Source organism: Lonchura striata, unplaced genomic scaffold (genome assembly GCF_046129695.1).
Source record: "Lonchura striata isolate bLonStr1 unplaced genomic scaffold, bLonStr1.mat Scaffold_232, whole genome shotgun sequence".
NCBI lineage: Eukaryota > Metazoa > Chordata > Aves > Passeriformes > Estrildidae > Lonchura > Lonchura striata.
Genome location: NW_027461141.1, coordinates 1 through 117,331, shown reverse-complemented (window position 1 = coordinate 117,331; position 117,331 = coordinate 1). Strand labels below are relative to the sequence as shown.

At 44.9% G+C, this 117,331-nt stretch overlaps 5 protein-coding genes and 3 long non-coding RNA genes across 12 annotated transcripts; 2 read left to right on the top strand and 6 right to left on the bottom strand.

Moving 5' to 3' along the window:
- Window positions 1-38,456: 38,456 nt before the first annotated feature.
- LOC144248661 (uncharacterized) lies at window positions 38,457-39,296 on the bottom strand. Its single transcript, XR_013341974.1, has 2 exons — window positions 39,169-39,296; window positions 38,457-38,747 (listed from the first exon to the last, which is right to left on the bottom strand). It is a non-coding gene; the product is annotated as an uncharacterized LOC144248661 (long non-coding RNA).
- Window positions 39,297-40,424: 1,128 nt separating this feature from the next.
- LOC144248660 (uncharacterized) lies at window positions 40,425-45,480 on the bottom strand. The gene is made up of 5 exons (XR_013341973.1): window positions 45,421-45,480; window positions 45,132-45,295; window positions 43,351-43,521; window positions 42,103-42,405; window positions 40,425-41,669 (listed from the first exon to the last, which is right to left on the bottom strand). It is a non-coding gene; the product is annotated as an uncharacterized LOC144248660 (long non-coding RNA).
- A 4,869-nt stretch (window positions 45,481-50,349) lies between these two features.
- On the bottom strand, window positions 50,350-72,867 carry LOC110468745 (carbohydrate sulfotransferase 5). 2 transcript variants are annotated; one of them, XM_077790694.1, is made up of 13 exons: window positions 72,672-72,867; window positions 72,077-72,224; window positions 63,373-65,697; window positions 62,109-62,496; window positions 58,978-59,132; window positions 57,888-58,636; window positions 57,768-57,809; window positions 57,497-57,555; window positions 54,239-54,375; window positions 53,731-53,988; window positions 53,289-53,459; window positions 52,028-52,330; window positions 50,350-51,594 (listed from the first exon to the last, which is right to left on the bottom strand). In XM_077790694.1, exon 3 carries the CDS (start codon window positions 65,666-65,668, stop codon window positions 64,487-64,489), a length of 1,182 nt encoding a protein of 393 aa, XP_077646820.1. In that variant the 5' UTR covers window positions 65,669-65,697; window positions 72,077-72,224; window positions 72,672-72,867; the 3' UTR covers window positions 50,350-51,594; window positions 52,028-52,330; window positions 53,289-53,459; window positions 53,731-53,988; window positions 54,239-54,375; window positions 57,497-57,555; window positions 57,768-57,809; window positions 57,888-58,636; window positions 58,978-59,132; window positions 62,109-62,496; window positions 63,373-64,486. The 2 variants fall into 2 exon arrangements, 1 of the variants encoding a protein (XP_077646820.1); XR_013341971.1 differs by lacking the exons at window positions 57,497-57,555; window positions 57,768-57,809; window positions 57,888-58,636; ... (3 more) ...; window positions 72,077-72,224; window positions 72,672-72,867 and adding an exon at window positions 54,625-54,830 and having other exon boundaries at window positions 53,731-54,375.
- Window positions 72,868-72,890: 23 nt separating this feature from the next.
- On the top strand, window positions 72,891-78,677 carry LOC110468748 (uncharacterized). Its single transcript, XR_002465145.3, has 2 exons — window positions 72,891-73,154; window positions 78,203-78,677. It is a non-coding gene; the product is annotated as an uncharacterized LOC110468748 (long non-coding RNA).
- LOC144248659 (transmembrane protein 231) lies at window positions 75,197-80,469 on the bottom strand. Its single transcript, XM_077790695.1, has 7 exons — window positions 80,141-80,469; window positions 79,894-80,063; window positions 78,770-78,898; window positions 77,268-77,411; window positions 76,892-76,973; window positions 76,662-76,767; window positions 75,197-75,889 (listed from the first exon to the last, which is right to left on the bottom strand). The coding sequence occupies exons 1-7, from the start codon at window positions 80,280-80,282 to the stop codon at window positions 75,700-75,702; spliced, it is 963 nt and encodes a 320-aa protein (XP_077646821.1). The 5' UTR covers window positions 80,283-80,469; the 3' UTR covers window positions 75,197-75,699.
- Window positions 80,467-85,429, top strand: LOC110468747 (gamma-aminobutyric acid receptor-associated protein-like 2). The gene is made up of 4 exons (XM_021526876.2): window positions 80,467-80,820; window positions 81,132-81,187; window positions 83,110-83,282; window positions 84,827-85,429. Exons 1-4 carry the CDS (start codon window positions 80,787-80,789, stop codon window positions 84,915-84,917), a joined length of 354 nt encoding a protein of 117 aa, XP_021382551.1. The 5' UTR covers window positions 80,467-80,786; the 3' UTR covers window positions 84,918-85,429.
- Window positions 85,430-89,679: 4,250 nt separating this feature from the next.
- Window positions 89,680-110,351, bottom strand: LOC110468744 (adenosine deaminase tRNA specific 1). Of its 4 annotated transcripts, none has more exons than XM_021526870.2 (10): window positions 110,250-110,351; window positions 109,615-109,806; window positions 108,780-108,848; window positions 106,736-106,790; window positions 105,835-105,962; window positions 103,668-104,286; window positions 101,040-101,185; window positions 98,767-98,866; window positions 95,121-95,207; window positions 89,680-90,671 (listed from the first exon to the last, which is right to left on the bottom strand). In XM_021526870.2, the coding sequence occupies exons 2-10, from the start codon at window positions 109,781-109,783 to the stop codon at window positions 90,539-90,541; spliced, it is 1,506 nt and encodes a 501-aa protein (XP_021382545.1). In that variant the 5' UTR covers window positions 109,784-109,806; window positions 110,250-110,351; the 3' UTR covers window positions 89,680-90,538. The 4 variants fall into 4 exon arrangements, 2 of the variants coding, with proteins under 2 accessions (XP_021382545.1, XP_021382548.1); XM_021526873.2 differs by having other exon boundaries at window positions 109,615-109,736; window positions 110,250-110,339; XR_002465139.1 differs by having other exon boundaries at window positions 90,637-90,671; window positions 95,121-95,710.
- Window positions 110,352-110,416: 65 nt separating this feature from the next.
- Window positions 110,417-117,225, bottom strand: LOC144245853 (lysine--tRNA ligase). The gene is made up of 11 exons (XM_077790696.1): window positions 117,032-117,225; window positions 116,597-116,783; window positions 116,218-116,343; window positions 115,352-115,471; window positions 114,983-115,145; window positions 114,710-114,883; window positions 113,872-113,957; window positions 113,136-113,221; window positions 112,700-112,826; window positions 110,897-111,040; window positions 110,417-110,605 (listed from the first exon to the last, which is right to left on the bottom strand). Exons 1-11 carry the CDS (start codon window positions 117,043-117,045, stop codon window positions 110,528-110,530), a joined length of 1,305 nt encoding a protein of 434 aa, XP_077646822.1. The 5' UTR covers window positions 117,046-117,225; the 3' UTR covers window positions 110,417-110,527.
- Window positions 117,226-117,331: the final 106 nt, after the last annotated feature.

Below are 117,331 nucleotides of genomic sequence, written 5' to 3'. Positions count from 1 at the left end.
GGGTGGATTTTTGGGAGGATTTTTTTTTAGTGGGATTTTTGGGACGAATTTTGGGGGATTTGGGGTGCGGAGGGGACTTGGGGGGACTTGGGACTTTTGGGGTCCCCTAAATAGCCGAAAAGGTGGTCCCCCGTAAATCTGCCTAGAAACCCCTGACGTCACGCGCACTGCGAGCTGTGATTTGTCAGTGTGCCTCGCCCTCGTCCAATGAGGCCATTTCCCCTCCGCGTGTCCCTCCAGGCCTGCGTGTCTCTTTTTTTCCCCTCATTTCCCCCTTTTTGTCCCCTCTTTGTCACCTCCGCGCGCATTTTTAGCCCCTTAAAACCAACCCCGGCGGCCTTTGAGGCGGATTCCCGTAACCAACATGGCGGCTGCGCCGTAACATCGCCACGGCGCATGCGCCACACACGCACCGAGGGTGGAAGCGTGTTCGGTGCCGTACAGTGAAACTGCGCATGCGTTACGTAAACGGAGGCGTCCCGGTATATAAGCGGCCGGGAAGCCCCGTAGCGCTCTTTTGCTGGGTCGGAGGAGAAGCGGCCGCCATGTGAGGCGATGGGGGGGGGCGCGGGAAAAGCGGGAATTTCCAGAGAAAAGAGGGAATTTCCTGGGAAAAACGAGCATTGTGAGGGGAGAAATGGGGTTTGGGAGGGGGAATGGGGATGGGGAAGGCGGCGGGGTGGGAATTTGGGCGGTGAAGGCCGGGAAAGGGGGGAAGTGGGGCTGGGAGCGCGGGGAGGGGGGGGCGATCACGGATTTATAAAGTTTAATTTTAAATTAAAGGTCTGGGGTGCGGCTGCTGGGATTTGGGGAGGGAAAGGGGGATGTGGAAAAGGTGGAGGGGGAAATAGGATTTAGAGTGGGGAAAAGGAGGGAAAAAAGGGGAATAAGAGCCGGAAAAGAGGAAAAACGGGGGGAAAATAGGAAAAAAGCTCCATAATGGGGAAGAAATTACTCGGAGGAGGAAAAGATGTTTCCTTGGGTTTTTTCCCACTTTTCACCGCTTTTCCCCCCACATTTTTCCCTTTTCCCACATTTTTCCTCATTTCCCCCCCCATATTTTTCCTCTCTTTTTCATACATTTTCCCTCGCTTTTTTCCCACTTTTTCTTCCCCTTTCCCCCGTATTTTTCCCATTTTCCCCACTGTGAAAAATGCTTATTCTGTGATTGGTTTTTTGCAAATGTTATAATAAATATTGTATGTGTAATGTTAGAAAGTCATGCTGTCAATTTTTCTAAGTAGTGTGATAAATGTCATTTTAAGTCACACCCTAACCCCTAACCCCTAACCCTAACCCCTAACCCCAGTGGGGTTTTGGGGGTCCTGAAGGGAATTTTGGGCGTCCCAGGGGGGGTTTTGGAGTCCTGGGGAGAATTTTGGGTATCTCAAGAGGTTTTTGGGAGGAATTTTGGGGTCCCAAAGAGAATTTTGTGGGTCCTGGGGAGGGTTTGGGTCCTGAAGTAGAATTTTGGGGGTCTCAGGGGGTTTTGGGGGGTCCCAGGAGGAATTTCAGGGACCCTGATAGGAATTTTGGGGGTCCCAGCGGGGGTTTTTGGGTTCCCAAATGGAAGTTTGGGCGTTCCGGGAGGGGTTTTGGGGTCCCAAAGGGAATTTTGATGGTCTCAGGGGGGTTTTGGGAGGAATTTTGTGGGTCCCGACCAGAATTTTGAGGGTCCTGGGGGTGGGTTTGGGGTCCTGAAGGGAATTTTGAGGTCTCACGAAGTTTTTGGGGGGTCCCAGAAAGAATTTCGGGGACCCTGATGGGAATTTTGGGGCTCCTGGGGGGGGGGGTTTGGGGTCCCGAAGAGAATTTTGGGGGTCTCAGTGGGGTTTTGGGTCTCCCAGGAGGAATTTCAGGGACCCTGATGGGAATTTGGGGTGTCCCAGGGGGGCTTGTGGTGTCCTGGGGAGAATTTTAGGGGTCTCGGGGGTTTTTTGGGAGGAATTTTGGGGGTCCCGAGTGGAATTTTGTGTGTCCTGGGGAGGGTTTGGGGTTCTGACGGGAATTTTGGGGACCTCTGGGAGTTTGTGGGGGGTCCCAGGAGGAATTTCAGGGGTCCTAAAGAGAAATTTGGAGGTCCCAGAAGGTGTTTTGGGGTGACGAATAGAATTTTGGGGGTCCCAGTGGGGTTTTGGGGGTCCTGAAGGGAATTTTGGGCGTCCCAGGGGGGGTTTTGGAGTCCTGGGGAGAATTTTGGGTATCTCAGGGGGTTTTTGGGTGGAATTTTGTGGGTCCCGAGTGGAATTTTGTGGGTCCTGGGGAGGGTTTGGGGTTCTGAAGGGAATTTTGGGGGTTTCTGGGAGTTTTTGGGGGGTTCCAGTAGGAATTTTGGGGTCCTGAAGGGAAATTTGGGGGTCCCAGGGGGGGTTTTGGGGTCCCAAAGGGAATTTCTGCATTTCAATAGTGTTTATTTTTACATTTTTCACATTTATATTCACATTCGGATTTATAATGTATATTGATATATAATTGTATTTTCATAATTCCTTACATTTATTCCATTTATTATATTTTATTATATTTTATATTTTTATACATATCTTAATAGATTGCTTACATATTTCTATAGTTAGATTTAGAGTTCTAAAAGGTTTATATTGCTTAAAATAAAACCCTGCCTCTATCCAAGTAAAAATCTTAAAAAAAAATCTTTATTTAAACTCCGTTTAAATTTATTTCTATTTTTCGCATTTATAGTCAAATTTACATTTTAAATGTAGATTGATGTATGGTGTTATTCATAGTCTATCTCTGCCTAATACTATTTTTATTTCTATTTTATATTTTTATATATATATGTATACACTGAATTTATATTTCCGTATTTAGAATGATATCAAAATAAAATGTATATTCATACTTTTTCCACTAAAGTCCTCCGTCTAACCAAGTAAAAACAATAAAAAAGCCGTTTCTATAAACTATATAAATAATATTGTGGGTTTTTTGGTAATTTTGTTTTTTTGTTTGTTTGGGGGTTTTTTGCGAATTTTTGGGAAAATTTGGGGATTTCTGGGGAGGGGATTTTTCAGATTTTTTTTTTTTTTTTTTTTTTTTAACATTCGGGCAGGTTTAGGGGATTTTAGGGATTATTTGGGATTTTGGGGGTGTTTTTAGTCTGTCCTGAGAATTTTTTTTAATTTTGGGGGATTTTTAATTGAGATTTCAGGAATTTGGGATGGATTCTTTGGGAGATTCGGAAAATTCTTGGGAAGTAATTTTATTTTTATGGGATTTGGGGAGGTTTGGGGCGATTTTTGGTTGATTTTTAGGGCATTTTTTAGGGACTTTGGGGTGGATTTTTGGGAGGATTTTTTTTTAGTGGGATTTTTGGGACGAATTTTGGGGGATTTGGGGTGCGGAGGGGACTTGGGGGGACTTGGGACTTTTGGGGTCCCCTAAATAGCCGAAAAGGTGGTCCCCCGTAAATCTGCCTAGAAACCCCTGACGTCACGCGCACTGCGAGCTGTGATTTGTCAGTGTGCCTCGCCCTCGTCCAATGAGGCCATTTCCCCTCCGCGTGTCCCTCCAGGCCTGCGTGTCTCTTTTTTTCCCCTCATTTCCCCCTTTTTGTCCCCTCTTTGTCACCTCCGCGCGCATTTTTAGCCCCTTAAAACCAACCCCGGCGGCCTTTGAGGCGGATTCCCGTAACCAACATGGCGGCTGCGCCGTAACATCGCCACGGCGCATGCGCCACACACGCACCGAGGGTGGAAGCGTGTTCGGTGCCGTACAGTGAAACTGCGCATGCGTTACGTAAACGGAGGCGTCCCGGTATATAAGCGGCCGGGAAGCCCCGTAGCGCTCTTTTGCTGGGTCGGAGGAGAAGCGGCCGCCATGTGAGGCGATGGGGGGGGGCGCGGGAAAAGCGGGAATTTCCAGAGAAAAGAGGGAATTTCCTGGGAAAAACGAGCATTGTGAGGGGAGAAATGGGGTTTGGGAGGGGGAATGGGGATGGGGAAGGCGGCGGGGTGGGAATTTGGGCGGTGAAGGCCGGGAAAGGGGGGAAGTGGGGCTGGGAGCGCGGGGAGGGGGGGGCGATCACGGATTTATAAAGTTTAATTTTAAATTAAAGGTCTGGGGTGCGGCTGCTGGGATTTGGGGAGGGAAAGGGGGATGTGGAAAAGGTGGAGGGGGAAATAGGGAGGGGGAAATAGGATTTAGAGTGGGGAAAAGGAGGGAAAAAAGGGGAATAAGAGCCGGAAAAGAGGAAAAACGGGGGGAAAATAGGAAAAAAGCTCCATAATGGGGAAGAAATTACTCGGAGGAGGAAAAGATGTTTCCTTGGGTTTTTTCCCACTTTTCACCGCTTTTCCCCCCACATTTTTCCCTTTTCCCACATTTTTCCTCATTTCCCCCCCCATATTTTTCCTCTCTTTTTCATACATTTTCCCTCGCTTTTTTCCCACTTTTTCTTCCCCTTTCCCCCGTATTTTTCCCATTTTCCCCACTGTGAAAAATGCTTATTCTGTGATTGGTTTTTTGCAAATGTTATAATAAATATTGTATGTGTAATGTTAGAAAGTCATGCTGTCAATTTTTCTAAGTAGTGTGATAAATGTCATTTTAAGTCACACCCTAACCCCTAACCCCTAACCCTAACCCCTAACCCCAGTGGGGTTTTGGGGGTCCTGAAGGGAATTTTGGGCGTCCCAGGGGGGGTTTTGGAGTCCTGGGGAGAATTTTGGGTATCTCAAGAGGTTTTTGGGAGGAATTTTGGGGTCCCAAAGAGAATTTTGTGGGTCCTGGGGAGGGTTTGGGTCCTGAAGTAGAATTTTGGGGGTCTCAGGGGGTTTTGGGGGGTCCCAGGAGGAATTTCAGGGACCCTGATAGGAATTTTGGGGGTCCCAGCGGGGGTTTTTGGGTTCCCAAATGGAAGTTTGGGCGTTCCGGGAGGGGTTTTGGGGTCCCAAAGGGAATTTTGATGGTCTCAGGGGGGTTTTGGGAGGAATTTTGTGGGTCCCGACCAGAATTTTGAGGGTCCTGGGGGTGGGTTTGGGGTCCTGAAGGGAATTTTGAGGTCTCACGAAGTTTTTGGGGGGTCCCAGAAAGAATTTCGGGGACCCTGATGGGAATTTTGGGGCTCCTGGGGGGGGGGTTTGGGGTCCCGAAGAGAATTTTGGGGTCTCAGTGGGGTTTTGGGTCTCCCAGGAGGAATTTCAGGGACCCTGATGGGAATTTGGGGTGTCCCAGGGGGCTTGTGGTGTCCTGGGGAGAATTTTAGGGGTCTCGGGGTTTTTTGGGAGGAATTTTGGGGGTCCCGAGTGGAATTTTGTGTGTCCTGGGGAGGGTTTGGGGTTCTGACGGGAATTTTGGGACCTCTGGGAGTTTGTGGGGGTCCCAGGAGGAATTTCAGGGGTCCTAAAGAGAAATTTGGAGGTCCCAGAAGGTGTTTTGGGGTGACGAATAGAATTTTGGGGGTCCCAGTGGGGTTTTGGGGGTCCTGAAGGGAATTTTGGGCATCCCAGGGGGGGTTTTGGAGTCCTGGGGAGAATTTTGGGTATCTCAAGAGGTTTTTGGGAGGAATTTTGGGGTCCCAAAGAGAATTTTGTGGGTCCTGGGAGGGTTTGGGTCCTGAAGTAGAATTTTGGGGGTCTCAGGGGGTTTTGGGGGGTCCCAGGAGGAATTTCAGGGACCCTGATAGGAATTTTGGGGTCCCAGCGGGGGTTTTGGAGTCCCAAAGGGAATTTTGGGCGTCCCAGGGGGGGGTTTTGGAGTCCTGGGGAGAATTTTGGGTATCTCGGGTTTTTGGGTGGAATTTTGTGGGTCCCGAGTGGAATTTTGTGGGTCCTGGGGAGGGTTTGGGGTTCTGAAGGGAATTTTGGGGGTTTCTGGGAGTTTTTGGGGGGTTCCAGTAGGAATTTTGGGGTCCTGAAGGGAAATTTGGGGGTCCCAGGGGGGGTTTTGGGGTCCAAAGGGAATTTCTGCATTTCAATAGAGTTTATTTTTACATTTTTCACATTTATATTCACATTCGGATTTATAATGTATATTGATATATAATTGTATTTTCATAATTCCTTACATTTATTCCATTTATTATATTTTGTTATATTTTATATTTTTATACCATATCTTAATAGATTGCTTACATATTTCTATAGTTAGATTTAGAGTTCTAAGAGGTTTATATTGCTTAAAATAAAACCCTGCCTCTATCCAAGTAAAAATCTTTAAAAAAAATCTTTATTTAAACTCCGTTTAAATTTATTTCTATTTTTCGCATTTATAGTCAAATTTACATTTTAAATGTAGATTGATGTATGGTGTTATTCATAGTCTATCTCTGCCTAATACTATTTTTATTTCTATTTATATTTTTATATATATATGTATACACTGAATTTATATTTCCGTATTTAGAATGATATCAAAATAAAATGTATATTCATACTTTTTCCACTAAAGTCCTCCGTCTAACCAAATAAAAACAATAAAAAAGCCGTTTCTATAAACTATATAAATAATATTGTGGGTTCTTTGGTAATTTTGTTTTTTTGTTTGTTTGGGTTTTTTTTGCGAATTTTTGGGAAAATTTGGGGATTTCTGGGGAGGGATTTTCAGATTTTTTTTTTTTTTTTTTTTTTTTTAACATTCGGGCAGGTTTAGGGATTTTAGGGATTATTTGGGATTTTGGGGGTGTTTTTAGTCTGTCCTGAGAATTTTTTTTAATTTTGGGGGATTTTTAATTGAGATTTCAGGAATTTGGGATGGATTCTTTGGGAGATTCGGAAAATTCTTGGGAAGTAATTTTATTTTTATGGGATTTGGGGAGGTTTGGGGCGATTTTTGGTTGATTTTTAGGGCATTTTTTAGGGACTTTGGGGTGGATTTTTGGGAGGATTTTTTTTTAGTGGGATTTTTGGGACGAATTTTGGGGGATTTGGGGTGCGGAGGGGACTTGGGGGGACTTGGGACTTTTGGGGTCCCCTAAATAGCCGAAAAGGTGGTCCCCCGTAAATCTGCCTAGAAACCCCTGACGTCACGCGCACTGCGAGCTGTGATTTGTCAGTGTGCCTCGCCCTCGTCCAATGAGGCCATTTCCCCTCCGCGTGTCCCTCCAGGCCTGCGTGTCTCTTTTTGTCCCCTCATTTCCCCCTTTTTGTCCCCTCTTTGTCACCTCCGCGCGCATTTTTAGCCCCTTAAAACCAACCCCGGCGGCCTTTGAGGCGGATTCCCGTAACCAACATGGCGGCTGCGCCGTAACATCGCCACGGCGCATGCGCCACACACGCACCGAGGGTGGAAGCGTGTTCGGTGCCGTACAGTGAAACTGCGCATGCGTTACGTAAACGGAGGCGTCCCGGTATATAAGCGGCCGGGAAGCCCCGTAGCGCTCTTTTGCTGGGTCGGAGGAGAAGCGGCCGCCATGTGAGGCGATGGGGGGGGGCGCGGGAAAAGCGGGAATTTCCAGAGAAAAGAGGGAATTTCCTGGGAAAAACGAGCATTGTGAGGGGAGAAATGGGGTTTGGGAGGGGGAATGGGGATGGGGAAGGCAGCGGGGTGGGAATTTGGGCGGTGAAGGCCGGGAAAGGGGGGAAGTGGGGCTGGGAGCGCGGGGAGGGGGGGGCGATCACGGATTTATAAAGTTTAATTTTAAATTAAAGGTCTGGGGTGCGGCTGCTGGGATTTGGGGAGGGAAAGGGGGATGTGGAAAAGGTGGAGGGGGAAATAGGATTTAGAGTGGGGAAAAGGAGGGAAAAAACGGGAATAAGAGCCGGAAAAGAGGAAAAACGGGGGGAAAATAGGAAAAAAGCTCCATAATGGGGAAGAAATTACTCGGAGGAGGAAAAGATGTTTCCTTGGGTTTTTTCCCACTTTTCACCGCTTTTCCCCCCACATTTTTCCCTTTTCCCACATTTTTCCTCATTTCCCCCCCCATATTTTTCCTCTCTTTTTCATACATTTTCCCTCGCTTTTTTCCCACTTTTTCTTCCCCTTTCCCCCGTATTTTTCCCATTTTCCCCACTGTGAAAAATGCTTATTCTGTGATTGGTTTTTTGCAAATGTTATAATAAATATTGTATGTGTAATGTTAGAAAGTCATGCTGTCAATTTTTCTAAGTAGTGTGATAAATGTCATTTTAAGTCACACCCTAACCCTAACCCCTAACCCTAACCCCTAACCCCAGTGGGGTTTTGGGGATCCAGAAGGGAATTTTGGGCGTCCCAGGGGGGGTTTTGGAGTCCTGGGGAGAATTTTGGGTATCTCAAGAGGTTTTTGGGAGGAATTTTGGGGTCCCAAAGAGAATTTTGTGGGTCCTGGGGAGGGTTTGGGTCCTGAAGTAGAATTTTGGGGGTCTCAGGGGGTTTTGGGGGGTCCCAGGAGGAATTTCAGGGACCCTGATAGGAATTTTGGGGGTCCCAGCGGGGGTTTTTGGGTTCCCAAATGGAAGTTTGGGCGTTCCGGGAGGGGTTTTGGGGTCCCAAAGGGAATTTTGATGGTCTCAGGGGGGTTTTGGGAGGAATTTTGTGGGTCCCGACCAGAATTTTGAGGGTCCTGGGGGTGGGTTTGGGGTCCTGAAGGGAATTTTGAGGTCTCACGAAGTTTTTGGGGGGTCCCAGAAAGAATTTCGGGGACCCTGATGGGAATTTTGGGGCTCCTGGGGGGGGGGGTTTGGGGTCCCGAAGAGAATTTTGGGGGTCTCAGTGGGGTTTTGGGTCTCCCAGGAGGAATTTCAGGGACCCTGATGGGAATTTGGGGTGTCCCAGGGGGGCTTGTGGTGTCCTGGGGAGAATTTTAGGGGTCTCGGGGGTTTTTTGGGAGGAATTTTGGGGGTCCCGAGTGGAATTTTGTGTGTCCTGGGGAGGGTTTGGGGTTCTGACGGGAATTTTGGGGACCTCTGGGAGTTTGTGGGGGGTCCCAGGAGGAATTTCAGGGGTCCTAAAGAGAAATTTGGAGGTCCCAGAAGGTGTTTTGGGGTGACGAATAGAATTTTGGGGGTCCCAGTGGGGTTTTGGGGGTCCTGAAGGGAATTTTGGGCGTCCCAGGGGGGGTTTTGGAGTCCTGGGGAGAATTTTGGGTATCTCAAGAGGTTTTTGGGAGGAATTTTGGGGTCCCAAAGAGAATTTTGTGGGTCCTGGGGAGGGTTTGGGTCCTGAAGTAGAATTTTGGGGGTCTCAGGGGGTTTTGGGGGGTCCCAGGAGGAATTTCAGGGACCCTGATAGGAATTTTGGGGGTCCCAGCGGGGGTTTTGGAGTCCCAAAGGGAATTTTGGGCGTCCCAGGGGGGGTTTTGGAGTCCTGGGGAGAATTTTGGGTATCTCAGGGGGTTTTTGGGTGGAATTTTGTGGGTCCCGAGTGGAATTTTGTGGGTCCTGGGGAGGGTTTGGGGTTCTGAAGGGAATTTTGGGGGTTTCTGGGAGTTTTTGGGGGGTTCCAGTAGGAATTTTGGGGTCCTGAAGGGAAATTTGGGGGTCCCAGGGAGGGTTTTGGGGTCCCAAAGGGAATTTTGGAAGTCCCAGGGGGGATTTTGCGGTCCTGGAGAGGTTTTTGGGTGTCCCAGGGGGCCTTGTGATGTCCTGGAGAGAATTTTGGGGGTCTTAGGGGGTCTTGGGGAGGAATTTTGGGCGTCCCAAGTAGAATTTTGTGGGTCCTGGGGGGGTTTGGGGTCCTCAAGTGGATTTTAGGGGTCTCAGGGGGTTTTTGGGGGTACCTGGAGGAATTTCGGGGACCCTGATGGGAATTTTGGGAGTCCCAGGGGGGGTTTTGGGGTCCTGAAGGGAATTTTGGGCGTCCCAGGGGGAGTTTTGGAGTCCTGGGGAGAATTTTGGGGGTCTCAGGGGGTTTTCGGGAGGAATTTTGGGGGTCCCGAGTGGAATTTTGTGGGTCCTGGGGAGGGTTTGGGGTCCTGAAGGGAATTTTTGGGTCTCAGGGAGTTTTTGGGGGGGTCCCAGGAGGAATTTTGGGGACCATGATGGGAATTTTGGGGGTCCCAGGGGGGCTTTTGGAGTCCCGAAGGGAATTTTGGGGGTCCCAGGCGGGGTTTTGAGGGTCCCAAAGGGAATTTTTTGGTCTCTGGAGTTTTTGGGGGGTCCCAGGAAAAACTTCGGGGTCCTGAAGGGAATTGTGGGCGTCCCAGGGGGAGTTTTGGAGTCCTGGGGAGAATTTTGGGGGTCCCGGGTAGAATTTTGGGGGTCCTGGGGAGGTTTTATGGTCCTGAAGTGAATTTTGGGGTCTCTGGGAGTTTTTGGGGGGTCCCAAGAGGAATTTTGGGGACCCCGATGGGAATTTTGGGGGTCCCAGGAGGGTTTTGGTGTCCCGAAGGGAATTTTGGGAGTCCCAGGGGGGGTTTTGGAGTCCTGGGGAGAATTTTGATGGTCTCAGGGTTTTTTTGGGAGGAATTTCGGGGGTCCTGAGTAGAATTTTGGGGGTTCTGGGGGTGGGTTTGGGGTCCTGAAGGAAACTTTGGGGGTCTCAAGGAGTTTTGGGGGGTCCCAGGAGGAATTTCGGGGACTCTGATGGGAATTTTTAGGGGTCCCAGGGGGGGTTTTGGAGTCCCGAAGGGAATTTTGGGGGTTCCAGGGGGGGTTTTGGAGTCCTGGGTGGAATTTTGAGGGTCCTGGGGGTGCATTTGGGGTTCTGAAGGGAATTTTGGGGTCTCACAAAGTTTTTGGGGGGTCCCAGGAGGAATTTCGGGGACCCTGATGGGAATTTTGGGGGTCTCGGGGGGTTTTGGGGGGTCCCATGAGGACTTTCGGGGTCCTGAAGGGAATTTTGGGGTGTCAAGGAGTTTTGGGGGGTCCCAGGAGGAATTTCAGGGACCCTGATGGGAATTTTGAGGGGTCCCAGGGGGGGTTTTGGAGTCCTGGGGAGAATTTTGAGGGTCTCAGGGTTTTTTTGGGAGGAATTTTGGGGGTCCCGAGTAGAATTTTGTGGGTCCTGGGGAGGGTTTGGGGTTCTGAAGGGAATTTTGGGGGTCTCTGGAAGTATTTGGGGGGTCCCAGGAGGAATTTTGGGGTCCTGAAGGGAATTTTGGGGGTCCCGGGGGGGGGTTTTGGGGTCCCGAAGGGAATTTTGAGCGTCCCAGGGGGTTTTTGGGAGGAATTTTGGGAGTCCCGGGTATAATATTGTGGGTCCCAGGGGGGGTTTTGGGGTCGCAAAGGGAATTTTGGGAGTCCCGGGGGGGGGTTGGAGTCCTGGGGGGGGAATTTTCAGGGTCTCAGGGTTTTTTTGGGAGGAATTTTGGGGGTCCCGAGTAGAATTTTGTGGGTTCTGGGGAGGGTTTGGGGTTCTGAAGGGAATTTTGGGGGTCCCAGGGGGGGTTTTGGGGTCCCAATGGGAATTTTGGGAGGCACAAGGGAAGTTTTGGGGTCCTGAAAGGAAATTTTGGGCCTCCCAGGGGGTTTTTGGGAGGAATTTTGGGGGTCCCGGGTAGAATTTTAGGGATCCCACGGGGGTGGGTTGGGGTCCTGAAGGGAATTTTAGGGGTCTCAGGGGGTTTTTGGGGGTCCCAGGAAGAATTTCGGGGACCCTGATAGGTTTGTTTTGGGTCCCAGGGGGGTTTTGGAGTCCTGGGGATAATTTTGGGTGTCCCAGGGGGTTTTTGGGAGGAATTTTGGGGGTCCCGTGTAGAATTTTGGGAGTCCCAGGGGGGAGTTGGGTTTCTGAAGAGAATGTTGGGGGTCTCTGGGAGTTTTTGGAGGGTCCCATGAGGACTTTTGGGGTCCCTGATGGGAATTTTGGGGGTCCTAGGGGGAGTTTTGTAGTCCTGCAGAGGATTTTGGGGGTCTCAGGGGGTTTTTGGGAGGAATTTTGGGGGTCCCGGGTAGAATTTTGTGGATCTTAGGGGGGGTTTGGGGTATTGAAGGGAATTTTGGGCATCTCAGGGGGTTTTTGGGGGTCCCAGGAGGAATTTCCGGGTCCTGAAGGGAATTCTGGGGCTCCCAGGGGGGTTTTGGGGTCCCAAATGGAATTTTAGGCATTCCAGGGAGAGGTTTGGAGTCCTGGGGAGAATTTTGAGGGTCTCCGGGGGTTTTTGGGGGGAATTTTGGAGGTCCCGAGTAGAATTTTTAGGGTCCTGGGGGAGGTTTTGGGGTCCTGAAAAGAATTTTGGGGGTCTCACGAAGTTTTTGGGGGTCCCAGAAATAATTTTGGTGACCCTGATGGGAATTTTGGGGGTCTCAGGGGGTTTTGGGGGGTCCCATGAGGAATTTTGGCGTCTTGAAGGGAATTTTGGGGTCTCAAAGAGTTTTGGGGGCTTCCCAGGAGGAATTTTGGGGACCCTGATGGGAATTTTGGGTGTCCCACGGGGGTTTTCGGGGTTCTGAAGGGAATTTTGAGGGTCCCAGGGGGGTGTTCTGGGTCCCGAAGGGAATTTTGTGGGTCCCAGGGGGGTTTTTGGGGTCCGTAAGGGAATTTTGGGGGTCCCGGGGCCGTCCCGGTGGTTTTGGGGTCGCGCTGGCTGCGGGGCTGCAGTACCGCCCTGTGTCCACAAGGTGGCAGCACTTGTCAAGTGAGTCCGCGACAAGATGGCGGTCCGTGGGGACCTTGATGGTGACAGGCGTTTTTTGCCGATGCCTGTCGGCTCCCACCAAAAACCCGCACGCTCGCGGCGCTCCTGACCCCACAGCCCGTGTTCACGGCATCGTAACCGCCGCGGAAAATCCCGTCGGGGGGCGCCGGCGGTGCGGGCAATTCAGGCGGTGTAAAAAACAGACACGGGTCCTCGAATTTCAACGTCCTCGTTTTCGCGCCCTCTCGAGAAGGTCAAGCGAGTCCGCGCCACGCCACTCCCAAGATGGCGGCCGCGGGCGGCGGGCTGCAGTGCCGCTCTCTGCCCACACGGCGGCAGCACTGCGCCGTCAGCAGCGAATGCCCCAAAGATCCGCGCGGGAAAGAACGGAACAAAAAACCTGCCTCGGACCCGATAGGAACCGAAAGAAAAAACCTTTCCTCTTAAACTGCATTTCAATAGAGTTTATTTTTACATTTTTCACATTTATATTCACATTCGGATTTATAATGTATATTGATATATAATTGTATTTTCATAATTCCTTACATTTATTCCATTTATTATATTTTTTTATATTTTATATTTTATACATATCTTAATAGATTGCTTACATATTTCTATAGTTAGATTTAGAGTTCTAAAAGGTTTATATTGCTTAAAATAAAACCCTGCCTCTATCCAAGTAAAAATCTTAAAAAAAAATCTTTATTTAAACTCCGTTTAAATTTATTTCTATTTTTCGCATTTATAGTCAAATTTACATTTTAAATGTAGATTGATGTATGGTGTTATTCATAGTCTATCTCTGCCTAATACTATTTTTATTTCTATTTTATATTTTTATATATATATGTATACACTGAATTTATATTTCCGTATTTAGAATGATATCAAAATAAAATGTATATTCATACTTTTTCCACTAAAGTTCTCCGTCTAACCAAATAAAAACAATAAAAAAGCCGTTTCTATAAACTATATAAATAATATTGTGAGTTCTTTGGTAATTTTGTTTTTTTGTTTGTTTGGGGTTTTTTTGCGAATTTTTGGGAAAATTTGGGGATTTCTGGGGAGGGGATTTTTCAGATTTTTTTTTTTTTTTTTTTTTTTTTTAACATTCGGGCAGGTTTAGGGGATTTTAGGGATTATTTGGGATTTTGGGGGTGTTTTTAGTCTGTCCTGAGAATTTTTTTTAATTTTGGGGGATTTTTAATTGAGATTTCAGGAATTTGGGATGGATTCTTTGGGAGATTCGGAAAATTCTTGGGAAGTAATTTTATTTTTATGGGATTTGGGGAGGTTTGGGGCGATTTTTGGTTGATTTTTAGGGCATTTTTTAGGGACTTTGGGGTGGATTTTTGGGAGGATTTTTTTTTAGTGGGATTTTTGGGACGAATTTTGGGGGATTTGGGGTGCGGAGGGGACTTGGGGGGACTTGGGACTTTTGGGGTCCCCTAAATAGCCGAAAAGGTGGTCCCCCGTAAATCTGCCTAGAAACCCCTGACGTCACGCGCACTGCGAGCTGTGATTTGTCAGTGTGCCTCGCCCTCGTCCAATGAGGCCATTTCCCCTCCGCGTGTCCCTCCAGGCCTGCGTGTCTCTTTTTGTCCCCTCATTTCCCCCTTTTTGTCCCCTCTTTGTCACCTCCGCGCGCATTTTTAGCCCCTTAAAACCAACCCCGGCGGCCTTTGAGGCGGATTCCCGTAACCAACATGGCGGCTGCGCCGTAACATCGCCACGGCGCATGCGCCACACACGCACCGAGGGTGGAAGCGTGTTCGGTGCCGTACAGTGAAACTGCGCATGCGTTACGTAAACGGAGGCGTCCCGGTATATAAGCGGCCGGGAAGCCCCGTAGCGCTCTTTTGCTGGGTCGGAGGAGAAGCGGCCGCCATGTGAGGCGATGGGGGGGGGCGCGGGAAAAGCGGGAATTTCCAGAGAAAAGAGGGAATTTCCTGGGAAAAACGAGCATTGTGAGGGGAGAAATGGGGTTTGGGAGGGGGAATGGGGATGGGGAAGGCGGCGGAGTGGGAATTTGGGCGGTGAAGGCCGGGAAAGGGGGGAAGTGGGGTTGGGAGCGCGGGGAGGGGGGGGCGATCACGGATTTATAAAGTTTAATTTTAAATTAAAGGTCTGGGGTGCGGCTGCTGGGATTTGGGGAGGGAAAGGGGGATGTGGAAAAGGTGGAGGGGGAAATAGGATTTAGAGTGGGGAAAAGGAGGGAAAAAAGGGGAATAAGAGCCGGAAAAGAGGAAAAACGGGGGGAGAATAGGAAAAAAGCTCCATAATGGGGAAGAAATTACTCGGAGGAGGAAAAGATGTTTCCTTGGGTTTTTTCCCACTTTTCACCGCTTTTCCCCCCACATTTTTCCCTTTTCCCACATTTTTCCTCATTTCCCCCCCCATATTTTTCCTCTCTTTTTCATACATTTTCCCTCGCTTTTTTCCCACTTTTTCTTCCCCTTTCCCCCGTATTTTTCCCATTTTCCCCACTGTGAAAAATGCTTATTCTGTGATTGGTTTTTTGCAAATGTTATAATAAATATTGTATGTGTAATGTTAGAAAGTCATGCTGTCAATTTTTCTAAGTAGTGTGATAAATGTCATTTTAAGTCACACCCTAACCCCTAACCCCTAACCCCAGTGGGGTTTTGGGGGTCCTGAAGGGAATTTTGGGCGTCCCAGGGGGGGTTTTGGAGTCCTGGGGAGAATTTTGGGTATCTCAAGAGGTTTTTGGGAGGAATTTTGGGGTCCCAAAGAGAATTTTGTGGGTCCTGGGGAGGGTTTGGGTCCTGAAGTAGAATTTTGGGGGTCTCAGGGGGTTTTGGGGGGTCCCAGGAGGAATTTCAGGGACCCTGATAGGAATTTTGGGGGTCCCAGCGGGGGTTTTTGGGTTCCCAAATGGAAGTTTGGGCGTTCCGGGAGGGGTTTTGGGGTCCCAAAGGGAATTTTGATGGTCTCAGGGGGGTTTTGGGAGGAATTTTGTGGGTCCCGACCAGAATTTTGAGGGTCCTGGGGGTGGGTTTGGGGTCCTGAAGGGAATTTTGAGGTCTCACGAAGTTTTTGGGGGGTCCCAGAAAGAATTTCGGGGACCCTGATGGGAATTTTGGGGCTCCTGGGGGGGGGGGTTTGGGGTCCCGAAGAGAATTTTGGGGGTCTCAGTGGGGTTTTGGGTCTCCCAGGAGGAATTTCAGGGACCCTGATGGGAATTTGGGGTGTCCCAGGGGGGCTTGTGGTGTCCTGGGGAGAATTTTAGGGGTCTCGGGGGTTTTTTGGGAGGAATTTTGGGGGTCCCGAGTGGAATTTTGTGTGTCCTGGGGAGGGTTTGGGGTTCTGACGGGAATTTTGGGGACCTCTGGGAGTTTGTGGGGGGTCCCAGGAGGAATTTCAGGGGTCCTAAAGAGAAATTTGGAGGTCCCAGAAGGTGTTTTGGGGTGACGAATAGAATTTTGGGGGTCCCAGTGGGGTTTTGGGGGTCCTGAAGGGAATTTTGGGCATCCCAGGGGGGGTTTTGGAGTCCTGGGGAGAATTTTGGGTATCTCAAGAGGTTTTTGGGAGGAATTTTGGGGTCCCAAAGAGAATTTTGTGGGTCCTGGGGAGGGTTTGGGTCCTGAAGTAGAATTTTGGGGGTCTCAGGGGGTTTTGGGGGGTCCCAGGAGGAATTTCAGGGACCCTGATAGGAATTTTGGGGGTCCCAGCGGGGGTTTTGGAGTCCCAAAGGGAATTTTGGGCGTCCCAGGGGGGGGGTTTTGGAGTCCTGGGGAGAATTTTGGGTATCTCGGGGTTTTTGGGTGGAATTTTGTGGGTCCCGAGTGGAATTTTGTGGGTCCTGGGGAGGGTTTGGGGTTCTGAAGGGAATTTTGGGGGTTTCTGGGAGTTTTTGGGGGGTTCCAGTAGGAATTTTGGGGTCCTGAAGGGAAATTTGGGGGTCCCAGGGGGGGTTTTGGGGTCCCAAAGGGAATTTCTGCATTTCAATAGAGTTTATTTTTACATTTTTCACATTTATATTCACATTCGGATTTATAATGTATATTGATATATAATTGTATTTTCATAATTCCTTACATTTATTCCATTTATTATATTTTGTTATATTTTATATTTTTATACATATCTTAATAGATTGCTTACATATTTCTATAGTTAGATTTAGAGTTCTAAGAGGTTTATATTGCTTAAAATAAAACCCTGCCTCTATCCAAGTAAAAATCTTTAAAAAAAATCTTTATTTAAACTCCGTTTAAATTTATTTCTATTTTTCGCATTTATAGTCAAATTTACATTTTAAATGTAGATTGATGTATGGTGTTATTCATAGTCTATCTCTGCCTAATACTATTTTTATTTCTATTTTATATTTTTATATATATATGTATACACTGAATTTATATTTCCGTATTTAGAATGATATCAAAATAAAATGTATATTCATACTTTTTCCACTAAAGTCCTCCGTCTAACCAAATAAAAACAATAAAAAAGCCGTTTCTATAAACTATATAAATAATATTGTGGGTTCTTTGGTAATTTTGTTTTTTTGTTTGTTTGGGTTTTTTTTTGCGAATTTTTGGGAAAATTTGGGGATTTCTGGGGAGGGGATTTTTCAGATTTTTTTTTTTTTTTTTTTTTTTTAACATTCGGGCAGGTTTAGGGGATTTTAGGGATTATTTGGGATTTTGGGGGTGTTTTTAGTCTGTCCTGAGAATTTTTTTTAATTTTGGGGGATTTTTAATTGAGATTTCAGGAATTTGGGATGGATTCTTTGGGAGATTCGGAAAATTCTTGGGAAGTAATTTTATTTTTATGGGATTTGGGGAGGTTTGGGGCGATTTTTGGTTGATTTTTAGGGCATTTTTTAGGGACTTTGGGGTGGATTTTTGGGAGGATTTTTTTTTAGTGGGATTTTTGGGACGAATTTTGGGGGATTTGGGGTGCGGAGGGGACTTGGGGGGACTTGGGACTTTTGGGGTCCCCTAAATAGCCGAAAAGGTGGTCCCCCGTAAATCTGCCTAGAAACCCCTGACGTCACGCGCACTGCGAGCTGTGATTTGTCAGTGTGCCTCGCCCTCGTCCAATGAGGCCATTTCCCCTCCGCGTGTCCCTCCAGGCCTGCGTGTCTCTTTTTGTCCCCTCATTTCCCCCTTTTTGTCCCCTCTTTGTCACCTCCGCGCGCATTTTTAGCCCCTTAAAACCAACCCCGGCGGCCTTTGAGGCGGATTCCCGTAACCAACATGGCGGCTGCGCCGTAACATCGCCACGGCGCATGCGCCACACACGCACCGAGGGTGGAAGCGTGTTCGGTGCCGTACAGTGAAACTGCGCATGCGTTACGTAAACGGAGGCGTCCCGGTATATAAGCGGCCGGGAAGCCCCGTAGCGCTCTTTTGCTGGGTCGGAGGAGAAGCGGCCGCCATGTGAGGCGATGGGGGGGGGCGCGGGAAAAGCGGGAATTTCCAGAGAAAAGAGGGAATTTCCTGGGAAAAACGAGCATTGTGAGGGGAGAAATGGGGTTTGGGAGGGGGAATGGGGATGGGGAAGGCAGCGGGGTGGGAATTTGGGCGGTGAAGGCCGGGAAAGGGGGGAAGTGGGGCTGGGAGCGCGGGGAGGGGGGGGCGATCACGGATTTATAAAGTTTAATTTTAAATTAAAGGTCTGGGGTGCGGCTGCTGGGATTTGGGGAGGGAAAGGGGGATGTGGAAAAGGTGGAGGGGGAAATAGGATTTAGAGTGGGGAAAAGGAGGGAAAAAACGGGAATAAGAGCCGGAAAAGAGGAAAAACGGGGGGAAAATAGGAAAAAAGCTCCATAATGGGGAAGAAATTACTCGGAGGAGGAAAAGATGTTTCCTTGGGTTTTTTCCCACTTTTCACCGCTTTTCCCCCCACATTTTTCCCTTTTCCCACATTTTTCCTCATTTCCCCCCCCATATTTTTCCTCTCTTTTTCATACATTTTCCCTCGCTTTTTTCCCACTTTTTCTTCCCCTTTCCCCCGTATTTTTCCCATTTTCCCCACTGTGAAAAATGCTTATTCTGTGATTGGTTTTTTGCAAATGTTATAATAAATATTGTATGTGTAATGTTAGAAAGTCATGCTGTCAATTTTTCTAAGTAGTGTGATAAATGTCATTTTAAGTCACACCCTAACCCTAACCCCTAACCCTAACCCCTAACCCCAGTGGGGTTTTGGGGATCCAGAAGGGAATTTTGGGCGTCCCAGGGGGGGTTTTGGAGTCCTGGGGAGAATTTTGGGTATCTCAAGAGGTTTTTGGGAGGAATTTTGGGGTCCCAAAGAGAATTTTGTGGGTCCTGGGGAGGGTTTGGGTCCTGAAGTAGAATTTTGGGGGTCTCAGGGGGTTTTGGGGGGTCCCAGGAGGAATTTCAGGGACCCTGATAGGAATTTTGGGGGTCCCAGCGGGGGTTTTTGGGTTCCCAAATGGAAGTTTGGGCGTTCCGGGAGGGGTTTTGGGGTCCCAAAGGGAATTTTGATGGTCTCAGGGGGGTTTTGGGAGGAATTTTGTGGGTCCCGACCAGAATTTTGAGGGTCCTGGGGGTGGGTTTGGGGTCCTGAAGGGAATTTTGAGGTCTCACGAAGTTTTTGGGGGGTCCCAGAAAGAATTTCGGGGACCCTGATGGGAATTTTGGGGCTCCTGGGGGGGGGGGTTTGGGGTCCCGAAGAGAATTTTGGGGGTCTCAGTGGGGTTTTGGGTCTCCCAGGAGGAATTTCAGGGACCCTGATGGGAATTTGGGGTGTCCCAGGGGGGCTTGTGGTGTCCTGGGGAGAATTTTAGGGGTCTCGGGGGTTTTTTGGGAGGAATTTTGGGGGTCCCGAGTGGAATTTTGTGTGTCCTGGGGAGGGTTTGGGGTTCTGACGGGAATTTTGGGGACCTCTGGGAGTTTGTGGGGGGTCCCAGGAGGAATTTCAGGGGTCCTAAAGAGAAATTTGGAGGTCCCAGAAGGTGTTTTGGGGTGACGAATAGAATTTTGGGGGTCCCAGTGGGGTTTTGGGGGTCCTGAAGGGAATTTTGGGCGTCCCAGGGGGGGTTTTGGAGTCCTGGGGAGAATTTTGGGTATCTCAAGAGGTTTTTGGGAGGAATTTTGGGGTCCCAAAGAGAATTTTGTGGGTCCTGGGGAGGGTTTGGGTCCTGAAGTAGAATTTTGGGGGTCTCAGGGGGTTTTGGGGGGTCCCAGGAGGAATTTCAGGGACCCTGATAGGAATTTTGGGGGTCCCAGCGGGGGTTTTGGAGTCCCAAAGGGAATTTTGGGCGTCCCAGGGGGGGTTTTGGAGTCCTGGGGAGAATTTTGGGTATCTCAGGGGGTTTTTGGGTGGAATTTTGTGGGTCCCGAGTGGAATTTTGTGGGTCCTGGGGAGGGTTTGGGGTTCTGAAGGGAATTTTGGGGGTTTCTGGGAGTTTTTGGGGGGTTCCAGTAGGAATTTTGGGGTCCTGAAGGGAAATTTGGGGGTCCCAGGGAGGGTTTTGGGGTCCCAAAGGGAATTTTGGAAGTCCCAGGGGGGATTTTGCGGTCCTGGAGAGGTTTTTGGGTGTCCCAGGGGGCCTTGTGATGTCCTGGAGAGAATTTTGGGGGTCTTAGGGGGTCTTGGGGAGGAATTTTGGGCGTCCCAAGTAGAATTTTGTGGGTCCTGGGGGGGTTTGGGGTCCTCAAGTGGATTTTAGGGGTCTCAGGGGGTTTTTGGGGGTACCTGGAGGAATTTCGGGGACCCTGATGGGAATTTTGGGAGTCCCAGGGGGGGTTTTGGGGTCCTGAAGGGAATTTTGGGCGTCCCAGGGGGAGTTTTGGAGTCCTGGGGAGAATTTTGGGGGTCTCAGGGGGTTTTCGGGAGGAATTTTGGGGGTCCCGAGTGGAATTTTGTGGGTCCTGGGGAGGGTTTGGGGTCCTGAAGGGAATTTTTGGGTCTCAGGGAGTTTTTGGGGGGGTCCCAGGAGGAATTTTGGGGACCATGATGGGAATTTTGGGGGTCCCAGGGGGGCTTTTGGAGTCCCGAAGGGAATTTTGGGGGTCCCAGGCGGGGTTTTGAGGGTCCCAAAGGGAATTTTTTGGTCTCTGGAGTTTTTGGGGGGTCCCAGGAAAAACTTCGGGGTCCTGAAGGGAATTGTGGGCGTCCCAGGGGGAGTTTTGGAGTCCTGGGGAGAATTTTGGGGGTCCCGGGTAGAATTTTGGGGGTCCTGGGGAGGTTTTATGGTCCTGAAGTGAATTTTGGGGTCTCTGGGAGTTTTTGGGGGGTCCCAAGAGGAATTTTGGGGACCCCGATGGGAATTTTGGGGGTCCCAGGAGGGTTTTGGTGTCCCGAAGGGAATTTTGGGAGTCCCAGGGGGGGTTTTGGAGTCCTGGGGAGAATTTTGATGGTCTCAGGGTTTTTTTGGGAGGAATTTCGGGGGTCCTGAGTAGAATTTTGGGGGTTCTGGGGGTGGGTTTGGGGTCCTGAAGGAAACTTTGGGGGTCTCAAGGAGTTTTGGGGGGTCCCAGGAGGAATTTCGGGGACTCTGATGGGAATTTTTAGGGGTCCCAGGGGGGGTTTTGGAGTCCCGAAGGGAATTTTGGGGGTTCCAGGGGGGGTTTTGGAGTCCTGGGTGGAATTTTGAGGGTCCTGGGGGTGCATTTGGGGTTCTGAAGGGAATTTTGGGGTCTCACAAAGTTTTTGGGGGGTCCCAGGAGGAATTTCGGGGACCCTGATGGGAATTTTGGGGGTCTCGGGGGGTTTTGGGGGGTCCCATGAGGACTTTCGGGGTCCTGAAGGGAATTTTGGGGTGTCAAGGAGTTTTGGGGGGTCCCAGGAGGAATTTCAGGGACCCTGATGGGAATTTTGAGGGGTCCCAGGGGGGGTTTTGGAGTCCTGGGGAGAATTTTGAGGGTCTCAGGGTTTTTTTGGGAGGAATTTTGGGGGTCCCGAGTAGAATTTTGTGGGTCCTGGGGAGGGTTTGGGGTTCTGAAGGGAATTTTGGGGGTCTCTGGAAGTATTTGGGGGGTCCCAGGAGGAATTTTGGGGTCCTGAAGGGAATTTTGGGGGTCCCGGGGGGGGGTTTTGGGGTCCCGAAGGGAATTTTGAGCGTCCCAGGGGGTTTTTGGGAGGAATTTTGGGAGTCCCGGGTATAATATTGTGGGTCCCAGGGGGGGTTTTGGGGTCGCAAAGGGAATTTTGGGAGTCCCGGGGGGGGGTTGGAGTCCTGGGGGGGGAATTTTCAGGGTCTCAGGGTTTTTTTGGGAGGAATTTTGGGGGTCCCGAGTAGAATTTTGTGGGTTCTGGGGAGGGTTTGGGGTTCTGAAGGGAATTTTGGGGGTCCCAGGGGGGGTTTTGGGGTCCCAATGGGAATTTTGGGAGGCACAAGGGAAGTTTTGGGGTCCTGAAAGGAAATTTTGGGCCTCCCAGGGGGTTTTTGGGAGGAATTTTGGGGGTCCCGGGTAGAATTTTAGGGATCCCACGGGGGTGGGTTGGGGTCCTGAAGGGAATTTTAGGGGTCTCAGGGGGTTTTTGGGGGTCCCAGGAAGAATTTCGGGGACCCTGATAGGTTTGTTTTGGGTCCCAGGGGGGTTTTGGAGTCCTGGGGATAATTTTGGGTGTCCCAGGGGGTTTTTGGGAGGAATTTTGGGGGTCCCGTGTAGAATTTTGGGAGTCCCAGGGGGGAGTTGGGTTTCTGAAGAGAATGTTGGGGGTCTCTGGGAGTTTTTGGAGGGTCCCATGAGGACTTTTGGGGTCCCTGATGGGAATTTTGGGGGTCCTAGGGGGAGTTTTGTAGTCCTGCAGAGGATTTTGGGGGTCTCAGGGGGTTTTTGGGAGGAATTTTGGGGGTCCCGGGTAGAATTTTGTGGATCTTAGGGGGGGTTTGGGGTATTGAAGGGAATTTTGGGCATCTCAGGGGGTTTTTGGGGGTCCCAGGAGGAATTTCCGGGTCCTGAAGGGAATTCTGGGGCTCCCAGGGGGGTTTTGGGGTCCCAAATGGAATTTTAGGCATTCCAGGGAGAGGTTTGGAGTCCTGGGGAGAATTTTGAGGGTCTCCGGGGGTTTTTGGGGGGAATTTTGGAGGTCCCGAGTAGAATTTTTAGGGTCCTGGGGGAGGTTTTGGGGTCCTGAAAAGAATTTTGGGGGTCTCACGAAGTTTTTGGGGGTCCCAGAAATAATTTTGGTGACCCTGATGGGAATTTTGGGGGTCTCAGGGGGTTTTGGGGGGTCCCATGAGGAATTTTGGCGTCTTGAAGGGAATTTTGGGGTCTCAAAGAGTTTTGGGGGCTTCCCAGGAGGAATTTTGGGGACCCTGATGGGAATTTTGGGTGTCCCACGGGGGTTTTCGGGGTTCTGAAGGGAATTTTGAGGGTCCCAGGGGGGTGTTCTGGGTCCCGAAGGGAATTTTGTGGGTCCCAGGGGGGTTTTTGGGGTCCGTAAGGGAATTTTGGGGGTCCCGGGGCCGTCCCGGTGGTTTTGGGGTCGCGCTGGCTGCGGGGCTGCAGTACCGCCCTGTGTCCACAAGGTGGCAGCACTTGTCAAGTGAGTCCGCGACAAGATGGCGGTCCGTGGGGACCTTGATGGTGACAGGCGTTTTTTGCCGATGCCTGTCGGCTCCCACCAAAAACCCGCACGCTCGCGGCGCTCCTGACCCCACAGCCCGTGTTCACGGCATCGTAACCGCCGCGGAAAATCCCGTCGGGGGGCGCCGGCGGTGCGGGCAATTCAGGCGGTGTAAAAAACAGACACGGGTCCTCGAATTTCAACGTCCTCGTTTTCGCGCCCTCTCGAGAAGGTCAAGCGAGTCCGCGCCACGCCACTCCCAAGATGGCGGCCGCGGGCGGCGGGCTGCAGTGCCGCTCTCTGCCCACACGGCGGCAGCACTGCGCCGTCAGCAGCGAATGCCCCAAAGATCCGCGCGGGAAAGAACGGAACAAAAAACCTGCCTCGGACCCGATAGGAACCGAAAGAAAAAACCTTTCCTCTTAAACTGCATTTCAATAGAGTTTATTTTTACATTTTTCACATTTATATTCACATTCGGATTTATAATGTATATTGATATATAATTGTATTTTCATAATTCCTTACATTTATTCCATTTATTATATTTTTTTATATTTTATATTTTATACATATCTTAATAGATTGCTTACATATTTCTATAGTTAGATTTAGAGTTCTAAAAGGTTTATATTGCTTAAAATAAAACCCTGCCTCTATCCAAGTAAAAATCTTAAAAAAAAATCTTTATTTAAACTCCGTTTAAATTTATTTCTATTTTTCGCATTTATAGTCAAATTTACATTTTAAATGTAGATTGATGTATGGTGTTATTCATAGTCTATCTCTGCCTAATACTATTTTTATTTCTATTTTATATTTTTATATATATATGTATACACTGAATTTATATTTCCGTATTTAGAATGATATCAAAATAAAATGTATATTCATACTTTTTCCACTAAAGTTCTCCGTCTAACCAAATAAAAACAATAAAAAAGCCGTTTCTATAAACTATATAAATAATATTGTGAGTTCTTTGGTAATTTTGTTTTTTTGTTTGTTTGGGGTTTTTTTGCGAATTTTTGGGAAAATTTGGGGATTTCTGGGGAGGGGATTTTTCAGATTTTTTTTTTTTTTTTTTTTTTTTTAACATTCGGGCAGGTTTAGGGGATTTTAGGGATTATTTGGGATTTTGGGGGTGTTTTTAGTCTGTCCTGAGAATTTTTTTTAATTTTGGGGGATTTTTAATTGAGATTTCAGGAATTTGGGATGGATTCTTTGGGAGATTCGGAAAATTCTTGGGAAGTAATTTTATTTTTATGGGATTTGGGGAGGTTTGGGGCGATTTTTGGTTGATTTTTAGGGCATTTTTTAGGGACTTTGGGGTGGATTTTTGGGAGGATTTTTTTTTAGTGGGATTTTTGGGACGAATTTTGGGGGATTTGGGGTGCGGAGGGGACTTGGGGGGACTTGGGACTTTTGGGGTCCCCTAAATAGCCGAAAAGGTGGTCCCCCGTAAATCTGCCTAGAAACCCCTGACGTCACGCGCACTGCGAGCTGTGATTTGTCAGTGTGCCTCGCCCTCGTCCAATGAGTGCTCTCCCCTTCTTCGTCCACGCGTAAGTGGCCATTTCCCCTCCGCGTGTCCCTCCAGGCCTGCGTGTCTCTTTTTGTCCCCTCATTTCCCCCTTTTTGTCCCCTCTTTGTCACCTCCGCGCGCATTTTTAGCCCCTTAAAACCAACCCCGGCGGCCTTTGAGGCGGATTCCCGTAACCAACATGGCGGCTGCGCCGTAACATCGCCACGGCGCATGCGCCACACACGCACCGAGGGTGGAAGCGTGTTCGGTGCCGTACAGTGAAACTGCGCATGCGTTACGTAAACGGAGGCGTCCCGGTATATAAGCGGCCGGGAAGCCCCGTAGCGCTCTTTTGCTGGGTCGGAGGAGAAGCGGCCGCCATGTGAGGCGATGGGGGGGGGCGCGGGAAAAGCGGGAATTTCCAGAGAAAAGAGGGAATTTCCTGGGAAAAACGAGCATTGTGAGGGGAGAAATGGGGTTTGGGAGGGGGAATGGGGATGGGGAAGGCGGCGGAGTGGGAATTTGGGCGGTGAAGGCCGGGAAAGGGGGGAAGTGGGGTTGGGAGCGCGGGGAGGGGGGGGCGATCACGGATTTATAAAGTTTAATTTTAAATTAAAGGTCTGGGGTGCGGCTGCTGGGATTTGGGGAGGGAAAGGGGGATGTGGAAAAGGTGGAGGGGGAAATAGGATTTAGAGTGGGGAAAAGGAGGGAAAAAAGGGGAATAAGAGCCGGAAAAGAGGAAAAACGGGGGGAGAATAGGAAAAAAGCTCCATAATGGGGAAGAAATTACTCGGAGGAGGAAAAGATGTTTCCTTGGGTTTTTTCCCACTTTTCACCGCTTTTCCCCCCACATTTTTCCCTTTTCCCACATTTTTCCTCATTTCCCCCCCCATATTTTTCCTCTCTTTTTCATACATTTTCCCTCGCTTTTTTCCCACTTTTTCTTCCCCTTTCCCCCGTATTTTTCCCATTTTCCCCACTGTGAAAAATGCTTATTCTGTGATTGGTTTTTTGCAAATGTTATAATAAATATTGTATGTGTAATGTTAGAAAGTCATGCTGTCAATTTTTCTAAGTAGTGTGATAAATGTCATTTTAAGTCACACCCTAACCCCTAACCCCAGTGGGGTTTTGGGGGTCCTGAAGGGAATTTTGGGCGTCCCAGGGGGGGTTTTGGAGTCCTGGGGAGAATTTTGGGTATCTCAAGAGGTTTTTGGGAGGAATTTTGGGGTCCCAAAGAGAATTTTGTGGGTCCTGGGGAGGGTTTGGGTCCTGAAGTAGAATTTTGGGGGTCTCAGGGGGTTTTGGGGGGTCCCAGGAGGAATTTCAGGGACCCTGATAGGAATTTTGGGGGTCCCAGCGGGGGTTTTTGGGTTCCCAAATGGAAGTTTGGGCGTTCCGGGAGGGGTTTTGGGGTCCCAAAGGGAATTTTGATGGTCTCAGGGGGGTTTTGGGAGGAATTTTGTGGGTCCCGACCAGAATTTTGAGGGTCCTGGGGGTGGGTTTGGGGTCCTGAAGGGAATTTTGAGGTCTCACGAAGTTTTTGGGGGGTCCCAGAAAGAATTTCGGGGACCCTGATGGGAATTTTGGGGCTCCTGGGGGGGGGGTTTGGGGTCCCGAAGAGAATTTTGGGGGTCTCAGTGGGGTTTTGGGTCTCCCAGGAGGAATTTCAGGGACCCTGATGGGAATTTGGGGTGTCCCAGGGGGGCTTGTGGTGTCCTGGGGAGAATTTTAGGGGTCTCGGGGGTTTTTTGGGAGGAATTTTGGGGGTCCCGAGTGGAATTTTGTGTGTCCTGGGGAGGGTTTGGGGTTCTGACGGGAATTTTGGGGACCTCTGGGAGTTTGTGGGGGGTCCCAGGAGGAATTTCAGGGGTCCTAAAGAGAAATTTGGAGGTCCCAGAAGGTGTTTTGGGGTGACGAATAGAATTTTGGGGGTCCCAGTGGGGTTTTGGGGGTCCTGAAGGGAATTTTGGGCGTCCCAGGGGGGGTTTTGGAGTCCTGGGGAGAATTTTGGGTATCTCAGGGGGTTTTTGGGTGGAATTTTGTGGGTCCCGAGTGGAATTTTGTGGGTCCTGGGGAGGGTTTGGGGTTCTGAAGGGAATTTTGGGGGTTTCTGGGAGTTTTTGGGGGGTTCCAGTAGGAATTTTGGGGTCCTGAAGGGAAATTTGGGGGTCCCAGGGGGGGTTTTGGCGTCCCAAAGGGAATTTCTGCATTTCAATAGTGTTTATTTTTACATTTTTCACATTTATATTCACATTCGGATTTATAATGTATATTGATATATAATTGTATTTTCATAATTCCTTACATTTATTCCATTTATTATATTTTATTATATTTTATATTTTTATACATATCTTAATAGATTGCTTACATATTTCTATAGTTAGATTTAGAGTTCTAAAAGGTTTATATTGCTTAAAATAAAACCCTGCCTCTATCCAAGTAAAAATCTTAAAAAAAAATCTTTATTTAAACTCCGTTTAAATTTATTTCTATTTTTCGCATTTATAGTCAAATTTACATTTTAAATGTAGATTGATGTATGGTGTTATTCATAGTCTATCTCTGCCTAATACTATTTTTATTTCTATTTTATATTTTTATATATATATGTATACACTGAATTTATATTTCCGTATTTAGAATGATATCAAAATAAAATGTATATTCATACTTTTTCCACTAAAGTCCTCCGTCTAACCAAGTAAAAACAATAAAAAAGCCGTTTCTATAAACTATATAAATAATATTGTGGGTTTTTTGGTAATTTTGTTTTTTTGTTTGTTTGGGGGTTTTTTGCGAATTTTTGGGAAAATTTGGGGATTTCTGGGGAGGGGATTTTTCAGATTTTTTTTTTTTTTTTTTTTTTTAACATTCGGGCAGGTTTAGGGGATTTTAGGGATTATTTGGGATTTTGGGGGTGTTTTTAGTCTGTCCTGAGAATTTTTTTTAATTTTGGGGGATTTTTAATTGAGATTTCAGGAATTTGGGATGGATTCTTTGGGAGATTCGGAAAATTCTTGGGAAGTAATTTTATTTTTATGGGATTTGGGGAGGTTTGGGGCGATTTTTGGTTGATTTTTAGGGCATTTTTTAGGGACTTTGGGGTGGATTTTTGGGAGGATTTTTTTTTAGTGGGATTTTTGGGACGAATTTTGGGGGATTTGGGGTGCGGAGGGGACTTGGGGGGACTTGGGACTTTTGGGGTCCCCTAAATAGCCGAAAAGGTGGTCCCCCGTAAATCTGCCTAGAAACCCCTGACGTCACGCGCACTGCGAGCTGTGATTTGTCAGTGTGCCTCGCCCTCGTCCAATGAGGCCATTTCCCCTCCGCGTGTCCCTCCAGGCCTGCGTGTCTCTTTTTTTCCCCTCATTTCCCCCTTTTTGTCCCCTCTTTGTCACCTCCGCGCGCATTTTTAGCCCCTTAAAACCAACCCCGGCGGCCTTTGAGGCGGATTCCCGTAACCAACATGGCGGCTGCGCCGTAACATCGCCACGGCGCATGCGCCACACACGCACCGAGGGTGGAAGCGTGTTCGGAGCCGTACAGTGAAACTGCGCATGCGTTACGTAAACGGAGGCGTCCCGGTATATAAGCGGCCGGGAAGCCCCGTAGCGCTCTTTTGCTGGGTCGGAGGAGAAGCGGCCGCCATGTGAGGCGATGGGGGGGGGCGCGGGAAAAGCGGGAATTTCCAGAGAAAAGAGGGAATTTCCTGGGAAAAACGAGCATTGTGAGGGGAGAAATGGGGTTTGGGAGGGGGAATGGGGATGGGGAAGGCAGCGGGGTGGGAATTTGGGCGGTGAAGGCCGGGAAAGGGGGGAAGTGGGGCTGGGAGCGCGGGGAGGGGGGGGCGATCACGGATTTATAAAGTTTAATTTTAAATTAAAGGTCTGGGGTGCGGCTGCTGGGATTTGGGGAGGGAAAGGGGGATGTGGAAAAGGTGGAGGGGGAAATAGGATTTAGAGTGGGGAAAAGGAGGGAAAAAAGGGGAATAAGAGCCGGAAAAGAGGAAAAACGGGGGGAAAATAGGAAAAAAGCTCCATAATGGGGAAGAAATTACTCGGAGGAGGAAAAGATGTTTCCTTGGGTTTTTTCCCACTTTTCACCGCTTTTCCCCCCACATTTTTCCCTTTTCCCACATTTTTCCTCATTTCCCCCCCCATATTTTTCCTCTCTTTTTCATACATTTTCCCTCGCTTTTTTCCCACTTTTTCTTCCCCTTTCCCCCGTATTTTTCCCATTTTCCCCACTGTGAAAAATGCTTATTCTGTGATTGGTTTTTTGCAAATGTTATAATAAATATTGTATGTGTAATGTTAGAAAGTCATGCTGTCAATTTTTCTAAGTAGTGTGATAAATGTCATTTTAAGTCACACCCTAACCCCTAACCCCTAACCCTAACCCCTAACCCCAGTGGGGTTTTGGGGGTCCTGAAGGGAATTTTGGGCGTCCCAGGGGGGGTTTTGGAGTCCTGGGGAGAATTTTGGGTATCTCAAGAGGTTTTTGGGAGGAATTTTGGGGTCCCAAAGAGAATTTTGTGGGTCCTGGGGAGGGTTTGGGTCCTGAAGTAGAATTTTGGGGGTCTCAGGGGGTTTTGGGGGGTCCCAGGAGGAATTTCAGGGACCCTGATAGGAATTTTGGGGGTCCCAGCGGGGGTTTTTGGGTTCCCAAATGGAAGTTTGGGCGTTCCGGGAGGGGTTTTGGGGTCCCAAAGGGAATTTTGATGGTCTCAGGGGGGTTTTGGGAGGAATTTTGTGGGTCCCGACCAGAATTTTGAGGGTCCTGGGGGTGGGTTTGGGGTCCTGAAGGGAATTTTGAGGTCTCACGAAGTTTTTGGGGGGTCCCAGAAAGAATTTCGGGGACCCTGATGGGAATTTTGGGGCTCCTGGGGGGGGGGGTTTGGGGTCCCGAAGAGAATTTTGGGGGTCTCAGTGGGGTTTTGGGTCTCCCAGGAGGAATTTCAGGGACCCTGATGGGAATTTGGGGTGTCCCAGGGGGCTTGTGGTGTCCTGGGGAGAATTTTAGGGGTCTCGGGGGTTTTTTGGGAGGAATTTTGGGGGTCCCGAGTGGAATTTTGTGTGTCCTGGGGAGGGTTTGGGGTTCTGACGGGAATTTTGGGGACCTCTGGGAGTTTGTGGGGGGTCCCAGGAGGAATTTCAGGGGTCCTAAAGAGAAATTTGGAGGTCCCAGAAGGTGTTTTGGGGTGACGAATAGAATTTTGGGGGTCCCAGTGGGGTTTTGGGGGTCCTGAAGGGAATTTTGGGCGTCCCAGGGGGGTTTTGGAGTCCTGGGGAGAATTTTGGGTATCTCAAGAGGTTTTTGGGAGGAATTTTGGGGTCCCAAAGAGAATTTTGTGGGTCCTGGGGAGGGTTTGGGTCCTGAAGTAGAATTTTGGGGGTCTCAGGGGGTTTTGGGGGGTCCCAGGAGGAATTTCAGGGACCCTGATAGGAATTTTGGGGGTCCCAGCGGGGGTTTTGGAGTCCCAAAGGGAATTTTGGGCGTCCCAGGGGGGGTTTTGGAGTCCTGGGGAGAATTTTGGGTATCTCAGGGGGTTTTTGGGTGGAATTTTGTGGGTCCCGAGTGGAATTTTGTGGGTCCTGGGGAGGGTTTGGGGTTCTGAAGGGAATTTTGGGGGTTTCTGGGAGTTTTTGGGGGGTTCCAGTAGGAATTTTGGGGTCCTGAAGGGAAATTTGGGGGTCCCAGGGAGGGTTTTGGGGTCCCAAAGGGAATTTTGGAAGTCCCAGGGGGGATTTTGCGGTCCTGGAGAGGTTTTTGGGTGTCCCAGGGGGCCTTGTGATGTCCTGGAGAGAATTTTGGGGGTCTTAGGGGGTCTTGGGGAGGAATTTTGGGCGTCCCAAGTAGAATTTTGTGGGTCCTGGGGGGGTTTGGGGTCCTCAAGTGGATTTTAGGGGTCTCAGGGGGTTTTTGGGGGTACCTGGAGGAATTTCGGGGACCCTGATGGGAATTTTGGGAGTCCCAGGGGGGGTTTTGGGGTCCTGAAGGGAATTTTGGGCGTCCCAGGGGGAGTTTTGGAGTCCTGGGGAGAATTTTGGGGGTCTCAGGGGGTTTTTGGGAGGAATTTTGGGGGTCCCGAGTGGAATTTTGTGGGTCCTGGGGAGGGTTTGGGGTCCTGAAGGGAATTTTTGGGTCTCAGGGAGTTTTTGGGGGGGTCCCAGGAGGAATTTTGGGGACCATGATGGGAATTTTGGGGGTCCCAGGGGGGCTTTTGGAGTCCCGAAGGGAATTTTGGGGGTCCCAGGCGGGGTTTTGAGGGTCCCAAAGGGAATTTTTTGGTCTCTGGAGTTTTTGGGGGGTCCCAGGAAAAACTTCGGGGTCCTGAAGGGAATTGTGGGCGTCCCAGGGGGAGTTTTGGAGTCCTGGGGAGAATTTTGGGGGTCCCGGGTAGAATTTTGGGGGTCCTGGGGAGGTTTTATGGTCCTGAAGTGAATTTTGGGGTCTCTGGGAGTTTTTGGGGGGTCCCAAGAGGAATTTTGGGGACCCCGATGGGAATTTTGGGGGTCCCAGGAGGGTTTTGGTGTCCCGAAGGGAATTTTGGGAGTCCCAGGGGGGGTTTTGGAGTCCTGGGGAGAATTTTGATGGTCTCAGGGTTTTTTTGGGAGGAATTTCGGGGGTCCTGAGTAGAATTTTGGGGGTTCTGGGGGTGGGTTTGGGGTCCTGAAGGAAACTTTGGGGGTCTCAAGGAGTTTTGGGGGGTCCCAGGAGGAATTTCGGGGACTCTGATGGGAATTTTTAGGGGTCCCAGGGCGGGTTTTGGAGTCCCGAAGGGAATTTTGGGGGTTCCAGGGGGGGTTTTGGAGTCCTGGGTGGAATTTTGAGGGTCCTGGGGGTGCATTTGGGGTTCTGAAGGGAATTTTGGGGTCTCACAAAGTTTTTGGGGGGTCCCAGGAGGAATTTCGGGGACCCTGATGGGAATTTTGGGGGTCTCAGGGGGTTTTGGGGGGTCCCATGAGGACTTTCGGGGTCCTGAAGGGAATTTTGGGGTGTCAAGGAGTTTTGGGGGGTCCCAGGAGGAATTTCAGGGACCCTGATGGGAATTTTGAGGGGTCCCAGGGGGGGTTTTGGAGTCCTGGGGAGAATTTTGAGGGTCTCAGGGTTTTTTTGGGAGGAATTTTGGGGGTCCCGAGTAGAATTTTGTGGGTCCTGGGGAGGGTTTGGGGTTCTGAAGGGAATTTTGGGGGTCTCTGGAAGTATTTGGGGGGTCCCAGGAGGAATTTTGGGGTCCTGAAGGGAATTTTGGTGGTCCCGGGGGGGGTTTTGGGGTCCCGAAGGGAATTTTGAGCGTCCCAGGGGGTTTTTGGGAGGAATTTTGGGAGTCCCGGGTATAATATTGTGGGTCCCAGGGGGGGTTTTGGGGTTGCAAAGGGAATTTTGGGAGTCCCGGGGGGGGGTTGGAGTCCTGGGGGGGGAATTTTCAGGGTCTCAGGGTTTTTTTGGGAGGAATTTTGGGGGTCCCGAGTAGAATTTTGTGGGTTCTGGGGAGGGTTTGGGGTTCTGAAGGGAATTTTGGGGGTCCCAGGGGGGGTTTTGGGGTCCCAATGGGAATTTTGGGAGGCACAAGGGAAGTTTTGGGGTCCTGAAAGGAAATTTTGGGCCTCCCAGGGGGTTTTTGGGAGGAATTTTGGGGGTCCCGGGTAGAATTTTAGGGATCCCACGGGGGTGGGTTGGGGTCCTGAAGGGAATTTTAGGGGTCTCAGGGGGTTTTTGGGGGTCCCAGGAAGAATTTCGGGGACCCTGATAGGTTTGTTTTGGGTCCCAGGGGGGTTTTGGAGTCCTGGGGATAATTTTGGGTGTCCCAGGGGGTTTTTGGGAGGAATTTTGGGGGTCCCGTGTAGAATTTTGGGAGTCCCAGGGGGGAGTTGGGTTTCTGAAGAGAATGTTGGGGGTCTCTGGGAGTTTTTGGAGGGTCCCATGAGGACTTTTGGGGTCCCTGATGGGAATTTTGGGGGTCCTAGGGGGAGTTTTGTAGTCCTGCAGAGGATTTTGGGGGTCTCAGGGGGTTTTTGGGAGGAATTTTGGGGGTCCCGGGTAGAATTTTGTGGATCTTAGGGGGGGTTTGGGGTATTGAAGGGAATTTTGGGCATCCCAGGGGGTTTTTGGGGGTCCCAGGAGGAATTTCCGGGTCCTGAAGGGAATTCTGGGGCTCCCAGGGGGGTTTTGGGGTCCCAAATGGAATTTTAGGCATTCCAGGGAGAGGTTTGGAGTCCTGGGGAGAATTTTGAGGGTCTCCGGGGGTTTTTGGGGGGAATTTTGGAGGTCCCGAGTAGAATTTTTAGGGTCCTGGGGGAGGTTTTGGGGTCCTGAAAAGAATTTTGGGGGTCTCACGAAGTTTTTGGGGGTCCCAGAAATAATTTTGGTGACCCTGATGGGAATTTTGGGGGTCTCAGGGGGTTTTGGGGGGTCCCATGAGGAATTTTGGCGTCTTGAAGGGAATTTTGGGGTCTCAAAGAGTTTTGGGGGCTTCCCAGGAGGAATTTTGGGGACCCTGATGGGAATTTTGGGTGTCCCACGGGGGTTTTCGGGGTTCTGAAGGGAATTTTGAGGGTCCCAGGGGGGTGTTCTGGGTCCCGAAGGGAATTTTGTGGGTCCCAGGGGGGTTTTTGGGGTCCGTAAGGGAATTTTGGGGGTCCCGGGGCCGTCCCGGTGGTTTTGGGGTCGCGCTGGCTGCGGGGCTGCAGTACCGCCCTGTGTCCACAAGGTGGCAGCACTTGTCAAGTGAGTCCGCGACAAGATGGCGGTCCGTGGGGACCTTGATGGTGACAGGCGTTTTTTGCCGATGCCTGTCGGCTCCCACCAAAAACCCGCACGCTCGCGGCGCTCCTGACCCCACAGCCCGTGTTCACGGCATCGTAACCGCCGCGGAAAATCCCGTCGGGGGGAGCCGGCGGTGCGGGCAATTCAGGCGGTGTAAAAAACAGACACGGGTCCTCGAATTTCAACGTCCTCGTTTTCGCGCCCTCTCGAGAAGGTCAAGCGAGTCCGCGCCACGCCACTCCCAAGATGGCGGCCGCGGGCGGCGGGCTGCAGTGCCGCTCTCTGCCCACACGGCGGCAGCACTGCGCCGTCAGCAGCGAATGCCCCAAAGATCCGCGCGGGAAAGAACGGAACAAAAAACCTGCCTCGGACCCGATAGGAACCGAAAGAAAAAACCTTTCCTCTTAAACTGCATTTCAATAGAGTTTATTTTTACATTTTTCACATTTATATTCACATTCGGATTTATAATGTATATTGATATATAATTGTATTTTCATAATTCCTTACATTTATTCCATTTATTATATTTTTTTATATTTTATATTTTTATACATATCTTAATAGATTGCTTACATATTTCTATAGTTAGATTTAGAGTTCTAAAAGGTTTATATTGCTTAAAATAAAACCCTGCCTCTATCCAAGTAAAAATCTTAAAAAAAAATCTTTATTTAAACTCCGTTTAAATTTATTTCTATTTTTCGCATTTATAGTCAAATTTACATTTTAAATGTAGATTGATGTATGGTGTTATTCATAGTCTATCTCTGCCTAATACTATTTTTATTTCTATTTTATATTTTTATATATATATGTATACACTGAATTTATATTTCCGTATTTAGAATGATATCAAAATAAAATGTATATTCATACTTTTTCCACTAAAGTCCTCCGTCTAACCAAATAAAAACAATAAAAAAGCCGTTTCTATAAACTATATAAATAATATTGTGGGTTCTTTGGTAATTTTGTTTTTTTGTTTGTTTGGGGTTTTTTTGCGAATTTTTGGGAAAATTTGGGGATTTCTGGGGAGGGGATTTTTCAGATTTTTTTTTTTTTTTTTTTTTTAACATTCGGGCAGGTTTAGGGGATTTTAGGGATTATTTGGGATTTTGGGGGTGTTTTTAGTCTGTCCTGAGAATTTTTTTTAATTTTGGGGGATTTTTAATTGAGATTTCAGGAATTTGGGATGGATTCTTTGGGAGATTCGGAAAATTCTTGGGAAGTAATTTTATTTTTATGGGATTTGGGGAGGTTTGGGGCGATTTTTGGTTGATTTTTAGGGCATTTTTTAGGGACTTTGGGGTGGATTTTTGGGAGGATTTTTTTTTAGTGGGATTTTTGGGACGAATTTTGGGGGATTTGGGGTGCGGAGGGGACTTGGGGGGACTTGGGACTTTTGGGGTCCCCTAAATAGCCGAAAAGGTGGTCCCCCGTAAATCTGCCTAGAAACCCCTGACGTCACGCGCACTGCGAGCTGTGATTTGTCAGTGTGCCTCGCCCTCGTCCAATGAGTGCTCTCCCCTTCTTCGTCCACGCGTAAGTGGCCATTTCCCCTCCGCGTGTCCCTCCAGGCCTGCGTGTCTCTTTTTGTCCCCTCATTTCCCCCTTTTTGTCCCCTCTTTGTCACCTCCGCGCGCATTTTTAGCCCCTTAAAACCAACCCCGGCGGCCTTTGAGGCGGATTCCCGTAACCAACATGGCGGCTGCGCCGTAACATCGCCACGGCGCATGCGCCACACACGCACCGAGGGTGGAAGCGTGTTCGGTGCCGTACAGTGAAACTGCGCATGCGTTACGTAAACGGAGGCGTCCCGGTATATAAGCGGCCGGGAAGCCCCGTAGCGCTCTTTTGCTGGGTCGGAGGAGAAGCGGCCGCCATGTGAGGCGATGGGGGGGGGCGCGGGAAAAGCGGGAATTTCCAGAGAAAAGAGGGAATTTCCTGGGAAAAACGAGCATTGTGAGGGGAGAAATGGGGTTTGGGAGGGGGAATGGGGATGGGGAAGGCAGCGGGGTGGGAATTTGGGCGGTGAAGGCCGGGAAAGGGGGGAAGTGGGGCTGGGAGCGCGGGGAGGGGGGGGCGATCACGGATTTATAAAGTTTAATTTTAAATTAAAGGTCTGGGGTGCGGCTGCTGGGATTTGGGGAGGGAAAGGGGGATGTGGAAAAGGTGGAGGGGGAAATAGGATTTAGAGTGGGGAAAAGGAGGGAAAAAAGGGGAATAAGAGCCGGAAAAGAGGAAAAACGGGGGGAAAATAGGAAAAAAGCTCCATAATGGGGAAGAAATTACTCGGAGGAGGAAAAGATGTTTCCTTGGGTTTTTTCCCACTTTTCACCGCTTTTCCCCCCACATTTTTCCCACATTTTTCCTCATTTCCCCCCCCATATTTTTCCTCTCTTTTTCATACATTTTCCCTCGCTTTTTTCCCACTTTTTCTTCCCCTTTCCCCCGTATTTTTCCCATTTTCCCCACTGTGAAAAATGCTTATTCTGTGATTGGTTTTTTGCAAATGTTATAATAAATATTGTATGTGTAATGTTAGAAAGTCATGCTGTCAATTTTTCTAAGTAGTGTGATAAATGTCATTTTAAGTCACACCCTAACCCCTAACCCTAACCCCTAACCCCAGTGGGGTTTTGGGGGTCCTGAAGGGAATTTTGGGCGTCCCAGGGGGGGTTTTGGAGTCCTGGGGAGAATTTTGGGTATCTCAAGAGGTTTTTGGGAGGAATTTTGGGGTCCCAAAGAGAATTTTGTGGGTCCTGGGGAAGGTTTGGGTCCTGAAGTAGAATTTTGGGGGTCTCAGGGGGTTTTGGGGGGTCCCAGGAGGAATTTCAGGGACCCTGATAGGAATTTTGGGGGTCCCAGCGGGGGTTTTTGGGTTCCCAAATGGAAGTTTGGGCGTTCTGGGAGGGGTTTTGGGGTCCCAAAGGGAATTTTGATGGTCTCAGGGGGGTTTTGGGAGGAATTTTGTGGGTCCCGACCAGAATTTTGAGGGTCCTGGGGGTGGGTTTGGGGTCCTGAAGGGAATTTTGAGGTCTCACGAAGTTTTTGGGGGGTCCCAGAAAGAATTTCGGGGACCCTGATGGGAATTTTGGGGCTCCTGGAGGGGGGGTTTGGGGTCCCGAAGAGAATTTTGGGGGTCTCAGTGGGGTTTTGGGTCTCCCAGGAGGAATTTCAGGGACCCTGATGGGAATTTGGGGTGTCCCAGGGGGGCTTGTGGTGTCCTGGGGAGAATTTTAGGGGTCTCGGGGGTTTTTTGGGAGGAATTTTGGGGGTCCCGAGTGGAATTTTGTGTGTCCTGGGGAGGGTTTGGGGTTCTGACGGGAATTTTGGGGACCTCTGGGAGTTTGTGGGGGGTCCCAGGAGGAATTTCAGGGGTCCTAAAGAGAAATTTGGAGGTCCCAGAAGGTGTTTTGGGGTGACGAATAGAATTTTGGGGGTCCCAGTGGGGTTTTGGGGGTCCTGAAGGGAATTTTGGGCGTCCCAGGGGGGGTTTTGGAGTCCTGGGGAGAATTTTGGGTATCTCAAGAGGTTTTTGGGAGGAATTTTGGGGTCCCAAAGAGAATTTTGTGGGTCCTGGGGAGGGTTTGGGTCCTGAAGTAGAATTTTGGGGGTCTCAGGGGGTTTTGGGGGGTCCCAGGAGGAATTTCAGGGACCCTGATAGGAATTTTGGGGGTCCCAGCGGGGGTTTTGGAGTCCCAAAGGGAATTTTGGGCGTCCCAGGGGGGGTTTTGGAGTCCTGGGGAGAATTTTGGGTATCTCAGGGGGTTTTTGGGTGGAATTTTGTGGGTCCCGAGTGGAATTTTGTGGGTCCTGGGGAGGGTTTGGGGTTCTGAAGGGAATTTTGGGGGTTTCTGGGAGTTTTTGGGGGGTTCCAGTAGGAATTTTGGGGTCCTGAAGGGAAATTTGGGGGTCCCAGTGGGGGTTTTGGGGTCCCAAAGGGAATTTTGGAAGTCCCAGGGGGGATTTTGCGGTCCTGGAGAGGTTTTTGGGTGTCCCAGGGGGCCTTGTGATGTCCTGGAGAGAATTTTGGGGGTCTCAGGGGGTCTTGGGGAGGAATTTTGGGCGTCCCAAGTAGAATTTTGTGGGTCCTGGGGGGGTTTGGGGTCCTCAAGTGGATTTTAGGGGTCTCAGGGGGTTTTTGGGGGTACCTGGAGGAATTTCGGGGACCCTGATGGGAATTTTGGGAGTCCCAGGGGGGGTTTTGGGGTCCTGAAGGGAATTTTGGGCGTCCCAGGGGGAGTTTTGGAGTCCTGGGGAGTATTTTGGGGGTCTCAGGGGGTTTTCGGGAGGAATTTTGTGGGTCCCGAGTGGAATTTTGTGGGTCCTGGGGAGGGTTTGGGGTCCTGAAGGGAATTTTTGGGTCTCAGGGAGTTTTTGGGGGGGTCCCAGGAGGAATTTTGGGGACCATGATGGGAATTTTGGGGGTCCCAGGGGGGCTTTTGGAGTCCCGAAGGGAATTTTGGGGGTCCCAGGTGGGGTTTTGAGGGTCCCAAAGGGAATTTTTTGGTCTCTGGAGTTTTTGGGGGATCCCAGGAAAAACTTCGGGGTCCTGAAGGGAATTGTGGGCGTCCCAGGGGGGGTTTTGGAGTCCTGGGGAGAATTTTAGGGAATCTCAGGAGGTTTTTGGGAGGAATTTTGGGGGTCCCGAGTAAAATTTTGGGGGTCCTGGGTGGGGTCTTGTGTTCCTGAAAAGAATTCTGGGGGTCTCAGGGGGCTTTTGGGCGTCCCAGGAGGAATATTTGTGAACCCTGATGGGAATTTTGGGGGTCTTGTGGGGGTTTTGGTGTCCTGAAGGGAATTTTGGGGGTCTCAGGAGGTTTTTGGGGATCCCGGGGGGGTTCTGTGGTTCTATATGGAATTTTGGGGGTCCCAGGGGGATTTTTGGGGCTCCTGAAGGGAATTTTTGGATTCCCAGGGCTGTTTTTCGGGGATCCCGCTGGGTTTCTTTGGTGGTACCAGAGCTGTTTTTCGGGGATTCCGCTGGGTTGTTTTGGGGGTCCCGGGGGTGTTTTTGGGGTCCCCCTCTCACCAGTCCATGGACGCTTCCACTCCCCGATTCCCGGTCAGCGCCAGCGCCTTCGCCCTGCGGGACCGGGGGGCTCCTGGTTATTTTTGCGGGGTTCCCGGGAGGGTCCTGTTATAAGTTGAAGCGAATAATTTGATTCAGCCTTTTAAGATCAATTAATAATTTTATTAATTACAGCAAGCGATAGCAAGCAAAACAGCGCTGGGTTCAGCTGGGAGCCTGGCTCCGCCAAAAGCTGACAACCTTTCCTTCTCTTCAGTCCCTTTTTATCTTGCATGAGTGGGGGTGGTGAGTCTCGTTCCACCGTGGTTATCAGTCCCAAAAACAATGGATTTCACAAGTGGGGTGGTGTGTCTTCTTCCACTGCGGTTTATCAGTTTTCAGCAACAATGGGTTTCCACTGCGGTTATCAGTTCCAGCCAGTCCTGCAAAATCTTTCACAATCTTTGTTTGTGGTTACCAGTCAAGCCTGCAAATTCCATGTCCCGACTTCCCCCTCTTTTATCCTAATTTCATACTTTTGATGAACAAACAAGTCAATGCAGTTTCTCACAGTCCTGAGGCGTCCCGGGAGTCCCGGGGTCTCCGGGGCCTTTCCGTGTCTATCCCTGCCCCCCCCCTCCAATAATCCCATTCCCGGTCCCGGTGCCGTTACCGGGTCCACTCCGGATGCTCCCGCCCGCCCTCCCCCGTTGTCCCCGGCCCTCCCCCGGTGTCCCAACGGTGCCAGCGCCTCCAGGGCGAGCCCGGGCCCGGTCCCACCACCCTCCGCCATCACGGCGGCGCCGGGCTCGCGACGCGTGGAGGACGACGGCCGGCGCGAGACAGAAATGCAGAAAGCGTTCCGGTACGGACGGCGGCCTCCGAGGGATAAAAAGCCTCAACTGCGTTCTCGGACGGACGGCGTCTAGAGAGGGAGAGAAATCCTAAAATGCGTTGTGGTACGCACGGTGGCCGGACAGGGACGAAAATGCCCAAATGCGTTCTCGTACGGCAGGTAGCCGCCGATGGACAAAAAGCTAGAAATACGTTCTCGTACGGACGGCGGCCGCGCAGGAACAGAAATCCTCAAATGCGTTGTGGTACGGACGGCGGCAGTAGAGGGACAGAAAGTATAAAATGCGTTGTGGTACGGACGGCGGCCGTATAGGAACAAAAAGCTTAAACTGCGTTCTCGTACGGAGGGCGGCCGGTTAGGCACAAAAATCCTAAAATGCGTTGTGGTACGGACGGCGGCCGTATAGGAACAAAATAATAAATTGCGTTGTGGTACGGACGGCGGCCGAATATGGAAAAAAATCCTCAAATGCGTTATGGTACGGACGGCGGCCGTACAGGGACAGAAAGTATCAAATGCGTTGTGGTACGGACGGCGGCCGTATAGGAACAAAAAGACTAAACTGCGTTCTCGTACGGACGGCGGCCGCGTAGGGACAAAAATCCTAAACTGCGTTCTCGTACGGACGGCGGCCGTACAGGGACAGAAAGTATCAAATGCGTTGTGGTACGGACGGCGGCCGTATAGGAACAAAAAGTCTAAACTGCGTTCTCGTACGGGAGGCGGCCGTACAGCGACAAAAAGTATCAAATTCGTTATGGTACGGACGGCGGCCGTACAGGGGCAGAAAGTATCAAAATAGTTATGGTACGGACGGCGTCTGGAGAGGGACAGAAAGACACAAAGCGTTTTGTTACGGACGTCGGCCGGAGAGGGACAGGAAGCCGCTCGCGCCGCCGCCATCCCCGGCGCCGCGGAGCCGCCTCCAGCCCTCCCCTCACTCACAGACACCGCCCCGCTCGCCGCTCGCTCCCTCCCCTCGCCCCTCCCGCCCCGTCTCGGCGGGTTTTGCAGGGCGCTGGCTGGGGGGCTGCAGTACCCCTTTCTGTCCACAAGGCGGCAGCACTGCCGCACGCCACCGCCGGGGGCCGCCGCTCGCCTCGGGGCCGCGGGCGGGGCAGGCGGCAAAAAAGAACGGGCGCCGTCCCCTGCGGAACGTCCTCGGTAGCAAATGCCCCGAAACATCTCGCGCGGAAAAGAACGCCAACAAAAAAAAAAAAAACCCTGCCTCTAACCCAACAAGAACCAAAAGAAAAAACCTTTTCTTTTAAACTGCATTTCAATGTATTTTATTTTTGTATTTTTCATATTTATATTCACATTCGGATTTATAATTCGGATTTAAAGGCCGGCAGGGGAGGGAAGAGGGACGGGGCACAGAGGAGGGAGAGAGGGGGAATGGAACGGAGTAGCGGGGCAGGGACAGGATAGGAAGGAGCCGGGTTTGGGGGGGACACGGAAACGGGGGAAAGAGAGGTAACTGAACACGGGCAGGAGGATGGAGCGGTAGAGAGAGGGACAGGAGGGGATCCTCCCGGCGCCCCGGCTCCGCCCCGGCTCAGCCCCGCCCTGCCCGGGATGCTGCGCTCGGCAGAGCTCGGCTCCGTTCGGCTGGACTCGGCTCCTCGGCCAGCTTCGGCTACTTTCGGCCACGCTCGGCTATTTCCGGCCGCATTCGCCTCGATTCGCCTCTTCGGCAAAGCTCGGCTCGCCTCGGCTGAACTCGGCAAAGCTCGGCTCCGCTCGCCTCCTCGGGCCCTTTCGGCTGCTTTCGGCCACGCTCGGCTATTCTCGCCCGTACCCGCCTCCATTCGCCCATTCCCACAGCTCGGCTCCCTCCGGCTCACACATTTCCTCAGGGCACCTCATTCCACTGCACACAAATTGCAGCCCCTAAAAGGCTTGCGGCTTTTTAAAAACACACACACTTGCTCCTTTAGGACAAGAATAGTTACATCTAAAAGCAATTCCCTCATTTTGCATCTCCTTTTTATTTAACCCCCCCAAAATCCCATACATATCACAAGGAATGTGCAGTTCTGGTTCCCCCACCCTCCATACCCTATTTGTACAAAGGACCTGGGCGCAGCACACACTCGGGATTCAACTGAATAAAGCCCGGCTTCAATAATCAGAACAAATGACGTTTGTTTACAAATTAGGTGCAGTTTTGTACGGTGCTGCGTACCCTTGGAGCTGAGTCGAGGAAAAAGAACTGGAACCTAAGTTTTAGCAGCCAAGTCATTTGTAACTTGTGCCACAAAGTAAAACAAGCATAACTACAGTATTATCTGCTGAAGTTCTCCACTGTGGATTTCGGGTACAGCAGCACGTGCTTTACTCCCAGCAAAAGCTGCTCAGGTGGGGGGAGCCAGGAAGCCAAGTCTCTCCACTTTGTCTGAACACCATCTTCCAGGAAGGTACTGCTTCCTCTCTCCCAGGCTCCCTTCAGCAAAGTGGCAAATACAGAATCCGGTGCCACAGGAGGCTCTTGGCTTACCTCCTTGTGGTTTTCAAACTGTTTAAAGCCAAACAAAAAGCATAAGAGAAAAACAGTGATGAGTATGAAACAAAAATCTCTTCAGCCACCTTTGTTTTGAGATGAGCTCTGAACTGAAGCTCTGGGAGCACAGGCGTGCAGTCCTGCTAGAACAGAGCTGCCCAGCAGTGTCCCCAGGGGCATCTGGAGTGTTCACACTGCTGAGCTGAGAAAAACTCAACAAACCCAGCCATGGGGCCTGTGATCCTCCACCCACCCGGGGGAACTCCGGGTGCTGTAAACAGAGGCCACAGCGCACACCAGGCTTTGCTGTGCCTGCTGAGGAGTCTCTGTATGAGTCCTGAGCCCTGGCATCGCCTCCCAAACACCACAGAGACCTCTTGTGCCATCAGAGAAAAGCCCTGGAGCAAACGTGTGTCCCCAGCACGACCAACAAGAGATGCAGAATTACCTCCTCAATAAAAACGCTGTTTCTGATGGAAATGTAACCTCTGTCGACTACGAGGATTTTACAGGAATACTGGCTCAAGAATTCAGTGACTTCAGGGATTCCATACCACAGGCTCCTGGGACTGCTTGGGCATCCAGAGTCTATAGTATCGGTTAAACTGGTAGAGCTGAGGATACTTAGCAGCTTTCAGGGACTCGGGACCTTTGTCACAGAGCTGGAACGTCACGCAGGGAGCAAGGGGTTCTCTCGGAGAGTGCAGGAGGCCAGTGAAAACAGCACCAAGGTCCTCCACGACGTCTGCTCCTAGAAAAGCCAAATAAATTAAACTATTGACATGAGCACGGACACTGGGGCAACCTTCCTTACTTTGGGCCTTGCCAGCAGCCCACAGAGCCTCATGCAGAAAAGAACTGAACGAGATCAAAAAGTGTTCCTAGTGACCTAGACACGTGCTTCTGGCCGCTGAGGTACCTGAAAAACCCTCCAGACATCATCAGCTCTTGCTGAAGCAAATAATCCACCTTCACTGTGTTGTGCCAAAAACACGCCCGGCCCTTAACAGGGAGAGACCCTGCCAGGCACCGCCTCAGAGAAGACCCTGGCTGTACTGGGGGGGCATACCCAGCCAACGTGTACAAATTAAACAGAATTTTCTGTCAGAACTGGGACTTTCAGTACCCCCCAGGTGCTACTCGACTGCCACATACACACAGAGGGCTTCGTGAGGTGCTCTGGGGTTGGCCAGTCCTGCTCCAAGCCCTGCTGATGCCCCTGTGATTTTAATGCTGTCCTCAAGGAGGTGGTAGAACCTCACGTATTTGCCCCTGGAGCTTAATTTCTGAAGTTTTCTTTGGGAAATGCATCCATTTCCTACTTAAGAATGCAGTCCCCTCTCCCTGATCTCGGGAAGAGCTGCCTACAGGTATGGGAACCACCTCTCCTCTCCTCTGCCCTTAAAACACTGTGTTACTGAAGCCAACTACTTCCAGACCAAGACTGTCCATGCAGGCACAGTGTCCCTTCTCTTTAGGGTCAGGGAAAAAGGGCAGAAGTACCTACAGAGCTTCAATGCCCCTCTTGAGCACAAAACACCGTGAATCTGCACCTCCTTCTGCTTGCAGGGAAGATAATAAAGTGCCTCAAGGTAAAAAATGATAAATGGTAAAAAATTATTGCAAGAGGGTAGAAATGATGCCACTTTCACTCCACTGCTAGAAATTACACATAAAACATAAAAAAAACCTGTACCTGTTCCATTTTCAGACTGAAGCAACAGTATATTCCTGGCTCCTAATGCAGCAGGGACAACAGCACTGAAAGGAAATGTTTGGATAATCACATCTTCATTTAAAAGGAACCCGATTTCTTCATCTAAGCCATCACTGCTCTCCATCAGAACAGCCAGCATATCCACGACATCTAATAAGTGAAGGAAAAAATGTAAGCAGAGGATCCAGACTAACTGGGAAAACAACAGAGGTAGAATGCAACATTCCAGGAACACAAGGTATCTTTTTAATTCCCCAAAAAAACACAAAACAAACAAAACAAACAAAAAACTCCACCAGAATGGAAACATTTTATACGGCTGCCGTGAGGACTTTCTTGGGTTGTTACTGATGTTTGGAGGCGTGTAAGAGCAGTTAACACTTGTGTTTGTGATGCTTTTGCTTGCTTTTGTAACTTTTCCTTTAGTACTTTAATAGTTTTAACTAAAAATGTTTGTTGCTTTGTTGGTAACTAGTTATCTTTCTTAGTGTATTTTTTATAGTTTAATTAGTTTTTAATGTATTTAATATACTTCTTGTAGAAGTATTACATTTTTGTAAAGCATAATGCTTTAATAATGATTTACGTATAAACTTAGGCACTCTAGTTTTTTTTATTGCTGTTGTTGCTTTATTAATAAATGCTTTAAAAGTTGGTTTGTTTTTTTTTGCTTAATTTTTATATATGCTGGTAAACTTCTTGGGTCCTTTACTTGATCTATAGCTCGTTGAGTTAGTTGCATTGCCTTTTGACATTTTTTAGGTTTTAAGGTTTGTGCCTTAGTGAGAAAATATGGTCTTAAGCTTATCAATTTATCTATAGTTACTTTGTGAAGAGGATCTTTAGGCTGCTTTTGCATAGCTACAGCTTTATTAGCTTCTGCTTGCTAGTGTGCACTAAATAAAAGTTTCTGATGCGGTGACAAAATAAGTTTAGCAAGACTTTTATAATTTTTTGGTAGCAATATATTAGTACTCTAAATATAATTTAATATTTGCTTAGTTGGTTTATTAGTTACTCTAAACTGACTCACTGTAGCTTGCAACTGTGACAACAATTTTTAATCTAACGGTGTAATTTGAGCTGTTAACCTTTTGCTCGCTTGCTGCTGAAAAATTATAGGATAAGCTAGTTCTGCTGCTAGTTCTAAAGTTTGCTTATTTTCTTTGTTTAGTTTTTCTTTTGTTAGAATTGCCTAAACTTCTTTTTGCTCTCTGGCCAGAGCCTTTGTTAAGTCAGACTTTGCCTTAGGGGTTGATTTACTGACAGACAAACTGTGACAAACCAGTGATCTCTGTTTGGGGGGGCTGGAGGAGCCGTGGGCTCACAACGCGACTCTGTTTCCGTGTCCTCAGGCACGGGTCGCAATGGAGGTAACTCCACTGTAGACACAGCAGGTGGCATGGAAATACTAGGTAATTAATTTTTTCTGCTATAACTTTCATTCTTCTCTAGTGTAGAAGTTGCTTGTGCAGCAGCTTTTTTTTCTGCCTGATGTTGTAATAACTCATTGTGAACTACCTTTTACAACTTTTTTAGCTTTTTGGCTGTCTTATCATCATCTAAAATGTCTTACTATAGTTTATCTTTAAACTTATGCCACTTAGACAACTTATGTACTGTATGAGGATTTATAAAGAACCCCTTAGCATACCTATATGTTAATAACCTTGGCAGATCTTTATGTAAATCAATGTTTTTAATCTGCCTTTTCTGCAAGAATGCAGTAAATAAATCATATGCTGCTTGCCTCTCCATACCTATATTGTCAGCGCTGTTGCAGCCCTCCGAGGTCGTCGGCAGCACGTATCGGCCAGGCTTGCCTCTGCAGTCACCTGGGGCACGGTGCACTCTATTTCAATTCAGGACCTGAACTCTTTTTCCTCACCCCAACGTGGCGCCCATCACATCGAGATCACCATTTCTGTGGAAAAATGACGGGAGACAAGCCTATTTTATAATGTTAATAAGTTTCAGTTTATTCTAAGCACGCATGTACAGTTACACCCGTTATATAAAAAGGCGCATTTTTAGCCCCTTAAAACCAACCCCGGCGGCCTTTGAGGCGGATTCCCGTAACCAACATGGCGGCTGCGCCGTAACATCGCCACAGCGCATGCGCCACACACGCACCGAGGGTGGAAGCGTGTTCGGTGCCGTACAGTGAAACTGCGCATGCGTTACGTAAACGGAGGCGTCCCGGTATATAAGCGGCCGGGAAGCCCCGTAGCGCTCTTTTGCTGGGTCGGAGGAGAAGCGGCCGCCATGTGAGGCGATGGGGGGGGGCGCGGGAAAAGCGGGAATTTCCAGAGAAAAGAGGGAATTTCCTGGGAAAAACGAGCATTGTGAGGGGAGAAATGGGGTTTGGGAGGGGGAATGGGGATGGGGAAGGCAGCGGGGTGGGAATTTGGGCGGTGAAGGCCGGGAAAGGGGGGAAGTGGGGCTGGGAGCGCGGGGAGGGGGGGGCGATCACGGATTTATAAAGTTTAATTTTAAATTAAAGGTCTGGGGTGCGGCTGCTGGGATTTGGGGAGGGAAAGGGGGATGTGGAAAAGGTGGAGGGGGAAATAGGATTTAGAGTGGGGAAAAGGAGGGGAAAAAAGGGGAATAAGAGCCGGAAAAGAGGAAAAACGGGGGGAAAATAGGAAAAAAGCTCCATAATGGGGAAGAAATTACTCGGAGGAGGAAAAGATGTTTCCTTGGGTTTTTTCCCACTTTTCACCGCTTTTCCCCCCACATTTTTCCCTTTTCCCACATTTTTCCTCATTTCCCCCCCCCATATTTTTCCTCTCTTTTTCATACATTTTCCCTCGCTTTTTTCCCACATTTTCTTCCCCTTTCCCCCGTATTTTTCCCATTTTCCCCACTGTGAAAAATGCTTATTCTGTGATTGGTTTTTTGCAAATGTTATAATAAATATTGTATGTGTAATGTTAGAAAGTCATGCTGTCAATTTTTCTAAGTAGTGTGATAAATGTCATTTTAAGTCACACCCTAACCCTAACCCTAACCCCTAACCCCAGTGGGGTTTTGGGGGTCCAGAAGGGAATTTTGGGCGTCCCAGGGGGGGTTTTGGAGTCCTGGGGAGAATTTTGGGTATCTCAAGAGGTTTTTGGGAGGAATTTTGGGGTCCCAAAGAGAATTTTGTGGGTCCTGGGGAGGGTTTGGGTCCTGAAGTAGAATTTTGGGGGTCTCAGGGGGTTTTGGGGGGTCCCAGGAGGAATTTCAGGGACCCTGATAGGAATTTTGGGGGTCCCAGCGGGGGTTTTTGGGTTCCCAAATGGAAGTTTGGGCGTTCTGGGAGGGGTTTTGGGGTCCCAAAGGGAATTTTGATGGTCTCAGGGGGGTTTTGGGAGGAATTTTGTGGGTCCCGACCAGAATTTTGAGGGTCCTGGGGGTGGGTTTGGGGTCCTGAAGGGAATTTTGAGGTCTCACGAAGTTTTTGGGGGGTCCCAGAAAGAATTTCGGGGACCCTGATGGGAATTTTGGGGCTCCTGGGGGGGGGGGGTTTGGGGTCCCGAAGAGAATTTTGGGGGTCAAGAATTTTCTTTATCAAGAATTTCTTGATAAAGAAAAAGATGTTTTGCTATGTCTTATATCTGTTAACAAAACTGGATATGAGAAAAAAAAGACATATAGTAATAGGGACAACTACCCTCACCTTCCTCACTGCTCACTCTGCACAGATTTTCGGGGGTTTTGCGTGTTGAATCCAAATTGTAGTCTAATTGCCCATGCAGCAGTTCTCGGAGCCCAAAATTCGTCTGAACTGCAGAAAAACACATTCCTTGGTGAAGAATATAATATCTTGTAGCAGTGCATTGGTTACATTTTTAACCACCACAAATCAGTTCAAAGTTCAAAACAATCAGATCTGATGAAAGAAAGGAGTCATCAGCTCCTGGAGGTACCCTGGCACCAGGCCCTTCACATTAGGAAGCAGATTTGAATACACACAGTCAGAAACTTGTAAGAAGCACTCAGCCTCTACAGAGCTAGATCACAAAATTAATCTCACGCAATGTCTGCCCCTTAGCCAGGTTTTGAGCTAATGTCATGATGTCAGGAGCGGGAGTTGTCTCCTTGTCATTAAGTATAGGGTTCCGCTGGACTGTTCAGCTACTTGCACAGAAAAAGTGTAATTTTTCACAAATCAATTGTTTGGCCCAAAACATGTGAAGTATCATGGTTCTTTGTTCTACAGCAGACCAAAAAAAGATTTTGTGTGAAGGGCATTGTAGAAACAGTACATTAATTACAAGACCATCTCATCTATTTGCAAAAGCTCTTTTACAATGGCTTTGTTTGGATAGTAACATATTTAACCATTCTTCCATTATGTATCTAGATATGAGAAAACTTTGCAGTCCAGACTATGTTTTTGAGTTTATTAGGAAATTCCCCCAAATTCTGCAGCCAACATTCACAATTCTTCTGTGAAAACATGTTTCGTGCCTTCCTGCTGCCTCTTTTCCTACTGTTTAGTTTTTTGCAGCTGCTTAACCGAAAAGTTATTCTCCTGGAAAACATATTCAAGGAATTTGTTTGCAAATCACTCTTAGTGTGCTTGATTTTTTAAAATTGTGCATTCTTTTTCCATTGTGTCCCATAAACTTTTCCCCAGCATTTGTAAGATCTTAAATTTGTATTCTCAAAGCTATTTCACATGCTGCTTTCCATTGACATCTTATTTATGTTGCTTGACACAAACATCGAGGCTGCAGGTGGCAAGAATAAAACCAGGGACCAATACATGATTGGAGAAGGTTGCATGGCAGCTGGTCATAGGTGGATGAGGGAAATGCATTTTGTTCCCTGCACCAGGGCACAGACCAGACACATGAGGGACTATATAGGCCTTTATGTCTGTCAGAATACTAATTAAAGAGCTGCTGCTGTGAATTTATCCATCTCCAAAACCATACAGCATTGCAATGCATGCTTAGAGCTGTAGTGATACAACCAGGGTCCTCTAGAGAATCAAAATCCAGCATTCCTGGATTCAGCCTCATTGGGAGACACTCAAGTCTATGGAAATAATTCCCATTTCCATCACTGCTTTCTCTCTTGAGAGGTCTGTGCACTACAGTGCAAGGCACCCTGCACTCCATCAGTCACAATGAGACCACTTTGAAGGGTCAAGAGCTTTGCCTGTACTATAGAGCACCTGCCAGCAGGATGATGCTAGTTATTAGGCCCTTTGCAAAAACGCAACAGCATTTAAAATTACGTTTCTCTGGATGGTGTTACCAATTGTCATGGTTCCTGGGGGATTCAAAATGTCAAAGCAAGAACTGACAGCTTCATACCCCTACTTGAGCACTGGGCAGGAACAATGCACTACTTCTCCCCATACCCAGCCTGCTGGTCTGCAGGACTCTGGACTTGCTGCAAACAACCGTCCTGCTCCAGGACGGAAGGGTCTGTCCCCAACTAGGAAAGCGAATCTTGAGGTCAGCTCAGCCCTCCTGAGATTTCTTTGCCAGGGAAGGGAAATCTGCCAAGTTGTGCTTACTTGAGTGAGCAATACCAGCCCCACTGGGAAACGTTGCAAGGCAATATAATGCCTCCATTGAGAGGAAGAGGGCGATCCAATCTAGTTTGGGTGTTAGTGCTGCTAACAGCCCGAAAACTAGGTGCCTGCATTAACCTCATTTAGCCAGATGCTGGCTTATGGGAGAGGGCTGCACACAGCATCTTGCAGCTGCGTGAAACTGCTCTGAGCAAGCGTGGTTTGTACGCGAGGGACAAACTCCTCTGCGCTCAGATCCCGCTTCCAGCAGCAGGTGCTGTCGGCTCTGCAGGGATACTCCTGGTTAGGGAAAAACGACTGGATCGGGGCGGGGGCCTCCCTGAGCCTCGTTCCCTAGAGGGTCCTAGGCTGGGGCGGTCGTGTTCCTCGGGGAAATGGAATGGGTCTGTGTGTGTGAATGAATAGATTGAGGAGGATGGATGGAAGGGGGAAAATTGTGGAGAGAAGGGAAGAATGGGCAGGAGGAATAAGGATGAAGAGAGGGGAAAGGATGTAAAGAGAGGGAGGGAGATGGAGGCGATATGGAGGGACGAAAGAAAGCGGGAGAGGGGATGTAGAAGGGGCTGAAATGGACCACATAGATCGCATATCAAATGCGTTGTGGTACAGACGGCGGCCGCATAGGGACAAAAATCCTAAACTACGTTCTCGTACGGACGGCGGCCGTACAGGGACAGAAAGTATCAAAATCGTTATGGTACGGACGGCGGCCGTACAGGGACAGAAAGTATCAAATGCGTTGTGGTACGGACGGCGGCCGTATATGGACAAAAATCCTAAACTGCGTTCTCGTACGGACGGCGGCCGTACAGGGACAGAAAGTATCAAATGCGTTGTGGTACGGACGGCGGCCGTATAGGAACAAAAAGTCTAAACTGCGTTCTCGTACGGGAGGCGGCCGTACAGCGACAAAAAGTATCAAATTCGTTATGGTACGGACGGCGGCCGTACAGGGGCAGAAAGTATCAAAATAGTTATGGTACGGACGGCGTCTGGAGAGGGACAGAAAGACACAAAGCGTTTTGTTACGGACGTCGGCCGGAGAGGGACAGGAAGCCGCTCGCGCCGCCGCCATCCCCGGCGCCGCGGAGCCGCCTCCAGCCCTCCCCTCACTCACAGACACCGCCCCGCTCGCCGCTCGCTCCCTCCCCTCGCCCCTCCCGCCCCGTCTCGGCGGGTTTTGCAGGGCGCTGGCTGGGGGGCTGCAGTACCCCTTTCTGTCCACAAGGCGGCAGCACTGCCGCACGCCACCGCCGGGGGCCGCCGCTCGCCTCGGGGCCGCGGGCGGGGCCGGCGGCAAAAAAGAACGGGCGCCGTCCCCTGCGGAACGTCCTCGGTAGCAAATGCCCCGAAACATCTCGCGCGGAAAAGAACGCCAACAAAAAAAAAAAAAACCCTGCCTCTAACCCAACAAGAACCAAAAGAAAAAACCTTTTCTTTTAAACTGCATTTCAATGTATTTTATTTTTGTATTTTTCATATTTATATTCACATTCGGATTTATAATTCGGATTTAAAGGCCGGCAGGGGAGGGAAGAGGGACGGGGCACAGAGGAGGGAGAGAGGGGGAATGGAACGGAGTAGCGGGGCAGGGACAGGATAGGAAGGAGCCGGGTTTGGGGGGGACACGGAAACGGGGGAAAGAGAGGTAACTGAACACGGGCAGGAGGATGGAGCGGTAGAGAGAGGGACAGGAGGGGATCCTCCCGGCGCCCCGGCTCCGCCCCGGCTCAGCCCCGCCCTGCCCGGGATGCTGCGCTCGGCAGAGCTCGGCTCCGTTCGGCTGGACTCGGCTCCTCGGCCAGCTTCGGCTACTTTCGGCCACGCTCGGCTATTTCCGGCCGCATTCGCCTCGATTCGCCTCTTCGGCAAAGCTCGGCTCGCCTCGGCTGAACTCGGCAAAGCTCGGCTCCGCTCGCCTCCTCGGGCCCTTTCGGCTGCTTTCGGCCACGCTCGGCTATTCTCGCCCGTACCCGCCTCCATTCGCCCATTCCCACAGCTCGGCTCCCTCCGGCTCACACATTTCCTCAGGGCACCTCATTCCACTGCACACAAATTGCAGCCCCTAAAAGGCTTGCGGCTTTTTAAAAACACACACACTTGCTCCTTTAGGACAAGAATAGTTACATCTAAAAGCAATTCCCTCATTTTGCATCTCCTTTTTATTTAACCCCCCCAAAATCCCATACATATCACAAGGAATGTGCAGTTCTGGTTCCCCCACCCTCCATACCCTATTTGTACAAAGGACCTGGGCGCAGCACACACTCGGGATTCAACTGAATAAAGCCCGGCTTCAATAATCAGAACAAATGACGTTTGTTTACAAATTAGGTGCAGTTTTGTACGGTGCTGCGTACCCTTGGAGCTGAGTCGAGGAAAAAGAACTGGAACCTAAGTTTTAGCAGCCAAGTCATTTGTAACTTGTGCCACAAAGTAAAACAAGCATAACTACAGTATTATCTGCTGAAGTTCTCCACTGTGGATTTCGGGTACAGCAGCACGTGCTTTACTCCCAGCAAAAGCTGCTCAGGTGGGGGGAGCCGGGAAGCCAAGTCTCTCCACTTTGTCTGAACACCATCTTCCAGGAAGGTACTGCTTCCTCTCTCCCAGGCTCCCTTCAGCAAAGTGGCAAATACAGAATCCGGTGCCACAGGAGGCTCTTGGCTTACCTCCTTGTGGTTTTCAAACTGTTTAAAGCCAAACAAAAAGCATAAGAGAAAAACAGTGATGAGTATGAAACAAAAATCTCTTCAGCCACCTTTGTTTTGAGATGAGCTCTGAACTGAAGCTCTGGGAGCACAGGCGTGCAGTCCTGCTAGAACAGAGCTGCCCAGCAGTGTCCCCAGGGGCATCTGGAGTGTTCACACTGCTGAGCTGAGAAAAACTCAACAAACCCAGCCATGGGGCCTGTGATCCTCCACCCACCCGGGGGAACTCCGGGTGCTGTAAACAGAGGCCACAGCGCACACCAGGCTTTGCTGTGCCTGCTGAGGAGTCTCTGTATGAGTCCTGAGCCCTGGCATCGCCTCCCAAACACCACAGAGACCTCTTGTGCCATCAGAGAAAAGCCCTGGAGCAAACGTGTGTCCCCAGCACGACCAACAAGAGATGCAGAATTACCTCCTCAATAAAAACGCTGTTTCTGATGGAAATGTAACCTCTGTCGACTACGAGGATTTTACAGGAATACTGGCTCAAGAATTCAGTGACTTCAGGGATTCCATACCACAGGCTCCTGGGACTGCTTGGGCATCCAGAGTCTATAGTATCAGTTAAACTGGTAGAGCTGAGGATACTTAGCAGCTTTCAGGGACTCGGGACCTTTGTCACAGAGCTGGAACGTCACGCAGGGAGCAAGGGGTTCTCTCGGAGAGTGCAGGAGGCCAGTGAAAACAGCACCAAGGTCCTCCACGACGTCTGCTCCTAGAAAAGCCAAATAAATTAAACTATTGACATGAGCACGGACACTGGGGCAACCTTCCTTACTTTGGGCCTTGCCAGCAGCCCACAGAGCCTCATGCAGAAAAGAACTGAACGAGATCAAAAAGTGTTCCTAGTGACCTAGACACGTGCTTCTGGCCGCTGAGGTACCTGAAAAACCCTCCAGACATCATCAGCTCTTGCTGAAGCAAATAATCCACCTTCACTGTGTTGTGCCAAAAACACGCCCGGCCCTTAACAGGGAGAGACCCTGCCAGGCACCGCCTCAGAGAAGACCCTGGCTGTACTGGGGGGGCACACCCAGCCAACATGTACAAATTAAACAGAATTTTCTGTCAGAACTGGGACTTTCAGTACCCCCCAGGTGCTACTCGACTGCCACATACACACAGAGGGCTTCGTGAGGTGCTCTGGGGTTGGCCAGTCCTGCTCCAAGCCCTGCTGATGCCCCTGTGATTTTAACGCTGTCCTCAAGGAGGTGGTAGAACCTCACAGTATTTGCCCCTGGAGCTTAATTTCTGAAGTTTTCTTTGGGAAACGCATCCATTTCCTACTTAAGAATGCAGTCCCCTCTCCCTGATCTCGGGAAGAGCTGCCTACAGGCACGGGAACCACCTTCCTCTCCTGATCGCCACGCTCTGCCCTTAAAACGCTGTGTTACTGAGGCCAACTACTTCCAGGCCAAGACTGTCCATGCAGGCACAGTGTCCCTTCTCTTTAGGGTCAGGGAAAAAGGGCAGAAGCACCTACATAGCTACAATGCCCCTCTTGAGCACAAAGCACCGTGAATCTGCACCTCCTTCTGCTTGCAGGGAAGATAATAAAATGTCTCAACGTAAAAGATTATAAATGGTAAAAAGTTATAACAAGAGGGTAGAAATGATGCCACTTTCACTCCACTGCTAGAAATGACACATAAAACATAAAAAAAACCCTGTACCTGTTCTGTTTTCAGACTGAAGCAACAGCATATTCCTGGCTTCTAATGCAGCAGGGACAACAGCACTGAAAGGAAATGTTTGGATAATCACATCTTCATTTAAAAGGAACCCGATTTCTTCATCTAAGCCATCACTGCTCTCCATCAGAACAGCCAGCATATCCACGACATCTAATAAGTGACGGAAAAAATGTAAGCAGAGGATCCAGACTAACTGGGAAAACAACAGAGGTAGAATGCAACATTCCAAGAACACAAGGTATCTTTTTAGTTCCCAAAATAAAAAAAATAAAATAAAAAAAAAAAAAACAAACAAGACAAACAAAAAACTCCCCGCCCCCCCCCAAAAAAAAAAAAAACCAAACAAAAAACCCAAAGACACATTTGCCAGACAATACAATGTTAGGGGCAGCACAAAAATCACAGCTGTTCTTCACTCTGCCTTTCAAAGCTGCTGTCCAGCACAGGTTGCCCACAGAAGCTGTGCCTGCCCCCGGATCCCTGGAAGTGTCCAAGGCCAGGCTGGACAGGGCTTAGAGCACCCTGGGATGGTGGAAGGTGTCCCTGCCCATGGCAGGGTGTGGAACGGGACGAGCTTTAAAAAAAGGTGCCTTCCCATCCAAGCCCTTCTGGGATTCCTTGATTCTGTGAACAGCTCCGGGCAGAAGGACTGAATGTCCATTGTCGTTCGAAAATGCTGCTGCAAGAGCACAAAGAGAGATTTCAAATACTGTTAAAGTGGCACAACCACATCAAAAATTACATTTGGGGGTAAAGTGGCAACTCTGCAATTCCAACTTCTGATACCAAGGACACATGGAGAGCTGAATCCTGGAGATCCTTACATAACAGGATTTCTAGTGTTATCCATCCCCAGTTTGCTGCTTAGGTTTAGAAAAGGTAGTCAGTCCCAAGTCGTGGAATTCTGTTCTTAAGGGGTTACCACATACCATCAATGTGAGAGACGGGGATGCTGATGTTATCAGAGTCCAGTAGCAACCGGGAGCACGCTGCCTTCCTGAATCAGGTCTGCTGCCTTGTCCGTGTAGGGGTAGGGGTAGGGCTTTGTCCTCAGCTTCAGCAGGACCTGTCAGCAAAGGTGGAGAGAAAAGTAAGTTAACCGGCTCCCAAGTGTGGGGGAACCATGTGCTGCTAAGGAAGACCACGTGCTGAAAGTGGTTGGAAGCCGGGCGGGTTTTAGGAGGACAAGTTCCATACTGCTGCGGGATTCTGTCTACAGTTCCTGCTCTACAAACCAAATACATCAAACGACAAAAATAAACAAACAAAAAAACCACCCACATTAAATTAACAACAACAACATAATTATTCCTACCTCAATAAATCCATAATGCCTCGAACCATTTCAAGGAGGGCGGCAGGAGGGGCGGGCAGAGCCAGGGCCCCGCTCCGCCGCCCCGGCGGCATTTTCCGGCACGCGGCCGCTCCCGGCGTCTGGAGAGGGGCGCGGGGCCGGGAAGGGGGCGCAGCCCTGCTCCGATGCCGCTCGGCCGCGGCCCGGGAGCGCTGCGACCGCGCTCCCGCCGCCCGCCGGCACCGGCCCCGCTGGGCCGCCCTCGCCACCGCCCTCCTCGCCGCCTTCAGCCCTCCCCTCACTCACAGACACCGCCCCGCTCGCCGCTCGCTCCCGCCGCTCGCCCCTCCCGCCCCGTCTCGGTGGTTTGGCCGGGCGCTGGCTGGGGGGCTGCAGTACCACCCTCTGTCCACAAGGCGGCAGCACTTGTCAAGCGAGTCCGCGACAAGATGGCGGCCCGTGGGGACCTTGATAGTGACAGGCGTTTTTGCCGATGCCTGTCGGCTCCCGCCAAAAACCCACACGCTCGCGGTGCTGCTGACCCCGCAGTCCGTGTGCACGGCACCGGAACTGCCGCGAAAAATCCCGTCACGGGGCGCCGGCGGTGCGGGCAATTCAGGCAGTGTAAAAAACAGACATGAGTCCTCGAATTTCAATGTCCTCGTTTTCGCGCCCTCTTGACAAGGTCAAGCGAGTCCGCGCCAAGCCACTCCCAAGATGGCGGCCGCGGGCGGCGGGCTGCAGTACCGCCTCTGCCCACAAGGAGGCAGCACTGCGCCGTCGGCAGCGAATGACCCAACGCATCCGCGCGGAAAAGAACGGAACAAAAAACCTGCCTCTGACCCGGCAGGAACCGAAAGAAAAAACCTTTCCTCTTAAACTGCATTTCAATAGAGTTTATTTTTATATTTTTCAGATTTATATTCACATTCGGATTTGTAATGGATACTGATGTAAAATTGTATTTTTATAAATTTTTACATTTATTCCTATTCTTTTTTATTACATTTATATTTTTATACATACCTTGATACATTGCTTACATATTTCTATAGTTATATTTTTATTTCTAAAAGGCTTATATTGTTTAAAATAAACCTCTGCCTCTATAAAGTAAAAATCTTAAAAAAAAAAAACCCTTTCTTTTATACTGTGTTTAAATTCATCTCTATTTTTGGCATTTATATTCAAATGTACATTTTAAATGTAGATTGATGTATGGTGTTATTTATAGTCTATCTCTTCCCAATACTTATTTTTATTTCTATTTTATATTTTTATATATACACCTGCATACATTGATTATATATTTCCATATTTAGAATGACATCCAAATAAAATGTATATTCATATTTTTTCCATTAAAACCCTGCCTATAACCAAATAAAAACAAAAAAAAGCCCTTTCTTTAAACGATACTTGAATATTTATATATTTTTTCATCATTATAGTCACATTTGAATTTCTACTTTACATTGATGTATTTATAAATATAAATTATACATATATAAGGTAGCAAGATAGATAATTATTTAATTTCTATTTCTTACATACTGCTAATACTTATATTTACTTACCTTTGAATTTTTATATAGATCTTAACGTATTTAAGATATATTTCTATACATAGATTTCTAATTTTATTTATATTTATAATTTTTATAATAAAACCCCTACCTACTACCAAATAGAAAATAAAAATCCCCTTTATTTTAAACTATATTTAAATATTTCTATATTTCTATTTTTGATTTTTACAAGTACTTATCTATTCTATCACAATAAATTGAGGTACTATATTTCGATATATAATATTTACGACGTAATGTGTTATAATAAGACATATACAGTAAAATATGCATTATGTACTGTGTTGATTCCTATTATTTTGTAATATTTATATATCCACATGTATTAATTATACATTTCTATATGGATATTTATATTTATAATCTATATTTATGTGTATATAAACATAGAAAATACTCTATATCAAACACTATAATAGCTAATAGTAATGGATAACATTATTTATGTTACATGTTTTATTTATATGTTTTCTGTTTATATTTCAAATTGAAGTTTTATATTCCTATTTTCATGTTTATGCATTTGTTTTGTTTCATTAGAGTTACAGTTAAAACTTTGCAGTTATAATCCAATTCCTAAAAATAAAATGCCAAAACAAACAGCATCAAATTCCCACCAATACCATCCAAAAAATTCAGAAAGGCCCCACCAGCCAACCAACTACCAGCAAAAAAACCCGCACTACACTCCTTTCACTAGCAGTTCTTATCACATCACAAAAATGAAACAAACATTTTAAAATAAGACCTATAGAAACCCACACAGCAAATCACAAAAAACACTAAAAAGAAAAAAAAGAAAGCCAACTAACTTACCATGCTCCAAACCATACAAGAGACCCTGAACATTTCTAAAAAAATAACCAAAACTCTACCACTACACTAACTCATAAAGAGAACCCAATGCTCTATAAACAAAGGAACAAAAGAATCACCACCCAAATAAAATAAATACCTAAAGAGATCCACCAGGGAAATACCCATGTTCCCAAAAATAAAACTAATAAAAAACAACAACCAAATACATCAAACTACAAAAAAATATATATTAACAACAAAATAATTATTCCTAACTCAATAAACAAAAATTGCCTCAAACCATCAAAACACAAACACCACCTAGAAATAAACACGTCGCCAAAAGATAAATGTAACCATAAACAATAACTCCCAAATTCTCAGCAACTATAAAACATACACAGCAATCAAATACGCCAAATGATTAAAACCCCTATAATATAATAAACAAGAATACAATCATCAATATTGAAAAAAACGGCAATAATTAACTACAGGACACCTACCTCAAGCCCACCAAAACAAACACTACGCACTCGCGTAGTAACATTGCCAGGATGGGACCCTGAAATACAAAATTTTTAGGCTTCATCACAGAGTCCAGCAATACTTCCAGAGGGCTCATAAGCGCAGGAAACCCAGTCCATCAGCCAGATGGTGACAGAGGTATGTGCACTCTGAGATGGATCCCTAAAGCACAAAAACAAGAAAGGATGCTTACAGTTGCACCAAAAACTGAAACCTGAGCAAGAACAACTGCTTCTGTCCTTTGCTCACCTAGCACAATGGGCCTTGACTGCTGCTATCTGCCTGGACCTCCTAAAAATAAAGGCAAAGAACACTGCTGTAACATGGTCACCATTGAGGCTTCCCCTGCAAATGTAAACAGTGACTGACCTGCTCATGGCAACACCCTCACCCAGGACTGGGGCTCTCTGCCACAGATTTGAACTGTCTGCATCTGAAAGGAAGTTAGGACTAGTGTCAAATGGCTGCAGGACAACTTAACAGCACCAAACATGTTATGTCAATCTCCCCATACAATCTAGAGCCCAACTACACCCCGCATTACCAATTTCAAGCCCCCAGGACTTGTGCTATTACAGGCTATGCAGCAGGGCAGAGCAGCTGTGGGACAAATATGTGCAGACACCCGTGACACAGGACAGGACCTGACAAACCAGGGGACAGGACAGGGAGAGAGAGCTTTCAATGAGAAGAATGTCTGCAAGGACCGAGAGACCCAAACACCACAGAATGCACCAGAGACAAGTGACAAGACACACACTGGAACTGCTCTGCCCTGTGTATCTCAGCACTGAGATCAAAACAGACACTTTCCCTTTAGGTGGCCTAAGGGGATGATTCTTGGACATCCCCATCTCCAAAACTAACTCAAAAACCCCTCCTGGGGAGTCCCAACCTGGCACCTCTCTTCCATCCCCTCTGTGGGTTGTAGCCCTTGACTTATCTTGAACATATCTGGGGATGCAAATCCCCATCGGGTGCAGAAGGAGGCCACTACTCCCACCTCCAGGCTGTGGCCCCGACTTATCTTTAAAATGACTGGCAACATGAATCCATGTTGGCCCTGAAATGAGTCGGCCTCAGAATGCCCCATGATTGCCGGTTATCCTCTTAGTGAGCTACAATAAAGAACACAAAAATCAATGCATGATTCTAGTGTTATGCAGGCCAAATCCCAGCGAGTCAGCTACTTGACATCTCCTAAGTATACCTAGGTCCTCAAGGCTCCAGCTTCATTCCGAGTCTGAGGCTATAGCTGTTATGACTAGCACCTTGTTTAGAGAGAGCCAAAGTTACAAGGTATTTCTGTGAGTGCAGTAGATGAGCTGGGGTGGTGCAAGATACATGAATGCCTCTGCTACGCCTGTGAAAAACCTTGGGGGGTCCTCAAATAGACACCATTTATCACCCTGCTGCCTTCAAACCACCCCCCATAACTCTTAACAAGACACCTACTTACCCTCTAGTCATAATCCTCAACTTTACTCATCTGAAGCCTCAATCTCAAACATGATCTTCAACACAGAGCAGATCCCTCTTGTAACATGATGAAGCTGCTGAAAAAATCTGAAGTGTCACACTTGACACAGCCTGGAGATACAGGAAGCTGTGCTCCTAGTAAAAAAAACAAACAAACAAACAAAAAAAAAAAACATAAAAAAGCACCTTATCACCCCTGAACACACAACCCAAAATCATGAATTTAAATACTCCCTGTGTCCAATTCTGTATTCCTCACAGTAGGTTCAAAGCCCCTGTTACTTCAGGTGCCCAAAAGCACCTGCTGAAAACAAGCTGAAATTAGCTGAAAGATCCTCTTCACTGAAATGAGAGGAAACCTCTTACCCCAGTGGTTCCCAAAGAGGGAATGAAGCCCCTTAGCAAAACCTGGGGTTAATATACCCCTGTATTCTTTGAAGAACACAATTCTATATTCTTTAAAACCCCTGTTACTTCACATGCCCAAAAACACTTGCTAAAAACAAGCTGAAATAAGCTGAAAGACCCACTTCACTGAAATGAGAGGAGACTTCTTACCCCAGTAGCTCCCAAAGAGGGGATGAAGCCCCTTAGCAAAACCTGAGGTTAATATACCCCTGATTGGGCCCACCTCTCGTTCCCACAATATCCAGGAAAAGGGAGACGACAAATCCCACAAGGTATAAAAGCCCTCAGAGGAGCTTCAGATGTTTGAGGGGAGTAAAGGGCTTGATTTTCAGGGAAATAATAATGATTTTTTTTTTTTTTTTTTTTTTTTTTTTTTTTTTTTTTTTTTTTTTTTTTTGCTTCAGCTGCTTTAAGCAAAAGGGCAGAAAACCTGTAAGAAATAAAACTTTGTGTTTAGGCAGCATAGCTAGGTAAGTTGGATAACTTGTTGCTAACTTATATAATTATTCCTTAATGATTAGTAAGTAGTACTCCACATGTGATTAAGTAGGGTGGAGAACAATAATGACATGAATGGTCCAAGTCTCCTTGGTATCTCTAATTAGGGCTATCTATATTATAAATAAAAATAAGAAAATTAATAGACTCCTGGGCAGCATTAGGGTTAAGTACAGGCCTGGCTTGCCCTTGTCTGAGATATTTATTCCCAGGGCACACATAGAAGTGCCCTAAAATGTAGTGTTAATCCCTTAAAATGCTGAAAAAGACAGAGCTTCCATCAGGTGAACCCCTTAAAAAGAGGAAATTAGGCAGTTGCCTCCACTTAAACTGATACAATGGCAAATAAATCGCTCCTGTCCTTTAATTTAAACCCCTAAAATATTGGGAAAAGAGGGATGTTGCTCACTTTAAATCTCTCCAGTGATGAAACAAAGTAGGGACAGCTGGCTTCCCCCTCAATTTAAGCCTTAGGACAACAAAAAAAGGGGCAATGACCCTTAATTCAAACCCATAAGAAAGCACTGCCAAGGTTGTCCACTTCTATTTAAAGTGGAAAATAATGAAAAATTATTTAGGGTGTCAATTAACACTCCTAGCAGCATAAAAGAGGCAGGAATTCTTTCAATTGAGACCATTAAAATTGCAAGAGGAGGGGATTCTCTCACAATTTAAGCACAAGAAATAATGGAAAAGGAAGCTTTTTCCCTCAATGTAAACCCCTTTTCCCCTAATAACCCCTCTGTTTTCTGGAGGTGCTGCGGAAGGACCGAGGACTCTAGGGAGGAATTGACACAATGAAAGTGGAAATTGGAAAGCTCTCCCCTGGAACCCCACACTCTGCCCTGCCGGTTCAGGTGCTGCCCCTCGGTAAGGGGGCTTTTCCCTCGGCATTTTCTTAAAAGGATGCTCTGTGAACAGACGCGTCCGGCTGCTCCCCAGGCCCTGGTGGATGGTCCTGGGCTCCTAGAAGGACAGTAGGGATAGCTTCATTAACGCCTCTGGAGCAACAGCTCCCCGCGCAGGTGGGCCCGGGTGTGGCGGGTTTGGTGTTGGTTAATTACTAAAACACTCACTTCTTGCTGGGAGATAGGAAAAAAAGTAAAGTAGATTTAAAACTTTAAACAGGTATAAAGAAAATTTTATTAAAAGGAACTAGAAGAAAAAAAATAGTAAGAACTAAAACAAACTTTTCAGAACACTTCTCTTACCCCACAACTTTTTCTTTCCCACTGATAATATAAAGAAACTAAAGGTAAGATTTGTAGTCAGTTTATTACTTTTTAAATAGTTTTTTTTCAGTTTACTTAGGGAGAGAAGGCTGTGTTGTTAAGGAGGAAAAAAAGAGTTTTCTTGTGGTGCCTAATTTCGTTACGAATAACAGTTGTTTGGGGAATTCTGCTATAGTGAAGTTTTTTTAATTTTTACAAGCTTTCCCACAGCTTCTTGATGGGCTATGTTTACTTATGGGGGATTGTTTTAAAGATGAGCTGTTTAAAGGCAAAAGTTTTTATCACCTATCTCTAAAATTATTTTTATCTCTAGTAACAAATCTTTTTCTTTTTGGAGAAGCACAGGACTACTTTTCATCCTTTTTCTGTTTAAACTTCTTATGGGATTACAGTTATTTTAACACTTATCTTAGCATGGAGGCTTTTGTTTGATATTAATTCGAACACTTTCATCTTCTTATAGCTTCATGTGTTATATGGGAGAAGTCTTTTTTTATAACTCATAAGAGGATTTTAGCGCTAAAAGCAAGGCATCTCCTCCTCCCTCCCATTTGGGACTTAACTTCTTTATTGACTTTAAAATGTTATTCTTTTGCATGCTTGCATTTTGTTTTTTCCTCTTACTCGAGGGCTCCGCAGCGTCCCCCGCCTTCCCGCCCGGCAGCTGCTGGGGCCCAGCCGGAGCCGACGGGGGCCGGCGGGCGGCACGGGGAGGGGAGAAGGGGCCCGGCCCGCAGCAGGACCGCCCGGACCGGCCTGGCTGAGACGGGGGGCCGGGGCCCGCCACCTCCGCACCGACCAGAAAGAAAGAGAGAGCTCCCCGGTTTTTTCGTCTTTAACGTGCGTGTTCCACTGAGGCGCGTCCAGCTGCGCAGGGGTTCAACAAGCTTGTAGCATCCCATGAACTCTCCCGCTTCAGTCAATTCCCAAGTCCTCGGCCCTGGCAACGGCAGTAACTACTCACCATACTCACCTCCTGGGGAGAAAAACAGTCTCCCATTCGGGCTTCCGCGCCGCAACTTCGCCTCTAACTTCCCCTGCTTTCTCCTTTCCCTGTCCTCTCACTGGATTGGTATCCTTGGTGGCCACCCCTCTTTCCCTGGAGACCAAACCCCTCTGCCCAACCCTTAGCTCCGCCCGCCACCCCTTCCCCTTCTCCAGCTGTCTCCTCTACGTGGTCAGTCTCTTATTTTACCTCGCTTTTCTTGCCTTTATCGCTGAGCCAGCTGCAGTGAGTGTTGAGTGAGGGTCTGATTGCGTTGCCTGAAGGTTATCTCAACTTGCTTTTCCACAGGAGAGGGTTGTGGGGGACAGATTTTAGGCAGCAGCAGCCACTACTCCAACACCCGCACCTTTACAAGCTGTCAGTTACACAAAAAACTTTGTATCACTTCCCTGAATTTCCTTCCCGGGTAACCCTCTAAAAGGTCACACGGGGAACTGCTACACCGTGGAGTGGAGGATGAGGTGAAGAAAGCTGCTGTGGGGAGTTCCCTCCCCTACAAAGCCCTAGGTCTACCCTCTAAACAGTGGTGTGCTAGACTTTACTTTCCAAGGAAATTAATCGTATGTCCTCTCTCTGTGCCCGTGGCCAAAACTGGGATTCTGCCCCCAAAACTGCGGACAGTGACCTATTCCTGAGAGACCGCAGCTGCCGACACCAAGAACTCTTGATGCCCTTGGAGTGCCGCACGCCTCCTGCGAACAGACAATGCACAGGGAGGGTATGTTTGGTTTCACAGGGAAAAGGTGCAGCACACGTGCCCAGGGGCCTGTGACCCCGAGTGGCCTTCTGCCTCCTCCAAGTCCGAATAGCACAGGATTTTTCCCAGAGCAAAGCTGCCCGCACCGTCCCCTGGACCGCAGCTCCCGGCGTGTGGTGAAGCGCACCCTTGCTCGCTCTGTTCCTCCGTCGGGACCGCGCCTGCACCGCGCAACGGGGCGGCTCCGGACAGACCGTGCCACTCGCTCCCGCCCGGCGCCATCCCCGGGAAAGTCCCGCTGCCCGCTCCCGCACAGCACTGCCGCCTGCACCGCTCCATCCGTCGGCAGCCCCCGCCACTCGGTGCTTCTGCCGCAGACCCCGCCAGCCCGGCCGCCCCCCACAGGCACCGTCGCCCTCCTCGGGTCTTCCCCTGGACTGGCCACGCAGTCGCCCGTTCACCGCTCACCTTCAAGTAGCGGTAGCAGCGTGAGGCAGCGCGCAGCCACGGAAAGCGCCACCGCAGGTTTCTTACCTGGAGTTCTGGTCAGCAGCTGGCACCGGCGACGTCTCAAAACCGCCAAGTGTGCGCTGCATTCTCAGCGGCGGTGCCCTGCGGCTGGTGACAGCCGCCAGCCGCACGTGCGGCGTCTCCCCGGCCCCCGCGTGCGCTCATTCCGAGCCTCTGAGCCCGCGCGGTGTTTTAGGGTTCACTGGTGCCCCATGGGTTTCTCGGGCGCGGCACTGAATATTAACCGTACACGAGCATCTGCCTCTGGTCTCTGCTATCAAAGCTGGTTGAACGGATCACTTCCATGCAGCAATATAATCAATAGGTAAACTTTCAAGGCTTACTAAATTTCTCAGTAACCTTCATAAATTACTTGTCGTTCTAAAGGGAGAGGCTAACGGTATGGAGTGTGTGGCAGGAGCAAGTGTGCACTTATTCTGTGTCACAGTATTAGAACACAACAGGGACAGCATTAAAACGCTATTTCCACTGTGACTCCACTGAAAGCTTCTTCAGTTTCTTCAAGTTTTTGCACTCCAAGCAAACACCACATTCAACTATCTGATTGTAAACATTGCCATTCCAAGGAAACCACTATGAAATCTATCAATAAATGAAGTTCCCATTTAAGGCTTTTACAAGACAGCTGCTGCAGTTGTCCCACCTTTTGGAAAACTTACATATTAAAATTTAAAACATCAAAAGAAATCTGGAAAAAACATATACCACTGCAAAACAACTTTAAAGAAATAAGTCAAGAAGGAATTTAGTATATACTTTGTTCCATATATACAAATAAAGAACTGTGATTCTTAAATACTTAAAGAATTTTAAAAAAGAGAACTATTTCCAATAAACAAAGACATCTCTGAGAATCCATCTTTTAACAGAAAGTGCTTAAATTATATTCTTAAAACAATGCTGTGAGCAGCATAGTAACAGGCTGACAAGCATCTTGCTGCCTTTTTTTTAATATGTAAAAAACTCACCAAAAAAAAACCTTCTTACATTATCAGAAAAGGAGTAGACGAAAAGATAAAGTCATCAGCCCAGGATTTTCCAATTACTATATGCTGCAGGGTATAGAAATATTCAAACAACTACCTTGCCCCACCTCCCCAGATCTCTCAAAAATGTCTCAGTTCTTTGGATTAAATGATGACCAACTGAATTGATTTTGTCGTCTTGGCAACACCAAATCCAATGTCAGATCTCTTTGTTCTTTTTCTGAATCCACCAGCTGATAACCAAGAATGTTTATAGCACCTTTGCAAACTTCCTGTATTTTCTTAACTTTCTGAAAGGAAAGAACATTTCTCCAGGCCTGTGAAACACTAACTGCATCTCGAGATGTTATTTTGAAGGCCTCTTTTTTTTTCCCCGGTCCCTGTCCATGTGTGATATTATAGATCCAGCTTTTGAGCCTGGGAGTCAAACTAAGATCCGCAAATTTATACATTTCTGAGATTTCTGATAACGGATCTCTTACAAGATCTTCAAAACGGACCATTAAATAGCGATCTTTCAGGAAATTAGGTGGTTTTAGAGTAGCTGTTTCATAAATCTGAACATGACTTCTACAAACCTCTTGCATTACTTTGTATTTACTATCTTCCACTTTAGTGCCATTGGTACTCAAGACAATTCCATTGTCACGGGCTAATGCTTTGACTGATTGCTCCCGTGACTTAACGACTGCCCTGGGGTCACGGACCAGGTGAATAATTTTGAGATTCAGGGACGGGTCAGTGAGGAGGGGGTACAGGACCTTCAAGTCAAAGAATCTAACTTCCTTGATGACAACATGGCTGTAAGTTTTACAGGCTTCCTCCACCTTGCTGAATGGATACCGTCCACAAAGAGTCTTGCATGCTAATTCACTGGTTATGTCAGTACGTTGAAAAGAGTCACATGCAGGAGCTGAACAAAGAGCCCGACTGGCTGCCCACTGGAAAAGATCGGATAAGTTTCTTTTCCAAGGCATGTAAGCATCAAACACAGACATGTCACACAGAAAGACCGACCTGACTAAGTCCCGCACTGCCATGTGTAAGACTTTGGCACTGTTCTGGTACATTGTAACCCACACGTGCCATGCAGGTTCCATCAGGTAGAAGACACTGGGGTGTTGGCTGAAAAGTTGACCGACAAAAGAAGATCCTGACCGCCAAGAGGACAGAATAAGTATGTGGACTTGTGATGGTTTCTCCTCAGACTGAGGCATGAAGCTACTGTACCGGGCATACATGAAGAGTAAGAATCCAGTTTGAACCGTAACAAAAATTATAACAATTGTGCTAGGAATCCGAATCCTTGCCATTCTGACCAAGGAAGGGTGATGAAAAAAAGCTGAAAAAGAGAAGGGAAATACTAGTGAACCATTGCTCCTCTGGCACAATAACAATACAACTTAGACAATACAAATTCTTGCATTAGTTAAAACCTTTCTTCAAATGTGAATGTACATATGTGGCATTAAGTGCTTCCTTAATCAGTTGCACTTGGGGTCGATCACTGCAGGTGACAGCTGTTGGGAAAAGAAAAGGAAGTAATGTGTGACAGTAAGATCAGTGCAGCAATAAGCAAATAAATAAATGTTCAATGTTAAAGAAAACCTTGGGCTGATGCAGCTCAACCCTTGGAAAAAAGGCAAACCAAAACTACAAAATACACAAGGCCCTCAACTTGAATACTGGTAAACATTGCCCTAAAAAAAGAAGAAAAAAAAAATTCTGACTTGCTCATCTGTATTACTGTTTCAATTTAACATTACAAGGATTTCTATCCCCTAAAAGGAGTGGATGCGAACATTGGTAGCCGTGGGTGCTGAAATAAAAATCATCTTATCTAATGCACGTGCTGTACCCTGCAGTGGCCATAGGGTGCTATACCAATTGGTGCTTGTCCACAACCCTCTATTTTCCAAACTGCAGAAGGTAGAAGATGCATGAAAACTCACAACCTGAAGCCACACCTGGCCACAGATGATAAAATGAAAAAGCTGCTGACACGTATCTTTGGTCTGGAGTGTATACACCCCCAAGACTGAATACTCTGAGTTTGCATTCAAGAATTACCGGTTTGGGAGTTAGATTTGTCTGCATATAACTCCTAGAAAATCTTAGGCATGTCAACCCCAAGTGGATTTCTGCTTTACTTTGCAGTCAAAGTTCAAGATACATGCACTCCCCGCAGCTTTTTACTAGAGGTTTTTGGCACCTACCCTTTTGTGCTCACTCATGCAGATTCAACTTGTAAGCAGACAGTAAATGTTAGCAGGCAAGGTTTTAGGAAAGTAAGACTCCTCCTGTACGCAGATCATCTCAGAAGTTCTACATATATGTATTTGTTATCTAGCTGCATTTACAATTTGCAATTACAATTTTTTTCTTGTTACAGTGAAAGACACATTTTTCAATACACTCTGAACTCTTGAAAGAAAATAATGCAGACTAGTAAACAGATACATATTAATTTGACAGAATAAATTAAATTGAAAAAATTATCACCCATTACAAAACTTTTATGTACACTGCATATTAAAAATGTGAAACTCTGCTTCAAAATTCCGTAGCAGCAAAAGTATACAGGATTTCAACAATTTCAATAATTACATTTATTTAAAGTAAGTAATGGAAGAAAAACCTTCCAAGGACTGTTAAAGGCAAAAATTAGGATACAGCCAATGGCTTAGCAATTTCCTAAACCGTGTATAGCCCATGGTATATGCCTGTATTGCAGTGACACGATGCGAGAAACAAGGCTTAATGTATTACTTAACTTCCTCCTCAGCAGTCCACTACTTGCTTCTCTCAGGCACAAGAGCAGATAGATAAATCCATAGTTTAATTCAGCTTGGGCATTGTTCATAGATAAAATCTGCCGTGTTCAAATACTGAATTTTTGCATATTATATCTCCAGAAGCATCTATAATTTTCTCTGTGCTGTGAGGATCACCAGCAATCCAGCAGCCTGCACTGATACTTCACCAAATAGAGGGGATGAAAGCATCTAAGCTGAATCTAAGAATCTAAGTGAAGGTACAGTTACATTTGCTAATTGCAAGATTTTTCTGGAAACAGACTCTATGCCTGAAAGTCAGCCAGACACAACTATCTCGGATCTTTTTCTTGAATGCAAAAAGTGAGTCATTATCTACACTAAGACTGCGTTCTGCTGCTCCCTGCAGTCTCACTTATTATGTAGCTTTCAGATACTCAATTACGCTTTTTAAAGAATTAATGTGTTTCTACTCTAGCTACTCAGACCTGTTGCTCCACTCTAATCATGCGGCAGAGCTGCAAGACTAACTGCAATTTTCATGTTATTAGCAGAGTGTGAGAGATAGAGGAATAAAAGCCAAAACCTGTTTTTTACATTCACTTTTGCCTTGACTCTCTCAGACCTCTCCTTGCTCCGGTTCCCACATAAGCAGTGTTGCAGACAATACTAAAAAGTCATCCAGGAAGTGAGCACAGCAGAGCTATCACACGGTTTTTTCCCCTGCTGTGGTAACATGTGCCTTTACGGCTCTTTTTACCCTGCATTCAGTTACTAGTCCCAGTCATGAAGCACCTCTTTGACAAGAAATGGAGGGATGGCTTCAGGTCACATTCAGCAATTACATGCCACCTGCAAGTAAATAACTCTTTCGATTGCCTCCTCTTAATGTATATAGTTCTTTGATTACATTACTGTAGAGGATTTTTTCCAGTTTTCTCCATCTAAAGGAAAAGAGAATGTTAAGGATATTTTTCTCTGTATTTCTGGAACTAGACCTGATCTTAATTTCTTATTTCACACGCATTCACCAAACTGTTGCTCTCAGCAGCATCACTTGTTCTAACTTAATGGCACAATACTGTGCCAATGAAAAAAACACATAACATGAGTATTAGTCCACAATATGCATCTGAACTAATCGGACTCAAGCCCTACAAATAACACAAAATGACTATAGCTGAAGTATTTCCCTACACTTCAATATGATAGAAACTGCAAGAAAAAAAATGCAATACCAAAGTAAAGCACTAAGTAGACACCAGTTTTCTACATTTAAGATTAATTTTCTGCCTTTTGGAAAAGTTGGAGTGTTTCTAAGGAATGTACACACATGTAGACACCACCAAAGAAAAAGCATAATTACACAACAAAATGCAGCATCTGTAAAAGTATTCTCTTATGTGCCTTCCAGTGCATAAGGCCAAATATACCACCTTCTCTGCAAACAGTGCCCTTTATTTTTGCACTTCGCTTGCTGGCCATGTGTAATTTTATTTTCACGTAAACAACCATTTACCATTTGCAATTGCATTCTGCAGTTAAGGTGATTTTAAGCCCAGGTTAAACTTGCACTCCCTTAAAGTACAATTTTTTTAACTCAACAAGCTCTTCTGTGATTTTTGATGAACTTTAGCTGAAGCAGAAAGCAGTTGTTGAAAAGCCCATAAAATAACCTTCTCAAAGAGTTGCTGCAGATCTATATATGTACACACATATTTATAAATCTACAACTATCTCCAATGATTACACTATATCATTGCCTTAGTTGTGGACTTGGTATTGTTGGATTAACAATTGGACTTCATGATCTTAAAGGTCTTTTCTACAATTCCAAATGTGAGGAACAGAACCTTGCAATACAGGCTACTTCTGATCCTCTAGCTATTCCATTGCAGGAATCGCCAGATGGTGCTGTTAAGCAAGCTTGCTCTTTCAGCACACAAGTGCAATATGCCAAAACTGCACACTGAAGCTGCACACTGAAACACTAGTCTGTGACTTGCTTTGCATTGCCTCTTTCTGCTAGTGCCCTCCTCCAACAACATCAGCTCAGTGGCACCACCTGCCCACCCCAAGCTCCCCTCCAGAAAGCAAAATTGGTGTTTGTTACACCTCCTTTTATCCTGCTTTATTCCACGTAAGTGCTTCCTCGTAGCTGCACCTGCCTGACTATAGCATGCCCACCAACTGCAAACACGGGGTGGGGGGGAAAGGAGAAGCAGCAGAGGGGCCAGATGTTTTAGCATTACTGCCACTTCAGCTGCCATCTCAGTGACAAAATCAGACTGACTCCAAGTGGCAAGGGAGCTACAAGAAGCAGAAAAACAGGCTGTAACAGGCCTCAAGTTGCAGCAGACAGCACTCCTACACCTCTCACATCTCTCAGCTGAGACTCACAAAGTACGGCAACACTCAGTGGCATCACAATATATGCTTCTGTAAATAATGAATACTCCTTGGTGTAAATTATTTTACTAACAGTTACACTGTTATTCCTTTTCTGTGGTAGTAGTAGTACTTCTTTGGTGATACCATTTCTTCAAGGAGAGCTGCAGTAAAGAGAATAATCAGAAGTCTCTCAAATTCTTGTGTACAATCATCTCTTCACAGGGCAATGAAAATTTTCCAAATGTGATCTGAAAAACATTAGCTTATATGGTTTAGTTGCCAGTCCCAAACAGAATCAAGCTCTGTTCCTGGGCTTCCCTGCTAACTGCTACTAATGGAAACAAGATTCTAGACTAGATGAACCCTGGCACAGTTCCACAATAACTATTCTTATGTATTGTCCAAAGGAAATTAATTATACAAACTGGCCAATAGAGCAATCATTTCCTTCATGACTTAAACTGTCTCTGATAGACTGCTGAGCTGCAGGGCCACTAGTATCTGCTTGCTAGATACATTACAGAAAGCTATCTAGTTTACCAAGCAGGGTAAAAATACAGTCAGTGGTAATATTGATTCCAAAAGCTCTCATTTCTAAGATGAGCACTTTTTAGATCCAGAAAGGCAGAAAACAAAGAAAGAAATATCCACTGGATGATCATTTAGCTCTTTCTTCCAGGGACTTTTATTTGTTTGTCACATAAGTCATGTAATGTTGGAATCGAGTAATCAGATCTTTTCAGGTCAGCTCTGAAAGGAGTACAGTTTCTTAGTAACTTCTTTTCAGCACAGAAGTCAACCTGAAGAGACTTAGTAAAGTAGCAAAAACAAACTTTATAGCTAAAAAAAGACCCTATTATTGAACTGCTACTGCTATTTTTTTTTTTCTGGGATATTAAAAAGACTGTAGAAAGACAGAAAGAGTGCCTCATATTAGAGGCTGTCAAGAAACACGCTCGCTCTCTGAGCTTTGGACAAAAGGCTGGGATGAAATACTCCCTTAGAACAAATAAGTCTGGGTCTTTTGTGGGAAGACTAAAAAACCAGCCTGGATTAAAGCAAAAATGTTTGAGTGAAGAATTACAAATACCTGCTCCCCTACAATGACTTCTGAGCAACTGAATCTTAGCTGTCTTTGTCAAAGTCTTCCCTGGCCATTTTCTGTCTGAGGAAGTTTCCAGCATACTTTCATTTTAAACAGTTTGTGCAGCATTTTTAAAGTCAAAGAACTTACAGATTACACAGAAATTGCTTCAAATAATGTACTCAGCTGTGGGTCCCTTCCAGCTCAGAATGTTCCATGATTCTGTTGATTTCCCAGATTGATTTCTTCCACTGAAAAATTAATACCTAATGCTGGATTATGTGCACAACCTTTTGTTACCCAAAAATGATTCTCCTGTATGCTGACCTTTCAGAGCAATCATACGAGATTAATGTAATTATCTCTTATGTACTTAAAATTCACCAAATGCAGCGGTACTGACTGTAAAAAGAATGATAAAGGTAAATGTCTTCATGCATTTTTATAGAATTAATAGGAAAATATTTATTCATGGCATGTTAAATAGAGCAAAGATGACCTGAAGATCACAGCAAAGATCATCTAGTTTTCCTCATCAAATTTACTCACTGCATTCTTCACCTATAAGACATTGCACCAATGCAATCGCCACCAAAATGGCTTCTGTGAACTAACGTTAGAAACATAGTTTGCTACTCAAAAAAGTAAAATGCTGGAACATGACAAAGCTGGTCAAAGAATAACACACACCAGTATCACTAGTAATTTTTGCAGCAAGTCACCCCACTGACAAAACATCACTTTCCAGTATTCTTCTGCAGTTAGAAATCACGCATCTTCATAAGGCAAAAGCTTACTGTGTCAACAATATACAGACTGGCATTTGAATGGGTAAAGAAAAAGCTTTTTGGAGGGTGTGTTCTAGAATCACTGGTAGTCCTAAAAGTTAAAAATCTTTCCAGTACTAAATTAGTGAAACTCATAAGCCTAATTTTTTTTTAATAGAATAATGAAACTGCAAGTAAAATAATAAAATACAGTAAATGTACTTTAGTAATTCTGAATTATAACATCATATTAGAATTTCAGGTGATACTGTTAATTCAACTTTTGGAAATAATACTTCTTTTTAGAATCTAGTGGTAAACGAGAGTTGAAAAATTGTTTCCAGGAAATCATCACAGTTAAAGACTTTATAATACAATGAAACATACCATACATTTAGTTATATGATCATTAAAGTTCTTTTTCTAAAAGGTACAGTTTCCTTTGGGAGATTTAAAAATATTTTTGGAGTTAGATAAAGTTGTCCAACCTAAGCAAATGGCAGTGTCAAAGCATAGCCCTTTTATACCTATTTCTCTATGCACTGCAGCTGAAGATCACAAAGTGCTTTCAGCTGGTGTTCAAGTGCTTTTACTGGTGTTCAAGAAATGAGGTCTGCTTAGTTGCAGCTTTTGTTACGAATTTTTACCACGGCAAAACTGGCGTGACAAAGAGACACCCGCAGTGACTGAATGCTATTCACTTACTTGAGACTCTGCACTGGCTCAATAGCGTCCTCAAATTCAAGCAGTCCGAGGACGATTGGGCAGAGGTGCGCTCTGTGTGCCTCACTTGAAGCAACTGTTGCAACTAAGAAATACTGACAAATGCTTCCGATCTGCATGTCACTTTCACCTAGAAAGAGGCAGGATACAACAGAAAAATGGTAAGGGTTCTCTAAACTCTTTCATCTAACTCCAACAAACGAAACCACCTTAACCTGAATCAGCCACGTTACCCAGGGAAAAGGAAGAAAAGGGAGGGAAAAAAAAAAAAAGGGGGGGGGGGGTAGGGCAGAGGAAAGGAGAGAGAGGGGGAAAAAAAACCCCTAACCCTCAAAAAAACCCACCTAAAATAACCAGGCTGATTTTCGACAGCTTTCTGTCGCACTCTGTCGGTGCGACATCGGCTCCGCCGCAACTGGTATTAGCGCTGGTCCGCCGCCACAAGCAGGGGCGTGTGTAACCCGATCAAAAACATCTCCTTTAATGAACCGTTGTTTGAGACCGGAAAAAAAAGGCCTGACCGGGACTTCCAATCCTTTGGAATAATCGCACCCCCACCCATATCAGCTGCCCGTACCTTGTCGCCGCCTCTCGCCACCGCCGTGGCTCGGAGCTGCCAACAAGAGACAATGAATCGCTTTCAGACGTGGCCGCCGAGGCGTCGGGGCAGCGGGAGGAGCCCGAGAAGAAGCCGATCCGCCCCGCTCCCGAAGCATCCCCGGGCAAAGGCGCAGGCCGGAGAGGCGGTCCGCTGGCCTGCCCCGCCCAGCACGAGTGGGCCGGCGCGGCGGGGCAGTGGCGCCCGGCCCGCAGGCACGTGCGTCCTGGGCCGCCCGCCCCGCAGGGTCCCTGCTGGCTCGCCGAAACCGGCCCGTGGCAACACCACCTCTCCGCCGCAGGGTCCCACGTGCCTCGGGCCTTCCTGTCCCAGCTGCCCCCAGCCCCCGCCTCCTCCCTCCATTCCGCCCAGCACTCCCAGGCGAACAGAGCTCGGTGCGGCCGCGTCTCGCTCGCCTCGTGCGAGAAGAACGAGGATAATGCCCCCCGCAAAACGGGCTTGGTGAGTTAAAAAGCAGCGACGTGGTTTATTTTCTCCCAGTTCCACCTCTTAAAACACTCCCGAAGCATGGCTCTTACACGGCCATGTTCGCACGTCAGTTTATGCATAGGACTTTTAACTTAAAGCTGCTTTCTTTTTCCTTCTTACAGAACCTTGATTAATCCTAGGGATCCACCGTGTCCTTTCTCAATGACGAGCATTTAGATTGTTCTGTCATATGTATAGAGAGAAGATCTGTGTAGTAGCACTAAGGTGCATGGTAGTGGTTTTGACTTTTTGTGTTGCTTTGCAAGCTGAAGGAAGAGTCCTTGCAGATAGCTTTCTGAGAAAGGCTCTTTAAGAGGCTCTAAACCTCTTCTAATGCAGGTTGCGGTGGATTCTCAGGTATGTATTTTTCCAGTGTAGTTCAGTTTGTTGCTTAAGCTATAAAATCTTGCTTATTTTTCTATTGCTTGGTTACTTACAAAAGTAGAGTATCTCTTCAAGCTCAGAACTATGAACCAAGAATATCGGTCAGTATAAAAAGTCATCCAGGAAGTGAGCACAGCAGAGTGCCTTTACAGCTCCTTTTACCCTGCATTCAGTTACTAGTCCCAGTCATGAAGCACCTCTTTGACAAGAAATGGAGGGATGGCTTCAGGTCATATTCAGCAATTACATGCCACCTGCAAGTAAATAACTCTTTCGATTGCCTCCTCTTAATGTATATAGTTCTTTGATTACATTACTGTAGAGGATTTTTTCCAGTTTTCTCCATTAAAGGAAAAGAGAATGTTAAGGATATTTTTCTCTGTATTTCTGGAACTAGACCTGATCTTAATTTCTTATTTCACATGCATTCACTGAACTGTTGCTCTCAGCAGCATCACTTGTTCTAAATTAATGTGAAAGGCTACAACAGGAGAGAAAAGTGAGAGAGGGATTAATGGAGTCTCCCAGTACTGTGGCTTTCGAGCATTAGTCTCTTCCATGTTTCCATCACCACCTAAACAGACTTCTGTTCAGCTTGGAGGAAGATTCTTACACATTCCATTTTTGTGTGAGTAGAACATTCAAACCCTTAAACTGCGGTCCTGTGGTCTCTCCTGAGATTTCTACCCCTTACTCATGTCCACCTTAATGCTTGTCTGATACATACCAAGTTCAGTCAGGGAACTGACTTGTCTAAAAAAGTGATTATAAAGATCTTCACCACAATTAACTCCCTGAATTAACTCAAGCAGTCACACAAGCACCGTTACTGCTGCAAGGGAGAGCATACCAAATGTACACCAGCTTGAGATATGGGGGAAACAAGCTCACAGCCCCCTTCGTTTATGCTGTGCAGTGGCTAAAAGCACAAAAAAAAGCAGCAGACAGTTGCTTTGACTCTGGAGATGTTGATACGAAGCCAGTTATCAGTAGCCCTACACTGCCACATAGAGACTTCAAAGATACAAGAGCAAACTGGAGATTTCTGAAAAAGGTAGCTCTCCTAAGTGCCAGGATGTTGAATTCTAGAGGACGATGGCCAAAAGGTGGCATACTGCTAAGCTGCTCTTTCATATTTCATAGTTGCACTGTGTCTTAATAGTTCAAGAGAACCAGTGCCACTTGGAATTTTTTGCAGAATTCTGGCATGTAGAATTGTTTTAAATTCTGTCCTGCCATAACACTGCTTTGCTAGAATTAATTCTTTAATACAAAACTGAAAAAATAATGGAAATTTTGTTGTTTTCTCTTGTAAGCTTGTCTAGCATAAAAAGTAAGCCCAGAAAAAGAAGATAAAATAATCTTCCCTATGACCACCAACACAGTCTTTCAATGTCTACTAGGTGATTATAATTTTTATCTGTTCTAAACTATTTAAGCTCTGAAGGTAATTATTCACTTTGAAACTCTGAGGCTTCCCTGGCATAATTTTTTGCTAGTTTTCTTTCAATAGATACAAGGATTCTCTGTTTTACTATTCACAGTTCACAATTAATGGTCGGGTGCTACAGTAACAATACCAGTAGTAAATGGTTGTGCAAATTTTGCACACACTATCACCCAAAACCTGATTTCTCACATCAATCTTGAATTTATTCATCATCCAATTTAATAATTAAATTGCTGAGCATGTATAGCCACAGTTACAGAAGTGCATCTCTGACCTTAACTCATCCATGCAGTTTTTCACTTCATAGTGCACATAAATGCATGTACAAATAACTCTTGACAGCTCTAAGACTGCAGAGAATTGATTTACAAGAAGTAAAAACAGTTAATGTCATTACTTTCAGCATATTATTTTCAGTTTTCAAGGTGGTTTTTGAGACATGTTTCAGTTGCAAAAAAATAACTAGGCTCTTTTTAACTGTCAAAAATATAAACCTTTCCAGCTCCAAAGCAGTGTTCCTAAAGAAATTAGATGAATGAACATGTATTTAAAAAAGGAAGCACAAACAGAGCATACTTTGAACATACTTACAAAATTCTGATCTTCTGAAGTTAGAAGTGTATAGAGAAAAAAATCAGGTAACTATTTTTGAATGGCATTTCTATAGTGTTCTCGGGCATCTCTTCAGGACTGGTGCTGTTTGTAGGATAGTACTGGAGATACAGGCAGAACTGGTGATACTGGAATTGTAGTCAACACCTGATTCTGGAACAAAAACATCTTAATCCTATCAAACACCCAAAGAAAGATAAGGAGGATGCTGACATACTGGATCCAGGCAAATTTAATAATTTCCCAAAATCCTGGCTGATATTTAAAGAAAGTCAAGGAGTGTTAATAGAGAACATTCTGATGCTACCATTGCAATATCTAAACAAGGAAACTCATAGGCAGAAAGGCACAAACCTTGTTAATACATCTGTTTATGTCATAAATGCTAAGCCTCTGAACCATAGAAAACACCTAAAAGCCTTCTACCATGGTAGGTAACCATGGTAGAGCTGGAGAGAACGTCTGTCCTAGAAGACATTTAAACCAGTTCTGGGTAAAGTACCTACTTTGTGCCTGAGTCATCAGGAATACTTATTGTTAATATTCAGGCAGGCAAACAAATCTTGTAAGAAGTGTGCTCCATACAGATTCTTTTAAATGCAAACTTGTTCTTGTCTAAGAAAAAGAACGAAGAACATAACAAATGAAGAATTACTTTTTCAAAATAAAAAAATTGCAGTCTGTCTGCACATGAACAGATGTTAATAACTCCACTGCGGGAGTTATTGTTTAGTGAGATGATCTTGCATACAGATTTCTAATCATTTGCTTTAGGTCACACAGATTACAGTATCATGCTTTGTGAGTGGCATCTGTGACAGATTGGGACTGCAGGTACTGCAGAACCAAAGCAAGATGTATTATGAATATTCCCTGAGAATAGCTAACAAACTGCTTTAAAGGCCTTTTTAGCAAAGCTGAAAAGCAACACAGGTTCCTGATAAAGAAAGGCAAAAAGTGCTTATGAAGGCACAATCATCGCTCAAATAATACAGCCCTGTTATGTCACAGTTTGTGCAGTTTTAGAAGGATATAAGATAACTTCCACTGGGTAATGAATGGTGGCATTAACGATAAATGGCATATCTGCTGCTCTTCCAGTCATCCAAACAGGGCTGGGATCTGAAAAGACTGTTGTCACTATAATGGAGAAAGGAAATGTCCAGGTTAAGGGGCTTTTAGGTATTAATACAGAAATCATATACCTCACAAAACATCTGCCAATATAACTACTACTGTCCTGTAGCTACACATTCAGGCTTACCATTTCTATCCCAATACGCTCCAATGATGTTTGCTAGATCATAGTCACTTGCAAAAGGACTTGTGCCATTGACCACAGACACCTGTTACAACAAGGAGACACTTTAATTATTCATCCAGTCTTCCACACAGTAATTCTACTGAGTTTCTTACACAAAGTAACCGTGCCCTTCAAGGAATGAACATAAACATCAGACTGAACATCTTGGCAGAATAACCTCTTCCCTCTTGTAGTCTAACAAGAAAACACCAGTTCCAAAGTCTCACAGTTCGCTCTGTGCGGTAGTACAAATAATTAGGATGTCACCTAGGATAGTAGGAGGATTAAGAGGTTGGGGGGGAGTGATTTGATAGGGAAGGGAAAAGCATTTCCTCACATTGTATCTGGTGTCCAGTCCACAGTGGTTAAGTAATTGCCTCTGGTTTAATTTCAAGTCTCCATTCACATACAGCTGAGATCCTGGCACAGGAGAAAAAAACTGAAGAAAAGCCATGCTCTGCATCACAAATGTTGACATTCTCTGAAATAGTGAACACAAAAAAGAAAATTTAGCAGGGGGAGGAGGGACACAACATACTTTTCTACCTCTTGGTATGTACACATTTTTTCTACATTGATTTGATTTTTCTAGGACTCCCAAGTTTCATATCGTCACCTTAGTCTAAGCAAGAGACCACCAAATAAAAAAAACCCTATTTTTAAAAAAGTGAACTACCTTAGTTAATAGTTAACTAACTTTATTAACTCAACAAAGTTCCACAGGAAATTCAGTGAAGTCCAATGTCTGTGGCCAATGACAGAAAGTTCTGACTAGCCGTAACATGGCTATAGTCAAAAAGCAGCAAGGTGACTAAACACATTCATTGGAGACACACTTTAAAAAAACTCAGAAGTCAAAATCAAGGACTTGTATTCTGCAACAAGAACCAAATAAAGAAGGTAGGTCCTTAGTTCTTATCTACTATTCAGTCTGAAGGAAAATTTCCACATTTACAGTGGGATAAAAAAAGTGCTTAATTCGTATCATAACTCTCTGTGATACTAACACCTGACCAAATACTTCAGCCCAAATTTAAGACTGTTGGGCCTCTATTCTGGGCCTCAGGCTTAAGAATGTTTTCTGCATCACATAGCTATGCTTGCAAAGCTTGTCCATCTGCAATCAGCAAGACTCTCTAAAGAAACAGCCTAATCTTCCTAGGAAAACAACTTTTTGTCTGTGTGGCTGCACCCGACACAGCTCTGTATTATTACTCCTTTCAGATGTATCCCTGGGTTCTCTGTGCACTGATGGTTTACTCTTTGCTTTAGGTATTAATTGCACTGCCATTTGAGGTACCATGGCAGCAGAACTGCATTGCCTTGTCTTCCTGTAATACTTCCTCGTCCCAGTTACAAGACAGAGGAGATCCTGGCAGATGATTACCAATGCTTCAAGAGCTGCTAAGCAAAATCTAAGGAGTTTTCGGCTGCTGCAACAGCCTGACTCTCAAAAAATGAACTGGTTATGTCAAGACACAGCAGTGTGTAGGAATACACATCCTTCTGCCTATTGCAAGACTCTCAGTTATTTTCAGGTGCCACCCACACTGATACTCATTGTTGTGCATTTCTGTCCTGTATGGTGCACTACAGCCCAAGAGAATATAGAGCTTAAAAATACATTAAAAAAAAACCCTAATAAAGTGTATCCAAATACGCAAGAGAGCTAGACGAGGAATGACACAGCAGAGGAGAAAATTAAGTATTTTTCAGTAAAATAAATATCTTACAGAGGAATTTCAAATGTGCAAGGTTTCTTTTCATCTTTTGTATAATCACTACTGTAATTTTACAATGGGTGTATACATCACAACAAACAAAACTAAAAATGCTCACATAAAGCTGGTAGGAAAAGAGTAGAATCAGCTGAACGCCAACTACGTGCTCTGTTGGTTGTAATGGAAGTTCCAGTTTAAAATGCAACCAATCCATTTTGCCATCTTGATTTTTGTCTTCTTCTCTAGTCTAAACAAATTTTTTTTAAAGACAGGAATTTCTGTTAGAAAGAAAAACAAAAAAGTAAAACCCCAGGGGACCCTACAACTGCAGCACACACATACCAAGGAAGCAAATAAACTGCAGAGTTAGGAATGCAGTAATATGCTACTTGACTATTTACAGACAGAGGACTAGAAACAAATAAAAAGCCAATGCTGTTGTCTGTTATACAAGGTCTCATACACCCCTCCAGGGAGGGAAAGTTTACTTCAAGGTCTTTTCTGCCCTACACCATTCCACCCATATTCCTTGCATGCCAACAAAGCATGCCTTAGTGCTGGATCTTCTGTAAGAGCAAATATATGACGGATGGTCAGGCTTGTGTCTCCTGCCATTGTAGCATGCCTCCAAAATGACTTTGTATGCTGATTCCTGGCTCTAAGCCAAGGCTTGCTATGCTTGTGTGCCACAGTGTCCAGTACTTCGGCTACTTGCAAAATATAGCAGGGCTCGTTACAGAGGCAGACAGAAAAATAACTGCCACTGTGAAATCCCAGAGAGAAAAGCAACATGTTCTTCTGAAGGCACGTATCTACTTCCAGATCTAGAGGTACCCTGCAAACTCCCCATCATGGTAAGTCATGTGGCCAGGGGAGAGTGGTGCAATTAATTTGATGAAAGTAAACCGGTGTTCACACAAACCACCAGCGGTGCTTATGGACATGGTTTAGTGGCAAAATTGGTAGGGCTTGATCTTACGGGCTTTTTCCAATCTAAGTAATGCTATGATTCAGTAACACTGAGAGGGAGTGAAACGGGACTCATTAAAATTCCACAAAATCCCGATGTGAGGCACAAGGTTATACATAAAGCTGCTGCTACCTGAAGGCAGCAGTGCCTGACGGGCCACCCGTTCAAAAGCGCCATCAGCACTCGTGCCCTGAGCCGGCTACCGGTCCACTGGCTCCACTCTGCAGCCTCGCTTCTCGCCACTGTTGTCGGGCCGCCCCGGGCAAGCCTACCGACAGGAGCGGGACTCGGAGCCGGTCCTCCTGGAGCCTGTTGAACGCTGGGAATGTGCTCCACGCCAAGAAGCTGCCCGGGCCGGACCCGATGGTGGCGACGAAGAGAGCCTCGTACCGGAAACGAACGGTGGGCTGCTCCAGGTACGCGCTCTGCTTCAGCCAGAAACCTGAGGGCAGAAACGGCACGAGGTTTCAGGACTGCGCCAGGCCCGGTCGGGCCGCGTGGGGTCCCAGTAGCGCTCACCGTGGCTCCGGTAGGCCACCAGCAGCGGGGGCACATAGGTGAGCGCCGTGATGAGCAAAAGCGCCAGTGCCGCGGCGGAGCAGAATCCAGCCCGGTAGCGCGTGTACAGCGTGGGATGCGAGAACAGCTCCACGCCAGCCATGACGAGCAACCCCTCCTGCACTCTCACCGGCCGCCCCCGCCCGCGCCTACAGCGTTTGCACTGGGCGGAGCCTCGGACTGACGAGAAGCCGTTCCAATCAGCGCCGAGGGCACGGGCGTATCAGCCAATGAACGCGCACCACTGCCTCCCGGGGCCGTCGGCGAGATAGCGCCCGGCAGCGGGATGGAGACACGCGGATGGGGACACCCGCTTGGGCGACGAAGTCTGTGGAGCGGCTTCGAGTGCCCCGGGAGCCCTGAGGGCGGCTTCGCACCCGGCAGGTGACTCCGTGCCCGGATGCAACAGCCCCGCCCCGCGATCCCCGGCCGGAAGAAGCGCGGCTGCTCGAGCGGTTGCCGTGGGGCAGGCGAGCCGGAAGTCCCGCCTGCCGTGCCGCGGCTGTTGTTGTGACAGGGACCGTGACAGCGACAGGCCCGGCACGAGCCCCCGCCCCCCGCACACGGGCCTCGCCGCCTCTGGCTTCGCTCCCCGCCCGCCTGCATCATGAAGTGGATGTTCAAGGAAGACCACGCGTTGGGTAAGGGTGGGTCTGGGCCAGGCGCTGCCTGGCAGCGGCGCCGCTTCCTCGGTCTCCCGCGTCGCCATCTGTCGCGGTCGGCTTCCCCAGGCGGTCGTCTTGTCTGTGGGTGGACAGCCGCTGGAGGTCCTCGCCGAAGGGTCGTGTGATGCCCGGGGACGGTCTCCCAGAAAAGCTAGAGAGACCCGCTCGGAGGCGAGAATATGATCGCGATCCCGGCAGGCTCACGGCCCTGCCGGCGTTGCCTTCTCGGCCTAGGACACCGGCAGTATAATTACTATGCAATGACTAATTACGAGTTTTGTTCACAGAGCACAGATGTGTCGAGTCCGCAAAAATCCGAGCCAAATACCCCGACCGTGTCCCGGTGAGTAGTCAAGCCAGCTTCAACAGAGTACTTACAGGCAAAGGTGGATACACTGTTTCCATCCTGCCCACTCTGATGAGTTCCTACAAAGTAAATTAATTTTCCTTTTTGTGTCCTTAGATGTTTTAAAGAAGCCCCAAACACATCTGACTACTCCAACATTTTCTCCTCTGTCCCAGTGCATATTGACAAATAAGCTTTCTAAAAACTTTCCAAGGATTTTTATGATATATCATGGTCCTGCTTTCTTCTCGTGGCAATTGCATCCCAGCAAATACCTTCATTGTCTAGAAGATTGTGCCTGATCCTTAGAAATATTATGAAAACTACTGAAAGCTTGACCATCTTCCAGCCTGGCTAAATTGGTTAGATGATAACCCTCACGTATTCCAAGCCTATAACCAGTCATCATGGTGCATTTCCCCATGCAAACCCTGTTGTTTGAAGAGCCAGTGCAAGTGGTGACCCTTCCTTTCTGCATTAATACCTATCAATCTGCTAAATAATGAATGAGCTTTCTTCTCTCTGCAATCCCTTTTACCATGTTTCAGTCTCCAAAAAGACCACAGTTCACATCCTTATGTAACAGCTAGCAACATGCCCACATTCTCACCTTACTTGCTTGAGTGTAAAATTTCCTACATCCCATCTTACCACATGCCAGTTAGTGCCACACCTGCCTCTCACCTTTTGGTAAGTAACTTTTCTGTTAGCAGAGAGCCCAGAGAAAAATCTTCATTCCCATTGACTTTTTCTGCTGCTCAGTTGCACCTAGTCACAAGATTTTCTCCAGTTGCAATCTGGCGAGCTGATATGATCCTTGCTGTTCCCTCTTGAATAACTAACTATTCCCTCCCACGTAGACTGCAGCATCCCTAATGACCATACATCTCCACAGTATCCATGTATCCATTTCAAAAATATCCTTGATAACCTTGGAGGGACAAGAAACACAGAAACTCATCATGTGAGTCACAATGACATGCTGCTGTATCAGGAATGGACAGCAAGGTGTAGACAGATACAGGAATTGAATCTCAAATTGCAGCAATCCTTTATCTGGACCAGTATGTGTTTTCTGCTTGATTATTCAAATTGAGCTGCATACCATTGATACCAAATAGCTGGTATCAATGTAACAGTCAGAAGTGTTTTTCAAACTTCATATTTCAAGTAGAATGCAGAGCTAAGGAATGGAGACCCTGGAACCTCTTGTAAACCCCATTTCCTGACCTCCTGTGTTTTTCCTTCAAGAATCAGTCTGTGTAGTACAATGAGCATCGGCTCTCTTTCACAAGCAGTACTTAATTATCCTTCCCCCCATACCTGTTGCTTTCTGTTTATTTTTTTGGTTTTGTTTGTAGCGATCTTGCTATCTTTCTTTTCTGTAGTCAGTTTCTCATTTTCGAAGCAATGATGGAATACTCTAAATGTCAGTTCAGCAGAATACAAAGGTAGCCAGTACCAGTACAGGGGAAGGATCACCTTCCAGTCCTTTGCCTAATGCAGTCCAGGACACTATTAGCCTTACTTGTATCCAGAGTACACTGCTGGTTCATTCTCAGCTTTGGGTCCACATTGCAGTAATTTCATATCATCAGTGTATACAAGGTTAAGTGATGTGCGTACTTTCCTGTCACAGGTGTCTTTTAAGGCATAACACTCCTTTTTACACCATGACTGCCAAACACAGGCACAGGAAGTTTCAAGCCATTGTGTGTATAAACAGGAGTTTTAGTGCAGCTGTAAAATCAGGTTTTACAGTGCTGAGCCAGTTCTACCTCTGATTTGGTTGTGGTCAGGAAACCTTTTTGTTCATCCCCTCTACTCACCATTGTAAGCCTGTATGAGCAAGCGATCTACCAAAGCTGTCTGTTCATACCAATCCTGAACAGCCTGACCTTCACACCTGCACTTTACAGGTCATAGTGGAGAAGGTCTCAGGATCTCAGATTGTTGATATTGACAAGAGGAAGTACTTAGTTCCGTCCGACATCACCGTGGCCCAGTTCATGTGGATCATCAGGAAGAGGATTCAACTGCCATCTGAGAAGGCAATATTCCTCTTTGTAGACAAGACTGTCCCACAATCCAGGTGAGAGGCTATTCACTTGGTATTCAGAATCATTACAGCAAGCCTGTGCATATTAGGGGGTCAGTAAAATCACTCTTCGAGGCTCATTTGATGATTTTAGATGTCTCTCACATCTTAATCTCACTAAGAGTTTTTTTCCTCATGAATTTGATAAACGTCTTATTTCTTGAGCTAGGCTGAAAGGAAGGGTGACTGAAAAATATACTGTGATTTACTTCCATGGCATAAGGGTGAGCTTTGCAGTTACTGTGTCATTGCATTTGGTTGAGTGCAAAAACACGTGCATCATCAATGTCAAGAAAACAATGATTCTCAGTATAAGAAAAAAAGGTTGCACATTAAATAAGTGCCACAAATTATTTTGAAAAAACCAATAGTCTCTCAGTTTACAAAGAAATTGTAAACTAGTTGTTGGTTCTTTTTTTTTAAATTATTTTCTTCTATGAAAAAAGGAATAATTGCAGTAGAAAGGTTTTTCTTTTGCATTGCTTTTACATAGGAATAAGTTTCATTGTTTTCTGTGACATACAGAATATAGTAGAAGCAGCAACTACAACTTTCTACACTAGACACCTTAGTAACATTTAAGGAAATAGTATGCTGTTACATGCCTTAGATGTGATATTATTCTTAATACTTAACTATAAAATAAAGAGTCCCTCCAGGTAACCTGATACACAATAGGGACCCATGAGAACCATCCTTCTCTGCTTGTTTTCTTCTAACAGTACTGAGAATGCCTATATGTCATCTTTATAACAGTATTATAGAATTCCTAGGAGCAGGAAACAGAGATCCATTGTCTCTTCTCATATGTTCATAATGAGATGTCACATCTCAGTTAGAAAAACAGGGCTTTGATCATTCAATATTAATGTAAAAATAGTAACTTCTTAACTGATAAACAAAACCACAATCTATTCATGGCTCTGCTCATCTCACAGGCTTCAGTTTATGTAATAAACTGTATGAAGAGAGAAGGATGTTAAGGATTGGTGATCTATTTACTACTCACCAAATTCTCTTCCATTTCAAGTACTGCTTACAAATCTTCCCAGCTCCTCTCTTGGGCAGAATGACGTTGTTTTTCCCCGTTACTCACATCCATCTCCATCTTTCAGTTCATTAGCCTTTTCTCAGTTTTGGGAAGTCAGAGAAAGGTGAGCTGAGAAGGCTTCATTTGTGCACCCAACTGATGTCTACTGCTCCAACCATCTGTAGCTAGATGGCTGGAGCAGCTGACCAGCCAAGTAATTGCTAGGGTTTCTTTTTCTTTTCAAAATATAAATTTTTCTTTTCAAAATAAGGAAGCATTCTGACAAAGACATTTGTGAAGAAATATAAAAAAATTACTCTCTGCAGAGTCCAGGATCATTTGCCTAACTTAGGAGGCAACTGCTTTTTGTTTGCCCTCATTTTTTGTATTCTAACCTATACACAGACTTAAAATTTTTAGCTTTTATTAATCCTCGTTTATATGAGGTTCTGTTAACACTGACAACTTGCATGAGCCAAGCAAACCATTTCTCTCTTTCCCTTTCAAGCTTAACTATGGGACAACTTTATGAGAAGGAAAAGGATGAGGATGGCTTCTTGTATGTTGCCTACAGTGGAGAGAACACATTTGGTTTCTGAATGGTGGGTCTTGGCTACTGTACCATCCTGCTGTGTATCTTGTAAATAGCCGATCATTTTTTGTTCTGACATCCTCAGAAGTTCCTTCTATATACATGCATTTGTAACTGGATTTATTTCTTAATATATTGCTAGGTCTTGTTTTATTAGACTGTTAAGTTATAAAAAGAAAGTTTTGTTGGTTTTGTGCATTTTTTTTTCCTCACAGCTATGAATTCCCAGAGCCTCAGTTCTTTGGGGGGGGGGGGGGAGCGGGGGGGGTGGCATTTGATGACACTGATTAAATAATAAAGCAAAGTAGTTGGGCTACTAAAACATGAAGAGAAGAACACACATTTATTCTGTTTTGAGATGTCAGTTTAAGAAAAATAAAAACAATAAATAATTATTGGAAACACTGGATTTGCTAGCTTATCCAAAGCCAGAAGCAAGATGCTGATCGTGTTAAATTAAGCTAGTATGTTCCTTTCTCAATTAACAAACAAATACAATAAAAATTCCTGTCAAAAACAGGCAGTGCTGTTATTTCTTTACCTTCACTTTGGCCAGAAAGTTACTCATCGCATTTACTAGATGCTACACAGCTGTTTCTGTTACTTACCAGACATTGTACAGCTTCTCAAACTTTAGTGTGTGGCTGTTGATACCAGGAAGAAACAACCTCTTTGTAGGTTTCAAAACCAATAGCTTCAGAGCTACTGTATCTCACAGCTACTTCTGTTTATAGGCAGAGGCAAACCCTTGGATTGTGTGGGAGAGGGTGGGAAAACCAGCTAATTGACCTAATTGCACAGTGCTGGAGTTCACACTCTGATATCAGAGGATAACATCGTGTTGAAGTAGCATCACTTTGACCTTCCTAAGCCAGCAAGGAAATGCTAAATACATTTTATACTCCTTTTAAAATTTTTAATTCATTTTCACACTATGTGGTGCCTAAGAATCTAGTTTTTAAAATGCTTCCAGTTACAGTGGAAATTTACCACTTTCCAAACTTAAATTCATACTAACTCAAATCCCCATGAAGATATATTATGCCTAGAATTGTTCAGCTCTGCAGTCATTCACAAGTATTGGCAGAAAGACTCCAAAATGTGAGCATAGGAGCCTGTGAAAGGTTGACACTACCCTATTACTGTGGCTTGACAGAGTAACTGATGTATGTGCTTATTGCATGTGAAAATGTGTTGTTGATCTCAGTAAGCCTTTCATTAGTCAGAATAGTGCTGCATTGTAAACCACTGCTTTAGGAAACATTCTGTCAGTGCTTCCATCCTGAATTACTTCTAACTCCCTTTTCACACATTAATGTTTACTCTTAACAGAATTTTTGATTCAGAATGAAGAAAAGTGGTTTCATCTGTCATTTTTTAAATTACCTTTTATTACTGGAAAATATTCTGTTTCCTTTATGCTGAAATATTACCGTTTTTCTACTGTTACCAAGTAATATTTTTTCTTAGCTGTTAACAAAGGAGTAAGAAACACTTAAAAATGCTAAATAAAGTTAATTACATGTTAGTAAACTGATGTATCTAAATCAAGGGAAGATGTTACGACTGAGGCAAATTTTCCCTTCATAAGCTCCTAAACCCTCCACATAACTACTCTCTTTAACATTTCTGTGTTTATTAGTTTAGATTTAGGAGCCCAGACACGCAAGTGGTTACAGAGAATGTAAGGATAAATATTCTACAGCAGTAACTTAGCTTTTCATCTGGTGGTCCACATAAAATGGCAATAAAACATCAAGAGGTTTCCTTTTGAAATGCAGAGGTGAAATGCATCCCTTTAGATAGGACACTCCTGTAAAATTATATAAAGCATTTGAGCCCATATGATCTTCATTTTCTGTTAACCCTTCAATTGATGCACTGAACAAAAAATGAAGAAATAACCTCACTGTTCCTACAGCAACACCTCCATGTCACTTATCTCTAAGCTAAATTGAAATGTCATCTCCAATATAACTAAACCAGTACTGAATGAATTTAGTATTCAGTCAATATTTAGTGTATTATTATAGACCATGATTACATTATAGACATTATTATAAACCAAATTTAGACCACATAGATGGTCTTTCCTCAAAAAACATCTTGCTTCTACATCTATATGTGTTAATTGTATATATTATGTACCTATAGTTGCTACAACTCTCTTATGATGTTATCAGATAGTCTGCGAGAAAACTCCAACACCTTTCTTTCCTCCTTGCCAACAGAATTCTGCCCTCAGCAGCACAACCCTAGCTCTTCCTTTCCTCTAGTACTTAATGAATTTACTGCAGAGGTCTTGTAACTCCTAGTGAAAGGCTGCATCTTCTTTTGGGCTCATGGTTTGTTTTTCTGCAAGTACAGTAATCTAAATAGTCTTCAGTTTACTTGCAATGTACTGAGATCAGTAAGCCTTCCAGCCTGTGTTAAGGTGAGCAGTGGAAGCACACTCTCAAGACCAAAACCTCGCTTTTCCAAAGACAATGGGATGTTAGCATCTGATCTTATAGAACTGCAGCCTCAAGGTCAAACATGATTACTTCTACCCTTGCACAAAACCACTTGTTTCTATGCTCTGGTTTTGACTTTCTTAAAGATAAGCAGTCTGTCCTGCCTTCTTACTATGATTGAAAACAGAACGACACCTCTAACAGTGATGCTGTTAAAGACATCCCACTCAAATACAGTTTCTTTGTCCTGGCAATTAGGAGCCATTGGTCCCCAAACAAGTTTGGGACAGGCAAGGATCTATCTGGGTAATACAGATGTTCTCATTTTACACATACAATGAGAATCTTGGTGCCCCCTCCTGTGCTCTGCCACTCCCGCTACCAATTGTTTGCTTGTTCTCATTAACCATGCAGTGTGGGCACTTCATTCCTGCTGCTTCCCTCCCTGCTAACTCTGCTCTCCTGTGGCAGTCTCTGCATTCTGCTGTCCTCCCTGTGCCTTGCCTATCTTTGTTTTGGGGTGTCAGCTATTCCAGCGCAAAGGAGTGATACAGGCTTGGAACATATCAACTATTACTTTCCAGGAGCAATTCTTCCAAAGACCTGCTGACAATGATCCAAGTGTAGTTTGCTACCAATTACAAAAGCAGGAACTTTTATTTCTTATCTCTCAATTTTTCCCCTTCTGATTTTCAGAGCAGTTTCATGGTACTGCCAACAGCATTTCCTGACATTTTCAAATGAAACTAATGCAGCATTTAAATACTAATTTTCTGTCACAGAAATGCCATCCAGTTGAGGATGAAATCCCACAGGCTTAGCCCCTCAGCCTTTTAAATTCTGTTCGGTTTTAGCTCCTTCCCTCTCTTCACATATTCACTGACTTGCTCTAGGCTTAAGTATGCCCTCAAGTCCATGCAAGAAGTGAGGTTAGCATCAGTGTTCAGCACCTCAAAAACTACTTTTAAACCTTACAGGTAACAGAAAAGCATCAGTCTACATTTCACAAGTATTTTAGAAATGCACAAAAAAGTCTTACCAGGAACAATCCTAACAGCCAGGCTCAAATTTTAGAAAATAGTTAAAAGAATTTAAACCATATAACTGCTTATCTGAAAACTGATGCATGACTACAGAATTAGTCTTACACAACCCAATTTTAATATTGCAACTGGATAGGAAATGGGAACATTCCAGTCTGGTCAGCAGGTTCACTGCAGACATGGTTGATTAACTATGGGAAACTAGGGATGGTAAGTTAATAATTTCTGCAAGATTTCAGCAATGGTAAACTTCAGGATCCTGGAAATCTACTGATAGCTCTTCAGGTTCACTATAGAACTCTGACCATCCTTGGAATGTAACTATGGGAAACTAGGGATGGTAAGTTAATAATTTCTGCAAGATTTCAGCAATGGTAAACTTCAGGATCCTGGAAATCTACTGATAGCTCTTCAGGTTCACTATAGAACTCTGACCATCCTTGGAATGCTACTTGCTTGATTACAGGAACAGCTACCATTTATCTTCAGCAGTTCACCCTGTAGCCCATGTGCAATGGCATCTGAACATTTGTTATCCTCTGATGACTACTGCAAGTCCCTAATCTCCATAATCCGTTGCCCTCTGCAAACACATAAAACTACTTCCCCCTCACCAGTACAACTGGTATTTCTGCGTGTTAGTGCTGGATTTGAAAGAATGGGCATATACGCACAGAATTCAAGTTGTTACTTCTTCACCAAGAGAACTATTCTTACTTGACAAGTCAACCTAAGTGTAAACTAAAAAGGATTTGCTGCTATCACTGCTCATACTGTAATGTTATGTGTACTGTTTGGTCCCATATGTAGCTCAGTAGGTTGACAACAAAGGCTGTTTGGAGAACTGCTGTGCTCATTTTTCAAATCCAAAACTATATGACACCAAAGAACAAAAAAAATTCAAATCACTAAGGAGTTCTTAAGTTCTAAATTATCTACTTCTTTCATCTTGACATTGCCTTGTCCAAATATTTTATGAATTGTGGTTTACAAGAGAAAAATACAAAAGGGGAATGCGCTCAGTAGCAGTTACACAGTCCTGAAATTGCTCACAAAAGGCAGTAACTGGGACAGAAGTTTTAAGGATGATTACACACTGCTTCCCCCACAACTGCTCACAGTGCTGACTGTCTTGTCACACAGATGTTAGTTGGTAATAAAGCATAATGACAAGAGAATAGAAGGTACATGCCAGAGACTACTTTCAATACTTCCCAAAGCCTCTCCACTTTTGCCAGGCTATTAGTGAACACAAGGAACAGTGACAAATGGCTGAGGCATTTTTGCTTTTAATTCACCATTTCCCACAGAGAGGCACGGAGATGGACCGTGCTTGAAACACTGAAAAGTAGGTAAATGTTTGCCTATAATTAGACAGGATTGGCCAATTTGAACCAAGTAATTCAGGAGTTTTCTTTCCTGCCTACAGAAGCAAAGCAGTTGAAACATTATCTGGCAAACTCCTGAAATTGAGAGGCACAGGATATCATAAGTAGTATTATTTGATATAGACTCCTCCCCAGTGCTTTTGCTTCTGCTGTGGCAGTATCTGTGGCTATGTTTAGTAAACAGCAGCATATATTAAGGATTCCCAAAAAAAAAAAAGAGACACTTTAACAGAACTAGTTTTTCCAGTTAGAAGCAATGGAGCTGGGGGACATAGAAAATTCTTCTAGGCACCAGACAACAAGAGTTCAGAGTTATGAATGTATTACTTATTATACATGAGGGTTGACCCAGAAAAACAACCACAACAGTACGAGAAGTGGAAGAAAAAAAGTGGCACTAAATTTTTCCATAGTACTGCATGAATTTCAGTTGACATTACTTTCACTGCAATGACTATGACTCAGATACTAGGATAGCACATCACTGCTTCCTTTCTTTTGGAGGCATATTGTTTCATACAGCTCAGAATTTTAAGTCAGCAATGATCCTTTTCTATATTTCAATAAAAAGAGGCTTAAACTCAGTAAAAATAAAAGTATTCTCTAAATCTAAATTGCTTTCCTTTTCACACCTGCCTCTTTATAGCACATGAACTAGAGGGTGTCTTTTTCTGGCCTTTGAACTGCAGAGGTATCTATTGTGGACCAGAGCTTATTCCTGGATTCACATAGTCTCATGGATTCTCATGTGAAGTGCAGGTATTCCTTGGCATTTTTGACCCAACCCAGCAGAGCTTGGCTACGCAGCACTCTCCAGGCTTCTTGATAATTTAATGCAGCTTCCTTGTAGTCCCAGTAGGTTTTTAGCGTCTTCATCCTGACAGAAAATGCACAAAAATGAAAACAATTCTATGATCCTATTGAATATGAGGTCACAAAATGAAAAGAGAAATCAAACATCTAAGGATCTGACAATCTCCTATGAACTCTTCCATGCTACTTACTGAAATTCTCTTGTAGGGAGACTTGGAGACGCCCAGGCTTTAAAGAGGGACATTGTCATCAATCTTAAAAAAGGAAGCAAAACAACTGTTCTAGCACTAGAAATGTCTGTGTCTGACTGTATGACGACAGGTTACAGAAAACTTCCATGACAGCAAAAACCACTGAAGTAAAGCTGAAAAGGTAGCTAGGGTGCTTTGAATTGGGTAGAAGTAGCTTTAGCATACTAGAAAACTGGCTGGAAGGGGAAAGGACAGAATTAACTGGACAGTTTTTCAACAAAAAAACTAACAGAGAAGAATGAGACAAAGGAGAAAATACTCTCTTTTCTTTCCTTAAAGCAAAAGAGACACGTCAGTTTTGGTGTTATTCTCCTTCCTCAAGTAGCAACTATGCTCCACGACCTCAGCAGAACAATTGGTCACTCCGCTGAGTACATTATACCAATGATTTTCGAAACAGGAAAATTCAGGTCTAGAGTATCTGAACACAAGTGCCTGTAAGACAACTTCATCAAGATCTTTTTCCTTTCTTTGCATTCCATCCCCAACCTCTTTCACCTTCCTTTGCCAAAACATCTGTCCGCCACATGTGATAGGCAATGTTTATACATTAAACCCAATGTGAAGGGAAGATCGTAGGCAACATGACCTTCACCAAGAAAGAAAGAGCCAAACTACTACAGGAACCCTAATCTGTGAGGTCTGAGAACTACTGCACTAACTTCTAGAACAGTCTTTCAGGCTCAAAGGCAATTATGATCACCCCCAAAAAACCCCACAGTTCTACCACAACAGCTTACCACCAGAAGCTGTGTTGGAGGCATTCAGCATTCTGCCATGAATTTATTGCAAGCCATATTACCTATCCTTCAAACCTTTCATTCAGAAAGGTGCAAGAGTGGAGCACCTGTCTATGTCATTGCTGAATATGGGAGATATATTCTCTCTTAAAAAACCCGTCCTGCACTCTTATCACAGTCAATCCATGTTGCTTTCTTCACCTCTTTCACATTAATCATACTCAGTGAAACTAACCTGTGAGCTGCTCTCAAAAGTCCCACATAAGGGCCCCGCTAGAACTCTTCCCCACCTGGCCAGTGAAATGGTCACGGAACCCCATTATCTGTACTGGATCTGGAATCCTCCATACCGTGAACTGAGCAGGAAGGAAGAAAAATAGTACAATCTTAATTGTGATGGCTCCTGATTACAATTTAAGAGAAATGAGGATTAGTCATTCATTTAATAAGCCCAGCAAGAAAGTCAGGGCAGGTTTATTTTAGAACGTCTTCCTTAGATTCAAAAAAAGGGCCATATAGCCAGCCACACCTTGTAAAAACAGCAATGTCTGGAGATTCTTTACGGTGGATGCCACTGCATGACAAGAGAAGGTTTTCACTTCCCCAGGTGGTGACTAAGGCATGTTTTTTTCTAAACAACAAGGGAAAAAACCCCAGTGATGCTAAAAAATCTCCTTTGTCACATTACCATCAAGTGATCTGCAAACAATACTGCAGAGGATTTTATGTAACAATTCAGATTAGCAATAGCACAACACTGTCCAATGGTGTGTCACCATTCCCTTGGCAGTGAGCATGGAAAACATGAAAAGGAAAAAAAAGATGGATTTATGCACCAGTAATTTCCAAATGGTAACATGTGAGAGGGAATTGACAGAATAACATTAGGTATGACAGGTGGCGGTAACAGGTAATAAATAAACAACATTAGTCTACCTAGAGAGAGGAGTGAGAATTTAAGTAAGGCACAGAAGACAGATCATAAGAATTATTGCAAAGGAAGAAAGAACGTGGGACAGCATTATAGAGTACTATCTGGTTCTTGGTGAAGTAGCTCATACCAGCCAAACACCACCTCCTTCTCAGTGTCATCTGAAAGCAAATAAACTAAATCCTTAAAAAACCCAAATAAATTAATGTCATGCTTAACACCTTAGATACTACTATAAATTTCTAAATTTGCTGTTTAGAAGAACCAGCAAAGTTCTGGCCTCAGTAGGCTGTCTACCTGTTCCAATTTAACAGCACCCACACAGATTCTCTGTGTGAAGAATGAGTAAGTCACAAAAAGCAGGAGAAGCAACTTTAGACACACAAATACACACACACAAAAAAAAAAAAACAACCCCAAACAAAAAACCAAAACCAAACACAAAAAAAACAAAACCAAAAGAACATCAGAATAGAATCAGTTCCATGTAAAGCTTTAAATTCCTGGCTCCTAAGTCTGACAATGGACAACAGTAAAGGTAGCATTACATGAAGCATAACCCTTGTCCTAATATACCCTACAACTACAAAACAAGCTGTTCAGCAGATTTGAAAGTACTATGGAATGAGCTTTCCTTGATGGATCAGAAAAGATGAGAGGCAAGAGAACTGGACTAGAATAGTCAGGGAAGGAACTTAGGGTCAAAGTGGAAAAAGGAAACTGCATGATAGCACAGCTTTAGAGCTAACCATTTGTGGCAAGAGAGAACAAGATACATCTGAATGTGAAGAAAATACAGAACTAGTAACAGTTAAATACACTGAAGTTTAAAGAAACAATTTGAGAGCATAGGGTTTCTTATCTAAATTTCACTCAAACTCAGACTCTGAGGGGAAAAAAAAATCAAAACATCAGAATACCACGTAGGGAAAAAAAAGGGAAGATTAAGGAAACAGAATCACGAAGACACGTTCTAATTTTGCTTTTTAAGTGAAGAGGAGTAAAAACTAAAGACTTCAAAGGCAATCAGCTGCACAAGCTGACTGGTGAACTAGCACCTCCTCTGTATAAATAAAAGTTGGTGCAGTGTAAAAACAACATCACATCTGTGATTCAGCTGGACTTTGTCAGGAGAAGCCCAGACAGGCGAACAGCAGAGGACAAAATGTCAAAGGAAACAACAAGGCAAATGGTCTAGAAAAGCCCTGAGGTGAAGTGACTTTATGTAAGCAGCATGTGATCAGCATAATGAGTCACATACCAAACTGCAGAAGTTCACAGTAAGTTTTGAGGAAATTATCATAGCGAAACAAGTGAGGACAAACTCCCACCCAAAAGAGGCTAACAATTTTATATTTCAAACTGATTTAAGGACAAAGTATCTCTTTATAGAATCAGTTGAAAGCATCTCAGAAATAGCATGGTCCATATTGACATCGGAACTTTGAAACAGTTTTGAGACTCTTCCATAGACACAGAAGGTAACTCCAGTCTTTAATTTAACAAAACTCAAAAGCAAGCAAGACCCATTAATTAAAGATCCAGGGTGCACTTTGTCTAAGTTTGTTGCATCTACTGTCTTAGTACTATGAAATGCTGAAATGGCCTATCTCCCCTACTTTCAGTCACATATGCCTCCTACTTCCTTGGCATAAGTTATCGGTTTCAGATTTCCATTAAATTCATTAGTCCAAGAGAAAACAAAGATGACAAGGAAATTGTTTTCAGCCACATTATCTACTTGAACTGGCTCATCATGAGATCGGAGAGGTGTTGCTGATACAAGGGAGGAAACAGGAATCAACAGCCAGTAGCAGCAGTGAACTGCTGTGGGACCACCTCATCAGCAGCTACAAGCAGTTAAATTGGCTCAAGAGTTGGGATAACTGCATCCTAAAGCTGGTGAAATTATATCTGGAAGTAAGTTTAAAATAAAATAAACCTTCTATGGCAATGAATTTGGAACTCTCTACATCTCCTAGAGTCTCTAAAACAAAGAGAACCAAGTTTCTGTACATGTGAAACTATGCTTTACTTTATAGTATACCACTAAATACATAATGCACCTAATGCTATGCCATACCGGATGATTACTGGAAGTAATTAACTCCAGTCTGATAAACCAAATTTTTTTTTAATAACATAAAGGAAAATTCCAATTATGGCTTCCTCAGACAAAATGCAGAAAGAGAGCACTATCTCACTTTACTAGCTCTTACTCCACCATACACTAAGATTCAACTGATTTTAACCTAAATTTACAAAAAAAAATAAAAGGAAAAAAAGGGTTTTTTTACTCAAACTCTTCCTTCTGGTGAATCAAAGAAGGGGAATTTGATAGAATTACTGAACACAAACTAGATAGCAGTAACTCCATGGCCGTTTTGGGATGCAGGGTTTGAATACCACCAAGTCAGTTGATCTAATAGATCATGTTTCAAAAAAGATACCACTTCCTCATCTTGTGTCTCTTTCCACATTTTTCAAGTATCAAACTTCACAATGGACTTATCTAAAATGAGATCATGAGCAGCTATCTTCAGTTGCATTAAATAAATTCACTCTTCTAAAGGCAATGATAATGTCTTTACCGTAGAGTGTCTGGTAGATCCTCTTGTGAAATACTTGTCACCAGCTTTTGGAATTTATGGAAGAATTCCACTTTACAGATTTTGGATCTGATATTAAAAAAAAATCAAAATTAGAAATTCTGATGAAAAAAAAAATCATAAATTCACTCCACCTTACAGCAGCACATCCCAGGTAAACATTTTTGATAGAAAGCATTATGTTCACGTCTCAAAGAATGTAAAAACTTCTCTATCGTTTAACTTTATCTACCCCACTAAGCCACCCTCATGCCTTTTTCCTTAGTTTTAAATGCTATATTGACAAAAAGCTCCATTGCCCCATTCTCCCAGCCAGCACTCACCGGTTTGCAGAATGAACATTTTAATATCACACTGTTATCTGCATGAAACTGCCTTGTCATCAGTTCACAGCTGCAGTAAGGTTTAGCCAGAAGGACTAGTCCCAGAACAGATCAAACAAGCACAGGACTCCAAAGTCTCTTTCAAACTGTTAAATTTTGTACTATTCAAAACAAATAAAAGAAGGAGCAGAAACATCTGGAACAATGCTGATGTCTTCACAGCGGTGACAAGGACTCATTCAGCAACAGCTGCAGGGCAGTTAAATACAAAGAGGCTCATCAAAAAATAAAGTGAGCCAAAGTTTTAAAGATCTTTAGAACATACTATATGCATTTGTTAGCTTTGAGCCCCTCTACTTCCCCAGAGAGATGGCAACCAGAATCACTGTTTATAAAGCGTAGGGTTTTTTTTAATGGCCCAGCTGTTTCCTCTATTTAATTATCTTTGCATACTTGTCTTAACAATGACAGATTCAGTTCTCCAACAAATGCAAGCTGATTCTCACTGAAAACAAAATCAATTTAAAAAAGTCTTCCTATGTTGCTAGCATGTATTTTAAGAACATCAAAAATGGCATAGTATCATAGAATCTCCACAAGGATCGAGTCCAACCCCTGGCTCAGAAAAACTCCAATAATCCCAGCATGTACCTGAGAACATTGTCCAAGTGCTCTTTGAACTTGTGCCACTGTGACCACTGCCCTGGGGAGCCTGTTCCAGCACCCGACCACCCTCTGGGTGAAGAACCTTTTCCTACTATTCAGCCTAAGCCTCCCCTGACAGAGCTCCAGCTGTTCCTCAGGCCCTGTCACTGGTCATGAGAGAGCAGAGAACAGTGCCTGCACCTCTGTGTCACCCCACAAGGAAGTTGTAGCCTGCTGTGAGGCCTCCCCTCAGTTTGCCCTTCTCCAGGCTGAACAAACCAAGTGACCTCAGCTGCTCCTTGTAGGGCTTCCCCTCCAGACCCTTCATCATCCTGATGGCCTCCCCTCTGGACGTTTAGAGCTTTATCTTCTTATATTCCAGTGCCCAAAACTGCCCCCAGAAGGTGAGGCCACACCAGAGCAGCGCAGAGCGGAACAGTTCCCTCCTTCACCTAGCCACCAGCGCTGGGCCTGATGCCCCCCGGGATGAGAGTGGCCTCCTGGTTGCCAGGGCACTGCTGACTCTCATCCAACTTGCCATTAACCAGGACCCCTAGGTCCCTTTCCATGGCCTTGCTTTCCAGCCTCTCATTGCCCAGTCTGTCCATACACGCATGTCACCCTTTGCCATGTCCAGAAACTGGCTTTGTCTTTGTAAAACTTGATATGGTTGGTGACTGCCCAACCCTGTTATTTGTCAAGGCCTTTCTGCAGGGCCTGTCTTCTTTCAAGGGAGTCAACAGCTTCTGACCATTTAGTGGCACTGGCAAATGTAGTGTACCTTTGAGTCTTGCATCCAAGTCATTTATTAGGATGCTGAAAAGCACTGGCCCTAAAACAGTCTGCTGAACCCCACTGGTGATGATGGCATGCAAAGACGCTCTAAAATTTAATATTCAATTTAATTTGTCAAAATTTCATCTTGTAGTTTTTGGTGGTTTAGTTAATTAAGCATTAACAAAAGCACACAAGGACACACCAGACATTTACCTACAAATTCCTTTTAGTCAGTCAGCCTTACTGTCCTTTGTATTTAATGTTACCTAGCATACAGAAAGGGTGGGGGGAAACCTCAAACAACACTTCCTAGCAATCACCCTGAGATTCCTTGAGAGGAAAAAGAATGTTGAAATACAAGTCTTGCTTATTATTAAGCACCACCAGTCCCAATAAGGCTGTAAGTTCCTTATTTTCATTATAAAAGTTCCTTTTGTGACTGTTTACCTCAAAAGCACAAATAGTTTACTTACTCACTGACACTGTTTTTAATTCTGATTTCCTAAGAAAAGAAGTCATTTGTTATCACACAGTCTTGCAGGCTCTAACAACTTTGGAAAGTTTTAGTGAACTTCAAGGACATGTTGAGAAGAGGATCTTTCAGCAATAATAGAGTTCTTACACTTTTGTGCTAATTGTCAGCTAGGAGATGGCTCTCAAGTTTTAGAGCTGATGCATAAATGCTATGTTACAAATTTAATCCTACTGAGAAAAAGGGCTTAGCTGGTTTGTTTGATCTTTCACACATCTTCTGGAATACTTACATATCACATATTGAAAATAAATATTTTACAGTGCACATGGAGCCTGTCTTAAAAGATGCACTAAGTCACCTAGGTCACCTTGCTAGCAATACCCCAGACACCAATACTGGTCACAAACCATAAAGTTTCTGATCCTCTTCTTTCCACTGAAAAGTTGGAAATACTAGGATATACCAGGATAAACTTCAGTCAAATCAGGCCTATCTTCAAGAAGCTCAGAATGTGCAACTTGCAGGCAAATTATTAAATTCTCCACAAGAATTGTCTAAGCTGTATTTACTGTGCTATTCACCACTTGTCAGGATTGTCATCATCTTTCCAGAAAGTCTGGGAAACATGAACAATATGACCACTGATAATTTGATAGTATAATCAGCCAACAGCTAAAACATGAACACCAATCCTCAAGCTGAATTTCCACAGAACAATGATAATTTTGGCCACCTCACCTAAAATGAGGATAACATGGAAATTTGTCTGCAGTTGCTTATGAGTAATTCCTCTCAACCTCAAGAAAAATAAGTAACTATTTATTAAAACTATGATTGTTGATATAGGATTTCTTAAAGCGCCAAGTGACAAGTTGGCTGAACCAAGTGCCAAGATGAGTTGGAAAGGTGACATGTTCATGTTAGGAATGTGCTACCATCATTTTAACACATTTTCAAACTTTAAGGCAGAAAGTCATGTTTCAAAGCTACATTTTTAATCAGCATACATCCAGGACAGCTGGCTTGACTATTCAAGAAAAAGAAATCTCTAGAAAGAGAACATGCAATGCACACATTTCCTTCACAGTCAAAACCAGAAAGCAAAAGTTCTGTTTCCTTCAACAGTAAACATCCTTATAATAAAAACTGATCACAGTTCCTCACCACCATTATCTACAATGTTCTCAAGAGGGATAAAGAAACAGGATAAACTTGTTAGTTCTTGTGTAACTTTCATAATTCCAACTGCCCTCTCTCCCTTACACAGTGACTCTTCCTTTTGCCCTGCTACCTTCCCCCTTCTTCACCACTCCCTAGATTTCCTCCTGCTCCGACAACATCACATGAGCTGACAAAGGCATGTAAGCTAACAAATAAAACATGTTTAGATATTACAACACTCTCACACCTGCTCTGATGGCTCCCAATCCCCTTCTTCGTTGTTCCCTGGCGGAAACCATCTGAGGTAACATCCAGAGGTTGTTCAGGGACTGCACTCCAACTGATAGCTGCAGAAGACATTGTTATGAACAAGGGAGATGCTCTTGTCACAAAAGCAGAACCTAACAGTTCCTTTCATTCTATTTGTTCATGTGTTGCTTCCCAAAATAATTCAAACTAGAAAGAGGACCATGGTTTTCTAGGGCCAGAATTCCAGTATGTAAAAGAATGTTTACTATTAAAAAATGAAAACACACAGAGAATTTTCATCTTAATTCGGTCATTTAACAATCCATGCCTCTAAATATCTTAGGGGAGTTCTACCTTCTTTTGTGCATCCTGTCCAGACAACCCATGAAGAAATTTCCAAGTTAGATGGCTTATTTTCACATCCGGCTGTGAAATACTGGCCTAAACTACTTGTACCAGTCATTCTACATTTTCCTTCTTAATTTGTTGACCACTATTATTTTATTGTGTGCTCTAAGGAGTTTCATGATAACTGACATACACCAAATATTTGTACACTTTACTTGAAAAACATTGTTAGGTAGTACCCAAATAAAAATAATTTGTTGAAAGAGATAGCCAGTGTCAACAGCCTTAAACTCTACCTCAAGTCTGAGAACTTTGTAATCATCTCAGGCTGTAAACTTCTCAATGCTGAAACTCTGCGTACAATACCTTAAAATTTCTAAGTAGTGAGCAAAGCATCAGCAGAATGTCAACAGAAACTGACATGTGCAATCTGTCCCTCCATAGCGTAAGAGCAGATTCTTCAACTTCTACTACCATGAGACAGCTTCCATTTCCTAAATTCTCCCTCTTCTCTTTGTTCGCAATAGGCAAAATAGTTGCACACACATTAACTCCCAAGACCATCTTGTTACTCGATGCTCAAAGACTGCTTATGTTACTCTCCCTTGGATTACAATTCAGCTGTATGCTGCCAATTGTTCTTACACAGTGATTCAAGTACAATGCTGTATCATTCTACTAAACGACAGTCCTGTGCAACATGAAATAACATTCAATACATATGACTGGTGTCAAATCCTCCACATGTGAAATATCTAAAAATCATCTGGTTAGAGGGTATCCGTTTCTGACAAACAGATACAAAGTTACTTAAAAATTAAAACATTTCCCATTCTTTCACTGCTTCATCATTATCTCAAACTTCAAAGCATTAAACAGAAAAGCTATTTTCTTAAAATGACAGCTGACATGTTCCTATCAAGCATCTTTCAATACTCTGTGTAACAGCCCTAAATTTAGAGTTTATTCTGATTTTTACACCTTTAAGGAAAGAAACCACCTGGCATAAATAAACGGTGCTAAGGCATCATTCATCTTTATTTAACAGAATGACCTGAGAAGTGTACAGCAAGAAAGACATACACTGAATTTAGTTACAGCTACTTTCAGGCCCTTTTTGGCAACTCAACTGGCACTATTTTTCAATTACAAAATTTGTTTCCTATCTCACAAAATTAAAGTATTTTCCTTCCTGGCACTTGTAAATACCTCCAATTTAATGAATGTGAATTCCATTAAGGAACCCTTTGTCACCATTCTATTTTATCATTAGCTCTATTGTAATAAAAAAAAGTTCAATTCTCATTTAAACAGAAAAGTCTGAGCAGAAGCAGGCATGTCCAAGTTAAAGAAACTACTTAGCCATGCACAAAAAGTGGCAGTTACTTTTTATTTTTCCCGAATGAGACCGTGTTGCAAAATCACATTGAGATTTAGGCATTCATTCATCACCATGGCAAACATGCCATGCCTAAAATATCTATTGATACAACTTTTACACCACACTACTCTGTATTCTTTCTTCATTCACAGATTTTTGGAGCAATTACAAACATAACTCAGCATGGCAAGTCTTTCGTTCATTACCAAGGAGAATGCAAAACTAACTGAAACAAGAAGTCTTTTGTTTTCTTCTTGTACTCAACTTTTTTTTCCCCTGGTTATTTTCTGTCTGTGTTTAATTATAAATTCTTAATCACATCAACCAAGTGTTTATTTAGCCTGAAAACTGCCTACTGGAAACTAGAGGCTGAGACAAATATCACTAACAATTAACTCATGACCTGAAAATAATTTCTTGCTTTTCATACTTTGCTGCTAATGTACTGGTAAGGAATTATGTTCCATTCCAAACAACCAAACACACCTCATTTCTATTTGGGCTTTTGCACGCAGTTATGCAACTAGCCCAAAGTAACTCACCTGCACTACAGGGAACAAGTTTTGTTTTGCTGTTAGTTTGAACTTCCAGAATTGCCTGACGGCTATGTTCAAACTGAAGATCTGATTGCAGCAGCTTAACCTCCTGAGTGAGAAAACCATCTGGTAAAGATGAGATGTGCTGACACCTACAGTAAACACAGAAAAATGCAAGTGATTTTCAATATGCTCTTCCCAAATAAGACCATTTTGGACGATTTACCTTCATTATCTAAAATACATTTCTTTTACATTAAAACTGAACATGAGTAATATAGCGAGACAAGGAGGTTTGGAGGCATTTTTCCCTTCAGAAAAGTATTTATTAAATAAAACCCCAAAGCCGCATTAGTTTATTAGGACCTTGTCCATCCTAAAAAAAAAACCCAAATATGATGCACTGGCTTTTAAAAAGGTCTAGTTAAAATCTATTATGATAATCAATTAAGTATGCAGAACAAAAACTGCAATATACTTCTGCAATCACAAAGAAAAATAAAAATCATAAGGTATATATAATCAACTGCATTACATCGGGAACTGTTTTATGAGTCTAGAGGTTTATAACCAAAGCCTAGAAACATACAAAGTATACCTACAGTTCCATGTGTACTCTTATCTTTGTTACCTTAAATTATGATTGCATACTGAATGACATTAAGCTCATATAAGGGAAAAACAACATGTGTTTAATCACTACAATATTTACAGAGCAGGAATTGAGACTGAGATGTATACTGTCAGATACAATAGTCTGAAAAAGTGTCTGACTGCACTAGGATTAACAAGGCTAGGCAAATTCTTGTACATATCACAGAATGAGAAAATGATTATCCCGAAAGCTCCATCAGGTACGTCACTAGAGTTTCTCCATTAACAGACTTACGACGACTTTTATAATCATTCTAGAAGGATGAAGGGGTATAGAGAAAAGGAGTTACTAAACAAAGTCAAACTTTTCATATGAACTGGTCTAGTAACTACCGCTTAAAAAAGAATGGTTCAGCTCCCTGTTTTTTCCCTTGTTCTCCTTTCCCTTCACTCTGCCCAAATCCACTTACCCTTCTCTAGTGCTCTACTCTACTGATTTAGCCTCCCAAGTAAGAAAAATATTCACTTCCTATCCTTGTTGCTGGGATGGTTTTCATCAACTAAAGAATCTGAGTAGAAAGAGGGGCAGTGCACAACAGATAACCTTCCTCATTTTGCAGCAGTGCAGTTCATCTCTCACACAGGTCTCCCTGAGGTGACAGGTTATGTTATGAGAGCTCCACTAGTCACAGCAAGGAAAAAGATCAGCTCTTGGATGTTAACTGAGATTAAAGAAGCAGACAAATTTGTACCACCATGAAAATGCATATAAGCTTTGCCTCTCCAGTGTAACACAACTGTCCACTGCCAGCTGACCAGTGCGATCTGTCACATACTATGTGTCCTGAACCACTGTAGTAAATCAGAGAACAGCTGAGGTGTGAGGGGACTGCTTGTAGGTCATCTAGTCCAACCACCCCTCCTCCAGATGGGCAACCTACAGCCAGCTGCTCAGGACAGTGTCCAGATGGTTTTTGAGTAACTAAAAGATGGGAGACTCCACAACCTCTCAGGGCAACCTTTGCCAGTGCTCCATCACCCTCACAGTAAACAAGTATTTCCTGATGTTCCAAGGGAACCTCACATGCTTCAGTTTGTGCCCATGGCCTCTTGTCCTATCACCAACACCACTGCAAACAGCCTAGCACCTCCTTTTCTCTGCCACCTCCCTTCATGTATGTATACAAATTGATAGGATGCCCACAAGGCTTCTCTTCTCCAGGCTGAGTAGTCCCAGCTTTCCTCACATGAGAGATGCTAAAAATCCATTATGCATCTTCAAGGCCCTTTGTTGGCCTCTCTTCAGTATGTCCACATCACTGTTGTACTGAGAGGCCCAGAACTAGAGACAGCCCTTCAAATGTGGCCTCACCAGTGTCAGTCAAGGGGAATGATCATGTCCCTGGACCCACTGTGGTACTTGGCCTAAAGTGGCCCAGGACATCATTAGCCTTCTTTGTTGCTAGAGCACACTACTTGCTCATTTTCAACTTCATGTCTAGCAGGACCCCCTAGTCCTTTTCTGTGAAGCTGCTTTCCAACCAGGCAGCCCCCAGCATGTATTGGTGCACAGGACAGTTTCTTTCCAGGGTGCAGGTTTTTACTTCCCCTTGCTGAACTCCATGAAGTTCTCACTTTTCTCCAGCCTGCTGAGGTCACTGTGGATGGCAGCAAAATGCCCTAGCCAATCAGCCACTCTCAATCTTGAGTCTTCAGCAAACTATCTGGGCATACAGTCTGCACCATCATCCAGATGACTGATTAATGAAGATATTAAGTAAGTTTGGACCTAGTATTGATCCCTGGGATATATGGCTCCTTACACCTTTAACTACACTTAGCCCAGTGATTACTACCTTCTGGGCCCAGTCATTCAGAGTTTTCAATCCATATGTCTGCTCATCCAGCTCACACATTAACAGATCCTCTATCAGGATCTTACATGACACATTATCAAAAGCAGTTCTAATATTTGTAGGACACATGTTGTCTTCCTAAGCTCCCTTGTCTCCATACACACCATCTGAAGAGAGCACTTACCTTCCAATAACTGCTCGCTGCATAGCTTCTTGGCTATATGGACACCTCCCCACTATAACTGCTGAGAGATACACTGGATACTGCAGAAAATGCATCAGAAGAGCTCCTTGACATCCTAACACATTCCAGCGAGCCAGTTTATCACTGCAGGACATAGAGCATGTTCTGTCTCCTCGACCTGGCTTCACGCGTAATAATCCCACGCAGTGGTACCCCAGCCCAGGCATTCGGGAATCATCCAGCTCTCCAGGTACACATTTTGCTCCAGTTCTGTGAATATCTGCTAGCATTGGTCTCACTAAGCCAGTCTCCTTATTAGCTGTTTGCATCTCTGCAGAACATTCACAGCTTTTTTGATTTGTGCTGTCTTCTCGTTTCACAGATTCATGCTGAACAGCCAGGTCTTCGGTGATTACAGAAGAATAACCACCATCATCAGTTTTCATCCTCTTGATTATATAATTCCTTGCCATCTTCTCCGATTTTCTTTTATCTTCTGGACATAAATGATTATGGTTACTTCTACATTCTGCTGCTTGTCTAGCTGTATAACCTTCAGTCACTGGCTTAGAAAGCTGGTTCTCTGGTTCACTGATTGGAAAAATAGAAGCATCTCCACCTGGAACAAAATAAGTAACATAAAACTGGCCAAAAACCCATCTTGGGAATGGAACACATCATACCAGTAATATTACAACTACTAATAGCTTTCACCGATCTACACTCAGGAAAACTTAACTATGAGAACATATTTTTGAAACAGCATTGTCCTGTGCCATGCTGTATTAAATTTCACTGAACTTCAAGACAATATAAGCTTCAATTCAAGTTCTGCATTCTATTTAACAGATAATCAAGACAGCAAAATTTACAACCTATAAAGTAAAAGGTAACAAAGGCATTTGACAGACTCCAAGAAGTGCTGAAGACTCACAGGAAAACCAGCCTGATCTAACCAAACAATAGGAGCCTACAATAGGAGCCTCAAAAGATTAATGAAAGAATAATCTGTCAAGTAAGGGTGAAAACTTTAATCTGTATCACTGAAACAAGATCACAACCAAAATTTTGAAGCTCAGTTCAAAGCAAAGCAATTCTGACAGGTCTGCTGATTTATGTGAGAAATTTCTCACAATATGTGAAAAAGAAGGCAATGAAATTATTCTCACTAATAAATTTGGAGACGTAATTTCTATCCTCAAGTGCACTAATGAAGAAAAATAATATTGCATATTCCAGCAATGCACTCAAAATCATGAAAATATATGAGCAATTAACTCACTCTGAAGTACTGATGAAGCATACTTTGAGAGTTCTTAAAACTCCTTTGCTTCGTAACAGACTAGCTCTTGAAGAACACACCAGTGAGAGCATAGTAACATCAAAGATGCCTGATATGTTGGTAGACCAAAAGGCTGCATTCCTTCATTCTGTCAACAGATCTTTATCTTTGCGGTGATGTTTTTTTTAAACACACAAATGTTTTCCATGACAGAAGTTTATTACATTCTCAAAGTTTTGTGTTGGGGAGCTAGTGATATTTCATGAATGGGGCTGTTTTTCCTGTTTTTCAGGAGTGTGGTTATAGTTTGTTGGGCAGTTTTGTATGAGTCAGTTTTGGCTCTCCCCCCTCATTTTTCTTTTTCCTTGGGTTTGGATTTTTTGCTTGCTTTTTGGTTTGGGGGGTTTTTGGTGCTCATTTGGGTTTTTTTTTTCCCCTTTGTTTGCTTCACGGGGTTGGGGGTGGTTGTTGGCTGGGTGTGGGGTATCTTTTATTTGTTTTTAGAAATGGTGGTAAATGTCAGTATTTCTTAGTAAAATTTTAATCCAAGGAGATAATGTTTGAAGCAAAGCAACTAGGCAATATGGCAGGACCTCTGACAAGTATGTTATTTTCTGGTAAGAAAAATAATAGCTACTGTTTAAAGTGAAACATTCCAGTATATAATGAACAGTACATCAGACTTCCTGAGTTCTCCTGAATCACATCCAGTGAAATAAAATGCCAGATATATCTGTGGAGTCAAATACATCTTTGGGCACATATCCATAACATGAATTACTGCCTCACTCTCAACCCACACCAAAGAGAGACAAAAGAAAGACATGCGGCAGAAAAGACTCTGTAAGTGGGAGCAAAGTATTTGGTTCACTCCAGCATACTCACATGGGGTATGACTGGAGAAGAAAATAAATATGATATTTGGTTTGAGTTTCCATTTCCCAGTTTCAGTTCCCGGACTAAAGATACATTGCTGATGGGAAGTGGCAAGCCACAATTGATGGAGAAGATACCTGTTAGGCAGAAAGTTTTCATGAAACACTGACTTCCTTTTAGATGCATGAGAAAACAACAAAACTTAAATACCAACTAGTGCTTGCTCTTTCCTGATGGGAGTCTATCAGGAGCCAATCAGTTATGCTTTTACAGAGAGACAGCATCCAATATAATAAATGTAGACACATCACTGGAACTTTAATAACAGACCTCAAAGAGTTGGGTTCAGTGAAGTTAACGTTAACCATCTTGAACCACATAAAGGTCCTCTCCTCCCACTGTGTGTGTTTTTATCAACTCTGCAATTCATCTTATTCTACGAGACTCAGTTTAGTGGCATTGAATTGCAAAAAACATATTCATTTCTGCAGAATTACTGTTCTCCTGGCTCAATACCCTTAACCAGCTAATGCACATAAACAAGAGGACTGGCATGTGGGAAAGAGCAAAAATTCTATCCTTGACTAACAGTCATCAGATCTGCACTGATACCACATGAAATCAGATCCTAATTCTTCATACGGAGGCTCCAGAAGAACAAGCAAGAAGCAAGCTTTTGTGAAAAGGCCTACCTAGAAGTATAAAAATTAGGCTAAAATCCTGCAGACAACGGGAAAAAGTGTGTTGTCCACACAGAAGTAATGCAGTCTTTCACTACATTCTCATATGTGAAGCTACAAAATTTGGCTATTTCAGAAATAGGTCAAAATTATTTCTATCACGACAACCTCAGGTGGCACTGACTAACAGCACTGTTACAGTATTGAGTAAAACTTCATTCATGCCTCACCTCTGGAAGCTTCTCTTGGCCACAATTTCAGCATGGCTGTCATTCAGAATGTCTCCTAAACCAAAACACAAATGCAGATACTAAATCATTACTAAAAAAAAGACAAAGCAAATTGAATTCGACATAGGTCAGTTCTCCACATTTATTAGTATCTGAAGGCTTCCCATTGGTTTTAAAGTACTGCAATATATGTAAACTTCCAATCTCAACAAAAGGAGGTCAGTAGCCTACACAAATGAAGGATAAAAGTACTCAGTCTGCAGCAAGTCAGAAGTTTCTTTGAATACCAAATTTTAATTCTTCTGATACTGGAAACCCTTTGAGTTGAATTAACATGACCATCCTTCAAAATCTTCCTAACTTTTGTTTCAAGGGTAAATCTTGGTATTCTCAAAACACATTCCACCAGAAAATTTCAAGTGTTTGTTAAGCTTTTGGTTGAAGATTCTTTTTGAACTATGTCCTTCAATTTAAACTATTTTTCCCGTAAATAATACTGATACTTACTAAGTATGCACATCTAATTTTCAGCTTTCCTGAACAGTATCTGCCTGTTATGGTATGTAAAGGAACAGGAGCTGTAGATCATCTTTTATTTCAGGGGTAAAAGGCCACGTGACAGAAATCCTCCTTAACAGTTTTAAAAGTTTATAAGTGATCTAACAGATAACAATTAGCATGACCTACAACCAAGTTAAAAACCTTATCATAAGAGGAGAATATTTTCTAAATTTGAGATCACTGAAGACAAACAAGGGCAAAACTAACTAACTAGTGTTACTTTTTCCTAGACCATTTTCTACTTAGACCCTTATTATCTAGATTATAAATGACCATCATTTTCCTAAATCATTCAGAAAAATGTCTGCATCAAAACTCTTCTGAGATGGCAAAATCACAAGAATCAAAAAAATCTACGATTCAGAATCTAGTTTCTTCTCTTTTACTCCACTGATTAATTTCAACATGAAGGACACTACAGAGAACGTAAAGGAGCCTAAACTAGATACAGGCAAAAGCCTTTCTGATATCTCAGTCTAGTCCTCCTCTGAAGTCTAAGGAGGGTAGAAAGCCCTGTACCTACATATGCATTAACACTTTTCCCCCTCAGCCACTTTTCAGCATTCATCATTACTACAGCTTCTTCCCTGTCCTAGCGGAGGAGACAGATACATCATAAATTAAAAAATGGACATAGAGAGCAAGGAAAGTCTCCTACAACACATAGTAAGAAATGGTAGTTGTGAGAAGCCCTGTATCTCTCCCATACATTTACTGTACAACACTTAAACTATCTAGCAGTAATATGGAGTAAGAAAGAAAAACCCTACTAGTACCCTCCTGCTGGTTAGTACCATCAGTGGTAACCTCTTGCATCAGACCCCAGCAAAACTAGGCTGCACAATTATTTTGTTTATGTTTTGTTTTGCTTTGCTTTTTGTTATGAAGTCTTTGGGTATGCAGACTCGGGGCCTAAACTACACATTTCCAAATATTAAAAGTTCATTCACCTTTGAGGCAGCAAGTACAGCATTGCTTCGTGGCAGCCATTATGGCTGCCTAAGCTTCCCTCTCGTTGATGAAGGAAGGTCTGCCTTACACTTCGGGGTTCAATCCAGAATAAGTCTGAGCAGTATGCTGTTGGGGAGTTCCAAAAGAGGGGAAGTTCCAAGAGAGCGTCTGGCTCCTCAGGGATTCCTTGTCAAGGGGCTTCAAGGTGGGCTGGAACAAGACTGAGGCCAATGGGGTCACAGATACCTGATGTTTCAGGGGAGGGTTACAGGTGTGGGATGAACCATACATTTTGGGGGTTGAGATGGAACAGTCCATTTGACTTTTGGACCTATCTGTAGGTAAGGGCATTGTCCAACCAGTAGGGGGGATTGTTTTCATCCTGGCTGTACTATTGTAAATCTTTTGCCAGGCAATCATATTTATTCATCCTCCCCAACATCATGCCTTAGACATTTTCATTGATTCTATGATACGAGCAAGAAAGAAGGTAGTACAGGTAGCCCGTACTTGAATTTTATACCACACTTACCAGTTTTTCGCATTTTGTTTTGGCCAATACATTTTGTTCCAGTTCCCATAGCAACAACTTCCTTAGTTACTGAAAAAGAAACAACATTAACTGAATAAACTATCACCTCTTAACTATTGCCAGAAGCATTGCCCTCATACAGTTATTCTGGTAAGACAACACACAGAACACTGAGTAGAAGGGAATGTACAGAGAGGCAGATCATGCAACCTTATAGAAAGGAAACAGATCAAGAACTGAATACAGCAGGCAGAAGCACTAGTGCTAGGAAAAGTCATAGACCACATAGGAGGAATGCGAATATGCGCTTGGTATGCTAGACAGCACACAGCAGACACTGCCATAGCATTCCTCAGGCACACAAAAAATAATAAATACGGGATACAATCTGCCTAAGAACACTGAAGTGCCACTAAGGGAAAAACAGAAGATGACTAACACAAATACAAAAGGTAGAAACCTGTTATAGGAGAGAAAACCTTTCTTGGATTCTATCAAATTAAACACGTTTTTCCAAGAGTTTGTATTAGGAATTCAGGTCCTGCCTAGACTTTCACCACATATTCAACAGCCAAATGAAGGCTTTCATTGTCTTGTTTACAGTCTGGGAAGAATAGCATTTCAGTAAAACCAACTCTTTCCAGAGAGAAGTGAATCACAACAACTGTAAAGTTTACAATCACAAAGAGTAAAGAACTTGGGTAGAGACTGATGGAATAGGAAGGGATGTATGCTTTTTTAAAGGCATTTTAAAAAAAGGAAATAAAAAGAAAGCATCAAGAACCTTCTCTGCTCCCCCTTCTCTCCCACCACTATCCCCAAAACTTATTCTTACCCTGCAAGTTTCCTGGACCATCAAGATCCTCTCTTTGGGCTGCAGATTCCACTTTGACAACAGCTGCCAGGGAAGTCCATTCCCTGTTTGGATCTGGCTTCCCCTGCTTAGGAAGTCTGGTCCTGTAATGCAGGTAACATAGCCCAGCGATTTCATCAGCTGACCACATGGCTCTTGATTCGAGTGCAGATTCTACACAGAATTGGATTCCATCACAACACTGGAATAACAACCCCATCTCTTCAAACGCTATCATCTCGTCCTGTATGACACCATCCTGAAGCACATTTCAACAAAGACCTAACTGCATCACCCCTTTCAAGATTATTTATAGGAAATAAGTTCTTTCAAATCGCAAGAAATAAAAAGCAACGCTAGAACCCTTAAGTGCAGCAGCAGGTGGATCTGCTGGGCTCCCAAAGCTCCCACTACACAGCCATCAACCGTATGCATCACGTCGCCATACCGGTGAGGTCTCTGCAGCACACCTGAGGCGCCTGGCACCACCCGCCTCCTTTTCGAGGCCTCCCCATTGCCGAGAGACCCGAGGCAGCCCACGGTCCGAGGGCACTGCCGCCGCGCTCGGGCGCACCTCCCGCCACTCCGGCTGCAAATCCCTGCATGCCCCTGCCTACCCGCCGGGACACCTGCACCGCCGCTCCTCGCCAGGACGGACGGGAACTGAGCCTCCGGGGCCGCGCCACAGAGCGCCCCGGGGCCCGCGCACGCGCAGCCGCTTCTCGCGCGCGACAGCCGCCGCTCCCAGCGGCTCCTGCGCAAGCGCAAAAAAGACTCAGAGACGGGCGGGGAGAAAGCTGCCTTTATTGAAGGTACGCGCCACTCCGAAGCTCAAGCAGAGGTGTCCTCGCCGCGCTCGGGCTTCACGCGGAGGTGCCCGCGGCGCTCTGGAGACTCACACAGAGGTGCCCTCGGCGGGCTGCGCCTCCTTCCTGCTGTCCTCCGGTTTCATGGCGGGGAAAAGCAGCACCTCCTGCGAACAGCGAGAGTCAGCGGCCGCGCCGACCGGCAACACCACATCCCGTGCGCAAGTCTCGCGAGAGCCGCCCCAGCGCGGGTTCCGCTGCTCAACCGCGGGCAGCAAAGAGCTGAGCAAGTGCACCGAGGGGCTTTTCCCAGGCGGGATCCCACGGCTTGAAAAACCTCACACAGCTCCACTGTCAGGCACTGGTTCCGTCAAAGAGATGGCCAGCTTTCACGAAACCCAGTCCCTGTTCCCTGACAAAGCCAGCAGTAGGAAGGCACTACCACTGCTTATGCTTACCTTGATGTTATTGGAATCTGTAAGGAACATGGTCAAGCGATCAATTCCCATGCCCCAGCCAGCTGTAGGAGGAAGACCGTACTCCAGGGCAGTGCAGAAGTTTTCATCAATAAACATGGCTTCATCATCACCTGCAGCTTTTGCCTAAATGATGAAATTCATGGTAAAATGTGAGTTGTAGAGAGCTAGACACTACCACTCCTGCCAACCTCTACCAAAGAGAAGGAATACTGCTATTTGTAGTAGCCATGTAACCGATGAAACTAAAGTCCGATAGAGCTGTCTGTGCAAATGAACAACAGATGAAGAAATCTCAGCACAGAGAACTCTGGAGGTCCTTTGTACAGGTGCTCCCAAAATAGCTCTAGACTCAATTCCTTTCTGACCTGTAAGTTTCCCACCTTAGCAAAGGCCCAGGCTCATTACTTCAGTAAAAGCCATCTTTCAGAGCCATATGGCAGCAGATGACAGCAGAATGAATTGCTTTCAAAGGTTTAGGAGGTTCTTTATCGGTAGCAACTACCCTTTCAATGTTTGCAGAAACAACAAAGAAGTGTAATGGGTGGAATCATCAGTAGCTGCTCCACAAATAGGGCCTAACTTTTTTCCTCTCAAGTAGAAAGACTAAAACACTCTACACTGAGATGGTAACTAATGTATCTGACCCTGACAGCCTCCAATTGACAAAAATTGCAATAATAAAAACACAGATTAGCCACCATTTCAAATTTAGAAAATAAAGCCAAAAATAAGTGTCAAAACAACAGCAAACATTTTTGCTCACAGATTCAAGGAAGACGTTGCAAAGACTTCTAAGGCAATTTTTTCTCCTTGAAATCCTGAAATGCAAGCTGTCATCCTTCATCTCAGTCTCCACCTTAACATTAAATTTTGAAGCTAATTTTCATTTAATACATATAATCATATGTCTGCGAAGTCTGGCTCTAAGCATGTGGGAACTGCAACAAGCATATATACAACAGACCAAAAATTAAAAGTATCTCTAATATTACTCATTCTGGCTGAACATTTTGAAATTTACTATCACGTTAGTTAGTTAATGTAAATCTATTTTCCTGGCTTTGACAATTGTTTAAACCTCACAGGCACTGTGAAGCCATTAGAAAGAACATGAAGATCACAAACTCTGTTTCTGCAGACCACATCTTGACGTCAGTCATGTGCGGCCAAGCATGCATTCATGGATGTGTATACCAAATTAACAACAAAATGAGTTTTGGTCACTCCTTTTGGAGGCTTACATAGAGAAATCTACAATTATAAATCTGCAAGCCTAATAGTCCCAATGTACACCTCTATCCTCTGAGTCAACCTATTAGTACTCTGCTCAGGAAATTAAGGTATTTCTTAGACAGCATTCAAAATCTTACTGGACATGAAAAATTATTTAAGAACATAGAAGTATGATGTTGTATGACTATATCAATACTTAGCTAGGGGGAAAAAAAACAACCTTTCATCCTGGGAAAGACACAAAGAACTTCCTGCACATTCGTGTTTTTCCAGATTAGTACTTTGGGTGGAATCAAAGCGAAGATACTCCAAAACAAAGTTGCACTACAAAAACCTAATCAACAACAGTACTTCACCTTGTTTACCTTAAAGAGCAAGGTTCCTACAAAAGGAATTGCATTTTAATGACAGGCTTTCACTTGAGTGTGAAACATTCGCTCAAAACAACCCTTTTCTGCAGTAGGTACTAATGACAGATTTGGGACAGACATAGGAAATACTCTTTGCTTACATGCCTCTAGTACGTTCACTAACAGCAACACACCATACCTTGGCCTGATCCTCAAAAAGCTGACGCTGTCGGAAAGGATCATTAAGTTCTGTGTATGCATTGCACACTTCCTTCTTCATTACAAAGAGTTCAAAGCGTTCTGTTAGTCCCGGAAGAGAGCGATGCCTATGTAAAGTAGACGAAACAGACATACCTTAAAATAATCATCAAAGCAAACAGCATATACATTACTTAGAGGCACTGTTCACACTTAGCACTAACAGCTGTCAAAATTTCAAAGTACTAAGCATTGACACACCTCTTCCCCGGATGATGGGTTTCACAGCTCAGGAACCAACGTCTGTCTATCTTGATTTGCGTTAGAATTCCCAAACTACTACACACCATCAGAATCTGTTTTCACATATGCAATTTATTTTTTTTTTTTAATTAAGTAGTTTTGAGTTACACAGTGACCAGGTATCATACTCTTACCATTTGGCAAGTGGACTCATGACCTGTGGATGATCACAGATGAATGTAGGGTTGATACAGGTGACTTCCAGGAATTCACCAACTAACTGGGGAAACAAAAGTGAAACAATTATGCAGTGTACAATTATGCACATTCCTAGCACCACCTTCACCAAGCACCCTAATTTCCTCTCTTTTGCTACTGAAGAAGGTACCAAATATCTGAAGAGTTTCCAAAGTATTTCTGGTTATGGTAATGTCTTTATCAACAGAGAGTGTGTCGTAGTCAGGTAAGGAAAAATGACACAGCAAAAACTGTATAATAATTCAATTTGCACGTTACAGTAAGGGCCAATAGGAAAAGCACCAAAAGAACAGCTATCAGACAATATTTGGTTGCAAAGAAATACAGCTGATAGAATGATATTGTACTCCTACCCTTTTGGTCAGCTACATACAGATACACACATCTCACAGACAGAACTGAACTATAACAAAGCAAATCCATTTTAACCACAAGCAACTAGTTATCCAACTAAGATCCCCTAAGTTAAGCAGACATAAGTAAACTACATTTTGGTGTAGACAACATGAAAGAAGATTTTGACACAGCAAGTTCTCACTCTAATATGACAACAGCTGAAGTGCATTGCAGCATGATTTTCCTGGTCCAGCTAAACCTTATCTTCTAAGAGACTTCTGTTGACAGAGAGATCCTCAAAGACATTAGGATTACAAAACCAGCACCTTTACTTACTTTGTCAAGAAGCCTAGCTGTTGTCCTGGGAGGTGGACATTCAACATTTCTCTCCACACAAAGGTTATCAAAGAACCTGCGAGTTCCTGAAATTGCAGACAAAAATTCTAACAGCCATGCCAACAACCATTTTTTGTTCTTACTAGATTCTTCAAAGTTTCTCAGAGTGACTTGTAAGATCTCAATGGTAGACATCATGGAAAACATGAGCTTAAATGTCAATCTACAGAAATGGTGTTTGGTTTTAATTGTTTACAGTAAAATAGTTGTTATTTTATACTTCAGAAATTTGACAACAGTTAAACTGTTATGTCCACATAACTGCTGGACATTATTATTTAGGGGCTGGCAGGGGAGAGAGGAAGAAATTGGGGGGAAAAACAATCACTATAAATTATATTAACTTGTCTCCTTACATATCTCAATTCCAGGAATAAAATAGCACATAATTACATTTTTAAGAAACCCCTAGATAATCATACACCCAAGCTACAACTACAGGCATGGAAACTCAACTGCACATGAGAGAAGAAATAGGAAGCAAAAACCTGGATCTCTTCAACAGATCAAGAATGCCATGTATCAAGCCTCTTGAGTATATCCTTTCACATATACTCAACAAAGAAAGAGCCAAAAGAGTCAGATCCTGCCAAAGATGGCAAGGAATGAAGGCTTCTTTCTGGACTCGTGTAAACCAACAAAACCAGAGGAAAAAGAATCCCATGTGTTAGTACTACTACAAAGAAAGCAGCTGACAGACTGCAGCCTGAGAACTTGCAACCTTTTGGCCACTTTCTGTTAAGGAAGAATTACAGCACATTCATACTCAGCATCTAACCTTCAGTTTCAAAACACTCAGTTGATGGAAACTTCACTCCCAGGACCTTTTCCAGATCATACACCATGCTAATTCGCCGGAAGGGAGGAGTAAAATCTATCTCATAGGCCTGTCCATCTTGACCATCTGGATGGTAAGTGATCTTGTAACTTCCTGTAATATGTTTCACCATCCCTACCAAAGGAACATGAGGTTTAGAAAAAGAGTATGCTACATAATAACCAATTCTTCCAGAGATTCTTATTCATTTTAAAATAATATTGCATACTTCACCTGAAAGCAACTTCTCTGTAATTTCCATTAAGTCATGGTAGTCCGCATAAGCCATATAAAATTCACAAGTTGTGAACTCAGGGTTGTGAGTCAAATCAATTCCTTCATTCCGGAACTGACGCCCAATTTCATATACTCTGTCCAGACCACCAACCACCAACATCTAAACAAAATGAAATTCTAGTAAATACACTTTCTCAAAAGAACCTAAGATAGCCCAGGTATATGCAACTGCAACACAAACTTACAAAACTGATTCATGAGACAAGTCCACCTTTTTTCAAAAATAATCTTCATTTTAGCTACATTTGGGTTTTTTTATTACAGTTTGAAGAATATAGGCTTAGCCATGAGAAGTTTGCATTTTACCTTATGGTAAAGTTCTGGAGCAATTCTCATATATAAATTCATATCCAGTTCATTGTGGTATGTGATAAATGGCTTTGCCACAGCTCCACCTGGAATTACATTCATCAAAGGAGTTTCAACCTGTAACAACAAAAAAATTCCCCTGTTTTCATGAAATCTATTTCCAAACCAGAAATGCAGAGATCAAACAAAAAACCCTAAACCAGCTAGTTTTGATGAAAAATCTGTATTTCATTTATAGTTCAGCACTTCAGTATATGAAAATAATTCTAACTAACGTGCCCTGAACAAAACTGCACTTTTTTCATGCAGTCAATAATAACAAATTACTTAATTCATCTGTTGCTCTGCAGAGTCATTCATATTTACTACAAATGTGAATCTGCTGGTTTCATGTTATCAAAGCCAGTAACAGTGCTGTGGCATTATCACAAAATCCTCTCTCTATACTACAGAAAATTGAACTCAACAAGGCCAAGTGCAGTTTCCTGCACCTGGGTCAACACAATCCAATTCTGCTTATAGGACATAGAACTGGCTTTTGTCTCCAGAGGCAAAACAACACTTCAAAGATGTTGTTTTCACTTAATTTACTGAAATATGGAAAGGACAGCAGTAGTTTGGAGTATTACCTTCATAAAAGGTTCCCAAGGCATAACCTCACCAACTGATGAATAATCTTAACTTTACAAAGAGAGGAAAGGAATTGCTCCCATTACATTAAGCTGATAAAATACACCATACTGAGGCAATTGTTGTCAGTTCTGTAAGTACTTAGTATATGAGCCTGTATATAAAACATACTTGAAGCTAAAAGACAGTAAACACATTCCGTATGCAGAGAGAAGCAAACACTGATGCCTTACCTCAAGAAAGCCCAACTCATCTAGAAAGCTACGAAGGTAAGTGATGATCTTTGCACGGGTTATAAATTTCTGCCTCACATAATCATTAAGAATTAAATCTAAGTATCTCTGACGATACCTGGTTTCCTGAAAAGAACACATATCTTTAGAACAAGCTAGATAAAATGTCATGCCAAAGGAAAAAATACCAAAACAAAACGAATATTCCTTTGTTGACAGATAATATCAGCAGGTAACAAATATCATCCATTCAGACTTGTCTGTGGCACTCTTGCCCATGGCAGAGATGTTGAACTAAATGATCCCAAAGGCCCCTTCCCACCCAAACCATTTTATAATCTGTCAAATTGCTTCCAAGACTGACAGGTATGATAAATACCTTATCTTTGAGGCCAAAATGAAGATGAGGCAGCATGTGCAGGCATGGAGACAAGAGAGTGATTTCATAAGGAATAATACTCAATTCCCCTTTCCTTGTTTTCCCAGGATTCCCCTCTACACCAATAATGTCCCCACGACGCAGTTTGCTGTTAACACGGAAATATTCTTCCTCAGATTTGTAGAGGCTGTAATTACAAAACAAATGTAAGCATGTTTGTTTAAAATTCAACACTCCCCAAGTGTCTCACAAGACAAAATCCATTAAAAAAAAAAAAGATATAAAAGTTATTTTAACAGGAAGCACAACATCTGAAGCAAAGCATTACTTGGCTGCCTAAGCCAAACCACAAATGAAATAGAATACTCCAACACAGATGTCTAGACCCTAGAATACAGTGCAGTTTAGAATGCTACTGGGAATACCTCTGCTTACCTGGAATTTGCCATGACCTGCAGCTTGACTCCTTCACCACGAAGATCATAGAAAATCAGTTTCCCTCCAGCAGCACGCTTTGCATGGATTCGACCTAAGTATCAAAAATATGCTAGACATCAGGACATCAGGACAAGAGTCCCTACCAGAAAGGATACAGGGTCAAAAGCCACATTACTATCACTTCGAATCATCAGCTCTGAACTATTCACTAACTGTGAAAGAGAAGCAGTTAAGTCTCAAAATGAAAACTAGTGCAAATAAGACCATAAAACCTTTGGGTGCTAGAACCCATGTTAC

Bases quoted from the DNA above. Each gene is read 5' to 3' on its own strand.
- LOC110468745 (XM_077790694.1), bottom strand. From the start codon at position 65,668: ATGGCAAGGATTCGGATTCCTAGCACAATTGTTATAATTTTTGTTACG.
- LOC144248659 (XM_077790695.1), bottom strand. From the start codon at position 80,282: ATGGCTGGCGTGGAGCTGTTCTCGCATCCCACGCTGTACACGCGCTAC. The intron at 78,899-79,893 runs GTAGGCTTGCCC...AAATTTGTTTAG, and splicing joins TCCGAGTCCCGCTCCTGTCG to ACTAGAGAAGAAGACAAAAA. The intron at 77,412-78,769 runs GTGAGCATTTTT...TCACTATTTCAG, and splicing joins TCTTTTCCTACCAGCTTTAT to AGAATGTCAACATTTGTGAT.
- LOC110468747 (XM_021526876.2), top strand. From the start codon at position 80,787: ATGAAGTGGATGTTCAAGGAAGACCACGCGTTGG. The intron at 80,821-81,131 runs GTAAGGGTGGGT...TTTTGTTCACAG, and splicing joins CAAGGAAGACCACGCGTTGG to AGCACAGATGTGTCGAGTCC. The intron at 83,283-84,826 runs GTGAGAGGCTAT...TTCCCTTTCAAG, and splicing joins AAGACTGTCCCACAATCCAG to CTTAACTATGGGACAACTTT.
- LOC110468744 (XM_021526870.2), bottom strand. From the start codon at position 109,783: ATGTGGTCAGCTGATGAAATCGCTGGGCTATGTTACCTGCATTACAGG. The intron at 105,963-106,735 runs GTGAGGCATGAA...TCTGCCTAACAG, and splicing joins GCCAAGAGAAGCTTCCAGAG to GTATCTTCTCCATCAATTGT. The intron at 104,287-105,834 runs GTGAGTATGCTG...ATTTTGTTCCAG, and splicing joins CTTCTCCAGTCATACCCCAT to GTGGAGATGCTTCTATTTTT.
- LOC144245853 (XM_077790696.1), bottom strand. The intron at 115,146-115,351 runs GTAAAATGCAAA...CATTTTGTTTAG, and splicing joins CTCCAGAACTTTACCATAAG to ATGTTGGTGGTTGGTGGTCT. The intron at 110,606-110,896 runs GTAAGCATAAGC...CGCTGTTCGCAG, and splicing joins CAGATTCCAATAACATCAAG to GAGGTGCTGCTTTTCCCCGC.